The sequence below is a fragment of the Cervus elaphus genome, chromosome X (assembly GCF_910594005.1).
Source record: "Cervus elaphus chromosome X, mCerEla1.1, whole genome shotgun sequence".
Taxonomy (NCBI): domain Eukaryota; kingdom Metazoa; phylum Chordata; class Mammalia; order Artiodactyla; family Cervidae; genus Cervus; species Cervus elaphus.
This window is the reverse complement of record NC_057848.1, coordinates 166,803,706-166,947,884: the sequence shown is the minus strand read 5'-3', so window position 1 is coordinate 166,947,884 and position 144,179 is coordinate 166,803,706. Positions and strand designations below refer to the sequence as shown.

General features: G+C 46.0%; 1 protein-coding gene and 5 pseudogenes across 1 annotated transcript; 2 read left to right on the top strand and 4 right to left on the bottom strand.

Annotated features, from left to right (window-relative positions):
- Nucleotides 1–14,701: 14,701 nt before the first annotated feature.
- LOC122690585 lies at nucleotides 14,702–16,056 on the top strand (annotated as a pseudogene).
- A 1,059-nt stretch (nucleotides 16,057–17,115) lies between these two features.
- On the bottom strand, nucleotides 17,116–18,549 carry LOC122690584 (annotated as a pseudogene).
- Nucleotides 18,550–20,150: 1,601 nt separating this feature from the next.
- Nucleotides 20,151–25,200, bottom strand: LOC122690583 (annotated as a pseudogene).
- A 49,958-nt stretch (nucleotides 25,201–75,158) lies between these two features.
- On the bottom strand, nucleotides 75,159–110,796 carry LOC122690582 (annotated as a pseudogene).
- Nucleotides 110,797–110,936: 140 nt separating this feature from the next.
- LOC122690581 (testis-specific Y-encoded protein 1-like) lies at nucleotides 110,937–121,659 on the bottom strand. Its single transcript, XM_043897488.1, is given in 5 exon segments — nucleotides 110,937–111,046; nucleotides 111,142–111,187; nucleotides 111,189–111,254; nucleotides 119,855–119,932; nucleotides 121,222–121,659. Coding segments are annotated over 5 exon segments (738 nt in total).
- An 838-nt stretch (nucleotides 121,660–122,497) lies between these two features.
- Nucleotides 122,498–130,812, top strand: LOC122690580 (annotated as a pseudogene).
- The last annotated feature ends 13,367 nt before the right edge of the window (nucleotides 130,813–144,179 follow it).

Here is a 144,179-nt window from a genome sequence, read left to right as displayed (position 1 = left end):
GATTCCCATAAGGATAACAGCTGACCTTTCATTAGAAACTCTTCAGGACAGACGGGAATGGCAGGACATACTTAAAGTAATGAAAGAGAATAACCTACAACCCAGATTACTGTACCCAGCAAGGGTCTCATTCAGATATGAAGGAGAATTCAAAAGCTTTACTGACAAACCAAAGCTGAGAGAATTCAGCACCACCAAACCAGCTCTTCAACAAATGCTAAAGGATCTTCTCTAGACAGGAAACACAGAAAGGTTGTATAAACGTGAACCCAAAACAACAAAGTAAATGGCAATGGGACCATACTTATCAATAATTACCTTAAATGTAAATGGGTTGAATGCCCCAACCAAAAGACAAAGACTGGCTGAATGGATACAAAAGCAAGACCCCTATATATGCTGTCTACAAGAGACCCACCTCAAAACAAGGGACACATACAGACTGAAAGTGAAAGGCTGGAAAAAAATATTTCACACAAACGGAGACCAAAAGAAAGCGGGAGTCACAATACTCATATCAGATAAAATAACTTTAAGATAAAGGCTGTGAAAAGAAACAAAGAAGGACACTACATAATGATCAAAGGAACAATCAAAGAAGAAGATATAACAATTATAAATATATATGCACCAAACATAAGAGCACCACAATATGTAAGGCAAATGCTAACAAGTATGAACGGGGAAATTAACAATAACACATTAATAGTGGGAGAATTTAATACCCCACTCACACGTGTGGATAGATCAACTAAACAGAAAATTAACAAGGAAACACAAACTTTAAATGACACAATGGATCAGCTAGGCCTAATTGATATCTATAGGACATTTCACCCCAAAACAATCAATTTCACCTTTTTCTCAAGTGCACACAGGACCTTCTCCAGAATAGATCACACCCTGGGCCATAAATCTAGCCTTGGTAAATTTTTTAAAAAATTGAAATCATTCCAGTCATCTTTTCTGACCACAATGCTGTAAGATTAGATCTCAATTACAGGAAAAAAAAACTATTAAAAATTCCAACACATGGAGGCTAAATAACACGCTTCTGAATAACCAACATATCATAGAAGAAATCAAAAAAGAAATCAAAATATGCACAGAAACGAATGAAAATGAAACCACAACAACCCTAAACCTATGGGACATGGTAAAAGCAGTGCTAAGGGGAAGGTTCATAGCAATACAGGCTTACCTCAAGAAACAAGAAAAAAGTCAAATAAATAACCTAACTCTACAACTAAAGCAACTAGAGAAGGAAGAAATGAAGAACTCCAGGGTTAGTAGAAGGAAAGAAATCTTAAAAAATAGGGCAGAAATAAATGCAAAAGAAATAAAAGAGACCATAGTAAAAATCAACAAAGCTACAAACTGTTTTTTTGAAAAGAGAAATAAAATTGACAAACTGTTAGCCAGACTCATCAAGAAACAAAAGGAGAATAACAAAATCAACAAAATTAGAAATGAAAATGGAGAGATCACAGCAGACAACACTGAAATACAAAGGATCATAAGAGACTACTACCAGCAGCAATATGCCAATAAAATGGACAACTTGGAAGAAATGGACAAATTCTTAGAAAAGTATAACTCTCCAAAACTGAATCAGGAAGAAATAGATGATCTTAAGAGACCCATCACAAGCAGGGAAATTGAAACTGTAATCAGAAATCTTCCAGCAAACAAAAGCCCAGGAGCAGATGATTTAACAGGTGAATTCTACCTAAAATTTAGAGAAGAGCTAACACCTATCTTACTCAAACTCTTCCAGAAAATTGCAGAAGGTAAACTTCCAAATTCATTCTATGAGGCCATCATCACCATATTACCAAAACCTGACAGAGATGCCACACACACACACACACACACACACACACATACAGAAAAAAAAAAAAAACTACAGGCCAATATCACTGATGAACATAGATGCAAAAATCCTTCACAAAATTCTAGCAAACAGAATCCAACATCTTTAAAAGATCATACATCATGACCAAGTGGGCTTTATCCCAGGAATGCAAGGATTCTTTAACATCTGCAAATCAATCAATGTAATACACCACATTAACAAACTGAAAGATAAAAGCCATATGATCATCTCAATAGAGCAGAAAAAGCTTTTAACAAAATTCATCATTCATTTATGATAAAAAAAAACTCTCTAGAAAGCAGGAATAGAAGGAACATACCTCAACATATTAAAGGCTATATATGACAAACCCACAGCAAACATTATCCTCAATGGTGAAAAATTGAAAGCATTTCCCCTAAAGTCAGGAACAAGGCAAGGGTGCCCACTCTCACCACTACTATTCAACATAGTTTTGGAAGTGTTGGCCACAGCAGTCAGAGCAGAAAAAGAAATAAAAGAAATCCAGATAGGAAAAGAAGAAGTAAAACTCTCACTGTTTGCAGATGACATGATCCTCTACATAGAAAACCCTAAAGACGCTACCAGAAAATTACTACAGCTAATCAATGAATATAGTCAAGTTGTAGGATATAAAATTAGCACGCAGAAACCCCTTGCATTCCTATACACTAACAAGGAGAAAACAGAAAGGGAAATTAAGGAAACAATACCATTCACCATTGCAACAAAAATAATAAAATACTTAGGAGTATATCTACCTAAAGAAACAAAAGAATTATATATAGAAAACTATAAAATACTAATAAAAGAAATCAAAGAGGACACAAATAGATGGAAAATATACCGTGTTCATGGATTGGAAGAATCAATATTGTGAAAATGACTATGCTACCCAAAATAATCTATAGATTTAATGTAATCCCTATCAAGCTACCAACGGTATTTTTCACAGAATTAGAACAAATAATTTCACAATTTGTATGGAATTACAAAAAAAAAAAACAACCCTCAAATAGCCAAAACAAACTTGAGAAAGAAGAATAGAACTGGAGGAATCAACCTGCCTGACTTTGGGCTCTACTACAAAGCCACAGTCATCAAGACAGTATGGCACTGGCACAAAGACAGAAATATAGATCAATGGATCAAAATAGAAAGCCCAGAGATAAATCCACATACCTATGGACAACTTATCTTTGACAAAGGAGGCAAGACTATGCAATGGAAAAAAGACAATCTCTTTAACAAGTGGTGCTGGGAAAACAGTCAACCACTTGTAAAAGAATGAAACTAGAATACTTTCTAACACCATACACAAAAATAAACTCAAAATGGATTAAAGCTCTAAATGTAAGACCAGAAACTACAAAACTCCTAGAGGAGAATATGGGCAAAACACTCTCGGATATAAATCACAGCAAGTTCCTCTATGACCCACCTCCCAGAATATTGGAAATAAAAGCAAAAATAAACAAATGGGACCTAATTAAACTTAAAAGCTTTTGCACAACAAAGGAAACTATAAGCAAGGTGAAAAGACAGCCTTCAAAATGGGAGAAAATAATAGCAAATGAAGCAACAGACAAGGGATTAATCTCAAAAATATACAAGCAACACCTGCAGCTCAATTCCAGAAAAATAAATGACCCAATCAAAAAATGGGCCAAAGAACTAAACAGACATTTCTCCAAAGAAGACATACAGATGGCTAACAACACATGAAAAGATGCTTAACATCACTCATTATCAGAGAAATGCAAATCCAAACCACAATGAGGTACCATTACACACCAGTCAGAATGGCTGATATCCAAAACTCTACAAGCAATAAATGCTGGAGAGGGTGTGGAGAAAAGGGAACCCTCTTACACTGTTGGTGGGAATGCAAACTAGTACAGCCACTATGGAGAACAGTGTGGAGATTTCTTAAAAAACTGGAAATAGAACTGCCATATGACCCAGCAATCCCACTGCTGGGCCTACACACCGAGGAAAGCAGAACTGAAAGAGACATGTGCACCCCAATGTTCATCACAGCACTGTTTATAATAGCCAGGACATGGAAGCAACCTAGATGCCCATCAGCAGACAAATGGATAAGAAAACGGTGGTACATATACACAAACTCAGCCATTAAAAAGAATTCATTTGAATCAGTTCTAATGAGGTGGATGAAACTGGAGCCCATTATACAGAGTGAAGTAAGCCAGAAAGAAAAACACTAATACAGTATACTAATGCATATATATGGAATTTAGAAAGATGGTAACAATAACCCTATATGCACGACAACAAAAGAGACACAGATGTATAGAACAGACTTTTGGATTCTATGGGAGAAGGCGAGGGTGGGATGTTCTGAGAGAACAGCATCAAAACATGTATATTATCAAGTGTGAAACAGATCGCCAGTCCAGGTTGGATGCATGAGACAAGTGCTCAGGGCTGGTGCATTGGGATGACCCAGAGGGATGGGATGGGGAAGGAGTTGGGAGGGGGGTTCAGGATGGGGAACACATGCAAATCCATGCCTGATTCATGTCAATGTATGGCAAAAACCACTACAATATTGTAAAATAATTAGCCTCCAACTAATAAAAATAATTGGGAAAAAAAGAAATCTGAATATACATAAAGAAATAAAGACACTGGGGGAAAAAAGGAAACCAAAATTGAAAGAGACACATGTATCCCATTGTTCATTGCAGCACTATTTACAATAGCTAGAACATGGAAGCAACCTAGATATCCATCGACAGATAAATGGATAGAGAAGTTGTGGTATATATAAACAATGGAATTTTACTCAGCCATAAAAAGGAACACATTTGAGCCCATTCTAACGAGGTGGGTGTACCTAGAACCTATTATACAGAGTGAAGGGAGTCAGAAAGAGAAAGATAAATACCATATTCTAACACATATATACAGAATCCAGAAAAGTGGTACTGAAGAATTTATTTACAGGGCAGCAATGGAGAAACAGACATAGAAAATTGATTTATGGACATGGGGAGAGGGGAGGAGAGGTATGGAAAGAGTAACACGGAAACTTATACTACCATATGTAGAATAGATAGCCAAAAGGAATTTGCTGTATGTCTCAGGAAACTCAAACAGGGGCTCTGTATCAACCTAGAGGGGTGGGATGGGGAGGGAGGTGGGAGGGAGTTTCAAAATGGAAGGGATATATGTATACCTATGTCTGATTCATGTTGAGGTTTGACAGAAAAGAGCCAAATTCTGTAAAGCAAATATCCTGCAATAAAAAAAAAGATTAATTAAAAAATAACCCTGAATATCTACTCAGTATTCTATATAATTGAAGCTGCCTTGCTTGAAATCAATTACATTGTTGGTGGTGAAAAATAATTCATCCTTTGTTGTATCTGGACAATGTGGACAACTTCCTGGAACAGGCCTTATTACTTGAAAATCACACACCTTTGGGTCACATTACATATCTCTGAGCTCAGACTAAGAATGATGCTGATTTTTCCTTAACAAACGTATCAACATTTGATGTTCTTCCTCCTTTCTGTCTTAATTATAGATAATTCTCAGGAATCAATGTGCCAATATTTATAGAACACCAATCCTGTACTCAACACTGTGTGAGCCACAGATGCGGATGGTAGCCTTTATTCCCTCCAGGAACACAGAAAGTAGCTGGGAGAGTTAAAATAATCACATTTGAAAAGAGAGAAAACTATCCAATAGTCACTCAGCCCGTCACTAAGCCCTACTGTGTTCTGTTGTTGGAATGGGAAGATAAGTGGGGGTACATGCCCTCCGGGGATCAGCCTACAGTGCAGGAGATGTGGCAGCCATGGGTTCAATCCCTGGGTCAGGAAGATCTTCTAGAGAAGGAAATGGCAACCCACTCCAGGATATTTGCCTGAGAAATTCCATGGACAGAGGAGCCTGATGGGCTATAGTCCATGGGGTCGCAAAAGAGCTGGACAAAATTTAGAAACTAAATAACAACAACATGCCCTCCATAGCAGAGGAGTTTTCTTATTGGGGGATAGGGGGAGAGCTTCTAAGACTTGCAGAACTTCAAAGGAAGAGGAGACTAAGGAAACTAGGCACAACTAAGGAAGACATTGTGGCTAAGGGATGTTTTGAAGGACGAGAAGAAGTCAGACAGGCAAGCAGTGGGAAAAAAAGATCATGAAGTAGAAATGACCAGCTTTGCATGATGCCCAGAGCCGGGGACAGTACACAAGCTGGACACCCATATCCACTAGCCCTGGAAAGGTCCCAAAATGCTCATAGTAAGAGGAAAAAGCAAAGCACATTGAGCAATGGAGAATGAGAGCATGCTGGGCTGTGTGGAACAGGCTAGATTGTGGAGGGCCTCGAAAGTCCAGCAGAGAAAAATGGAAGGTGTATGGTAATCCATAGGGAGCACAGTATATTTCTTAGTTGGGGATGGACACGGTGGAAGCATGTTTGGGGATAATTAGCAGAGAGACATGAGGCAGAGGTGCCTGGAATATGTAGAATTAAGATCAAGGAGGTGGACTTGGAAGTAACCACAGGGACCCCCCAGTTGAGGTGATGACACCTGAGGCTATTGAACAGTCTAAATGGTAGTAGAGAAGCAAAGTGGAGGTGAGCATCTGGAAGGAAAACCCGACCAGATGGGATCAGAAGATGAGAAAGGATTCGGGCAGGGATTAAACACTATGGTGGTAGAACCCTGGCTGACTCACATAAATCCTTTAAGCCAGCAATACTTCTTAGGATCAGTGTGCTAATAGCAAAAGATTCACAAAAGATGTGGCAGAGAAATCACTTCTGTGACAAAACATTTCCTCTTGGGGCAAAGACAGGTTATCCTGTCAGCAAACCAGCTGCAGAGGCTACATGCACGGTCAGGTGAGGCATGGCTAATGCATTCATCCACAGATTTGTCCTAGGGCTCATCATTCCAGAACTGTGGGCCTGGCTGTAAACAGTTTCGGGGGTTAAGGGAGCCTAGAAGTTTGAAAGTTACTCAATTTAGAACATCCTTGACCTTGTTCTGAGTAGTCACTGAGAGGACCTCAACCTCTGGCATGCTCAACAGCAGTCTGAAAGTAACAAGAAAGGGCTTAGGGTCAGTGGGCTTAGCAGAAGCTTAACTGCACACCCAGGGCAGCTTGCACTGTTCCTCAGAAGTCTGTTTCTCTCATAGTCGCTTGGACCACTATTCAGAAGCAACTCCCCCAACTGCACCCCCATGGACCATGAAAACTTCACAGCAGGTATTAGAGCAGCCCCATAGGGAAACATGTGGCTCAGGCACAAGATAACTTATTAAAACCACTCCACCCTGATGCAAACACACCTACCCATCATGGAGATGTGATGCAAGAGTGCAGGCTAGGCAAAGCCAAGAAAGACACAGTGGGACGAGAGGAGGGAGGTGAGATGCATGGAGAGAGTAACATAGAAATTTAAAAGACTTTATGTAAAATAGATAGCCAATGGGAATGTACTCAGGGAAGTCAAACAGGAGCTCTGCGACAAACTGAAGGGTGGGATGAGGAGGGAGATGGGAGGGAGGTCGGGAGGGAAGGCAAATGGGTGTACCTATGGCTGATTCTTGTTGATGTATGACAGAAAACCACAAAATTCTATAAAGCAATTGTCCTTCAATTTAAACATTTTTTTAAAGCCAATAAGTACTGAAAATATTGGGCTTTGGTGTTTATAGAAGGAAAAAATGCAGCATCGATGATTTGATACAAAGGCATTTCCACAGGCAGGACTTTAGAACACCCTTTCCTGCGAGGAGAGGCTCCAGGGTGCAATGGTCGATGAACCACTTACCACCACCTTGCCACAGAAAAAATGGGATGCAGTGTTGTCGTTTAGTTACTAAGTCATGTTTGACTCTTTCATGACCCCATGGACTATAGCCCACCAGGTTCCTATATCCATGGAATTCTCCAGGCAAGAATACTGGAGTGGGTTTCTATTTCCTTTTCCAGGGATCTTCCTGACCTAGGGACTGAACCAGAGTCTCCTGCATTGGCAGGCAGATTCTTTACCATTGAGCCACCAGGTAATCCCCAATGCAATGTATCATCTTGTTAAATTAGAAACTACAACAACATCTTGAAATATGGATGTTTCATATGAACACACAGGGAGCTAGAAGGCAGGTGGCCCTAGTTTTGGTTCCCCCAGAATCACGCCCTAAAATAAGAATTCTAGAGCAAGTAGATTCCTTGGGAGATGTGCTTTCCAGAGAAAGGATGGAGAGCTTCAATAGAGATAGGAAGGGAGCCAAGAAAAGTTGCATTTCAAGAAAGATTAAGGGAGCTTCATTCTACTGGAGAACTCTGCTAGCCTATGGAGAATTACCTGAGTTATCATGTTTGAGGCTGAGGGAGCTGGGGTATTTATACTCCAGTCCCTATGGGTCACAAAGCATCACGTCTCTGACATTTCCAGTCTGCCCTAAGCACTGACAAAGTAGGCTTCAGGCATGAGGGGAAAACCTCCAAGCTGCTGATGAGCTGCTTGCACTTTAGTAACTGTCTGGTATGTGCTGCAGCCATGAGGCAGAGGGGACATGGGCAGGATCTGCCACACACGTCTTCCTCAGAAAATCTCCCAAATGTTAGGCCAGGAGACAGAGTTTTTAGGCAAACATGTTGTTTCTCCCAAAGTATATTTTTCTCTCATTTCCTTCAAGCAGATCCCCATTTCCCATTTTCTGGAGTTCCACCACTAGGAAGAGGCAAAAGTCCAAAAGAAGAATCAGGTATTAGTTTGCTAGGGCTGCCAGAACAAAGTGTCACAGACTGGGTAGCATGCACAATGGAAATTCATTAACTTTTTTTAAAAAATAATTTTATTTGTTGATTTATTTATTGCTTTGCTGGGCCATTGTTGCTGCACAGGCTTTTCTCTAGTTACGGCGAATGGTGGTTACTCTCTAGCTGTGGTGTGCAAGCTTCTCACTGTGGTGGCTTCTCTTGTTGCAGAGCATGGGTTCTAGGGCACACAGCCTGCAACAGTTTCGGCTCCCAGGTTCTAGAGCACAGACTCAACAGTTGTGGTGCATGGGGTAGTTGCTGTGTGGCATGTGGGGTCTTCTAAGATCAGGGATTGGATCTGTGTCTTCTGCATTATCAGGCGGGTTCTGTACTACTGAGCTACCAGAAAAGCCCAAGAAATTAATTTTCTGACAGTACTGAAGGCTGAAAGTCCAAGATGAAGGTGTCAGCAGGTCAGGTTTCCCCTGAAGCCTCTCTCCTTGGCTTGCAGATGGTGGTCTCCATCCTGAATCTTCAGATGTCACCTTCCCTGTGCCTGCCCAACCCTGTGTTCCTTTATGTCTCCAAACTTACTCTTCTTAAAAGAACCACAGTCAGAATGAATGAGGGGCCACTCATATGACCTCATTTAACCTTAAACACCTTTCTTTTTTCGTTGTTGTTGTTGTTTGTTTTTTTAATTAATTTATTTATTTTAATTAGAGGCTAATTACTTTACAATACTGTAGTGGTTTTTGCCATACATTGACAAGAATCAGCAATGGGCATACATGTGTTCCCCATCCTGAACCCCCCTCCAAAGTCCCTATATTCAAACAGAAACACATTCTGAAGTTCTGGGGTTAGGGCCTTAACATGTGAATTTGGAGGGGGAAACAAAATTCACCCCATGACAGAGTGTAAAAATCATAGTCATCAGTTAGATTTGTACAATTTCTGTCAAAAAGGAAAGTAGTGTTTTTACCAGTCTCAAGCAAACAGTTACAGGCAAAAAATGAATAGGTGGACTTTAACTGCTGTTTTAATTTGGAGGAGAATTTAAATGGTCTTAATTTGGTTGAGAACTGCACCCTAGGTGGTCTGACTCAGACCACTTACAGGTCTACCCTTGAGGGGTTTACTCAGACCTCACAAGGGTGCTCCTCCTGGCTGGCCAGTCCCCTTGCTACCTGAAGGAGGAAGTGAGGTGGTTCCCCAGGATGCAGATAGCACAGCTCGAGATTTCTGGTAATGACAAGGTAGGGGGATTAGGGCCTGTGGAATCCCCTCCTCACCTTGACTCCTGGCACTGCCTGGACCTTCTTTGCTCTCTGACCTCAGCACACAGTCCTCAGACCTCTGTCTTCACCTCCTGGTTCCTGGAGCTCCTGTGAGAGAAATGGAGGTGACACATCGAGGGTATCCTGTGGCACAGCCTTGGGCCTTCTGTGATGGTAAGAGGGGTGGACTCTGTGAGGTCCCCCTGTTGTGCAGTGGGAGGGCCTCTTGGGGCTCCCTTGTAGTGCTCAGCTTTCCCCTGATCAGCCTGATCCCTCACCTTTGGGAGCCTGCAGTGAAACTCGTCTGCCTACAATGTGGGAGACCAGGGTTCGATCCCTGGGTTGGGAAGATCCTCTGGAGAAGGAAATGGCAACACACTCCAGTACTGTTGCCTGAAAAATCACATGGACGGAGGTGCTATGTAGGCTACAGTCCACGGGGTCGCAAAAAGTCAGACATGACTGAGCAACTTCACTTCGCTTCACTTCAGTGAAACTCAGATCAAGACCCGAGTCTGAACAGAAATGGTTGTGGGGTCCCACATGCAGCCACACCTGCCCAGGGCCTCCCACGGGTCTTAAGCTGGTGAGATGCTCGGTCATCAACTCCTCCTCACGTCCTGCATGGCCTCCCAGCACGGACCACGGGGGTAGGAGTCTGCTCAGTCCTCCCTCGGTGTTAGGAAGTCCAGCCTCTGCCTTCTGCCCGAAAAACCTCACCTCCCGAGGTCCCTAAGTCAACGATCAAAAAACTGCTTGCCCTGCACACCCAGTTCTAGAGCTTCCAAGAGTCCCCACAAGGGCCAGGATCCCTGCCTTCCTGTTGGGGTCTAACCCCCTCAGTCCATCCTTGCATGGAGCCTGAACTCCAGGCAGGACCAGGGACTGTCCCATGCACCATTTTGAGACCTCGCCTCTTTCATGAGGTCCCCAGGCTCTCTGAGACCCTCATGTGAGGAAGGCAGACATGCCTAGTGTGCTCTTCTCACCCCAAGGTCTTCCAGATGACTACAGGGACAGGAATCTGTGGGGTTCCATCAGTCCTCAAGCAGGGTCCCCTCAGTCCTCCTTCAGGCACCTCACCTTGCCTCCGGGCAGGACCTGGGATTCTTGGCTCTCCCCAGCTGAAGCCCGGCTCCTTATACCAGGGCCCCAGTCTCTCCAAGACTCGGATGTCAGGAATTCAGCACATGCCTATTGCACTCATCCTACCCCCATGGTCACCCTGGACTGACAACAGAAACGGGCTTCTCTGAGGACTCCTCTGACTTGGGTCCAGGGTCCCCTCAGTCCTCCGTCAGGATCCTTAACTTGAAACTTGGAGGAGCTGGGCTTCTTCCCTCTGCTCACCTGAGGCCACACCCCCTATCATGGGTCCCCAGTTTCTCTGAGACCTGGATGTCAGGAAAGGCAGCATGTGCTCATCCACCCTCTGTGCTCCCTGAGCCTTGATGTGAGGGTCCCGCCTCTGGTCAATACAAAGGGCATTCCCGGGTTCGCCAGGGCTCAAGATGAGGTCCCTGAGGGAGGATATAAGGAACCCCACAGATCCCTGACCCTGCTGTCAGCCCTGGGCGACTCTTGTGGTGGGATGAGCACTTGGCAGCCTGTTTTGACTTCCGCATCCATATCTCAGAGACATTAGGCAAATGTGAGAAGGGGCAGGGCCTCAGATGGGCAGAGGGGAAGATCTTAGTTCTTTTGAGAGTCAAGGTGAAGACACTGAGGGGACCTTGGACCCAAGAGCAGAGTGGGCTCTGGGAAGACATAGGGCAGATGAACACATGCTGCCTTTCCTGACATCCAGGTGTCAGAGAGACTGGGGACCTGGTATAGGGGGCTGACTTCCCATCTTCCTTGTCTCTGAGAGACTGGTGTCCTGGTGTAAGGGCTGGGGCCTTAGTAGGGGACAGGAGAGAATCCAAAGTCCTACCCAGAGACAAGATGAGGTCCTTGAGGAGGACTGACAGGACCCTGAGGGAGGACTGATGGAACCCCACAGATCCCCACCCCTGTCAGCATCCCTGGGAGCCCCTGGGGTGAGAAGAGCACACTAGGCCTGTGCTGACTTCCTGACATCCGGGTCTATGAGAGACTGGGGACCTGGTACGAAGAGCAAGGACTCAGGTGTGGAGAGGACAAGGGCCAGGGGAGTCAGCTCTTCCCATCAGGTGACCAAAGTATTGGAGCTTCAGCTTTAGCATCAGTCCTTTCAATGGATATTCAGGGTTGATTTCCTCTAGGGTTGACTGGCTTGGTCTCCTTGCTGTCCAAGGGACTTTCAAGAGTCTTCTGCAGCACCACAGTAGTACTATTTTGTACACAGTAGTATGTATCTGTTAATCCCAAACTCCTAATTTATCCCTTCCCCTGCTTTTCCCCTTTGGTAACCATAAGTTGTTCTCTGAGTCTGTTTCTGCTTTGTAAATAATTTAATTTGTATCATCCTTTTTTCCATATATAAGTGATATCACAGATTATTCGTCTTTCTCTTTCTGACTTACTTCACTTAATACAATAATCTCTAGGTCCATCCATGTTGCCACAGATGGTATTACTTCGTTATTTTTCATGGCTGAGAAGTATTCCTCTGTGTGTGTGTGTGTATGTGTGTGTGTGTGTGTGTGTACCACATCTTCTTTATCCAGTCATCTGTTGATAGACATTTAAGATGTTTCCATATCTTGCCTGTTGTAGATAGTGTTGCAATGAATATTGGGGTGCATGTATCTTTTCATATTAGAGTTTTTGCCTTTTCCAGGTATATAGTCAGGAGTGGGATTGCTAGATCATATGGTAGTTCTGTTTGTTGTTGCTTAATGATCCTCCATACTGTTCTTCATATTGACTGTTCCGATTTATGTTTCCACCAACAGCGTACAAGTGTTCCCTTTTGTCTGCACACTCTCCAGCATTTATTCTTCATAGGTTTTATTGATGATGGCCTTTCTGACCAGTATAAGGTGATACTTCACTGGAGTTTTGATTTGAATTTGTCTAATAATTAAGAATGTTGAGCATCTTTTCAAGTGCCTCTTGGCCATCTGTGTCCTCTTTAGATAAAGGGTCTTCTTTGGAGAACGGCTTTTGTGTCAGGGTCACACAGGCTGGGTGGCTCAACCTGTGAACGGTGTTGGTTCAGGAGGCTAGGAGCCAAGGTTGAGGTGTCAGCTGACTTTGGCTCTCATGAGGGCTGTGGGGAGAGTCTGTCCCATCTCTACCACCTCACTTCCAGGTCATTGCTGGCCATGGTGGGTGCGTCTGGGCTTGGAGAGCTCTGCCTTCCTCTTCACCCGGAGTTCTCCTGTGTGCCTGCCTGTCTGTCTGTAAATGTGTCCTTCATATGGGGCCAGGCATCCTGTAAGAAGAGGGTCCATCATAATGGGCTCAGGTGACCTCCATCAGCTCTGTGAAAACCTTTCCTTTGTCTGTAGTGTCACGCTGAGGTACTTGCAATTGAGATTCCAGCACCTGACTCTGAGGGGCATGATGTGTCTCCTCATACCCTACAAAGGCTTTGAGGGAGGAAGACACTGGAATGTTACAAGTATGGAAGGATGACCTTCATGGCTACTGGTGGTGAATCCAGAGGTGAGGAGAGCAGGCCACCAGAGTAGGAACCAGAACTCATGGGACCTCATGGACCTGTGATAACTGTGGCTCTGCTGTGTTCAGTGAAGGAAAGGCCTGGGAGGCCCTGGGCTGGGTTCCTCTGGGACCTTGTCCTCGTCCTCACAGCCATGTGGAAACAGAGGCTCCCTCGGAGGTGCTGAGACCATGCTGAGGTTCAGGCCTGCGGCTCTGCTTCTCCGACTCCAACCCCCTCCAGTAAACAGGGACCCCTCTCCAGGTAAAAGAAAAGAAGTGAGATTGGAGGTGTGGTCAGGCCCCCTGCAGTCATGGGCTATCTTTCTATCTCTCAGCATCGCCCCAGCCATGGAATGAGGTGATAGTAACCTAGCAGATTATTTGAGGTTTGAATTCTGTGACCCCTGTATGGTGCTGTCCCAGGCCCTGGTGATGACACAGAGTGTGCCCGTCCCAGTAGTCCCTGCACTCCTTTATTCTTTCTTGAGGTTCTGGGCGAGGGCTGTGGCATCAGCTGGCAGTGGAGGCCAGGGTGTGTGAAGGGTTTGGAGGAAGGTGGCTCCCAAAGGCATGGGGAAGACCCCTGGCAGGGCCGGCTGAGGTCCAGGGCAGCCCCAGGGCCAAAGCCAGATTGGTTAGCATGGAACTGCCCTCAGTAGCCCTGGGCTGAGATGGGGGATCTGCAGAGCATGGGCAGGGATGGGGCTGGGAGCCGAGGGGTGGGGTGGTGGCCTGGGTGGGGGAAGTCAAGCCCAGGACAGTGCCTGTCTGTGCTGGGAGAAGACCAGAGCCCAGCCTCTGGGCTGTGAAGCCAGGGGCTTGCCCTCCCTCCTCAATGCTCCCAGTGTTTTGGGGCCCTCTGTCTTGGAACTCACCACGTGCCTCTCTCCTGCTGTCTCGTCCTCCTTCCTGACCTCCCCACCGCCTCCATGTGATGGATGTGTCCTCTGGGTCACCATCCACCTGTCAGCAGACCATGTGGAGACAGATGGAAAGAGTCAGCCCTCTCTGACCACCACCCCCCATTTTGTGTCAGCAGGCTTGGAGGAAGCTCAGGTTCATGGGGCTGAGGTCCTGCCCAGGGCTGAGGTCCAGCCCAGGACTGTGAGCTTGGAGACTGCTGTATCAAGCTCCAGACCTTTGTGGTTCTGTATACCTGCAGCAACAAGAGGCCCTGGGAGCCCTGGGAGCCCTGGGAGATGAAGTTTAGCTGTCTGTCCTTCTGACAGCATTTTGCAGGTTTCGTCTTAAAGAGTGTCAAGACCCTGGAGATACAATGGTGGCCCATGCTATGTAGACCCGGCACTGTACCCTGGCCATCCACATGGTGCACCGGGGACTGGGAGGACGTGGCCTGGAGGGAGATGCTGAAGAAGAGGTTGGGGATGAGCCCCGCCCAGATCCAGGCCTTGCTGTGGGATGGGGACAAGTTTGGCTGCACAGTGATTGTGGGAAAGTGATGCCCTGCCCTGCACTGCCTGCATGGCCCCCAGTGCTGCCCTGGATCTCAGCCAGGTTGTGATCATTTGTTTTCTGTTGAACCAGTTGGTGGGGTGTGGGGGGTACTGAGGGTTCTTCAGAAGGACAGAGAGGGTGCCTGGGCTGGGAGACAGTGGCTGGGTTCCCTGATCACCACTCTGGGCCTCAGTCCCCATTTGTGCTCTGAGGCAGAGGCACATCCAGGTCTGCACGTGGCACTTGCCTCTGTGTGTGTGTGTGTGTGTGTCCCCACGTGTGTGTGTGTGTGTGTCCCCACGTGTGTCTGTGTGTGTCCCCACGTGTGTGTGCCCAGCAGAGACCATGAGAGGCAGCACAGCACCCAGCCTGGGAACCCAGGCAGTTCCACCCCCACTGCCTGCGGCCGGGCCTGAGCAAGTCCCCTGACTCCCCAGCGGTGAGGCCCCACAGCAACACCTGTCTGCTGGCAAAACGTTTGGGGACCTGATGTCCACAGGCTCCCCACCGGGGCCCTCCTGCTCTGTCCCTGCGGCCTTCAGTGGGCAGACTGAGAGCTCCCCATGGCCTGGTGGGTTCCTGGAGCACCAGGCCTCTCTGTTTCATTTTGCTCCCTCCCTCGCTTGGTCTTGCCCTGAATTCCCTTTGCCAAGGTGAGCCAGTCTGAATTGCTCAGCCAGAGGACCCAATTCACCTTGCGTCCCCTCCATGATACAGTCTTCGTCTCTAGGAGGCACGGCTTTGAATGACCTTGTTCTCTCTCTGTCTCCTGTCTTTGCACACAGGTCTTGTGGACACTGGGGACACTTTGCTATGCCCAGAAAACCTAGGTTGCGACGAGGTGGAAGAGCTGGAGATTCAAGCCCTGCTACCCGACCTGCGACAGAAGTAAATGACTGTGCTAGCCAAGTCCCGCTGGCTGTTGCAGGCCTTGCCAGGGAGGGGTTGGAGGGACGTCTTCCAGGTGGACATCCCCTAGCACCTGAATCCCTTTGGGCAGGAGTCCTGTCCAGACTGGGCTCTCAAAAGGGAGGTGACTGAGAGATCAGCACATGGTGACACCCTGAGTTACCACCCCACCCTGGACATGCGCATCTAGTTCTGCTTGAATCAGTCATGCCCTGAGGTGCCCACTTGGTGTGGGGCCCAAGGCAGGGACTCCTCTCATGTGGTGTTGCTCTGGACTCAGTGAGAGTTTCTGGGCCTTTGACCTTTACGGAATGCTAGCGTTGCCACTCACTTTGGCTCTGCTGGATCTGGGTGGTTGAGAGAAACGTGTTGTTAGGAAATCGGTTAGTGTTTTCCCCTCTCTGTTCTGGTCCAAACTCTCTGATGTTGGAACAGTGCCCAGGGAGTAATGGGGGAAGGCTGGGGGCAGGCTGAGCATAAGCAGACAGCGAGGCCTCGGGCTGGTAGAGAGGCCCGCAGGCCCAGAAACAGGCCGCGGTGTGTCCTTGCAGGTGACCCTTGCCCTGCTGTAAACTGTCTTGTGAGCCAAGACAAGGCCTGCATGTTGGACACACTGCCTGTACGCATCACATCCAAACACAGGCTTGTCAATACAGCTGTGAAGGCAGAGCAAAAAGGGCTGGTGTTCACCTTGTGGGAACCTTGTACTTATCTTTGGGTTTGGGGTCATGCGTTTGCAAGGCTCTTGGCGGGTGGGGTGAGTGACCCTATTTTCTGCTGAGCATCTTAGGGAGGGCCATGGATCGAGAGTTGGAAATGCTCAGCTGCTGATCAGAAACCTGTGGTATCATTGGGGGATCCTTGAGGAGCACCTTCCGCTTCAGGATGCATGACTCATGGAAGGTGACACCCCCACTGTTAGGAACCAAGGTCCAAGAACAAGCCCATCCTGTGCTGGCCTCTGCACTCAACTCAGCAACCACGCTCTTGGCTGAGCGTGTGAAATGTTGCTGCTTCAGAAAAAAGGGACCATGGGGACCAGACTGAAGCCTGCCTGGGGCATGGGCTTGCAGCCTCATTGGGCTCATCCTGTGCGGTGTGAATCACATGGACAAATATAAAGAACACAGACTCGCAGTTCTCGTTTGATACTTTACTCCCACAGAGTTTCACTTTAATTTATTAGAACATAAATCGATTTTTTTTATTACAAGAGAGTGATTTTGAGTGTCCCTAGGGATCTGGAAGCTCAGGAATTTTGTGTGTGCTTGAGTTGCTCATGGAGGGCACCCTTGTAATCTGAGGACTCTCCCTGCTACTCCTCCGCCTCAGAGGCCTCATCTGGGGCCATGACTGAAAGGGCTGCCATCAGGGTGGAGTAAAAGGTCTTGTACACAGCCATCACCAAATTGTAACTTGGGTACTCCGGGGGGCTGTTGGTCAGTTCCCCTGCTCCCTCCCTTCCAGCAGTAGCCAGGGGTACAGACGTGGCATTGCTGGACATGCCCTCGTCACTGGGGCCACCCTGCTCACTGGGGAGATGGTTTCCCCTGGCCCACCTGGCTGGATTGCACACAGATCAAAGGCCAGAGAACAGAAATGAGTGCAGGCTGGGGGTTTCTGGGGTTCCATTCTGGGCGTTCTTGTCCGTCTCTTGGGTGAACTCATGATGGAATCGAGGAGAGCATCTGGTCTCCACCGCTCACTTCTTTCTCTTTGGGGTGGTTGTTGCGCTGGTGGTGGGCTGAGGGTCACCTTTCCTCCAGATGTTCTGCAGGAGGAGAAGCTTGTCTCTCTGAAAGTTGAAGTTACGATAGATCTGAAAGGAAATGAATCACTTTAGACAGCAAGGGCAAGAAGAGCCTTCCCTACCACCATCCTGGCCATGCCTAAGTCTGGAGACAAGGTCTCTTCATTCCTGGCAGGTTATGAGGCCCTAGCACGCTGCTCCCTAGAGCTCCCCTGGGGCCAGCCTCACTTAAGGTGTTACTGGTGGTCCCTGGCATCAAGTGGCCCTGCAGGGTCTGGAGTCACCCCTGTGGATCCTGTCTAAGGGGGGTGGTGGAACATGACAGACCCTGCTTCCTCCTCTTTCCTTAACTACCCTCTCATGATAACAATGTTCTTCTGGGAAATGAAACCTGTCCAGCACTCAGCTCATCTAGTCTAGTCTCCCCAGGAGGGCTTTCTACCTTACCATCAGCTTCTTCTTCCCTGCAGAGCACCTTGAAGGGCAGATTTTACTGAACCCATACAGGTTCATTTCACGGATGAAGCTCTTGATGCTGTCTGTCTTGAAGATCTGGTCTGCGCCCCTGAGCTGGAGGACCGCCGTCTGGAAGAGATTTGCCTCAATGACCACAGTGTCTCCCTTGTCGCTCCAGTGCACAGAGGTGAAGGCTGCATCCTCCATGATCATCCAGAGCTTCCTGGGGAAGGACAGCCCAAGGATGGTGTTGTTATCTTCCTTGTTGACCATTTCTGGGTTGGGGCCCTGTGGGGTCAGGTATACTTGGGAGCCCGGATCTGGGCTCTTGGGTTGGTCACCCTGCTTCTCCAAAGCCTCCCTTGAATCCACGTTTGGGACCGGGGAGTAATCATGGGGGTCCCCTCCTGTGGGCTCCCTATCAGTTGATGGGGCCAGCAGGGCTGCCCATGCCTCCTGAGAACTCTGACTAGCCATGGAGTCAGTTTAGCTCAGGAGCATTCTCTACCCAAGCATTGAATGCTCAGGGCAGAAGGGCCTCACACCAGGGTTGGGGTGCCCCAAAAAAGCTCTCTGGAGAGTCTAGAATCTGGGTCATGGGACAGACAGCCAATTAAGTGGTCAGCTTCCTTAATTGTTTCATGATGTCACAGAGGTGATGTGGAGAGGCAGCCTTGGCCCAGTGTGGGGGAGGCAGTCTGGGGACAGAGATGGGATCCCCAGCTTGTCTCTTGTCTGAAAGCACAGAAGCTAGGTTTCAGGTTGCCTACAAAGGCTCCCATCTGCTGCCAGTTGCCTTGTTTCAGGGGGCCAGGCCCTGGATGGGTTGTCAAATGTTCCCCTGTCTCCACTCCCCTCACTAGCAACATGCAGGCTTGTGGCTGGCTTCTGCTGAAGGGCTAGGCCCTGGCAAGTCCTAGGTCTGCTACCACCAAGAGAGATCCCAGGGGTCAGATGGGCCCCTGGTGACTGTCCCTCCCAGAAGATGAGGTCCATAATGGGCTGATTGGCTTTGCCTGAGTTGGTGCCCCCCTCCCATCCTTTTCCCCTTCTGGCTTTGTCGTCTTCTGGCTGGTGCTGCTGGCTGGTTGGTCCCACTCAGTTGGCCCCAAAGTCAGATTCCTGTTGTCCTGCCCCCACCGCCCCCCAGGTGGAGCTCTCCCCACAGGAGGGCTGTGGTTGAGCACAGTGGAGCGACCTCATATTCCACTTGACTGTTCCCAAGTACCTGAGACAGATTCCCCAGGATGTCATGTGGGAGGGCAAAGCCAGGTGCTCCACTGAGCTTACAGCCTCCTGCATTCTGCCCACCCCCAGGCATCATCCCACTGCAGATCACATGCTGTTGCCTTCAGTTTCCAATTTTTCCATAAACACCACTCTGGTGGCCCTAGAGCATTCACTTTGGGAACACCTGCATGTGCTTTTCCCCTCCCCAGAGCCTCTGATTCAGACTCCTTGGAGGCTGCTTTGAAAGCCCTGTTTCCTTTTGTCAGTGGGGTGCTTGGGCTTCTGCTACCTGCAGTCCTGGCTGCCCACGTCCAACTTGAGTCTATTTGGATAACTAACCTTTGAAGTACTTGACTGGGGGCTCAAGGTACAGCCTGTTCTGTTGAAAACAAGCACTTCACTGGTCCTCTTCGAGGCCAGCTCTGATCTTCCCTGCCCCTGCCCCTGTTCCCACCACCACTGTGGACCTGTTCTCAGTTACCCAGATGACAGGTCCATCGAATGATTTTGTTGGCTCACGGGTTAGGTGTTTTTCAAGGGCCCTGCTTTACACACACTCACTCCCAGGGACATGTCTGGCTTGTTGAGCTATATGTGACCAAAGGAAGCCCCAGTCTACCTGTATTTGAAAAAGGATGAGAGGCTGGGTATGGGCCACAGTTCTTGAAAAATCACTGTGTAGGGTACAGACTGGCACCTTGGAAAGGCCCGTATTCCAAGGCCCCAGGGCACTGTCTCCCACCTCTGCCAGTAGCAAGGTCATTTGCCCCGTGTGAGGGCCAGTCCCTGGTGTCTGAAAGGGGAGATCTAAGAGGGTGTGGAAGAAGCTCTCCCAGGGGCCTCTCTGCCTAAGGACTGGCGGCCTGGATGAGCTCCAGGTTTCGACTTGGGCTTCTCTGTGGCCTTTCTGCTTCTAAGCAGGTTGACAAGTCTTTGCATCTGGTCGTTTCATCTGACTGGGACATGATTCTGGAGGCTGTAAACATTGGTAGGGGCCCCTGGTGGTTCCTCGGAAGGGGACGGAAGGTCATGGCATCTGTGGGCAGCCTGGCTAGGTGGTCTTTCTTGCTCCCTTTCATGCTTGGGGCCCCTCCTCATGCCCTGGGCCCTGAGAGAGCTGCTTTTTCTGGTCCCCCTTCTCCAGGAAGCACCCAGGTCCTGGAAGTGGGTTTGTGTGTCACCAAGGGGGTCTTTGTCAGCCGTGGCTTGGGACACTTGTGTTGTGCACACACAAGCTCTCGTGGCGTCCAAGACCTGCTTTTCTCACCCTCACTCTCCCGCCCCTGTGCTTGGCGTCTGCATGTCGATGTCCCCAGACCAAAGGCCCTCCACCTGCTCCCCTCCCTTGCTGTGGCTGCAGAGACCTGGAGCCTTGGGGGTCCACCTGTGTTCCCTTCCCTTCTGTATCAGAGGAGACTCCTGTAGGGCCTTATCCCAGTGGGCACTGGAACCATACAGTCAGGCTCTCCCTCCCTCCTGCTCGGTGAGAAGCTGGTCAGCCTGGCAGGTTCCATTGGGCAGGAGGCCCCATGGCAGCAGCAGGGACAGGGTGCTGCCCTCACGCAGGAGGTGTTTGGACTGGACAAGGATGCCGGCCCCCAGCAGAGTCAGTTCTCAGCAAACCACAGAGCAGCCCCATGGTGCTTCTGATTCTCCTTGTCCCCTTCCTTCTGTGGGCCTGCTTTTTGTCACCTCAGAGGCATCGTGTAGCACTAAGAAGAGGAAGGCATGAGAAGTTGGAAGATCAGGCTGTGGCCTGGGGTGGGCGGGAAGGGCGGGGGCTCCAGAGAAATTGAGACCAGAGCTCTGAGCCCACCCTGGCCCTCACTAGCACACACGTGGTCTTGGGAAGATGCCCAAGCCCTGTGGCCTCAGGTCTCCATCTGTGATGCGAGCAGGTGTGAGGAGCCCTGTGTGTTGGGCTACAGGATGCATGTGAGTGATGAGACAGAGCTCGCAGGGCCTGGTGACTGTTGGCCCTGTGAAGGCGGGGCAGGAATTTCTCACACTGTTTCCCCCAGACACTCTTCCTCTCTCCACTGGATTGGGTTGGCTACTTTGTGGTCCAGGGTGGGTTAGAGTATATGCACCTCAATAGGATGTGGAATTCCTAATTAGCCAAACAGGATGTTTCATAAATTAAACTAAGAAACTTTTCTACTTAGACCATAGTGGACCATACTGTTAGTCACTTAGTCATGTCTGATTCTGCAACTCCATTGACTGTAGCTTGCCAGGCTCCTCTGGCCATGGAATTCTCCAGGCAAGAATAGTGGAGTGGGTTGCCACGCCCTTCTCCAGGGGGATCTTCCTGACCCAGGGATTGAACCCAGGTCTCCAAAAATGCAAGCAGATTCTTCATTGTATGGGCTACCCAGAAAGGCCCATTTCCAGTTAGAGGACCTGTGAAATTTGGGTGTGGAGGAGTGTTCCAGCAGGACCCAAGGAAATAAAAGCAAGAACCACTCTTCGCATGTGTCCCAGCTGGTCTTCCATCACAACCCTTACTTTTCGTCATTGTAGCACCAATAAATGTTGAGTCTTTGATTACAGTGCCCAATTACAATGAAGATAATTAAAAGCTAGTTAACACCTTGAGTTCTGGATCCCCAGGGCCAGGAAAGAGAGGGTCGGTCCATGGATTTCTGGGCATCACTTCAAGGGAGTGTGATGGGAGTTCTTCAGGATTCCTAGCAGATACTGGGGAGAAAACACCTACACCATCCTTGTGGTCAGCAGCAAAGTGACAAGAGCCAGGATCCCTTCCATGCTGCCCCAGAAAGAGATCTCTCTGGGGTTTATCCAAGACCCAAAATGCCACCTTACAGCAATGTCCCATTTCCCCTCACTCCCACGATGCACCTCATATGACTGTGGCTCCTAGACCATCACTCTAGGTGTGGGTGTGTCCTGCTTCTCCCAGTGTCCCCACTGCTAACACAGGGCCTTTCACGGAGCAGAGGCTCCAAAAAGGTCTTTGCGATAAATGAGCCAGTGAGGAGGGGACTGCTTGACTCAAGATGAATTGCTACTTCCTTTGATAACCCAGGAAAATCCATATAAACCAAGATCACTTAGCTGTACAAAATGACACACAAAAAGTTTAAGAAGCAATAATTCACTACTATCACTTTTTATTTTCTAATTTTCCACCAACTATATCACTGCTAAATAAATTCACATTTCCAAAATCATTCTAATTCTAATTCCATGTCATCTTGTGCAGGACCATGGAATAAAATGAAAGTGTTCTTAATCTCTTTTACAGAACAGGAAAACTCTTCATCTTGAACTGGTTGAGTACAAACAAAGTGTGATCAACGTCATTGACATAGTTAGGTACTGGAATGCACTGTCTTCTCTAAAAAGTAATAACATTTGAAAAATTCCTAAAGAAACAGAGATGAGTCTCCATGTCATTGTAGAGAACAGGACCACAAAGATGCCACACACCGGGTTCCCCCAATGGGCCCAGACCCTCACTGCTGAGAAGGCTGACTTTTCCCTCTTCAATCACAGAGGGAAGGATCAGCCTCCTTTCCTGTCCCCAAGAAAAGCTGTTGGACGTGGGCCTGGAAGGAGCCTGGCTGCTGCTCTGGCTCAGAATCCTCCCCCTCCTCCCTTGCAGCCTCTGCAGAGGTGGTGGGAGGAGCTGGGACCCTTTCAACTGACTGTCCAAATACTCCAGGACTTTAAACCTGCTGGTCTCCACATAGGCCTGGGGACCCCACAGGAACTCGTAGCGAGCAGGGTCACTGTCAGGCACCAGCTGATATACCAGGTACCCCTCCTGCACCCACACTTGGGTCAGCAGCTCCCTGGGCTCCCCATAGATGAAGTGTTCCTACCGGGACACACCCCCATCATGCTGAGTGCTGCCCAAATCTCCTCCTCAGGGGCGTGGTCATCCTCCACAGCGATCAGGCACAGGATCACCACCAGGAGGCTGGCCTTGGGCAACCTCTGCCCATCCCTCATCATCTCATTGAGGGTGAGGCCCAGGGAGAGGACCAGGATATAGGTATGCTCACTGGGGTCCACCTCCTTCACCTCCAAGCCAAAGACCAGCTGCAGGTACTGTGAGGTTTGACCGAGGACCACCAGGAAATGGTCCTGGTAATCTTTGAGCACACTATTCAGCACTTCTGCCTCTGTGATTGGCTCCTTGGCAAGTTGCTGCCTGCAAGACACCTTATGAGCAGGAATTGCACCAGCTCATTCTTCTTCACCCGTAGTGCATCTCGGAGCCAGGATCTGGCATCTTCCTGGTCACATTAGGTGCTTGGCACTTCATCTTGCCTGCTGAGACCGTGGTCTTCAGATGGACTCCCCAGAGTGGCAGCCATGGCAGTGGGAGAGAGGCAGACACCCAGAGGGCTCTGGGGAAGACTGGGTATTGCAGCAGCAGCCACTTCCTTCAGGGGTCCTCCACTTCCTCCTCCTCCTCCTCCTCCTCCTCTTCCCCCTCCTCCTCCTCCTCCTCTTCCCCCTCCTCCTCCTCCTCCTCGTCCCACCTCCTCCTCCACCACCTCCTCCTCCTATGTTTTGGCAATAATAAGTAAAGTCTCACTTCTTTATGAGAAATGCTTTTGTTTTGATCAAGTGTTCTTGCAGCTTCTCCATGTAAAGTTTCCATCTGCTCTTCTGCTTGATGCTCCCAACACTGCTTCTTTTCTGGCTGCTGTTCCTGTTGCTTGTGCTGCTTGGAGGCAAGAAGGAACTGAGATGCATTGTGAGTTGTGAACTTGCTGCCATAATTATCATAGAAGCCTGCCACCCCCTCGGCAGAGGGACAGTTGGAGGCTGGTTAGAGGGCTAGATGCTCAGATGCCTGTAAGAACAGTGATGGAGAACTTGGGGTCTGCAGCCCCCACTCTGCTTCTGTAGCCAAAGGCACCCATAGGTTTTCACATCCACTGATGGCTCCTTCCTGGGTGGCTGTGGGACCTCTGTCCCAGGAAGAATTAGACTGGGGAGCAGATTTATTCCTGCTCAATGGGATCCCAGGTTTTGGTCGTGGGTTTTCTAGTCTGGGTCCAGGACCACGCCTTTTTTCAGGGCCAGATTTCTGTAGCTGTAAAACCAATATGAGATGGCCTGCCAGTGGTAGAAAACTATCTTCTTCAGATGAATACAGAGGGTCTGGAGAGCTTCAGACAGGAGTGTTGTCAACATGAAAGTGCAGTTACCCCAAGAGGGGCAACCATAACACACATGTACTTTCCTGTCTCTGGCTGTTTAGTAAGAAATTAGTAACTAGCGTAGGAGATAACCAGGTGGTTTGGCTTAAAGTTCCTATTGATTAAATCTAAGTGTACTTTCAAAATAAATCGTGGTGTACCTCACTCCTGGCACACCGGCAGAATCTCTGGGTATGATTGACAACTACACTGTGTCTGACACTAGGTACGAGGCAGTGTGCTGGCCACTTTTCACCAAAACCTGAAATGCTTGTCCCGTGTGGGGGTTGGGTAATTCAGAGAGACACCCTGGACAGGGGCGTGAGCACCCACAGCTCAGCCAGGATTTGAACTTATTCTGTCTAGTTACAAAGTACATCCCTTTCACATCACAGTATCTTCCACTTCAACAGCACCCAGCTCTCTTGCCGCTGACCATCTGGCACCAGGGGATGACTCCACTCAGGAGTCCTTGCAGTGACACCACGTGGCAATACCTCTCTTAGACCTATTTGAGGAAAAGCTGGACCCCTGTGATGTCTGGGAGCTGCTGCTGGAGCGCTTCCCTGGACAGTGGCCTGATGCTTAGGGAAGGTCACGTGCACCGACTCCATGGACGAGCCAGGTTGATGGACTTGAGCAAGTCGGAGGAGGCCCTCCTGCCGTGGTCAAGGGACAGCTCATCACCCAACTCCACCTTTCCTGAGTAACTGCCCATGATGTCGTCTTTTTCCCAGAGGCCATGACACTGAGGAGGCAGGGACGGGACAGCTCAGCCAGCTGTCCAGCCAGAGGCTGGGACTTGGTCCTGTGACACCCTAGCCACCAGGATGTGTCCCTCAGGATAGGAAATCACATGTCAAACAGGGCGACTGCAGCCAATGACCCTGATGGACAGTGGAGACTGCTAGGAGAGCACAACCTAAGTGTTCCTACCAAACACCGACCAATAGGCAGGTGAGGAAGTGGTGGATGTGTTGACTAACCTGACTGGGGTCCTTTCACCATATATACGCTCATCAAATCACCATGTGTACACTTCTGACAGCTTACAATTTCACTGACCAATTATAAATTAACAAAGTGTCCTTTAGTTAAAGTTATGGTTTTTCCAGTAGTCATGTACGGATGTGAGAGTTGGACCATTAAGAAGGCTGAGTATCAAAGAATTGACATCTTCAAACTGTGTTGCTGGAAAAGACTCTTGAGGGTTCCTTGGACAGCAAGGAGATCAAACCAGTCAATCATAAAGGAAATCAACTCTGAATATTCATCAGAAGGATTGATGCTGAAGCTGAAACTCAAATACTTTGTCCACCTGATGGGAACAGCTGACTCATTAGAAAATATCCTGATGCTGGGAAAGATTGAGGGCAAGAGAAGAAGAAGGTGACAGATGAGATATTTTGATGGCATCTTTGATTCAATGGGCATGAATCTAAGCAAACTCCAGGAGATAGTGAAAGACATGGGAGCTTAGTATGCTGTAGTCCGTGGGATCACAACGAGTTGGACATGACTTAGCAACTAAGCAACAATACATAAACAAAGCTGAAGTTACAAAAAAAAAAAAATATATAAAACCAAAGCAAGGTCAGGGATCCTAAGAAAGCTTATTATCTACCTATATGTAGCATTTCAAACTCATCACACCCCAATGACTCAGGAAAGACCCCCTCAAATGGAGGGTTAGGGACTGGCAGTTTGCAAGGTGGCAGAAGGCAAAGTGAAGGTCTTGGTCATAGTCCACATAGACAAAAGCCAGTGTGAAACAGCCCACCAAGTAGGATAGAGGTTGAAAACACATTTACATGTATGTGTGTGTGCATGTATGTGTGTGTTGCAGTCTGGCGGAGCAGAGACCAGAACCTGCCCCATGACTCGAGGGTGTGGCAAACTGCGTCCTCATGATTGTCCCAGGAAGCATGCCAAATAGACATTCTTGGGGAGGGACGTGCTCTCTGGTCCACTTCACTGTGTACCCCTGCGTCCATCCCCATAGAAACAAAATAAGATATTCCTGATCAATGGCAGAGCCTTCGCTAATCAAACTCCCCAGGGTAGCTATTCCCTAATGATCTCATGTGACTTCTGCCAATAAAACTGTGGGCTGAAAGGAGCCATTTTTTCTTCCTGTCATGGAGAGCAAGAGGGGCCCCTGACTCCCCGCTTGCCAAATTATATGTGTCTGTCTTTTCATTATGTGCTCACCCCTGTTTCAGGTCTTTCTCAACCACTGTGCTGGATGTGGCATGTGTGTGCCTTAATTTAGGCCAAGCTTGTTCTGAAAAGGAACTAACAAAGACACTACTTGATAAAATGAATGTAAGATATGCTATATCAATACAAGGAGACACAGTTAAAACAAGGGAAGGAAAGTGAGATTCTGACCATAGGCACATCACTACATCCAAAGCATGCTGTGTGACAATCTGTAACATGTAGAGTTGAGTGGCATATCACAAGTTCAGCTTATGATTCACAGTGTCTGAGATCAGAAACCCTGCAGGGGCTCAGCAGGATGACAGGAGGTACAGATCCCGAAAAGGTTACCCGCAAACCTATCTTCCCAGAGCAATGCAGGCATGGCTTTCTCAGAGGTGGCCTCTCTGGGAGTGCAGCCTGGCATCCCCAGGCCCATGGATTGGACAGTCTCTCATTAAATCAGTGGTTTCAGAGCCAAAATCCATGAGAAAAGCAATGCTCCTAAAAGGGGGTGGGCCAAGGTCAAACTGGAGAGGAGACCCCAAATACTAACTCCCCAGTGATCTGTCTTCAACTCAGGCACGACTTGGTGAATACAGCAATAAGAACCACACACCTTTTGTGGAATCCCCACAAACGTGGGATCATTAGGGTGCCTTCATCCCAGGGTGTGCTTTGCAGGTGGCGCTAGTGGTAAGGAACCTGTCTGCCAATACAGGAGACATAAGAGTTGTGGGTTCAGTCCTTGGGTCAGGAAGATTCCCTGGAGGAGGGCATGGCAACCCACTCCAGTATTCTTGCCTGGAGAATCCCATGGACAGAGAAGCCTGGCAGGTTATAGGTCACAGGTTTGCAAAAGTGTCAGACATGACTAAAGCAACTTAGCATGCAAGCATGCATCCCAGAGTAGAAATAGGGGGAAATCTCCCCCGATTGATCACAAACTCAATTATTGAGTACACAGTGTTGAGAAAACGAATGGCATGAACAAAACTGTTAACAGAGAAAACAAGAGCACACAGATAGACCCTGCCTGTGGCCCCCCAGCCCCTCGTGATCCCAGCTGAGGGTTCTCGGGAATATCCAGGGGTAATGGGCGGGCAGTACCTTCAGGATGGAGCAGTGGAAGAAGGTGCCAGAAGCTGGATTAGATCATAGAGCATGTAGGCATTCTTCGTCTCCACCCTGATGCTGTTGGGTGGGTGGTAAGACTTGTTCTTGTTCAGTTCCACATTCTTGTTCCAGGGGAAGAGCCCAAATGGGAAGAAGTACTTGACCACAATGGCCATCTGCACAGATGCAAGAAATGAGAAGAAATGACTCCCTTTAAGAATAGTTCTAGATGAGGAAGAGTGATACAAACATTAAGGGGAAAAGTCTCAGTTTTGGTGCTGGGAATGCACACAGCATGTGGAATAACAAATTCTCCTTCCACAGATATCAACCTCAAGACAAGGCCAGAACCACGTCTCCAGGTCCTGTGACTGCAGACACACTGGGGCCATGGAGGTTACTCCTGACTTGGCTCAAATGACTTCTTCTATTGTCAGGGAGTGGGCTAGTTTCTGGGCTTCCCAGGTGACACCAGTGGTAAAGAACCCACCTGCAAATGCAGGAGGTATAAGAGATGTGGGTTTGATCCCCGGGTCGGGAAGTTCCCCTGGAGAAGGGATTGGCAACCCACTTCAGTATTCTTGCCTAGAGAATTCCATGGACAGAGGAGCCTGAAGGGTTACAGTCCATGAGGTTGCAAAGAGTCAGACATGACTGAAGTGACTTAGCGTGCATGCAAGGGCTAGTTTGTGTTGATTCAATTAGATGCTTATACAAATATTCAGCTATTAAATGAGGTGACTAGGACCAATGTGAACAGGAGGCTCTTTATTCTGCAAGCATGGCTTTAGCTCATAATCTTTAGGAGCAAACTGCACAGACACTATAGACAATTTTCACTTTATTCTGCTGTCTTTCCTCTCAGCATTTTATTGCTCACTGGAAGTTCTCCTCAAGAAGAAATAAAAGCAAATGAAACAAAACCTTGCCAGCTCAGGGTGTAAACACAGAGATGTTTGTAGAGATCTACGTTGAAACAGTCCTCCAATGTCTACATCATCAGGGTTAATTGCATCCAACTGTGTTTCAAGTGCTAACTGTATTGTTTGACCCAATGTCCACTCACTGACCATGCACTGGCCCTGGCACCATGCTTGTGTCTGCCTCACACTTACTGTCTTGCTGGTCAATATCACAGGGCAGACACCAGACCTCAAAAAGCCTCCCCCACCACTCCCCAGCTGGGTAAAATGAAAGTGAAAGTGTTAGTCACTCAGTTGTGTCTGACTCTTTGCAACCCCATGGACTGTGGCTCTCCAGTCTCCTCTGTCCATGGGATTCTCCAGGCAAGAATATTGGAGTGGGTAGCCATTTTCTTCTCCAGGGAATCTTCCTGAGCCAGGGATCAAACCTGGGTCTCGTGCATTGCAGGCAGATTCTTTACCGTCTGAGCCACCATGGAAGCCCACTTTGGACCAATTATTTAATCTCATAAAGGCTGTTCCTTATCCCTGTTGTACAGAATGATATTAGCTCCTATGTTGTATGAAGTGTGAGATGTGAAAAGACAACTAGAGTTCTCAGCGCCAACAACTGCTGGTTATAATCACGGGCTGACCTAAGATGATCTCTCTAACTATTTATTTATGTGAAGCAGGGGTCAGGCAGGTCCACTGGAAGGAAGCCTACCTCCTTGTAGATGACGGCTATCATCCAGAAGCGCCTGCTGGGCCAGGGGATGGACAGCATGGCCCAGAGGAAGATGAGGATGGGCAGCACGAGGCTGATCATGGAGGTGGAGACCATGTGGCCGAGGATTATGACAAAGTAGCACACCATCTCGGAGCGGGCAACCAGCATGTTGTACAGTGCGTAGAAGAGCAGCAGGAAGCGCGGCTGCCCCATGTACACCTTCTCTGACTCCTCCAGCTCGTTGTCTTGGAACATCCTGCCAGAATACTGGCCTCAGTTCCTCCTGGGCACTGATTCCATATGGTGAGACCCTGCCCTCCACTCCCTGCTGCCTGGGTCCCCAGGCATCCTGTGTTGTCAACCTCCTATCGTGTTACAGAGAGAGATGTGAGCACACATGTGGTTCTAAATGTCTGGGGGTGGGGACTTTTTCCACGTGGTCTTTGCCTCCAGCAGCCCAGTGGACACTAAGGGTCACTCCCAGCTCCATCGCTGTGGCCACGGCTCTTACTTGTTCAGCAGCAGCTCGCTGGCTGCAGCTGGTGAGTCAGGGGTGGCAGGATGCCGGCCTCCAGTCAGTCCCAGCCGCTGTCATCTGGGCTGACCTCCATGGGGGTTTGGCCGGCCGAGTCATCCTGGGAGTTGAAGGACAGCTGCTCAAAGCTGATGGCCTTGCTGTAGGATGGCGGGGCCTCCACGTCACCATCCTCCATGGGGTCCTATGGAGACTTGGCCTCCTGGGCCCACTCGGGCGCCTCCTCATCCTGCTCAGCCTCCACCTCCTCGATGGTCTCTGTGCTCCCCTGGTGGAGTACAGCATTGTGCACTGCATGGGCTCACTGTAGGGAGACACAGAGGGTGCCGCCTGACCTCAGGAACCCCCCAGCCTCCTGCGGCACCCACCACACACCCAGGCACATGGGGGGACACCCCCTCACTCCCCACATTCCATCTGCTTTGCTCCTTCTGGATAATCAGGTCTGGGTGCAGAGACAGGGGAAGGGTGCTAGGTGGCGGGTCCCAGGGCACCAAACCCTCCCTTGCATAGCTTTTCAGTCCCACTGATGTTCCTAGGCCAGCTCACCTGCACAGACCTGCCTTGCCCAGATATGTACCACGCTCAGAACGAGGTGAGGAGAAGCAGTCTGGGGGTGCAGTGAGGGCTGGGACTGGGGGTGGGATGGCTGCACCCCAGGGCTCACCATTCACCCCCACAGTGCCTGGCGCCTGGTGCCCATGGTTGGAGTGGACAGCATGCTCCCAGCCCTGCTTGGCCCAGACAAGGACCCGCTCCAGGGCCTGCAGCTGTCCAGCGCCACAGCATGGGGGGGGGGCCCGAGCCCCAGGCAGGTGGGGGAGGCAGGGGCCCAGCATCAGAGGGAGACCTGTGCCAGCCCCCACCCCCGAGTGCCCAGGTGAGACGTCCCACTGGGGGGCTTCAATCCCAGGGGGCTGGAACCTCTTGGGCCTCCCAAGGCAAAGGGGTGTTTTTGTATTCCTGCCACAGTGGACGAAGCTTGGAGCCCGAGGGGACCGTGGTCTCCCTGTGACCTATGCCTGGGGCAGTCCCATCACAGCCGAGCATGCAGCTGGCCTCCCACCTCTGAAGGAGGCCGGCCCTGCTCTGGGGGCCACAGGCAGAGTCGACCCTGCCAGGGCAATTCCACTCAGTGCACAGGTGAGGACTTCTGTGGAGATGGTGGGTGGTGGTGGTGGCTTGTAAGGCTAGGGAAATGCTACCTCTGAGCTTTGACCCCCTGCATCTGACCCTCCCCCGCCCCTGCATACACACATGCATGCCACTTCCTTTGAGGGGGAGCCCTTAGGGCACTCACCCTGTGGAACTGGGCGAGTGAAGGTCCTAGCATGTGGTGGGCATGACAGGAGGGCTGGTCACTCAACTCTTGGGACCCCCCCGCCTCAGGATGGACCCCCTCCCAAACCTACCCACTCTGCTTCCCTCCTGCTGCAGACTCTGCAGGTAGCCAGGGTCTTCTCCCGTATGGGCAGCCCTGCCTCCACTCCTGTGAGGACCTGTCTCCCCAAGGTCGTGTGCCAGCCAGACTCGACAGGCTGCCAGCAGCCCAGCTGTGGGTGACCCCCAGGCCAGCTGTCCCAGGATGGCCTTTGTGTGCCCCACCCTGCCCACTGGCCCAGTGCCACTGTCAGTACCAGCCCAGAGGCATGGGTCAGTGTCTCCCCCAACCGCCCCCAAGCACAGCAGTGCCTTCCCACCTGGCCCCTTCCACTCTGCCCACAGGGGCCAGCCTGGGACTGTAGGATGGGAATGGGCAACTCCTGTGTCCCAGGGCTGGTGCCAGATGGGGCTTCTGTGTCTTCCACCCACCAGGACCCTGGTCCCCGTGGGTGGAGACAGCGGGGTAGAGCCCTGAGCAGGGTTGGTGATTGGCTGAGCCATCTGAAGCACCCGCCCCGCTCCTGTGCCCTCAGGGATCCCTGAGAACCAGAGTCGCTCCGTGGGGTATGGGCTCAAATCCTGGGAGAGCCTGGAGCCTGGAGAGGTGATGGCGGGGCTGTGTGACAACTGGTGAGCCAAGAGCACCAGGGAGGCGTGGGCTGCCAGCTGGGCAGGAGGGACCCCGGGGAAGCAGGCAGGACCCTGTCTTCTGAAGCCCCGCCTTTATCCCCAGCACCTGTGAGGTGGGCATCCTGCAGTGCCAGGCGGTACTTGCCTGCCCCGGGCCGGGGGTGTGGGGCTCCTGGGAGGAATGTAGCGTCACCTGTGGCGGACGGGAGCGGCTGCCCGGGGCCTGCCCGCCAGAGCCCCACCTGCTGCACCCAGGTCTGCAGAGGTGAGCACCGGCCCAGGCCCTGTCTGGGCACTCTGACTTCACTCCTGATCCTCATCCTGGCCTTTAACCCTGACTCGCAGGTTGCCTTTTGACCTCTCCCACCCAATCCACCACATGCCACCCCTCACCCAGGCCAGTGGTGGGCAAACAGAGGAGGAAGCAGGCGGATTTGTGGGGCAGGGGAGACTGTAGGAGCAGGCGTGACCTAGGGTCTGGCCCAGGGAGGGTATAGTCTGCATGACTCCGGCGGCCACTGGAGGGGATGGGCACTGGGGTGAGAGGAGGTGGGCAGAGCAGGCCGTGAGGGCGGTGTGGCCTGGGCGCTAATTCAGGTTTCAGCTGGTAAAGCGTCTTCCCACAATATGGGACACCCAGGTTCGATCCCTGAGTCGGAAAGATCCCCTGGAGAAAGAAATGGCAACCCTCTCCAGTACTCTTGCCTTGAAAATTCCATGGACGGAAGAGCCTTGGGCTCCACTTGAGCTACAGTCCATGGGGTCGCAAAGAGTTGGACACAACTGAGCGACTTCACTTCAGAGGCAGGCTGCCTGGCCGGGGGTGTGTACAGCGAGTGCCTGCCCAGTGAGGGGTGCCCCTTCTCATGGGCCCACTTCACCGGGCTGGTGGGCTACTTCTCCGCCGGCTGCGAGGAGGGCTGTCACTGCCCCAAGGGCAACTTCCTGCACCGCTTGGCCTGTGTCCCGGTTAGGACTCCCCCTGCCAGGAGCCCAGGGCCCTCCCCTCATCCGTCAGCTCTCACCTCTACAGACCCTGTGGCCTCTGGACGGCCTCTAAGTGTCCTGACTTAGAGCTGGTGGCCCTGAGATCCCGGGCAGGGGAAAGGAGTCAAGGGACACTTCCCAGCAAAGCTAAACTCAAAAGCATGTGTTCCCGTTCCTGGCTCAGACCGTTTTTGCCTCCCTCATTCCCCTCTCGCGGGTCCCATCCTCTAATGGCCTATGTTGACCCTGCCTTGTCCTGGCTCAATGCTCTGATCAGGAAAGAGCCTGGCCAGCCCCGGTCAAGCCATAGCCTTACACTGCTCATGGTCAGCCCCCTGACGCAGGTACACAGTCCAACTTGCTACTGGAAGTGCAGTCTCAGGGCCCAGAGCTGTATGGAGTCTCCTTCCCACCCATCTCCTTCTCCCCACCCCACTTCCAAGGATGTCCACAGGGGCCGGCGGGCAGAGGACTGGCCCCCGGCAGGTGGCTCCAGCCCGTGTCTCTGCACTTTCACCCCCACCCCAGGAATGCCCCTGTGTGTCCACCGCCTCATGCTGCAGGAGCTGGAAGCTGCAGGTGCTGAGCCAGGGGCTCACCTGTCTGTCCTGGGAGAGGAGGGTCAGCCTCTTGGGCCTGGCAGTGAGTTGGGCTCAGGTCAGAGCCTCAATACAGACTTCCACAACTGGTGAGGGGGTGGGAGGTTTGGGGTGGGGAAATTTGATAGATTATGAGAGTGTAGGAGATTTGGGGTGGGGGTAATTTGAGGGGGATGATGAGAGTGTGGGAGATTTGGGATGGGGAATTTGAGGGACCCCTGAGCACCCCTATATATATCCCTCCCCAGGGGGCAACACCCTTATACATTATGAGGTCAGCAAGTCACTTCCCCAACCAATGGTGACCCTGGATAAGCCTTGACATCACAAAGGCCCATCCTGACACCTCTAGGGGAGGATGGGGAGAAATTAAGATGGTTTGGTGGGATAAAATAGGCATTTTAAATGCCCCTTATGAGCCTGTGAAATTCACCTGCCATCTTCATCTCTCTGACTCTACACTGATGTGTCACATGGCAGGGGTAGTGTGTCTCCTCCAAACCTTGGTTCCCAGCCACAGTATTCAGGCTTCCCTGTCTCTTCTCTCTCACCTTTCACCATTATCTAGTCTTTTAATATCTTGCCTTAAATCACTCCTTGATAATTAGGCTGTGTTTGAGGTCTTAAACCACCTTGAAGACCATTTAATTCTGGGCCACCTACCAGAAAACTTCCATCCCACCTTCTCTTCTCAGTGTTCAGGTAGCTCTCCTGAGTTTTACAATCTCCAGTCGGAAACCCCTGTCTTCAGGCTGGGAGAATGCACTGAATACACCTGCCCTTGCTCCACTTGGAGCTGTCGTTTGCCATTTTGAAGACTCACAGTTGTCTCCTCCAGAGCCCCTGAGCACCCCTATATACATGCCTCCCTAGGGGGCCACACCCTTATGCTTTACGAAGTCAGCAAGTCACTTCCCTTCCTTTTCAACATGTAAAGAATCAATTTTCAGTTTGGTTTTTTTTTTAATTTTCAGTTTATAAATGACACTCATAAGCATTCTTCCTTTTGTCCAAGATTGGGCAGCATAAGCACAGTAAATATATATGCATAACCATATATACATATGATAGAATACACCTGGATTTTATAAATTCCATTCTTAAGCATTCTTATATTTCTCCACATGAGGGGAGCATAAGCACAATAAATTTTTATTCATACCCACATAAACTGTTGAGAGTGCTTGGATTGAAAGGAGATCAAACCAGCCAATCCTAAAGGTAATCAGCCTGAATATTCCAAAGGAGTGATGTTGAAGCTGAAACTCCAATACTTTCGCCACCTGATGTGAAGAACTGACTCACTGGAAAGTTCCTAATGCTGGAAAAGTTTGAAGGTGGGAGGAAAAGGGGACGACAGAGGATGAAATGGTTGGATGGCATCTCCCACTCAATGAACCTAAGTTTGAGTAGACTCAGGGAGTTGGTGATGGACAGGGAGGCCTGGTGTGTTAACAGTCCATGGGGCCACAAAGAGTCAGACATGACTGAAGGACTGAACTGAACTGACTGACATATACATTCATATAAAACCCTAATACAGCCTCAAAATGGACATATTATCCCAAGAGTGGTGTACTAAACACGTTTTCATAATATATTCATCAAAATAACCACAGATGAATACTTCTATGTATGCTTAAAAAGGATGCAAGAAACTGTACAGCTACAACAGTAAGGCCATTTGAGGCAACATGGATGGACCAATGGAAGATCATACTAAGTGAAGTGAGTCAGACAAAGACAAACACAAAATATCACTTAAACGTGGAATCGAAGATATGACACAAATGAACATACGTATGAAACAGAAACACACTCATGGACATAGAGAACAGACTTGTGGCTTCTAAGGCAGACAGAATTGGGGGCGGGATGGAGTAAGAGACTGGGGCTAAGAGCTATACACTGGAGTACATGGAATGGATGGACAAGTTCCTACTGTAGAGCAAAGAGAACTATATTCAGTATCCTATGATAAATCATGATGGAAAAGAATATATATGGGACTTTCCTGGCAGTCCAGTGGTTAAGACTCCATATTTCCATCTGAGGGGATGCAGGTTCAATCTCTGGTCAGTGAACTAAACCCACACGCGGCACAGTGTAAGGATTAAATAAATGAATCTGTATATATACACACACACCCACAGAATGCATATTGCACATATATGTGTATAACTGAATCACTTGGCTGTAAAGCAGAAAGTAACACAACATTGTAAACCAACTAATCTTCAACTGAAAAAGAACATGACTGGGGAAAAAAAGATTGGTATATTTCACTGTATGTAAAGCTTACATTTCAAAGAAAACTGCTGTAAACAAATACAGCTCACTATTTGATGGTAGGCCTGCTGAAATACAAAGACACATACTGATGTCTGCAATCTCCCACAAAATGCACCAAGGAGTGAGATCGATTAATGGATGGATATAGGGATGGGAAAGTGGATAGATGCGTGACAAAGGAAGTACAGAAAATGGTTACAGTAGAATCAAGGTGGGATGTCTTTGTGTATTAGCTAGAAAAAAATTTCCACTTTGTTGAATGTTTGGAAATTTTTATAATAAAATCTTTGGGAATGTACAGAGCAAAACAAAATGCACATGAAGTCTAATTCCAACTTTACAAATATGAGCTGAAACATGATGGGGCGAAATGGGCTAGAATATGCACTGTGGCGAAAGTAGTCATGGTTCTTCCTTACTTTCTCACACTCTGTGCACTGACCAAGTTCTTTTCCCAATATCCACAGACTACATTTTCCATAGTAAAAGTAGCATCACCTTTCCTGTGGCCCAGGGGAGACAGGCCTACTGTGCAGCATCATCGTCCTGCTTGTGCCCCCCTCCTGGTGATCTTGGCTTTGAGTACTGCTGGGGAGCCCAGAGTCCTCCACTCACAGCTCTAGAGACGTGTCCCTGCTGGCTTCACAGGGCTGACCAAACTATGGCTGACTCCTCCGTTTGTAGTCCCAGGTGCAGCTCCACCCATCCTGGCTTCATCTTGGCCCATCATGGAGCTACCCGCCTCCACTTCATTTTTTTCTCTTTATACATATATACCTATATATCTATATCTGTATATATCTAGATATATAGATATATTTCAGGGTAGTTTATTGAAAAGTACATGTGGAAAGGCACACAGGGAACTCAAAGAGAGTTGCTACCCTTCCCCACAAACTTTCAACCTACACTCTCTAGGTCCTTGGAATTTTTCTGTTATTTAAATTGTTTAATTTAAGTGATCTTTGTCCAGTAGCTAAAAAGGGAAATTTTGCACTTTGTAGAAAAGTTTCTGCATGGGTAAATGAATAATAAACAAGGAATTATAAAATGACAACTGAGAAATATTTGGTAGATAGCTGACAAAGGGTGCATTTAGCTAATTTATGCAGAGTTCAAAAATTAAAATAAGAAAAGATGATGAAAAACCCAATAGAAGACAAACATGAAGTAAACAAAGAAATACAAAGTACTTAGAAGGAAAATAAGAAAAATTACCAAAAAGCAGGAGGAAATCTTTAACCTAATTGGTAATCAAAGAAGTGAAGTCACTCAGTCGTGTCTGACTCTTTGCAACGCCATGGACTGTAGTCTACCAGGCTCCTCCGTCCATGGGATTTTCCAGGCAAGAATACTGGAGTGGGTTGCCATTTCCTTCTCCAGGGGATCTTCCCAACCCAGGGATCGAACCTGAGTCTCCTGCACTGTAGGCAGATGCTTTCACCATCTCAGCCAACAGGGAAGTTCCAATGCAAACCAAAACAATAATGGAATACAATTTCTCACAATGCAAATTGCCAAAAGTTCAATGAAAGCTTTGAGTGATACCAAATATTTCCTCCAAACTGAGGATCAGAGGTTGGAAAATGAATGCTCATGCATCGCTGTGAAAGCATAAAGTGATGCAGCTTTCTGAAGGACAATTTGACAGTATCTAGTAGATTTATAAATGCATGGAGCTACTTAAGAAGAACTTGTTTGGCATTTACATTGCAGAAGTATTTATGCAATTTCACCAAGATTTTATATATATATATATATATATATATATATATATATATATATATATATATATATACACACACATATATATGTCTATATGGTATATATATCATATAAATCATATATCGATCTTCCCTGCAATATATTTTCCCATCATCCTTGAAAATCTCTTGGGACCCATCCCCACACTGCCCTTACCCCATGCAACCCCTGTTCTCAGTTCTTTCAGAAGAGGTTTTGCCTGATCTAGAACTTTCTACAAGTGGAGCCTACAGTATGTAAGTTGCTTTACTATGTTGTGTTACTTCCTGCTTTACAGCAACGTAAGTCAGCTGTGTAAGTTTTTTTTTTTTTCTCCTAATTTCCTTCCGATTTAGGTCACCACAGAGTACTGAAGACAGTTACCTGTGTGAAGATAGTTCTCATTAGTTATCAAGGCATTATTCTCCAAAATATACAAACAGCACATGTAGCCCAGTATGACAAAAAGAAAAACAACTCAGTCAATAAATGGGCAGATCTAAATAGGCCTTCTTCTAAAAACACACAGATTGCCAACAAACACTTGAAAATATGCTCAACATCACTAGTTACCAGAGAAATGCAAATCAAAACTACAATGAGGTATTACTTCACAACAGCCCAAATAGCCCTCATCAAAAATTCTACAAGCAATAATTTGGAGAGGGTGTGGAGAAAAGGGAACCCACTTGCACTGTCAGTGGGCATGTAAATTGTTACCAACACTATGATGAACACTATAGCAGCTCCTTAAAAAACTAAAAATATAATCACCATATGACCTACTTCTGGGCATTTTCCTGGAGAAAACCTTAATTCGAAAAGATTCATGCACCCCAATGTTCATTGTAGCACTATTTACTGTAGCCACGTCATGCAATATTTTTTAATCATAGCAAAAATGGCAAAAACAACAACATAAAACCTTGAAGCAAACAGTCTCTAAACAGGGGGTCAAATTACTAGGTATTTATAAAATTAGAGGCTGAAAAATAAGTAAAGAAAGCAAGGATCACTTATCAGAATCAAGTTCTATGTTGGCATTCAAATAGCAGAAAAGATAATTTTATACTAAAAGAACTAGTGCACTCTCATCTTTTTATCTCCCTGTCCCAGGAACTCAGAATTCTGAGCTAATGATAAATTATATCTTGGATGACTTTTTTCTTTCCTTGTATTTTTCTAGCAACTTTACATTTTCTGAGTATGTATTAATTTTTAATAAAGTTATACAGTATCTTCTTCAACATGTAAAGAATACATTTGGATTTTATAAATTACATTCATAAGCATTCTTCTATTTCTCCACGAGAGGGCAGAATACCAGACTAGACCAACTGCAGTACAATGGCCTAGAAGTTCAGGAGATACTGTCTGTGCAATTGGCTGGTACTTGCAGGACAGTTGTCACTGGCCATCCTTTCCTCACTTCTGTCCTGGAAATGGGCACTGCAGAGATACTTCAACCAGTCTCCCCAAGTCTGTGGATGCCTCGTGCCTCCTCTTCTGGTTGCTCCACGTCTCATGTTCTGTCGCCTTCACCTCTGTGTCTTCAGCGGGCCAGACACACGCACAAACACAGGCAACACAAGCATGCCTGTGTACACACACTCGTGAAAGATACAGGGACATAAACACAAAACAGGGAACACATGTGTTTCAGTAGCTGAAGACGCCCATCTCCAGCAATGTGGGAGATGATGTTAGTAGGCTCCATGTCCTGCTCTTTTGGGGTCCCTGTCCATTGCCTCCCCCAGCCCTTCAGTATTATCACCAGCCACTCTTAAGCCATTTCCAGCTTTGACTGTGTGTTGGTGGTGAGAGGCCAAGCGGTGGACGTGGAAATTCAGAGAAGACTCCAAAGTCAGCACAGAAGTGCAATGTGACACCGGAGAGAAGCCCGATGCAATTGGTGGGGCTTCCCAGGAGAAGGGGTGGGGGTGAAGGGCCCAGGGAATCTCAAACTCAATGAGCAGCAGGAGGCCTGTGGATGGCAGGACCCAGGGAAGGCAGATTCTGATGAAGGAGCTTGATTAACCCTGCCTCTATCAGAATCACATAGGACTCTCATGCTGTAAGCACAGCTGCTTCGTGTAGGACTTGGAGATGAAGTGACTTGAGCATGACTTGAGGATGAGGTCTTCCAATCATCCAGTCTATGTGCATGACATGAATCCAGGCTCCACATCCAGCCTGCATGAGCCTGAGATTCCCCATGTGGGAAAGGAGTGTCCTGGCCTCTACACGGCTGTGCCTTCAGGGCCCAGCTTCTGATCCCCTCACAACCCATGTTTCTCTCAGTTACCTCTCGTTTCAGGACCTTCTTCCTGGGTAGTGCTGCAAGGGATCGATCAACAAGTCTTTGTCGATGATCTGCTGGCAACATAAACAAGGCCAGCACTGGGCTGACCAGGCCCCAAACCCTCCCATGAGCAGCCAAGAACTCTAATAGCAATCACCAGTTCTGCAGAGGCCCAGAGAGACTCCACCTCAGCAATCCTGTTTGATCCTGGGCAGTTGTGGTCTAACAGCCAGTTGAGGAAGTTAAGGCTGCTGCTGTGCAGCCCATTGGCTGGGAGCTCCCCTTTCATAATCCCAGAGTTAGTGGCCTAGAGGCAAACGATGCACCCTGGAGGAATCCTGTATCCTGGGGAATACAGGGGAGACAGGGTCGGATCATGCAGGAGGAGCATGCACTCCCTCCCCCACCCACTCACACTGCACTGGGAGCTAAGTTGTGCCAGCAATGTCAAGGTAGTATTCCTTAATGATCACTGTCTTGCACAAGTAGGGGTTGTTCCAAAAGGAAAGTATCAGCTTGACCATGGACGGCTCAGCTCCTGCACATTTCAGGACCAGGAAGAGGGAAAAGGTGCAAGCTTCTAGGGTCCTCAGCTTGCCTGCCAGGCAGGCATCAACAGCTTCTGCTACTCCTCTCCAAATGGTCACACCACACGCACAGGGATAAAATGATTCCTCCTCATCCTTCCCCATTCAGCTCCCCTACCCACCGGTCCTCTGAGTCTCCCTCTGTTGCTGCTGCTGCTGCTGCTAAGTCGCTTCAGTCATGTCCGACTCTCTGCGACCCCATAGATGGCAGCCCACCAGGCTCCGCCGTCCCTGGGATTCTCCAGGCAAGAACACTGGAGTGGGCTGCCATTTCCTTCTCCAATGCATGAAAGTGAAAAGTGAAAGTGAAGTCGGTCAGTCGTGTCGGACTCTTCCCGACCCCATGGACTGCAGCCTACCAGACTCCTCCATCCATGGGATTTTCCAGGCAAGAGAGCTGGAATGGGAGTCTCCCTCACTGAGCTTCCAATCCATCATGTCGTTCACCAAGTCTTTGTCTTGGTTACTGATAATGATGGACACCTGGGGGTGGTTCATAATCTGCTTTACGTCAAGGAGCCAGTCATGTCACATGCCAGGCAAGGGAGTGCCACGAGCAACAGGGCTTGTCCAGGGCAGACAAGGACGCTGACACAGGCATCTGCAAGGGCTCTGGGCACTCCTTCGTGCCCAGCCACCCCACCACTGTTCCCAGCCCCTGCCATACCATCAGACATGCTCATGAGTCTCGGTCCCCTGTGGTCTCCTGCATCTGAGGCTATCTGCATCCGCCTAGGGAGAGTGTTTCTGACAGCTCCTGATTTCTGCCTGGCCTGTGTTTGTTGGGTAGTGCCATGTCACTGTTTAGAATGTCAGGAACGGCAGTCTCTGTGGCACATCGTGTCTGCGGGCAAGTGTGTACATTGTGTGTGGGTACACTTGTGTGTCTGTGTGTGTGTTTAGCAAGAAAACCCTGGGTCTCTGATCTGCTACCAGTCTTCAAAAGGGGTGGCAAGGATGTGTCTGCAGTCATCTTTCACTCATAGCATACAAGGACAGCAGTCCCTTCCAGCTCCACAAGGGTGGACAACCTAGTCCTTCTGCACTGCACTCGTGGGGAAACCTTCAGGGGCTCTGATGGAACGGGACGGGTTGTGAGCCTTCTGCTGTCTCTACTCCAGGATTAACCACAATTGCGATGAAAGCTCTCTGGGAATGTTCCTCTGGCCTACTGTCACTGGTAACGCCTGACATAGTGTCCCCGCCAGGAGACTCCTGTGCATCTGCTCTTCAGATGCAGGGGTAAAAGAGGCACCAAGATTCATGCCTCTGACATGTACAGCTGTGATGGCCCTGTCCAGGCTCTCCTCTCGAGGTGCCTTTGGAGACCACCACTCCACCAGACCCACTTCCCTCAGCCCCCTCACCTTGCCTGTGCCCTCTTCCCCAACCTTTCTCCTGCTGCTCCTCCATGTCCTCATCCTGAGAAGCTGAACCCATGGAGTGGAGGTCAGGATATGGCTTTGGCCCAGAAGCCAGGGATGCCCTGGATGATGGCACCCCTTCCAGCCAAGTGAGCCTTCTTCCTCTGTTGGTTCTTCCTCCTGATAGGAGTGCAGGTCCTGTGGTCTTTCTCATGCCCATAGCTCATCTCCACCTGCAGGGCTGCCAGCAGCTCTAGTCCCTCCAGTGCAGGCCATTCACTCGGGGCTCCTGGCCTTGAATGTCCCTGGCTCTGCTCCTTTGGCTTCTCCTCACACACCTATGAGGACATCTGCTCCTTCTCCTTGTCAGTCACCACTTCCATCTCCTACATAATGTCTACCACCAGCAGCTGGAACCAGCAGCAGCACAATCCCCACCAATTCTGCCCCCTCCAGGTCCGTGACTTCCACACTGCCTCCACCCTGAAGAGAGCAACCTCCTCACCTGGAACATTCCCTGGTGCCTGCAATGTCCCTGATGACCCCACGGTGTTGGCAGGTCGCAGAGGCCCTGCCCCCTGAACCCGGGATCACAACTACAGAGTTCCACAGTCTTCCACGGCTCCGGCCTTCTTCTGGCTGTGTCTCACTCTCCACATGGCCCTGGCCTTGACCCCGAGCTGGGGCAGCAGTTAAGGGGCTGGACATGACAACACGGCAGGTGGCATGCCCAGCCTGTCCACAGGCTGCAGTCACCCTCTGGAGATAGCTTCATCTTTCTGGGGGTGCTCTGAGACTGACAAAAATGGTGGGGAATGGCCTGGGGCATGGTGCACATTCCAGCCCCAATCACCCAGGCACTCGGGCCCCCTAGGCTGCTGGAGCTGTGAGTCACGCCCAGGTTGCTGGGCCAAAATCTCGACCAATCACAGAGAAGGTAGTGGGAGGCACCTTCCAGGGACACGCCCCTAGCCCAGAGGGAATTGCTCCAGGGGGTCCTGGGCTCCAGCGCCCACACGTGGCTGCCTTTGCTCCAGTCAACGTGCCTGTCCACATACTTTCCCTGCCTTGTATCTGGCACCTCCCGGGTGCCAACGGCCATTGACTTGGCCTCCGGAAATCCGAACCACGAGTTCCTTGCTTCCATATTGAAAAAGCACATTCCCCACAGGACCTTTAACCACTGAGAGCTCTCCCAATGTGTCCAATGAAAGGCAGGGGGTCAACGTGGCTGGATAGTTGCCCTCCATTGGACAGAGAGTCAGATGCTGTCTGGATGATAGTGGATCAGCTACAAACCCACCTGTTTGCTACATTTGAGCTCCACTGCTCAGGGCACCAGAGCCATAGGGCACAGAGCTCTCTCTGTGTCTGTCTCTGCTTCTGTTTTCCTGCCCATCTTTCCGTGTGTGTGGTAGGGGCTTTTGTCTGTTTGACTCTGTCTCTCTGACTGGTGTTGTTGCCCTCTGTCAATCTCTGGACAACAGAGCTTGGAAAAGACCCTTAACCTTGGCATGAAGCCAAAGCCCTCTCCTGTATGAGTTGCATCCAGGGAGAGGCGACTTTGTCAGTCCACACAGTTGAAGAATGCTTTCTCAAACTTGAGAGGCGAACACAGGCAATGTCTGCTGAACCACACCAAGGGACAGGCGTCCTTCCCTCCCTCCCTTGCATGATAGACATGAACACTGCACAGGACTAAGGCGACTTGGCCACCCTTTGGAGAGAGGGAGAAACAGAGCATGCTCTTGCTGGCATGAAGGAACTCCCAGAACCCTGTTGCAATGCCAGTCAGTGAGATATTAAGGACAGCACTGCATTAAGGGCCATGATTCTTTGGTATTAGACGAACTGAAGTCTGCCCATTTACCACATAGAGGCCCTTTCCAAGTTGTTCTGTTCTCATCTAGCCTCCAGATAAGAACACTTCGCAGCCTATCCTGTCTCCCCAGCCCCGTGGGGCTGGGAGCAGTGAGAGAATCAACCTAATCCATCCTTTGCATAGTCCTGATAACCAAGGGTTCTGCGAAGAATACAAAGAATGACGTTTCAAACTGGCAAACTCTGCAGGTAGCAGCTGCTTATGCTGCAGCGCCTGTCTGTCTCCCAAAGCTTACAAAAAAGGCAAGATGCGCTCATGTGCCTGGTCATGCTGGGGAATGTTCCTGCACTTGAGAAGGACAGAAAGGTCTCTGTAGCTGGGCATCCAAGGGCTGTATGCACTGCCTCGTCTGTGCCTGGGAATCCACCCGGTTCTGTTTTTCATACTCTATGCATCCTCACTGACCACCCCCAGTTGCTTTCTTCCAGCCTTTCCTTTCTGGCAGGGATTCAGGGTGCAGCAGCTTGATTCCACTTACAGCTTGCTTGCTCGGTGAGATCCTTGGGCTCGTTTCCCGGGCTTCCATGCTTCTGCTGCCCCAAGGTCTATGTACTTTACACAAGTCCTTTCACTGTTTTGGTGTCCATTCTTCCATCTCCCAGCCCAGCCCGTTCTGATAGCTCACACACAGACACACACACACACACACACACACACACACACACAACCTTAAAGGAGACTTGCACAAATACAGAAATACTGGTTCACTTATCCAGAATAATGGAATTTATAAGCACCCCTCTTTTTTTGTCCTGGTCACTTTCTTTCATTCACTCTTCAATCAAGTCAAAGTCCTCTTCGACCTCTATGACTTTCCCTGGAAGGTTATACAGTCCTTGGATTTGCTCCTGAGGGGAAGTGACCTATAAAGAGGTGGGCGGGCTTGGGAGTTCTCCCCACGGAGAGCTGAGTGATGTGCCCCTGTGTTCTGTGTCCTCCCATCATGTTGGACAGGGTCACAGTGCCCATCACATTGGCAAGCTTCCTTTCCCTGGGCTTTCCTTCCAGGAACCACACAGAGATGGCCAGGGGTTTTGCACTTGGCTGACTTCAGTTCAGTTCAGTTCAGTTGCTCAGTCGTGTCCCATTCGTTGGGACCCCAAGGACTTGTAGCACTCCAGGCTTCCCTGAACATCACAAACTCCTGCAGCTTCCTGAAACTCATGTCCAATAGTCAGTGATGCCATCTAACCACCTCATCCTCTGTCATCTTTCCCCTTGTACCTTTGATCTTTCCAGCATCAGGGTCTTTTCCAATGAGTCAGTTCTTCACATCACTTGGTCAGACATTGGAGTTTCAGCTTCAGCTTCAGCTTCAGTCCTTCCATTGAATAGTCAGGACTGATATCCTTTAGGTTTGACTGATTTGATCTCCTTATAGTCCAAGGGACTCTCAAGAGTCTTCTCCAGCAACACAGTTGAAAAGCATCAATTCTTCAGCACTCACCTTTCTTTATAGTCCAACTCTCATGTCTATACATGACTAATGGAAAAACCATAGCTTTGACTAGATGGACCTTTGTCAGCAAAGTAATATTTCTGCTTTTAAATATGCTGTCAAGGTTGCTCATAGCTTTTCTTCCAAGGAGCAAGAGTCTTTTGATTTTATGGCTGCAGTCACCATCTGTAGTGATTTTGGAGCCCCCCAAAATAAAGTCTGTCATTGTTTCCATCGTTTCCCCATCTATTTGCCATGAAGTGATGGGACCGGATGCAGTGATCTTAGTTTTTGGAATGCTGATTTTTAAGCCAACTTTTTCACTTGCCTCTTTCACTTTTATCAAGAGACATTTCAGTTCTTCGCTTTCAGCCATAAGGGTGTGTCATCTGCATATCTGAGGTTGTTGATATTTCTACTATCTTGATTGTAGCTTGTGCTTCATCCAGCCTGGAATTTCGCATGATGTACTCTGCATATAATTTAAATAAGCAGGATGACAATATACAGCTTTGACACACTCCATTCCCAATTCAGAACCAAACAGTATGAAAAGGCAAAAAAGATATGACACTGCACAATGAACTCCCCGGGTCAGTAGGTGCCCAATATGCTACTGGAGAAGAGTGGAGAAATAGCTCCAGAAAGAATAAAGAGACAGAGCCAAAGCAAAATGTAACTGATGATGGAAGGAAAATCTGATGCTGTGAAGAACAATACTGCATAGGAACTTGGAATCTTAGGTCCATGATTCAAGGTAATTTGGAAGTGGTCAAATAGGTGATGGCAAGAGTGATCACTGACATTATAGGAATCAGTAAACTAAAATGGACTTGATTTGGTGGATTTAATTCAGATGACCACTATATCTACTACTATGGGCAAGAATCCCTTAGAAGAAATGGCATAGCCCTCATAATCAACAAAAGAGTCTGAAATGCAGTACTTGGGTGCAATATCAAAAATGACAGAAAGAGCTGTGCACGTTTCCAAGGCAAACCATTCAATATCACAGTAATCCAAGTCTATGCCCCAACCAGTAATGCTGAAGAAGCTGAAGTTATATGCTTCTATGAAGACCTACAAGATCTTTTAGAACCAACACCAAAGAAAAAAAGATGTCTTTTACATCATAGGGGCTAGAATGCTAAAGTAGGAAATCAAGAGATACCTGGAGGAAAAGGCAAAATTTGGCCTGGGAGTACAAAATGAAGCAGGGCAAAGCCTAACAGAGTATTGCCAAGAGAACGCACTGGTCATAGCATACACCCTCTTCCAACAACACAAGAGAAGACTCTACACATGGACATCACCAGTTGGTCAACATCAAAATCAGATTGACTATATTGTTTGCAGCCAAAGATAGAGAAGCTCTACAGAGTCAGCAAAAAGAAGACCAAGAGCTGACTGTGGCTCAGATCATGAACTCCTTACTGCAAAATTCAAATTTAAATTGAAGAAAGTAGGGAAAACCACCAGGCCATTCGGGTCTGACCTAAATGAAATCCCTTACGATTATACAGTGGAAGTGACAAATAGATTCAAGGGATTAGATCTGATAGACAAAGTGCCTGAAGAACTATGGATGGAGGTTCATGACATTGTTCAGGAGGCAGTGATCAAGACCATCCCCAAGAAAAAGAAATGCAAAAAGGTAAAATGGTTGTCTGAGGAGGCCTTTCAAATTGCTGAGAATCTAAGAAAAGCTAAAGGCAAAGGAGAAAAGAAAAGCTATACCTATTTGAATACAGAGTTCCAAAGAATTAGCACAGAGATATAAGAAATCCTTCCTCAGTAATCAATGCAAAGAAATAGAGGAAAGCAATAGAATGGAAAAGACTAGAGATATCTTCAAGAAAGTTAGAGAAATGAAGGGAATATTTCATGCAAAGATGGGCACAATAAAGGGCAGAAATGGTATGGACCTAACAGAAGCAGAAGATATTAAGAAGAAGTGGCAAGAATACACAGAAGGACTATAAAAAAAGATCATCACGACCCAGATAACCACAATAGTGTGATCACTCTCCTAGAGCCAGACATCCTGGAATGCGAAGTCAAGTGGGCCTTGGGAAGCATCGCTACCAACAAAGCTAGTGGAGCTGATGGAATTCCAACTGAGCTATTTCAAATCCTTAAAGATGATGTTGTGAAAGTGCTGATACACAATGGAATATTACTCAATATGCCAGCAAATTTGGAAACCTCAGCAGTGGCCACAGGACTGGAAAAGGTCAGTTTTCATTCCAATCCCAAAGAAAGGCCATGCCAAAGAACATTCAAACGACCACACAGTTACACTCATCTCACACACTAGGAAAGTAATGCTCAAAATTCTCGAAATCAGGCTTCAACAGTTTGTGAACCATGAAGTTCCAGATGTTCAGGCTAGATTAAGAAAATGCAGAAGAACCAGAGAAATAAAATTTCCAACATCGGTTGGATCATCAAAAGAGCAAGACAGTTCCCAGAAAACATCCAGTTCTGCTTTATTGACTACTCTAAAGCCTTTGACTGTGTGGATCACAGCAAAATGTGGAAACTTCTTAAAGAGGTGGGAATAGCAGACCACCTTACCTGTCTCCTGAGAAATCTGTGTGCAGGTGAAGAAGCACCAGTTTGAACCGGACATGGAACAACAGACATGGAGCTGACTTAGAGCAACCATTTTTCAGCATGCACATCCTAAGAATATTCCTTACCAATGCCGCACTCGTCGCAGGCCCTGCACCCCCTGCCAGGGCCAGCACCTTCTGACCGAGGTTGCCCTGCTCTTCCCTACTCTGTACTTTTCCATTTGCAACTGTTTTCCTTTACACTCAGTTGCTATCTTCCTGTAGCAGGAAAATGCCAAATAGGTGCCCGGTTCCCCAAAAGGCCAAAGAGAATGTGACAGGCCTCTGACTCTGATACAGTGCCGTGAAGAAGGTGCACATGGCTCCAGAGGGTCTCTGCCAAAACAAAGCACTGAACACACAGCTGAAATGGTAAGCTGGCCTCCCTTCCTGTCGGCTCTACAGTTTACTACTCCCAACAGACAGAGAGCCCCACACGAAAGGCACCCTGGCCTGTCTGCCCACCCTACACCCACAGCTCTCCTCTCTCTTGTACAGGAAGCAGCATTCCTCTCCTAAATGCACCAAGAGGGGTTGATTCCACCAGGCCTCACTGACTTGCTGAATGGCAAAGCTCTCTTTCTGCTGTCCTTGCTAGCCTGCGGTAGGTCTGCCTCCAGCTCAGCTGTCCCCAACTATTTTACACAGTGTGGGCCACCAAACCTGGCCAATGGTTGGGCTGGGGGACATCCAAGACACTCACTCAGAATCCAGGGTCCCTGTGAGAGTCACGTGGTGCAGGTCTCCTTCAGGAACTCCATGATGAAAGCAGAGGTTGTGCTCCAGTGAGGCTTTCAGGACTCTCCTTCAGGCGCAGACTGACACCTTTAACCCTTTGCCTTCCATGGCCAAGGAGGAAACTGACAAGAAAGGAAGAAATTAACGTCAAAACCTCTGGAGCTCTAGGTAGATATACTTCTAAGTGTTTTATTCTTTTTGTTGCAATGGTGAATGGTATTGTTTCCTTAATTCCTCTTTCTGTTTTCTCATTGTTAGTGTATAGGAATGAAAGGGATTTCTGTGTGTTAATTTTATATTCTGCAACTTTACTATAATCATTGATTAGCTTTAGTAATTTTCTGGTAGAGTCTTTAGGGTTTTCTATGTAGAGGATCATGTCGTCTGCAAACAGTGAGAGTTTTACTTCTTCTTTTCCTATCTGGATTTTTTTCTTTCTTTTTCTGCTCTGACTGCTGTGGCCAACACTTCCAAAACTATGTTGAATAGTAGTGGTGAGAGTGGGCACCCTTGTCTTGTTCCTGACTTTAGTGGAAATGCATTCACTTTTTCACCATTGAGGATAATGTTTGCTGTGGGTTTGTCATATATAGCTTTTATTATGTTGAGGTATGTTCCTTCTATTCCTGCATCACTGTTATAATAGCCAGGACGTGGAAGCAACCTAGATGCCCATCAGCAGACGAATCAATAAGAAAGCTCTGGCACATATACACAATGGAATATTACTAAGCCATTAAAAAGAATGCCTTTGAATCAGTTCTAGTGAGATGGATAAAACTGGAGCCCATTATACAGAGTGAAGTAAGCCAGAAAGATAAACACCAGTACAGTATACTAGCACATATATTTTAAAAGATGGTAATGATAACCCTACATGCAGGACAGAAAAAGAGACACAAATGTATAGAACTGAATTTTGGACTCTGTAGGAGAGGGTGAGGTTGGGGTGATCTGAGAGAATAGCATTGAAACATGTATATTATCAAGTGTGAAGCAAATTGCCAGCCCAGGTTGGATGCATGAGACAAGTGCTCAGGGCACGTGCACTGGGAAGATCCAGAGGGATGGGGTGGGGAGGGAGGTGGGAGGGGGGATCAAGATGGGGAACACATGTAAATCCATGGCTGATTCATATCAGTGTATGGCAAAAACCACTACAATATTGTAAAGTAATTACCTCCAACTAATAAAAATAAATGGAAAAAAAAAAAAAAAAACTTATGGAGCAAGCAATGGGGCCTCTTTTACAGGACTGCTATTCACTATCCCCTGGAGCCTGAAAACCAGCAGGCTCTGAACTGCCAACTGTCTCTCACTGCCCAAGGGTCCCTGTACACAAACAGCCCACCAACCTTGCTTCATCGCTGTTCTCTCTCTCACAGACACACACCAGCATAGGGGCACACACATGCACCCCACACCATTGCTTTTCTCACCTTTCTGCACGGCCATTTAGGCTGGAAGTTCTTGGATGGATTCCATACCCATACCATGTCTCTCCTGGGATGCCTGGGCTTTCAAACTGAGGCCTTACCTTAGCCCGTCATTTGTCTCGCATGGTGCCAATGTGTGCCACCCTGGGGGCGGGAGGGTGCTGGCTGACAGGTTGATGCTAGGCAGCACTAGCCCAGGACCTCCAGCTATCTCCTTCTCACATGTGTGGCAGATGTAAGTCTCCAGTGAAGCAGGCTCTCTTTCCTTGCCTCCTCCTCCCAGTCTCTAGCCTTTTCTCAACAACCTTGGTCTCTTCACAATCCTGGGTCCTGCAGCAGCCATATCTACTTTTCCCATGGCAGCCAATGCCCCACAGATGGAGGGGTCCACAGGCAGCAGTTTTAAAGCCCCACACCACTTGATCTACTCTGGGTGACTCCTTAAACCCTCTACCCCTGCTTAACAACACAAACAGACAAAACAACACAGCAGAAATTGTGAGCTTGTTTATGTCTCTTTCTCTAATTGCAGAGTTGTGGACTCACTGTCAGGAGTTATCCCTGGCCATTCTTTTGTTGCTGTCCTGGGCATGGGCACCACACAGATGCGTGGACCAGTCTCCCCTAGGCTGTGGATGCCTTGGGCCTCCTCTTTTGGTTGTTCCACGTCTCATGTTCTGTCACCCTCATCTCTGCATCTGCAGTGGGCCAGAACCATGCACCAACCACAAACACAGGCGACATGAACACACGCCTGTACACACACACGTGCGAGGCACAGGGACAGAACCGTAACAGAGAACACATGTTTTAGTACCTGAGAACCAGTGGTTCACACGAAATACAGAGATTTCCATAGTTCTTATGGGAAATTCCCCATTCTGATCTTCAAATGTGAAATACAGAGAAGCCCAACTTTATGAAAGAGTATTAGCACCCAGATTTTTATATAAGAGATACAGAGAATTCCATGTCTCATGGCGGAAAATTGTCTTGGTATATGTATGAGAAATACAAAGAATTCCATATTTCATGAAGAAACGGTGATGCCCATGGTGGTCATGGCGACCTCATTCAAAAGGACTTATGCCAGGACTGTTACAGTCAGTGCTCCTGAAGCCATGGCAGGCCACTGTCGACACACGCCTCCACCAGAGACTCCTGAACACTCACTGGCCTCTCTCGTGGCCTCACTGCTCCTTGCTCCTGGGTCCTGGTGCACACAAGGTTGTGTCTGTGCCTTCCAAGTGTCTGTTTCCCTTGTCCTGTGGAAGTTCTGTAACCAAACCCACTGGCCTCCAGAATTAAATATGCTGGGAGTTCTCAGTCCCTTTACTGAATCCACAGGGTGGGAAATCTGTTTTGGGTCCTAGAACTTTCATAACAGTGAGAGGACTTCTTTAGGATAATTGTTCTCTAGTTTATGGGTTGTCTGCTGCCAAAAACTATGGGAATCAGTAAAAGCAGTGCTAAGAGGGAAGTTGACAGCAATACAATCCTACCTCAACAAAGAAGAAAAACATCAAATAGACAGCCTAACTCAATACCTAAAGCAGCTGGGAAAATAAGTTAAAAAAATCCAAACCTGAAGTTAGTAGAAGGAAAGAAATAAAAATCAGAGCCAAAATAAATGAAAAAGAAATGAATGCAGCAATAGTAAAGATTTACAAGACTAAAAGCTGGTTCTTTGAGAAAATAAACAAAACTGACAAACAATTAGCCAGACTTATCAAGAAAAAAAAGGAGAAAAATCAAATCAAGAAAATTAGGAATGAAAAACGGGAAGTTACCATAGACAACACAGAAATACAAAGGATCATAAGAGACTATTATGAGCAACTATATGCTAATAAAATGGAGAACCAGAGGATATGGGTGGATTCTTAGAAAAGTTCAACCTTCTACAGCTGAACCAGGAAAAAATAGAAATTATGAACAAGACTATTACAAAAACTGAAATCAAAACTGTGCTCAAACCCCCCCCCCCCCACAAAAAAAAAAAAAAAAAAAACCCAAAGCTCAGGGACAGATGGCTTCACAGGTAAATTCTATCAAACATTTAGAGAAAAGCTAATACCTATCCTTCTGAAACTCTTCCCAAAATATGCAGAGGAAGGAACACTTCCAAACTCCTTCTATGACAGCACAACCACCCTGATGCCAAAGCCAGACAAAGATATCACAAAAAAATAAAATAACAAGCCAATGTCACAGATGAACATAGATGCAAAAATCACCAACAAAATTCTAGGAAACAGAATGCAACATCACATTAAAAAGACCACAAGTATGATCAAGTCCTATGTATCCCAGGGATGCAAGGATTCTTCAATATATGCCAACTGAATAATGTGATATGCTATATTAATAAGCTGAAAGACAAAATCCAAATTATAATCTCAATAGATGTGGAAAAAGCTTTTGACAAATTTCAGCACTCTTTTATGATAAAAACTCTTCGAAAATGAGTATAGACGTAACCTGACTCAACATAGTAAAGGTCATATATGATAAACCCACAGCAAACATTATTCTAAATAGTGAGAAAATGAAAGAATTCCCTCTGAGATCAGGAACAAGAGAAGGGTGCCCACGCTAGCCACTATTATTCAACATACTTTTGGAAGTCCTAGTAAGGCAATCAGAAAAAAGAAAGAAATAAAAGGAATCCAGATTAGAAAGGAAGAGGGAAAACTGCCACTATTTGCAGATGGCATGATACTGTACATAGAAAACCCTAAAGATACCATCAGAAAATTACTAGAACTAATCAGTGAATTTAGTAGTTGCAGGATACAAAATCAATACACACAAATCACATGCATTCCTATATATTAACAATGAAAAAAAAAAGAGAAATTAAGGAATCAATCCCATTTACCATTGCAAATAAAAGAATAAAATACCTAGGGATAAACCTACCAAAAGAGGCAATAAAACTGTATACAGAAAAGTATAAGACACTGATGAAAGATATCAAAGATGATATAAACAGATAGAAGGATATTCCATGCTCCTGGGTTGCAAGAATCAATACTGTGAAAATGACTGTACTACCAACTGCAATCTACAGATTCAATGCAATCCCTATCAAATTACCAACGGCATATTTCATGGAGCTAGAATAAAAAATTTCACAGTTCGTATGGAAACACAAAAGACCCTGAATAGGTAAAGTAATCTTGAGAAAGAAGAATGGAACTGGAGGAATCAACTCACTTGATCTCAGACTATACTACAAAGCTACAGTCATCAAGACAGTATGTCACTGACACAAAAACAAAAGTATTGGCCAGTGGAACAAGAGAGAAAGCCCAGAGAAAAACCCACACACATATGGACAACTTATCTTTGACAAAGGAGGCAAGAATATGCAATGGGAAAAAGAAGGCATCGTCAGTAAGTCATGCTGGAAGAACTGGACAAGTAAGTGCAAAAGAATGAAATTAGAAAACTTCCTAAAACCATAGACAAAGGTAAACTTAAAATGGACTAGAGACCTAAATGTAAGACCAGAAACTATAAAACTCGGAAGAAAACATAGGCAGAACACTGAAGGACATAAATCATAGCAAGATCCTTTATGACAAACCTCCTAGAATAAAGGAAATAAAAGCAAAAATAAGTAAGTGGGAGCTAATTTAATTTAAAAGATTTGCATAGCAAAGGATACTATAAAAAAGATGAAAAGACCACCCATGGAATGGGAGAAAATAACAGCAAAGGCAACAACTGACAAAGTATTAATTTCCAAAACATACAAGCAGTTCATACACGTCACTACCAGAGAAACAAACAACCCAGTCGAAAAGTGGGCAAAAGTCCAAAACAGATATTTCTCCAAAGAAGACATATGGATGGCTAATAAACACATGAAGAGATGCTTGACATCACTCATTATTAATGAGTGTTAGTCGCTCAGTCGTGTCCAACTCCTTGCAACCCCATGGACTGTAGCCTGTCAGGTTCTTCTGTCCAAGGAATTTTCCAGGCAAGAATACTGGAGTGGGTTGCCATTTCCTTCTCCAGGGGATCTTCCCGACCCAGGGACTGAACCCGGGTCCCCCACACTGCAGGCAGACTCTCCACCCCCTAAGGCATCAGGGAAGCTCATTATTAGAGAAATGCAAAGCAATACTACAATGTGATGTCACCTCACACCAGACAGAATGGGCATAATCAAAAAAATCCAAACAACAAGTGCTGGAGAGGGTGTGGAGAAAAGGGAAGCCCCATGCACTGCTGGTCGGAATGTAAATTGATAGAGCCACTATGGAAGACAGTATGGCAATTCCTCAAAAAACTAGGAATAAAACCACCATATGACCCATCAACCCCACTATTAGGCATACATCCTTCAAAATCCAAAGCTAAAAAGACACACGCACCCCAGTGTTCATTGCAGCACTATTTACAACAGCCAAGACATGGAAGTAAGCTAGATGTCCATTGACAGAGAAATGGAGAAAGAAGCTTTGGTGTATATATACAATGAAATACTACTCAGCCATAGAAAAACAGGAATGCATTTGAGTCAGTTCTAAGAAAGTGGATGAACCCAGAGCCTATTATACATAGTGAAGTAAGTTAGAATGAGACAAACAAATATATATTAACGCACATATGTGGAATCTATGGAAGGATGGTACTGATATACCTGTTTGCAGAGCAACAATGGAGATGCAGACTTAGAGAACAGACTTATGAACAAAGGTGGGGGAGAAGAGGGAGTGGGTGAGATCAATGGAAAGAGAGTAGCATGGATGCATATACACTAACATATGTAGATAGAGAGCCAAGAGGAAGTTGCTGGATGACTCAGGGAACTCAAATGGGGGCTCTGTAATAACCTAGACGGGTGGGAATGAGCGGGAAGTGGGAGGGATTCAAGAGGGAGGGAACATATGGACACCTACACCTATGGTTAATTCAGGTTGATGTATGACAGAAATCAGACCAATACTGTAAATAAGAATCAATCAATGAAAAAATATTTTTTTCAAAAGCTGAAAAATCATTATTTGGAAATTATTTAGAATGTCACAGTTGAGAGAAAAAAACTTAGTAAGTGGTCTATTGCCTTCCAGGTTCTGTTCTCTTCATTTTTAAAAAGTATGAGATAGGGGAGTTAATGTTTTCATGATACTGTATCTGCTCTTCTGTTTATCATTATACAATGATTATGCTACTTTCCATAATAATGAGGGTGCTCCACTAATGTTGGTCACAGGAAACACATGTTGAGGCCTTCATTTGGACCAGGAATGGTTCTCTGTGATGTGTGCGTGTTGACATGACACCCCAAGGTCTTTCCTTCACTTAGGAGACACTGTGTTCAATCCACACACAGATTCATATACAGTAAAGTTTCCTACAGATGGACATGTTGATCTGCCTTTTGTTTCAGATGACACTAGACACTGTACTGTATTCCAGATTGGGGGTCAGATACAACACGTCTCTGTTTCTCTCCGGCCTGGGCATCAATCTGATTCAGCTCTTGCCAGGAAGGTGACTTTGAGCAAATTCATTCACCCATTAACCGCTATCTGTTTCTGCTTCCCCAGCTGCTGAGAAGGATGACAGCAGTCAAAATGCTTAACCTCATCGTGTTGCTATGAGTGTTCAAAGATTTATTATACGTGTACACATGGAGAGCTAACCACGGTTCAGAAGGGTGAGCTTCTCTTCTTGCCTCTCTTCACTTCCGTTTCTGCTTGTACTCACACTCCCTTGTCACTGCCCCACCCTTTCCCCTCCAAGCCAACTCCACTCTCTCTCACCTGTGCCCCATCCTCAGACTCTCCATCCAAAAACATGGCTAAAAATCTCATGATTTACCTCAGAAAATATCCATAACATCACACTTGGATTAAAAACTCATGAATATTAGTGGAAGAAATCAGAAACACACTAAAACTGGCTGTGTGAAAACAACACAAGAAATAAAGCATTATTGATGAAAGTTTGACTATGAACATTTTCATATCTTCATCAGATTCAGATTTTCAGAATGTGATACAGGAGAATTAGACTTAATAGAAATAATGGCAAAAAGAGCCATGTTATGAGGTTTCTTGGCCTTTAAATGTCCCTCTATAAGGTTTTTAAAACTATATATATGCATGTTCTATAACTGTCCAGCGACCACTTATTTCCTGTCATTATACACATCAGATGAAGGGGTCATTACACCTGTAACTTCATAGAGAATATGCACTAAACGTTTCCATACGAGCACACAATGAAACCTCAGTGTTGCATTTAGGTTTTGCAATTTCCCCATAAGAAGAGGCGAATACTCATTAGGCTAAAAGAAAAAAAGGACTTCCCCCATTCCCCAATGCCTCATACACTCTGTTCTTGAGGCCCTGAAGGGCTGAATTGGTAGTGCAAGGCCCATGCAGTGAGTCAAAGGTGGTGTTGACACTGTGTCCCTGGAACACTATGCAGGGAAATGTGGAACAGCCATAACATTAACAACAGTAATGACAGCAGCTAGAATTGACTGGAACATACCATATGGCAAATATTGTTCTGACAATTTCCCATGTCTTAACATGGTCAGTGTTCTATACTGCCCCATGAAGTAGTTAACTTTACTCCAAGCTAGTGTTTCCATGGGGCTAATGGAGGAATGAGGCAAAGAGACACTAAGTAACTTGCTCAGTGTCACCCAGCTGTAAGGGAGCCATTGTTCTGGATGCGTTGTGGAACATTGTGTGCTTCTATTTATTCAGTCAAGGGTAAGATCCAACGGCTATGGCAAAATATGTAGAATAACAGCTATCACATAACACAAATATACTTCACATTATGGAAAGATACACTAAATAGAAATCTGATTTCTTCAGAAATCTTTCAGATATAGGCTTGGCAAGACTTGAATCAGGATGTTTTGTAGAAACGATGGTCTGAAAGCCTCCTGAGAACAGCAGACAGAATGGCAGTGAGTCTGCTAGACTGGAGGTCGTGGGTTTGTGCACCAGAGAAGGCAGTAAACCCCTGTCACCTACACAAGCTCCCAGTGGAGACAGAACATGGAAGTAGGCAACATAAGACCATTCCTCTGCTCTGGTAGTGCCCAGACAAGTTGTCCTTGTCAATCAGAACTGAGTGATTCTAAAAAAGAAGAAAGAAAAAACTGCAGATTTCGTGATCTGCACTCAGTGAATCTCTCTTAGTGCAGCTACAATAGTGCCCTAGAATCTGTGAGTTTTCACTCTGCTTGGGAAACTCTCAGGGACTTTATTAAACCCCTTTAGTACTGAGACTGTCAGCAAAATAAGGGAAATAGTGATCAGAACAGATATTAGGAAAAAAAAATAGAGATTATCAACAAAACCCAAAGCTGGGTCTTTCAAAAGATCAATACAAATTCATAAACTTCTACTTATATAGACCAAAAAAACCAAGATAACTAAAGACAACACTTACCAATATTGGGAGTAAAATAGGTTTCAGATCCCACAGAGTTTAAAATGATTCTGACTGATTCTACATAACTACATCTGGCAATTTTGGTGAAAGGAACTAACTAAAAAAGTTGAGCAAAAAAGAAATTGATTATCTATTTAAAAACCGAGCTTGCATTTGAAAAATTTACAGAAATCTCCAGGCCCATGTGGCATGGCATCCCTGGCACAAAAGAGAAAGGGAGGGAAAAAGTGGCTAGGGACAGAGAAAAGGTGAATATATTCTAATACAATCAGTTACTCAAGGTAAATTGAGCCAAATCCAAGCAATGTGATGAAGCCATTGGGTTTTATTTTCTCATTGTCCTCCAGCTTCCCCGTCCTGCCTCCCTCCTTTGCCCCAGTTGCTTTCGCCTACTTAAGTCCTGCCCTCCATCAAGAGTAGCATGATTATGAGGCATGATTCCCACATTAAAACTGATATCCACTGGCTGACTGACATTCAGCATGGATGCTATCATCCCTGCAGCTGGTATACTCAAGCTCTCTGTCTCTCATCATACCAGAAGGTTTCACTCCTAATTTCAGGTATAGCTAGGAGAGACTGTGCACAGCACATGTTGGAGCCTTGAGTCCTTCATCTGTGAAATTTGGATGACCATAAATTGTGGGAGAAACAAGAGACAGCAGCACCAGACCCCTTTCAATGAGTGCTAAACCCATTGAAACATCCCAAACCCAGAGTATCACAGGACTCCTTGACATTCAGAAGCATGTCAGATAGATTTCCCTGCCAGGACTGTGACATTTATTGTTCCTTCTGCTGGGAATGCTCTTCCCTTAGGTAACACTATGGCCTGCTCCCTCACTTCCTCCAGATCTCTGCTTAATTGCCATCTTTCAGGGAGACTTTCCCTCATTATCTTGAGTAACATAATAAAATCATACCTACTCACACACTTTCTGTGATCTAGCAACTCATGTCCACTGAGTCTGTGATACCATCCACCCATCTCATCCTCTGTCATCCCCTTCTCCTCCCTCTTTGATGCGCATTTCTCTAATAATTAGCGATGTCAAGCATTTTTTCATGTGTTCTTTGGCCAGTTGTATGTCGTCTTTGGAAAAATGTCTATTTAGATCTGCCCATTTTTGACAGAGTTTTGTTTTTTGTTTTGTTTTGTTTTGTTTTGTTTTGATACAGGCCTACATAAGCTCTTTGTATATTTTGGAGAATAATGCATTGACAACTAATGAGGTTTGTGACATTACACAGGAGGCAGTGATCAAGACCATACCCAAGAAAAACAAATGCAAAAAGGCAAAATGGTTCTCTGGGGAGGCCTTACAAATAGCTGAGAAAAGAAGAGAAGCTAAAGTCAAAGAAGAAAAGGAAAGGTATACCCATTTGAATGCAGAATTCCAAAGAATAGCAGGGAGAGATAAGAAACCCTTCCTCAGTGATCAATGCAAAGAAATAGAGGAAAACAAGAGAATGGGAAAGACTAGCGATCTCTTCAAGAAAATTTGAGATACAAAGGGAACATTTCATGCAAAGATGAGCACAATAAAGGACAGAAAAGGGATGGACTAACAGAAGCAAAAGATATTAAGAAGAGGCGGCAAGAATACACAGAAAAACTATACAAGAAAGATCTTTATGACCCAGATAAACATGATGGTGTGATCACTCTCCTAGAGCCAGATGTTCTGGAATGCGAAGTCAAGTGGGCATTAGGATGCATCACAACGAACAAAGTTAGTGGAGGTGACGGAATTCCAGTTGAGCTCTTTCAAATCCTAAAAGATGATGCTGTGAAAATGTTGCCCTCAATATGCCAGCAAATCTCGGAAATTCAGCAGTGCCCACAGGAGTGGAAAAGGTCAGCTTTCATTCCAATCCCAAAGAAAGGCAATGCCAAAGACTGTTCAAACTACCACACAATTGCACTCATCTCACACGCTAGCAAAGTAATGCTCAAAATTCTCCAAGACACGCCTCAACAGGACATGAACTATGAACTTCCAGATGTCCAAGCTTGATATAGAAAAGGCAGAGGAACCAGGGATCAAATTTCCAACAACTGCTGTATCATCAAAAAATCATGTAACTCCATGGCTGATTCATGTCAGTGTATGACAAAACCCACTGCAATGTTGTGAAGTAATTAGCCTCCAACTAATAAAAATAATTGAAAAAAAAAAAAAAAGCAAGAGAATTCCAGGAAAACATCCACTTTTTCTTTATTGACAACACCACAGCCTTTGACTGTGTGGATCACAACAAACTGTGGAAAGTGCTTAAAGAGATGGGAATACCAGACCACCTGACCTGCCTCCTGAGAAATCTGTATGCAGGTCAAAAAGCAACATTCAGAACTGGACATGGAACAACAGACTAGTCCCAAACCGGGAAAGGAGTACATCAAGGCTGTATATTGTCACCCTGCTTATTTAACTTATAATATATTCTTGAAAATAACCTCAGATGAACACCTCTATATATGGTTAAAAGGATACATGAATGTGTACAATTACAATAAGGCCATTTGAGTCAACATGCATGGGCCAAATGATGATCATATGAAGTGAAGTGAAGCACACAGAGAAAGACAAATACCAAATGATATCACTTAAATATGGAATCTAAGATGCAATATAAATGAACATATGTATGAAACAGAAAAAAAAAAAAAACACTCATGGACATAGAGAACAGACTTGTGGCTTCCAAGGCAGAGAGACTTGGTGGAGGGATGGAGTAAGAGACTGGGGATTATATATATAAACTAGAGTATATGGAATGGACAGATTAGTTCCTACTGTAGAGAATAGAGAACTATATTCAGTATCTGATGATAAATCATAAAGAAAAAGAATATATATAGGACATCCATGGTGGTCCAGTGGCTAAGACCCCACACTTCCACTGCAGGGGATGCAGGTTCAATTCCTGGTCAGGAATTCCAGTTGAGCACATTGTAGCCATAAAAAGATTAAATAAATGGAGACATATCTATCTATCTATGTATATATACACACAATGTATGTAAGATATATATGTGTATAAATGAATCACTTTGTTGTAAAGCAATAATTCACACAACACTGTAAATGAACTATACTTCAAATAAAAAACAGACTGGGAAAAAAAGATGGGAGTATTTCATTGTACATAAAGTTTATATTTCAAAGAAAACTACTATAAATGAACATAACTCACTACTGAATGGCAGGCTTGCTAAAATACTTACAGAGATGCATACTGCAATTTGTCTGCAATTGCAATTTGCAATTGTCTGCAATTTGTCACAAAATGCACCAGGGAATAAGAGGGATTCAAGGATGGATAGAGGGATGGACACATGGATAATTACATGACAAAGGAATACCATAAAATGGTTACAGTAGAATCAAGGTGGGAAGTCTGTGTATTAGCTAGAAAAAAAATTTTCAACTTTGTGGAATGTCTGGAAATTTTTATAATAAAATATTCGGGAAAGTACAGAGCAAAGACCAATAAAAACCAAAATGCACATGAAGTATAATTCCAACTGTAGAAATATGGGCTGAACCATGATGGGGAGGAAATGGGGTAGAATGTGCACTGTGGTGAAAGTAATCATGGTTTTTGTTTACTTTTTCACACTCTGTGCACTGACCAAGTTCTTTTCCCAACAGCCACAGACTACATTCTCCATAATAAAAGTAGCATCACCTTCCCTCTGGCCCAAGGGAGACAGGCTTACTGGGCAGCATCATCGCCCTGCTTGTGCTTCCCTCCTCGTGACCTTGGCTCTGAGCACATGCTGGGGCTCCCTGAGTCCCCCAATCACAGCTCCAGAGACGTGTCCCTGTTGGCCTCACAGGGCCGAGCAAGCCTATGGCTGACTCATCTGTTTGAAGTCCCAGGTGCAGCTCCACCCGTCCTGGCTTCATCTTGGCCCATCATGGCACTACCCGCCTTCACTTACTTTTCTCTCTATATATATATACATATATGTATATTTCAGTGCAAAGTAAATAGTTTATTGAAAAGTACACATGGAAAGGCACACAGGTGAACTCAGAGTGAGTTGCCCGCCACCCTGTAATTCTTTTAGTGTACAACCTCTAGCACCCTGGAGTTTTCTCAGTTATTTAAATTTCTTAATTTAAGTGATCTTTGTCCAGAAGCTAAAAAGGGAAAATTTACACTGTGTGGTAAAATTCCTGTAAATAAATAATAAACAAGGAATTATAAAAAGACAGTTGAGAAATATTTGGAAGATAGCTGACAGAGGGCTCACTTACCTAATTTACGCAGAGTTAAAAAGTCAAAATAAGAAAAGAAGATGAAAAATCCAATAGAAGACAACCAGGAAGTAAACATATAGTATAAACTAATACAAATTACTCAAAAGAGGAAAAAAAAAGAAAAATTACCAAAGAACAGGAGGAAATGTTGAAACTAATTGGAAATAAAAGAAATTCAAGCCAAAGCAATAATGGAATACAATTTCTCACCATGCAATTTGTCATAATTCAATGAGACAGTTGAAAGACCAAATGTTTCCTCCAAATTGAGGATGAGGGATTGGAAAATGAGTGCTCATGCAGTGTTGTGAAAGCATAGAGTGATGCAACTTTCTGAAGGATAATTTGACATTAGCTAGTAAATCTGTAAATACATGGAGCCACTTAGCAAGACCCTGTTTGGGATTTACACTGCAGAAATATTTATGCAATTTCACCAAGATTATATGATGCCCAGTGCAATTTTTTCTCAGCATCCTAGAAAATCTCTTTGGTACCCTTGCCCACACTGCACTTCCCCCATGAAACCCCTCTTTCTCAGTTCCATTAGCAGAGATTGCTTTTGCCTCATCTAGAACTTCCTATAAATGGAGCCTACAGTATGTTCACATGTAGTTGCTTTACAATGTCCTGTTACTTTCTGCTGTACAGCAACCTAAATCGGCTGTGTGTGTGTGTGTGTACATATGCCCTATTTTTTAAATTTCCTTTGCATTTACGTCACCACAGAGCACTGAGGACAGTTACCTGTGCTACACAGGTAGTTCCTATTAGTCATCAAGGCACTATTCTCCAAAACATACAAACAGCTCATGTACTCAAGTATCAAAAAAAAAAAAAAACCTCAATCAAAAAACAGGCAGATATAAATAGATATTTCTCCAAAGACATAAAGATGAAGATAAAACACATGATATGAGGCTCAACATCACTAATTATTAGAGAAATGCAAATCAAAACTACAATGAGGTATTACTTCACACCAGTCTGAATAGCTATCATCAAAAATTCCAGAAAAAATAATTCATGGGGAGAGTGTGGAAAAAAGAGAACCCTCTTGCACTGTCAGTGGGCATGTAAATTGGTACAGCCAATATGGTGAACAGTATGGCAGCTCCTTTAAAAGTAAAATGGAATTACCATATTTCCTAGCAACCCCTCTCTTTTACATATTCCTGGAGAAAACCTTATTTCCAAAAGGTACATGAACCCCAATGTTCATCGCAGCACTATTTTCCATAGCCACGACTTGCAACATTTTAAAATCATAGCAACAATGCAAACACACACACACACACACAAAAACCAAAACATTGAAGCAAAGAGTCTCTAAACAGGGGGTCAAATTACTAGGCATTTGTAAAACTAGAAGCCTGAAGATAAGTAAACAAAGCAAGAATCACGTATCAGAACCAAGTTCTATGTTAGCATTCAAATAGCAGAAAAGATGATTTTATACTAAAAGAACTAGTGCACTCTCATCTTTTTATTTCCCCTTCCCAGAAACTCAGAATTCTGAGCCAATGGTATATGAAATCATGGGTGATTTTTTCTGTCTTTGTATTTTTCTAGCAACTTCACATTTTCTGTTATAAGCATGCATTAATTTTTTAAAAAGTTATACAGTATCATTTTCAACATATAAAGAAAACATCTGGTTTTTATAAATTGCATTCATGAGCACTCTTCTATTTCTCCACGAGAGGGCAGAATAATCACAGTATATGTTTATTCATACCCACATGTACTTATGAGAGAATACATCTGGATTTTATACATTACAATCAAAAGCATTCTTCTATTACTCCATGAGACGTCAGCATAAGCACAGTAAATATGCATTCATACACACATATACATATGAGTGATACCTTGGATTTTGTAAATTACATTCATTAGCATTCTTGTTTATCCTCGAAAGGGCATCATATGCACAGCAAATATTTATTCATACCCAAATATACATATGTGAGAACATCCGGATTTTATGAATTGCATTCATAACCATTCTTCTATTTCTCCACGACAGGGCAGCAAAGGTACAGTAAATATTTATTCATACCCACATACTTTGGCCACCTGATGTGAAGAGCTGACTCATTGGAAAAGTCCCTGATGTTGGGAAAGATTGAAGGCAGGAGGTGAAGTGGATGACAGAGAATGAGATGTTGGATGTCATCACCGACTTAATGGACATGAGTTTCGGTAAGCTCCAAGAGAGGTGATGGATAGGGAAGCCTGGTGTCCTACAGTGCATGTGGTCGGAAAGGGTCAGACATGACTGACTGAACTGAACTGACTGACATAAACATATAAAATACTAATACAGCTTCAAAATGGACATGCTATTCCAAGAGTGGTGTACTACACAAGTTTTCATAATGTATCTGGGAAAATAACCACAGATGAATACCTCTATGTATGGTTAAAATGGTACAAGAATCTGTACAGCTACAACAATAAGGCCATTTGAGTCAACATGCATGGACCGAGAGATGATCATACTAGCTGAAGTGAGGCACACAGAGAAAGACAAACAACAAACGATATCACATAAATGTGGAATCTAAGATATAACACAAATGAACACATGTATGAAACAGAAACACACTCGTGGACATAGAGAACAGACTTGTGGTTTCCAAGGCTGAGAGAATTGGGGGAGCAATGGAGTATGAGATTGGAGTTAAGAGATATAAACTAGAGTATATGGAATGGATTGACAAGCTTCTACTGTCAAGGGCAGAGAACTATATTCAGTATCCTATGATAAATCATGATGGAAAAGAGTATATATGGGACATCCCTGGCAGTTCAGTGGTTACGACTCCACACTTCCACTGCAGGGCATGCATGTTCAATCCCTGGTCAGGTAACTAACCCCACATGGTTAGAAGTGTAGCCAAAAGAACAAAAAAAGTAAAGATGAAATAAAAGAATGTGTGTGTGTGTGTATATATATATATATATATATATATATGTATATGTATATACACACACACCTTGTATATATACAATATATGTGTATAACTGAATCACTTTGCTATAAAGCAGAAAGGAAATGGCAAACCACCTCAGTATTCTTGCATTGAGAACCCCATAAACAGTATGAAAAGGCAAAAATATAGGACACTGAAAGATGAACTCCCCAGGTCGGTAGATGCCCAATATACTGGAGTATCTGGATACTGGAGTATCTCCCTACTGGAGATCAGTGGAGAACTAACTCCAGAATGAATGAACGGATGTAGCCAAAGCAAAAACAACACACAGGTGTGGATGTGACTGGAGATAGAAGCAAGGTTCGATGTTGTAAAGAGAAATATTGCATAGGAACCTGGAATGTTAGGTCCATGAATCAAGGCAAATTGGAAGTGGTCAAACAGGAGATGGCAAGAGTGAACGTCAACATTCTAGGAATCAGTGAACACAGATGGACCGGAATGGGTGAATTTAATTCAGATGACCATTATATCTACTACCCTTAGAAGAAATGGAGTAGCCATCATAGTCAACAAAGGAGTTTGAAATGCAGCACTTGGATGCAATCTCAAAAATGACAGAATGATCTCTCTTCATTTTCAAGGCAAACCATTCAATATCACAGTAATCCAAGTCTATGCCCTGACAAGTAACACTGAAGAAGCTGAAGTTGAATGGTACTATGAAGACCTACAAGACCTTTTAGAACTAACAGCCCAAATAGATGTCCTTTTCATGATAGGGGACTGGAATGCAACAGTAGGAAGTCAAGAAACACCTGGAGTGACAGGCAAATTTGGCCTTGGAGGACAGAATGAAGCAGGACACACCAATAGACTTTTGCCAAGAGAACTCACCGGTCATACAAACACCCTCTTCCAATAACACAAGAGAAGATTCTACTCATGGATTTCACCATATGATCAACACTGAAATCAGACTGATTGTGTTGTTTGCAGTCAAAGATGGAGAAGCTCTATACAACCAGCAAAAGCATGACCGGGAGCTGACTGTGACTCAGATCACAGTCAATAATGTGATGAACAATAATGAACTCCTTACTGCCAAATTCAGACTTAAATTGAAGAAAGTGGGGAAAACCACTAGACCATTCAGGTATGACCTAAATCAAATCCCTTATGATTATACAGTGGAAATGAGAAACAGATTTAAGGGACTAGATCTGATAGAGTGTCTATTTCATTGTATATTTCATTGTATGTAAAGTTTATATCCAAAGAAAATTGCTGTAAACAAACATGGCTCACTACTAAATGGCAGGCTTGCTGAAATACTTACAGAGAGACATACTGATGTCTGCAATTTACCAGAAAATGCACCAAGGAAAAAGGTCAATTGATGACTGGACAAAGGCATCGGTAAATGGATAGATACATGACAAAGGAAGTATTGTACGATTGTTACAAAAGCAGACCCTTACATATGCTGTCTATAAGATACCCACCTCATACCAAGGGACACATACAAAGTGAACATAAAGGTTTGGAAAAAGGTATTTCATGCAAATGGAGACCAAAAGAAAGCAGGAGTATCAATACTCATATCAGATAAAACAGACTTTGAAAGAAAGGCTGTGAAAAGAGACAAAGAAGGACACTACATAAGGATCAAAGGATCAAACCAAGGAGAAGATATAACAATTATAAATATATATGCACCCAACATAGGAGAAGCTCAATATATGTAATGCAAATGCTAACAAGTAGGAAAGGGGAAATTAACAGTAACACAATAAGAATAGAAGACTTTAATATGCCATTCACGCCTATGGATAGATCAACCAACCAGGAAATTAGCAAGGAAACACAAAGTTTAAATGATACAATGGACCAGTTAGACCTAATTGATATCTATAGGACATTTCACCTCCCCAAAAAAATGAAATTCACCTATTTCTCAAGTGCACACGGAACATTCTCCGGAATAGATCACATTCTGGGCCATGAATCTAGCCTTGGTAAAGTCAAAAAAATCGCAATCATTTCAAGCATCTTTTCTGATCACAATGAGTTAAGACTCTAATCAACTTCAGGAAAAAAACTATTAAACTATTAAAAATAAAAACATATGGAGGCTAAACAACATGCTTCTGAATAGCCAACAAATTACAGAAGAAATAAAAAAAGAAATCAAAATATGCATAGAAACAAATGAAAATTAAAACACGAGAAACCAAATCCTATGCCATTCAGTAAAGCACTGCTAAGGGGAAAGTGAGTGAAGTGAAGTCGCTCAGTCGTGTCCGACTCTTCGACTCTTTGCGACCACATGGACTGTAGCCTACCAGGCTCCTCAGTCCATGGGATTGTCCAGGCAAGGATCTTGGAGTGGGTTGCCATTTCCTTAGTTGATAGGAATAAAAGGTTACCTCAAGAAACAAAAGAAATGTAAAATGAACGACCTAACTTTACACCTAAAGCAACTAGAAAAAGAAGAAATGAAGAACCCCAGGGTTAGTAGAAGGAAAGAAATCATAAAAATTAGGGCAGAAAGAAGTGAAAAAAAAAAAAAAGCAGACGATAGCAAAATCAACAAAACTAAAAGCTGGTTCTTTGAGAAGATAAATAAGATATACAAACCATCAGCCAGACACATCAGGAAAAAAACAGAGAAGAATCGAATCAACAAAATTAGACATGGAAATGGAGAAACCACAACAGACAACACAGAAATACAAAGGATCACAAGAGACTACTATCAGCAGCTATATGAAAATAAAATGGACAACTTGAAAGAAATGGACGAATTCTTAGAAAAGTATAACCTTCCAAAACTGAACCAGGAAGAAATAGAAAATCTTCCCAGACCCATCAAAAGCACGGAAATTGAAACTGTAATAAAAAATCTTCGAACAAACAAAAGCCCAGGATCAGTTGGCTTCACAGGTGAATTCCACCAAACAGTTAAAGAGCTAACACCTATCCTACTCAAAGTCTTCCAAATAATTGCACAAGGCAAACTCACAAACTCATTTTATGAGGCCCCCATCACCCTAATCCCCAAACCAGAGAAAGATGCCACAAAGAAAACTATAGGCCAATATCACTGATGAACATACATGAAAAATCTTCAACAAATTCTAGCAAACAGAATCCAACAACATATTCAAAAGGTCAAACATTTATTCCAGGGATGCAAGGATTCTTCAATATTTGCAAATCAATCAATGTGATAAATTGCATTAACAAACTGAAAGATAAAAACCATATGCCTATCTCCATAGATACAGAGAAAGCCTATGACAAAGTTCAACATGCATTTATAGTAAAATGCTCCAGAAAGCAAGCACAGAAGGAACACAACTTAACATAATAAAAGTCATATATGATAAAACCATAGCAAACTTTATCCTCAAAGGTGAAAAATTTAAAGCATTTCCCCTAAAGTCAGGAAAAAGATAAGAGTGCCCACTCTCACTACTACTATTCAACATAGGTTTGGAAGCTTTAGCCTTAGCAATTAGAGAAGAGAAAAATGAAAGGGTATCCAAATTGGAAAAGAAGAAATAATATTCTCGCTGTTTGAAGATAACATGATCCTCTACACAGAAAACCCTAAATACACCACCAGAAAATTACTAGAGCTAATCAGTGAATACAGAAAATTTGCAGGATATAAAATTAATACCCAGAAATCCCTTGCATTTCAATACACTAACAATGAGAAAACAGAAAGTGAAATTAAGAAACAATCACTTTCAGCACTGGGATGAAAATAATGAAATACTTAGTAATAAAACTACCTAAAGAAACAAAAGGCCTATATATAGAAAATGTTAAAACACTGAGGAAAGAAATCAAAGGTGACACAAATAGATGGAGAAATATACCTTGTTTATTGATCTGAAGAGTCAACATAGTGATAATGAGTATACTACCCCAAGCAGTTGTAGATTGAATGCAATCCCCATCAAGCTATCAATGGTATTTTTCACAGAACAAGAACAAATAATTTCACAATGTGTACTGAAATACAGAAAACCTCAAATAGCCAAAGCAATCTTGAGAAAGAAAAATGGAAGAGGAGGAATCAACCTGCCTGCCTTCAGACTATACTACAAAGCTACTGTCATCAAGACAGTATGGTACTGGCACAAAGAGAAATATAAATCAATGGAACAAAACAGAAAGCTCAGAGATAAATCCACGCACCCATGGACACCGTATGTTTAACAAAGGATGCAAAAATATAGAATGGAGAAAAGACAATCTCTTAAACAAGTGGTGATGGGAAAACGGGTCTACCGAATGTAAAAGAAGGAAACTAGAACACTTTCTAACACCGTACACAAAAAATAAATTCAAAGTGGATGAAAGATTCAAGTGCAGGACTAGAAACTATAAAATTCCTAGAGGAGAACATATTCAAAATACTCCCTTACATAAATCACTGCAGGATCCTCTATGACACACCTCCCAGAGTAATGGAAATACAATCAAAATTAAACAATCTAATTGTTTAGACCTAATTAAACTTAAAAGCTTCTACACAACAAAGGAAACTATGAGCAAGGTGAAAAGACAGCCTTCAGAATGGGAGAAAATAATAGCAAATGAAGCAACTGACAAAGAATTAACCTTAAAAATATACAAGCAACTCCACACCAGAAAAATAAATGACCCGATCAAAAAATGGGACAAAGAACTGAAGAGACTTTTCTCCAAAGAAGACACACAAATGGCTAACAAGCACATGAAAAGATACCCAACATCACTCATTATCAGAGAAATGCAAATCATAACCACAATGAGGGATCATCTCCTGCTGGTGAGAATGGCTGCTATCAAAAAGTCTACAAACAATAAATGCTGCCGAGGCTGCAGAGTAAGGGAACCCTCTTAAATTGTTGGTGGGAATGCAAACTAGAATGGCCAGTATGGAGAACAGTGTGGGGATTCCTTAAAAATCTGGAAATAGAATTGCCAAACAACCCAGAAATCCCACTGCTGGGCATACACACTGAGGAAACCAGAGCTGAAAAAGACATGTGTACCCCAATGCTCATCGCAGCACTGTTTCCAATAGCTAATATATGGAAGCAACCTAGATTTCCTTCAGTATACACACAGAAAAAAAAAACTGTGATACATATGACTCAGCTATTAAAAAGAATGTATTTGAATCACTTCTAATGAGGTGGATGAAACTGGAGCTTATTATACAGAGGGAAGTATGTCAGAAGGAAAAACACCCATAGAGTATATTAACACATACATATGGAAATTAGAAAGATAGTAATGATGACCACATATGTGAGGCAGCAAAAGACACACAAATATAAAGGAGACTTTTAGACTCTGTGGGAGAAGGTCAGGGTGAGATGATTTGAGAGACTAGCATCGAAACATGTATATTACAAATGTGAAATAGATCCCCCGTCCAACTTTGATGCATGACATAGGGCAATCAAAGCCAGTGCACTGGGAAAACCCTGAGGGATGGGATGGGGAGAGAAGTGGTAGGGGTTTCAGGATGGGGAAGACATGTACACCCATGGCTGATTCAACTCAATATATGGCAAAAATCACCACAGTACTGCAAAGTAAGTAGACTCCAATTAAAATAAATACATTAACTTAAAAGAAAAAGACCCATGTAGATGCTGTCTACAAAAAACCCACTTCAGACCTAAAGACACATATAGGCTGAAAGTGATAGGATGGAAATATTTGCAATGCAAATGGGAATCAAAAGAAAGATGGAATAGCAATCCTCATATCAGACCTTAAACTAAAGAAGATTACAATAGATAAGGAAGGACACTACATAGTGATGAAGGGATCAATACAAGATGAAGGCATAGCAATTGTAAACATGTTTGCCCCCAACATAGGAGCACCTCAATACATAATACAAACACTAAGAGACATTAAAAGAGAAACTGAAGTAAAAGAACAGTAGTCAACTTTAACACCTCACTCACACCAATGGACAGATCATCAAAACATAAAACTAATGCAGAAACACATGTCTTAAATGATACATGAGGTGAGATGAATCTAATTGATATCTTCAGGAGATGCCATCCAAATGAAGAATAATACACCTTCTTCTCAAGTGCACAGGGAACATTCTCTAGGATAGACCACATCTTGGGGCCCAAATCAAACCTCAGTAAAATTAGCAAAATTGAAATTGTATCAAGCATCTTCTCTGACCACAACACTATGAGACTAAATATTAATTAGAAGAAAAAAGAAAACTGTAAGAAACACAAACACATGGAGATTAAACATCACGTTTCTAAATAACCAACAGGTTACTGAAGAAATCAAAATGGAAATCAAAATTTTTCTAGAATAAAATGACAATGAAAACATGACAACTCAAAATCTATGTGATACAGGAAAAGAAGTTATAAGAGGGAAGTTTGTAGCAATAGAATCCTAACTTAAGAAACAAGAAAAGCACCGAATAGACCACCTCAATTGTCTCCTAAAACATCTGGTAAAGAGGAACAAAAAAAAAACCCAAAATTAGTACATGGAAAGAAATCATAAAGATCTGAGCAGAAATAAATGAAAAATAAAGAAACAATAGCAAAGATTAATAAACTAAAATCTGGTTCTTTGAGAAGATAAACAAAGTTGACAAACCTTTAACCAGACTCATCAAGAAAAAAAGAGAGAAGAATCAAATCAATAAACTTAGAAATGAAAAAGGAGAGATTACAACAGAAAATGCAGACATACAAAGAATTATAAGAGACTATTATGAACAACTCTATGGCAATAAGATGGATAATCTGGAAGAAATGCACAGAGGCTTAGAAAAGCTCAATCTCCCAAGACTGAACCAGGAAGAAATAGAAATTATGAACCACCCAATTACAAGCTCCAAATCGAAGCTTTGATCAAAAAATTCCCAAAAGACAAAAGCTCAGGACCAGATTGCTTCACAGGTGAATTATATCAAACATTCAGAGATGAGCAAATGCATATCCTTCTAAAACTCTTTCAAAAAAACTGCAGAGGAAGGAACACTTCCAAACTCATTCTACGAGGCTACCATCACCCTGATACCAAAACCAGACAAAGACAAGATCAAATAAGAAAACTACAGGCCAATATCACTGATGAACATAGATGATGAACATAGATTTAAAATTTTTAAATTATTAAATTAAAAATAAATAAAGTTTAAAAAGAAATAAACTAAAAAAGGAAAAAAACGTTGAAATAACTCAAATGTCCATCAACTGGCGATCAAATAAATAAAACATGAAATACAAAATTATTTGGCCATCAAATGAATGGAGTTCTTATATAAGCTATAACATGGTAGAGCTCAGAAATGATTATGCCAGTTAGTAAAGCCAGGAACAAAAGGCTTTCTATTCTGTTCTTGTGAATGCGTATGTCTCAGATAAGGTAATTCTCTAAAGACGTAAAAAAGAGGAGTGAGTGCAAGGGTGCACATGAAGGGGGAAGTGGAAAATGTTTGCCAACTGGAGAGTGTTTCCCATTGGAGTGATGAAAATATTCTAGAATGAGGCTGTGGTTATGGTTATTCAACCTATGAATAAGTTACAAATCAATGAATTATATGGCTTAACTAGTAAATTCATGGTACAGGTACAACATGTCAATAAATCAGTTTTTTTAAACTACTGAAATTAACTTCTATATCCAGGAATATTATCCTTCAAAAACAAAGGAGAAGGAGATATTCTCATATGAACAAAAAATTGGGGAATTCATTCTCAGCAGATACCTTGTCTGTAAGAAATGTTAAAAGAAGTTATTTACACAGAGTAAGATGATACTGAAGAGAAATTATGAGTTAAGAAAGACTGTTATGTTGAATTTTGACAGAAAACAACAAAACTCTGGAAAGCAATTATCCTTCAGTGAAAAATTAATTGAAAAAAAATGAAGGCAAATTGAAATGAAGGGGTTTTTTTCTTATTATTAATTGGTTAAAGATAAATGCTTCTTTGGGCTTCTCCATCTTTGTTTTTCACTGATTATGAATCTTCATAATTAAAGTGTGTTTCATGTATACAAGATCTAGTTTCACTCAGTGGTAAAAAATCCACCTGCAATGCAGGAGCTGTAGCAGATGTCAAGTCCATCTCTGGGTCAGGAAGATCCCCTGCAGGAGAGCATGGCAACCCGCTCCAGCATTCTTGCCTGGAGAATCCCTGTGAACAGAAGAGACTGGTGGGCTTACAGTCCATGGGGTGGCAAAGAGCTGGACACGACTGTGCAAGTAAACAACAGCAGACACATATTCCTAACAGAAACTCTGAAGATACTAAAAATAGATGAGAAAATTCTCGGCCTAAACAAAGCAAAACAAACAAACAAAAAACCTAGATTGTAGAGCTGAATTATAAAAGGTTTTAGGCACTAAAATGTCTCCCAACAGTAGTTTAAACACTGTGTTCCACACAAGAGAGAGGAGTAATTTTTAATACTCACTCAATAGAAAAATATTCTATTTACATTCATAAATTAAAGGAAATGAAAATGTCCAGAAAACAAACATAGTATAAAATCTACTGATCATTTTATATCTAATTAAGACTGTAAAACTGTAAGGGAATTTTTAAGAAAACAAATGTCTGTGAAAGTTTAAGCAGCCCCCAATGAAAAGAGTTGAACACGACTGAGTGACTGAACTGAACTGAAGCAGTCCCAATGAATGTAATTTTACTCTCTTTTTTTCCATAGGCTCAAAATAATTGACAATTACAAACGAATTTCACTTTAAAACATATTTTTCAATTTCAGCAGGATATTTTCTATTCAAATATAACATTTTTCAAGCTAAAAAAGTTTGTACCTTGCAGCGAATATTTTGTTTCACTGACTTAGACATAAATAAAATCACATTGTATGTCTTTACCTTGACCATCTTTGTGGTATCATTGTGTATTTAGAATCAACTGTTTGAATGTGGGGTCTGTGAAGTTCTCGGGTCACATACTGTTGAAGCCTAGCTTGAAGGATTTTGAGCATTACTTTGCTAGCACGTGAAATGAGTGCAGTCGTGTGGTAGTTTGAACATTGTTTGGCATTGCCCTTCTTTGGGATTGAAATGAAAACTGACCTTTTTCAGTCCTGAGGCCACTGCCAAGTTTTCCAAACTGGCTGGCCTATTGAGTGCACCACTTTAACAGAACCATCTTTTAGGATTTGAAAGAGCTCAGCTAGAATTTCATCACCTCCACTAGCTTTGTTTGTACTGCTGTTTTCTAAGGCCCACTTGACTTTGCCCTCCAGGATGCCTGGCTCTGGGTGATTGATCACACCATCGTAGTTATCCAGGTTAATAAGATGTTTTTTGGTTTTTTTTTTTTTAATAGTTCTTCTGCGTATTCTTGCTACCTCTTTTTAATCTCTTCTGTTTTAGGTAGGCCCATAACGTTTCTGTCCTTTATTGTGCCTGTATTTCATGAATGTTCCTTGGCATTTCTAATTTTCTTGAAGAGATCTCTAGTCTTTCCCATTCTATTGTGTTCCTCTGTTTCTTTGCTTTATTCAATTCCCTTGTGAGTATACATTGGAAGTGACAAATAGACTCAAGGGTTAGGCCTAACACACAGTACCAGAAGACCTATGGATGGAGGTTCCTAACATTGTACGGGAGGTGGTGATCAAAACCATCCACAAGAAAAATAAATGCAAAAAGGCAAAGTGATTGCCTGAGGAAGCCTTACAATAGATGAGAAGAGAAGAGAAAGACAAAGCAGACACGGAAAGATGTAGCCACCTGAAGGCAGAGTTCCAAAGACTAGCAAGGAGAGATAAGGAGGCCTTCTTAGGTGGGCCACCAGGGAAGCCCCTTATCTAATAAAAGGGATTTCTCAGCGGGATGGCAAAGCGCTCAGTCCCCTCCTATGGACACTGCCAAAATGCCTCCCCCGCATTCCCAGCTGGGGGTCACCGTCTGCCACTCTCAGTGCCCAGGGGGAGGGGGGAACCCCACCCTCTCCCATCGGGAACCCACGGACCGGGTGTGTCTCCCTGAGGATGTGATCGTACAAATTATGCACTCACCTTTAATCATCATCTCACACACTGCATTCGCTGAGAGACACAGAGGACCGAAGAGACCATGGACCCTGCCACCTGGCCCCACCTCTGCAGTCACCAACATTCATTGGAAGGGTGGACGGATGACCAGCCCCGCAGGACAGGGCTGAGAATAGCCTCCACGATGCCCAGCTTCTAAAAGCCCCGTCTGTCAGCCCCTAGGTGGCTTCCAGTTTAGGCTGGTGACGTCACAGGACGTGACTGAGACGCACCCTCCGCGATACCCAGCTCCACTCACGCGCCGTCCGTAGGCCTCAAAGCAGCTTCCGGTTCAGCCCAGTGACATCACAGGATGCGAACGAGGAGCGGCCTCCGCAACGCTCAGCCAGTCAGTGCGCCGTCCGTCAGCCCCGAGGTGGCTTTCGGTTCAGGCCGGAAACATCACAGCGCGTGACTGTGATGCAGCCTCCGCGATGCCCAGCTCCACACATGCGCCGTCCATCAGCCCCGAAGCAGCTTCCGGTTCAACCCAATGTAGTCGCCAACAAACCCGTCGGCCCAGATGAAGTCGCCTGCGATGGTGTTGGTACAGCTGACGGCCGACCCCAGTCACTGGCCCCACACCCACGCGCAAAGGTAGGGGAGCCCCCACTGGGTCAGCTTCTCCAGGGACCAGGCCGGGTGGACGAGGACAAACTCCAGGTTCTCCGTGAGGTTGATGCTGGCCATGGACAGCCTGCCTGGGACAAGAGAGGGGCTGCTGTTCTTGGTGCCAGCTGTGGGGTCAGCCGCCCACGTGTGCAGTCACTAACCCACGGAGTCATGTGGCCAACCAAACCATGTGGTCATCGACTCACATGGTCACCCCCCATGGGGTCACTACCCCATGCAGTGATCCCTCCACGTGGCCACCAACCCACATGGTCACCCACCCATGGGGTCACTAACATGCGAGGTCATGAGGTCACCTGTCCACATGATTACCCACTCACACCATCACCCACCTGCATGGTCACCCACCCACGTGGTCACCAACCCACAGGGTCTTTCGCCCATGTGACCAGTAACCCATGGGGTCACCTGCCCACCCAGTCACCAAGCTGTGCCATCACCCACTCAGACTCTGGCCTCCACAGCAGTCAGAGATTCAGATGTCTGACAGAGACCAAAGTTCAGACGGCGGGGGCTCACAGGGGTTTTGACTCACAAATTTCTCCTGTTCCAGAGGGCAGGCGGGCTGGATAGTGACCCAGGAGATGTCCACATCCTGACCCCGTGTGGTTCTCACAATAATGTCCGCATGGATGTTCACATCCTGTTTACATCCTGACCCCCTGTGCTGGACACAGTAACATCCCCAAGAATGTCCACGCCCTGGTCCCCATGTGGTGAACAGAATAATGTCCCCTAATACATCCTGTTCCATTTCTCCTCTTGAACCCAAAACCAGCCCCATTCGCTAGGACTTGCGTGTGACCAGTTGTCCTGGTGTGAAGGCGGCACTCACCTGGGTGGCTGCAGCTCTTCATGTGCTCCAGGTAGTGGATGAGGTCCAGGGCTTCACCTGGTTCCCCCACCAGTAGGGGATACTGGGCCACAGTTCTTCATGCTGACTCATGGATGCCTCGTCCTTGTATGACAGGATGACCTGCTGTTCCTGGGACCACAGCTAGCACAGAGTTGGCACCTCTTGTGGGTTGAATCATCCAGGTACCCATGAGACTTGTTCACAGGGGTTATTGGGGTGCTGTGTGACACGATGTGTCAGTTATTGGGGGTGTCCCAGAAGCTACAGTGGTGTGTGGATTATTAAGGGTCTGTGAGCAGTGATGGCTGGACAGTGACCCAGGAGATGTCCACATCCTGGGTTATTGGGTTCTCTGTGAGAAGAGACAGTCATGGGTGGAATAATGGCATGTCTGAGTAGAGACACTAGTGGGTAGATTACTGGGGTGTCTGAGTGGAGATGGTGATGGGTGGGTTATTGGGGTGTCTTGAGCAGTGATTGGTAGATTTTTGGGGTGTTCGAGTGGAGACAGTGGTGGGTAGATTACTTGGGTGTCTTGAGCAGTGATGGGTCAATCATTGGGGTGCCTGAGTGGAAACAGGTGTGGATGGATTATTGGGATTCCTGATAGGAAACAGCGGGTGGATTACTGGGGCATCTCGAGGCATGATTGATCAATTTGGGGAGTGTCTGAATAGAGATCAGGCAGGGTGGATTATTGGGGGTGCCTGTGACCAGTGATGGGCTGGTTACTGGGGTGTTTGAGTGGAGACAGTGGTGGGTGGATTACTGGGGTCTCGTGAATGGTGTCATCAGGTGTCTGAATCAGCCTCATGCAGTGAGCAGATAGTCTGATTACAGTGAATCCTAGTGCTCCCGCTGCCAAGAGCATGGGGAGCCTTTGGCCCCTGCTCACCCCACGGGGACACAGCATGTCCCCAGAGATGTTCTTGATGCAGCCCATCAGGTACTCATGCAGGTCCTCGATCATGCCCTCAAAGTTCCTGTATGCCAGGATAACCACCTCCAGGGGTTGGTTCTCCAGCCACGCTGATATCTCTGTGAGGGTGTTCTGGGCGGGGGTGGAGGAGAGGGGCCTTGTAGTGAGAGACAGGGGCGTGGGTGGGGACTCCCCCCAGCACAGCCACTCTACAGACGGGTTGGGGGGTCCTGACACACAAAGACATAAAGCATGGCGCCTGGTCCCATGGGACCCAGCCTCTCCTGAGTGGCAGTGGGGAGCCGTGGCATTGCTCTGGTGTGTGTGTGTATGTGTTTGTTTGTGTGCATATGTACATGCTCCTGTAGGTACGGGTGACCACGCATGTGTGCATGTGTTTAGGGTCTGTGTGTGCACAGATATGCATGCGTGTGTGTTTGCACAGCAGCAGATAGCACTGCTTATAATATTGTGTGAAGTCTGTACTGCAGTGGCTGTGCGAGGCCAGCAGGGTACATGCACAGTGAGGTCGGGACGGAACCTCCAGACCCCAGGGGTCATTACGTTCTGTGGTGGGGGCACCGGGGCCAAGGCCAGAGTGAAACAGTAAGTGACTTGGCCATATCGTCCAATGCAAAATCAACAGTGTTGGTGCTGCTGGGGTTGAGGCCCTGCTTCTGGGAACAGGGCTTCCAGGGTCACTGGTCACGTGGAGCACAGAGCCCGGGTCCAGATTGTGGTCTTGGGGGAGTGTTCCTGCAGAGTCCAGCCTCACTCTCTTCTCAGGCAGTCCCTGGGTGGAAGCTCCCTGTGGGTTCAACAGCCTGGGCTCCAAACACCCAAGCTGGACCCTTGGACATGAGGACACACAAGACCCACAAAGGTCTGTGCCCACCCCACAAACAGCTCTAGGAAAGGCAAAAAGGAATCAAGGGGGGAGAATGAAAGGAAGAAACATCTGCCCACCACACAAATAAGACAGGAAAAAGCAAAAAATAACTTTTAACAAATTGAAAAGTGAAAGTTGTTCAGTTGTTTCCAACTCTTTTTGACCTGATGGACGGTAGCCCACCAGACCCTTCTGTCCATGGAATTATCCAGGCAAGATGACTGGAGTGGGTTTCCATTCCCTTCTCCAGGAGATCTTCCCAACCCTGGAATCAAACCCATGTCACCCACATTGCAAGCAGATTCTTTGCCAACTGAGCCACCAGGGAAGCCCTAATATAAATTGGTAGCAGAAAATGTACTGTGTCCTCTACAAGGAGTCATAATGGAAAAAGAAAAAAAAAAAACAAGGATAAAAAATGGGAAAGAAAATAATAGATTCTTTCCATCCAAAATAAAAAGCAAAAACTAATATTAACATAAACTACTAGCTGAAAACGGTACTGTGTCCTCTACAGAGAGTCATGATGGGAAAAGAAAAAAAACACAATGATAAAAAATGGGAAAGGAAGTCACAGTGCCCCCCAATCCAAATTAAAAGAAAAAGAAAAGACTCATACGAATATTGTCAGCTACACACAGGCACTTGCCATCCACCTCTACAAGGATTAAATTAAGTGCTGCTGCAGAGAATGACCTTCAACACCCCTTGAAATACCACCACCCATGACCCCCACCCTGCACTCACCCCGGTTCTCTTGACAGTCATACCACTTGAGACCCCAGCACCAAGGCCCCCCAGGATGGAGGGACCCTGCCCTGGAGTAACGCAGAAGAGAGGGACCCTGACACCAAGGGACCCTCAGAGCAGAAGGACCCGAGTCCTGCAGGAGTCCCGGGCTCTGGTGGACCCCCTACTGCTCGGTCCCTCCTCTGGGTATGAGCTCTTAAGGCTAGGCTGCAGGCACCTGATGCAAGCAGGAATGAGGTTTGCCCACATTCCAGCCCTGGCTCTCTGCCCGTCAGATCCCCTGAGGAAGATTCTAGCAACCAGGGATCTCCCAGGAGGAAGCAGTTACACAAGGCAAGAGCTGTGCTTGACAGCCTCTTGTCCTCTTGGGGGTACCAGGCTGGGATAGAAAAACCAGGAATATGAGTGCCCCTCAAGTGTGGGTACAGGAAGGCAGGGGCCATCTGTCCCTCCAGGTGGGCCCCCGCTCCTGCAAGCACCTGGGCCCAGGTGGGTTCTCTACCCAGTCCAGCATCCAACCCCTGGCTAATGTGTGCCATTGACAGGACCACTGTTAGTTGGGTGCCCCCTCGACATAGACAGGGCCCCCAGCATTGACTCCTCTACATCCTCCACAATGACTGCTTCCCACCCCAACTTCTCTCCACCCCATAAAACGCCCGATCCACCCAGGAGAAGCACCACAGGGGAGGCAAGGGAGGGGTGTGGGTGCTTCAGTCGTCTCGACTCTCTGTGACCCTGTGGACTGTAGCCTGCCAGGCTCCTCTGTCCATGGGATTTCCCAGGTGAGAATACTCCAGTGGGGTGCCATTTTCTCCTCCAGGGGATCTTCCTGGCCCAGGGATCGAACCCATGTCTCCTGCATTGCAGGCTGATTCTTTACTGTCTGATCCACCAAGAAAGTCTCCCTGGAGGAGGTGCCGGGGTGCAAACACAAACCCACCTCAGAGGACGTGGGAACACAACTGTTGCTTCTCTGGGACCAGGAAGGAGCTCTGGTGTCAGCTCAGCTGCACAAAGTGTGGGACCCAGCCTACCCCTTCCCTTCCCAGTTCCCCCAGCCTCTGTGACTTCAGACTGTGATGCTCTTAGTCCATGGGTCCCACTTCTGGTTTCAGGCTGGTTCCAGAGTAAAGCTGTGTCCTTTCCTACCTTTCTGGGAGGCTCTCTGGGTGGGGAAGATCTCCTGGAGGAGGGCATGGCAACCCACTCCAGTATTCTTGCCTGGAGAATGCCATGGACAGAGGAGCCTGGTGGGTACAGTCCATGTTGTTGCAAAGAGTCAGACACGACTGAGCACAGACAGACCCTCTCTAGTTACAGGTACTTTCATAGTATTTTCAGGCTCTTTATGATGCCAGTGTTGTGGGTCATGTGTAGTTTCATTTATTCTTTTCCTTTTAAATCTGTGTCATCTGTTTCAGAGACAGTGTGGAGAGGTTCACACTTTAGCAGTCACCTGGGGACAATCCAGAAATCCTTCCTTTCCATCTCTGAACATAGGTTTGAACTAGCTTTATTTCTTTCTCTCTCTTTTTTTTCATATTTATTCTCTAGGGTCAAGGAATGGGAAGGAGGATTTACAAGTTCATAATATACTTTGATTTGATGATATTATGGAAGAGTGGATGGATGGGTGAATAGATAAGTGGATGGATGGATGGATGGGTGGTGGGTGGATGGATGGATGGATAGAGAGAATGATGGACAATGGATGGGTCAGTGGGGTTGGATCGGTGTATAGGTGGATGATGGATTGGTCGGTGGATGGATGGATGGATGATGGATGGGTGGATTTATGCATGGATGGGTGGGTGGTGAGATGGATTGGTGAGTGGGTGGGTGGGTGTGTGGGTGGATGGATGGATGGGTGGGTCAGTAGTATGTGGTCCATGCACACAGTGGTGTATGACTCACCATGAAAAGGAGTGAAGTTCTGACACACCTTACATCGTGGATGGACCTTGAACACATGATGATCAGTGAGAGAAGCAGACACAGAAGGACGCATTTTACATGTCCACTTATAAGAGGTGTTCAGAATAGGCAAATTTACAAAGACAGAAGCAGATGAGTGGTGCCTGGGCTTGGGGGAGAGGCATCAAGAGTTATTATGAAAGGGGTACAGGAAGGAGAGCGTCCAAGGGCCCTTCTGTGGATGGAGGAGGCCTGAAGACATGGAAGCCTCCTCCATGTGGGGACCCCACAGCCTTCCCCATGGGGAAGCACCCGGAAGGGCCGAGAGACCGGGTCCATGGTTCCCTGTCTGCTCCACACCCTCAAGGGCAGGGCTGTGTGGGGGCCCCTCCTCCCAGGGGTGGGGTGCCCGACATAGAACCCTGTAACTATCAAGAGGGTGAGAAAGAGTCTAAAGCTGACTTCCATAGAAAACAGCACGTTCTGTTTGTCCAGCTGTCCATGTGTGCTCCCAGTGGGCAATGCCCAGGGTCACAGAGCCAGGGCAGGGCCCTGTGTCCACACAGCCAGAGGAGTGCTGGTGGAGAATGGGGTGTGCTTGCACCTTGAGGAGGTGAGCAGGGTGGTGCTGTCTGGCAGGAACCCTCCCCTCCCAGGCCATGGTGTCTGGTGGCTGCCCATCTGATGACCTGAGCACAGGAGTGTCACCCTGGAAGTGCCCGCCTACCTGGTCCCCACCAGGCATTCCCATGTCGAGATGCCCACCCATGGCTGAGCTTTGCAGCACTTTTTGCAACCAAACTGGCTGGAGTCAAAGGTTTCTCATTTTAATTAGATACTTCTGGTACTACTTATGGAGTTTTTGGGGGCGGGTGGACACCTTAACCTTTCAGCCCTCCAGGCTCAAGTGCAGAAGATACAGCACAAGCTCTGATGGAAAAGATGGGTGGAAAGGTGAGGGGTCCCCAGGAGTAGGACAGAGTGGCTGAGAAAGCACAATCCCCCCCAGGGTGGCTGGCATGTGTCCTCAAGGCAGGCTCTTGGAGGTTCACATACCTTCCGGGTTGAATGGGATAAAGTGGACAGAGAAGGGAAGGTGGTGGTGTGTGTATGTATGTGTGTGCAGTATGTGTGCGTGTGTGTTTGCTGTGTGTTTGTGTGTTTGGTGTGCATGTGTGTGTGTGTGCATGTGTCTTTGTGTGTTCAGTGTGCATGTGTGTTTGATGTGTGTGTGTGTTCAGTGTGCCTGTACGGGTGCATGTTTGGCCTTGAGGCTTCCCACACTCGGACCTGTCTCACAGCCGTGTCCCCACTGAGCCGAGCCTGCGGGGCCTCACCTAGGATGGAGAGGTGGTGCAGGGGCACATCCCAGAGCTGAGAACTCAGCACTGACATCCAGTCCGCGTTCGCCTTGGTGGCACAGGAAGGAGCCGGGCGAGCTCACCTGCAAGCCCGTCAGAGGTGGAACCTGGGAGATCTGGGGAAGGAAATGGGGCTTTGCTTAATTAAATCAGGACGTGCAGAAGACCCTGTGATGGCGGCGTGGAGGCGTGGCTCTGAGAAAAGGGAAACAGCGGACTTCTCTCCAAGAGAAAGGAGGATTGGGTGGTGGAGAGGGGAGAAGATCGTAGAGACAGAGAGACTAAGACACAGAGAAAAATGGACAGAGACATGAAGAGAGACAGACAGAAGCAGAGCTAGGGGAGAGAGAGACACAGGAGGTGAAGTGAGGGTTTGAGGTGGAGCAAGGGAGGGAGGAGACAGGGACCAACAGACAGACCCCAGCAGCTCAAGTCTGTTCTCCCTGAGGCTAGAGCTGGCGTGTCCCTCCAGAGGGTCCCCCACCCTCACGCTGTGCACCAGCCCCCTCCTCTTGGGGCTGAGAGGGGCCCAGTTGAGCCTGTGGGGTCTCCAGGTTTGGGGGCTTCCATCCTAGGGGCGATGGAGCCCAGACACTAGGTCACACCCCCTTCACTCCCCAGAGGCGCTCTCTCCATCGGGTGGGTGTTGCTGCAGTAAAAGTGACTGGACAGGCTCCCAGGATGAAGCACCCACCTGAGCAGCTAAGAAGCTGGGAATGCCTCCTGTCAGTTTCTGAGTGTCCCCTCTCTCCTGTTCTGGTGGGTGTCCTGGTGGAGCGGGGACAGATGAGTAAAAACACTATAGAGACTTTACCCACGTGGGGCCAAGCATGGCCATCCCATCATGCAAGGAGATGATTTAAAACACAATCACCTGGAGACATGAACTATGACTTCTGAGTGGCGGCTGTGGACTTTTGTCCACCCACCCAGACCCTGATCTCACTCCCAAGCCTCTGTGCCTTGTCTTTCCACGTGGGAGAGGGGCCAGAGCCCTCTTCATGGTGTTGAAGGTGATCTGATGTCCAGGAACCACCCTCCCTCACCCACCATGTCCTGGAAACAGTTTTTGCAAAGACCCCTCCCTATAGAGACTCAGATCCTCACTTCCCTGACTTGGCCACGCAGACCAGTCCCTCCCCAGAATCATCAGTTGAGGCTGACCCAGTCATTCCCAGGACCAGTCAGAACATGGGCCTATGACCCACTGCTTCTGCCTGTCCAGCCCCAACTGCATCCACTGTCCCTGCCTGGGCAGAAGCCTCCCCTCACAGCTCCTCCTGAGTCAGGGCCTGTGGTCCACGTGCCATCAAGCCTGCTTTCATGGTGAACACATGCCTGAGCCTTTATTTTTGTGTTTATTGCTCTCCACGGACAGGGTTTGTCCCTATTCTCAAGGTCCCCTCTCTATAGTAATAGTTCCTTTCTGTTGTCATGTTCCCCCCTCTACAGTAATACTTCCCTTCTATTGCCATACTGGCCCCTCCAGAGTAATAGTTCCCCTTCTATAGTAATAGCCCCCTCTAATATCATAGTTGGAGAAAGGCATGGCAACCCACTTCAGTATTCTTGCCTGGAGAATCCCATGGCCAGAGGAGCTTGGCGGGCTCTGTGCAGTGAGTCCATGGAGTCACAAAGAGTTGGACACGACTGAACGACCAGCACTAATGTCATAGTGTTTAGAGTAAGAGCCCTCTATTCTCAAAATTCCACTTCTACAGTAACTGTGCTCCTCTACTGTCATAGTCCCCCCTCTGTAATAATAGCCCTCCTTAATCATATTACTCCCCTTCTATTGTCATTGCCCCCCACAGTAATAGTTCCTCTTCTACAATATTAGCTCCTCTCTAATGTCATAGTAACAGTTTCCCCTGTAGGGTAACAATTCTCTATTAGAGAACTAATAGAGTAATAGTTCTCCTTTATTGTCATAGTCCTCCACCCCATACACTCATAGTCCTGTCTCTATTGTCATACTTCACTTTCTATTGTAATAGTCCCCCCTCTGCAGTTAAAACCTCTCCTCTACTGAAATAACCCCCCTAACTAATATCATAGTCCTACTACATAGTGATAGTCCCTCCTCTATTGTCAAAGTTCCCCTTCTACAGTAGCACTGTCATAGTCCCCTGTCTGCAATAATAGTCCTCCTTGATTGGAGTAGTACACTTAAATGATAATAGTCTGTCTATACTATCCCCCTTCTAGAGTAAAAGTCCTCCATTGCTATAATCTCCCTCTACAGTAAACGTCCCTGTCTACTGTCATAGTCCACTCCCTATTCTAATAAGTCTGTCTCTGTGGTAATAATCTCTTCCCTCTATTTCATTATATTTGAAAAAAAAGGTCCTGACCAAAGTTTGGTTAGTATTAATCAACCTTATAGAAAGGTGACAATAAACAACAAATATAATTATCAAGACAATCACCAAAGTTACAGTTCCAGACCCGATGCTGTGGGTAATACTTTGAAACTATCCTCGTGGGTCTAGGCCAGACAATCAATCAGCGAACTGTCCAGCTAAAAGTTTTCAAATTAGTGGAAGAGGGCAGACATTTAGAGAAAGTTTCAAAGATTTCCTTTTGCAGTAATTGTCCATTCAGAGAGGCATTATCATGTAAATGAAAGTTTATTTGTTCCCAGTTGTAGGTACTATGATTGAATTGAACAGGAGTAACCCAAAATTGGCAATTAATACAAGTTACAGATTAAATTTTAAATTTCTTATGGCTATAACAGAAGGAAGTGGGACACAGGCCTGTATAAAATATGACTGATTATAGCAAAAGAAATAGTTACTATGACCACGACTGGTCCCTGTGAAATGTCCAGTCTAAGTCCCAAGTTCTTTGGTGCTGGCAGCGAGTTTCCAAATGTCTCATTGTTCAGGCCCAATGTGTTTATTGAGGACGATTCAAGGAGGAGGAGGAGGAGGTGCCATTCCACCCTGAAGCCAGCCATGAAGTCCTTTGTCTTGGTAATGTTTCAACATAGTGTTAGTAACATTTTACAAAATGGTTTTTATTCTTTCCCTAACTCTTTCCCTAAAGTTTCAGTAGTAAACATGGTTCACAGACAGAAAGGGCAGCAATGTCTGAAAGTCTTCTTTTGGAGGCAAGACGAAAGCCCATGTTTGTTGGCTGACGTTTATGCATAATTCTGCTGGGCCCATACACAGAGGAAGGACTTCATAACCTAAAGAAATGTTTAGTTTTTCTTTCTCCCCAGGGTGTGAGGGTTCCAGGGAAGGGGCATATGGGTGGAGTCATTAGTTGATACTATCAGTCTTTTCTCCGTCTATTTTATGACCTGCAAAAAAGAGGGGTTAGGTAAGTCAGTCCAGTTGAGTCTGATTAATCAGAGCTCGAATGGGGGGAGGCACAGGCTAGCAAGTTGAGCATTTCCAGGAAAATGTATTCAGGACTCCGAGGCATTCCCTGTTGAGAGATCAAATCTTCAGCTTTATTAGTAAGTGTTTTTATTTGTCCCCGAGTGGGGAGATAATAGGGTTGATGCCGCCAAAGGTGGCAATTCCTGGAGATCTTTAGAGCCATCATGGCCTGTATTGGAATTTCTTCCTCCTGGGGTTCTTGTTGTTTCGTACCCATTTTGAATGCTGGGGGCCCCCTTGGGTCGAATCTTTCAGAGAGGAAGCCATGTGAGTTTGTTGGATCCATCTGGGGAAATACAAGCATATCCCTTTCCCTACAAGATTAGTTTCCCAGATTTCCACTGTTTCATTAACCCGTTTTGGTACCAAATGGGCAGAGGAAGGGAAGTGTCCTTCAATTCCTCAAAATGCCTTTCTGCCCTTGTTAAAATATTTCCCTGTGGCAGGTTTAAAAAATTTAAAACAAATAAAGCTGTATTAACAATACTTATGGATTTAGAAAATATCTTATGTTGGAATCTAGTAAAGTCTGCTTTGGATAAGGAAGACAGCAGTATTCTGTGTATTCCCCTTTTTTAATTTTTTTATTTGTAACTTTAGTGTGTGCTGTGCTCGTTCGACTATGCCTTGTGCCCGTGGATTATAAGGAATACCTGTAATATGTTTAATAGAGAAAGATTGTAAAACTTGTTTAAAGTGTCTAGAAATATAGGCAGGGCCATTGTCTGTTTTAATAGAGCTAGGTGTTTCCATTACAGCAAAATAAGCTAACGAGTGAGTGATAAAATGTTGTGTAGCCTCACCAGGAAGAGGCGTGGCCCAGATAAAAGAGGAATTTGTATCAATACAGACATGTAGAAAAGAGGATGGAGCAAGTTCAGAGCAATGAGTTACATCCATTTGCCATAGTTCATCAGGTTGCAAACCGCGAGGATTAATACCTTGTATGATGGGTCGAAGATGTGGGGGTCTACAAGTTGAGCAATTACTAATGATTTATTTAGCCTGGTGGTATGGGATTTTCCATAGCTGGTGTAGGGAGCCAGCGTTGTTTTGCAACAGAGCATGTTGTTCCTCCAGAGTAGCAAAAGAGACCAGTTTATCAGCTTGCTCATTACCATAGGTCATGGGGCTGGGCAGACAAGAATGCACTCCACTATGTGTAATATAAATGGGAGAATTGCGGTTTCTAACAACAGATTGTAGTTCAAAAAAGAGTTGTTGAATAGTAGGTTGATTGGAGTTTATGGTGGAGGTTTCTATATTTTTTTAATACAAAAACTGAATATATAGAATCAGAGACTATATTAATGGGGTAAGGATGTAGGTAAATAACTTGAATAAGAGCATATAATTCATTTTGCTGAGCAGAATGAAATTTAGTATAAAAGACTTTATATTCCTTAAGAGACCAGAAAGAAGCTTTGGCATTTTTAGTTCCATCTATATACATATATATATATATATATATATATATATATGTATATATATATATATGATGATATAAAACCTCAGCTTGTGGTACAGGCTGTGAGCTGATAATGGGAGAAATAATACATTCAGTGTTTTTGAAGAAATTCCACAGCTTACCAGAAGGATAATGAAATGAAATTTCTCCAAAATATTCCAGAAAAGCTATTTGAAAATTGGTAGAAGTTTGTAATGTGTTCTTAAATTGAGATTTATTGATAGGTATTACAATTTTATGAGGATTTGAGTCAATCAGAGTTTTAGTCCTATTTCTTCCATTTATAATAATTAGAGCAATTAAATCAAGGTAGGGTGTAAGTGACTTTATTCCCCTAAAATGGGTATAGATCCATTCTACTGGGTGTTCTTCTTGGGCAAGAAGTCCTGTGGGAGAATGAAGAGAGAGGAGTATAAATAATACTAGAGGCAAATCTAGTTTGATGCGAGTAAGAAATTGTTTTTGTAATTTATTTTGCACCAAATAAAGTTCCTCTTGTCCCTCTTGAGAAAGTGAACGAGGGCTATTTAAATCAGGATCTCCTTTTAAAGTATTAAATAGGTTATTCAGTTGATAATTAGCAATGCCTAAAGAAGGTCTAAACCAATTTATATCTCCTAAGAGCTTTTGAAAATCATTTAAGGTTGATAATTTATCAGTACAGATCTGGGTTAGTTGGGGAGTAATACGATGTCTATTAACAACAGACCCTAGGTAATGGTAAGGTGTAGAGGTTTGAATTTTTTCAGGGGCAATGGTTAATCCAGAGTTTTGAAAGCATAGTTGAGCTATATCAAACATGTGTTGAGTTTCTAAAATGGATGGAGCTGAAAACAAAATATCATCCATGTAATGGATAACAAGAAAGTCAGGAAATTGTTTTCTCACAGGCTCAAGGGCTTTAGCTACGTAATACTGGCACATGGTGGGAGAATTCATCATCCCTTGTGGCAGTACAGTCCATTGGTGTCGTTTATGAGGTCCAATATGATTAGGATAAGGGAGAGAGAAGGCAGATCTCTCTCGGTCTAAAGGTATATTAAAAAAGCAATCTTGTAAATCAATAACAATAAGTGCCAATTTTGAGGAATAGTGGTAAGTGATGGGATTCCTGATTGTAATGCACCCATAGGTTTCATAGATGGATTAACTCTTCTAAGACCTGTTAGGAGACGCCATTTATTAGATTTTTTTTTAATAATAAAAATAGGAGAGTTCCAAGGAGAACAAAATTTCTCAATATGCTTTAATTCTAGTTGTATACCTATGAGTTCCTTAGCCACCTGTAATTTCTCTTTCGTGAGGGGCCATTGCTCTGTCCAAATAGGCTTGTCATTCTTCCAAGTTAATAATTGTATTATTTGCTAAGTGAGCAGTCACCCCTAGGAAAAATGTAGAATGTATATCTGAGTTTGCCATTGCATAAGTAAGTCCCTTCCTATTAGATTAAGGGGTGCATCTATCACATAAGGGCTTAATGTTGCAGGTTGGCCTTCTGGTCCCTCACGTGGATAAATTTGAGTACTCTGATAAACCTCTTGTACTTTGGTTTGAGAAATCCCTGCAGTTTGGCAAGAGATTTTTTGTAAAGGCAAGGAATTGGGCAATAAATGTTTTGATATAATAGTAATATCAGATCCAGTATTGAGGAGACCAGAAAATCTTTTACCATGAATTTTGATATTTATATTTGGTCGGGAAAATTCAGATACCAATGATGTCCATAAAGACTGTTTTTGATCTGTACTGCTGAATCCGCCCATCCATATATCATTAGAAGAATCAATAGAAATGTAAGGCAGAATGAGTGAGCGATTTTATCCCCCCTTTTAAATTGCCATAAAATCTGAGATGACATCATTATTTGAATTTCCCCTTTATAATCTAAATCAATTACTCCAGGGTGAACAGTAATTCCTTTAGAAGTCAAACTAGATTGGCCGAGCAAAAGACCAAAGGTTTGTGGGGGCAGGGGTCCAAAAAGTCCGGTAGGTATTCTAGAGAGGACTGCTTGAGGGTAAAGGAGAAAGTCATTTAGGGCTGGTATATCGATGGCAGCACTGCCGGATTTTGAGGGTTTGAGGGAAAAGATGGAATTTGCCCCTGGTTTTTGTTAAAGGGGACCTGGGGGGTCCCCTCCTTGGAGTTTCCTGAAATAGGTTTTCCTTCAATATCAAATTTAGATTTACACTCTTTGGCCCAATGCATTCCTCTACGGCAGCGGGGACAGACTTTTGGAGGTTTTTTATTAACTTTCTTAGGGCAGTTCCTTTTTAAATGGTTCTTATCTCCACATGTAAACATCCTTCATTTCCCTTTTTAAAGCAAGCAGCCATTGTCTCAACTAGCATTCGCATTTTTTTGAGTTTCTCTTCCTAGATTGCGACAAGCCTTCAAATAATCAAATAAGTCCCTGTATCACAAATTGGGGCTATAGCCCTTTGACATTCCGATTTGCATTTTCATAAGCAAGTAATTTCTCTAGTTGCCTTTTAGCTTCTTCTCCAATTACTTTATGGGAAATAGAAGTTTCTAATCTAGCTAAGAAATCAGCATATGTTTCATTAGGTCCCTGCAATATTTTAGTGTAGCCACCTGTAGGGTCCCCTTGAGAAGTAATTCGATCCCAAGCTTCAAAGGTCACTGTTTGTAATTGATCATGCAACAAAAGAAGGCATCATATTTGAGCTTCTATGGCATCAAATTGTCTGGTGCCAGTTAACATTTCAAAAGTAATTTGGTTTTGGGGAATGCCAGCTTGAGTGTTTTTGTTAGCATGATCTCTGGCTATATCTTGAAACCACATTGTCCATTGAAGATACTATCCTGGTTTAAGGAGAGCTTTTATTAAAATTTGCCAGTCATAGGGAATAAAGGTTCCAATAGAAGATGCCATAGCATTTAGAATTTCTCTAGTAAAAGGCAAATGTGGACCATACAAAGTTACGGCCTTTTTCACTTGTTGCATGTGAAAAAGGTTAATACCTTCATATTTAGGTGTTATTTGCCCTTAAGCATCAACATTTCTTAAAACTGGAAAGGCAGAGAAACCATCGGCTTCAGAGACTTCTGATTGCAAAGCCAGTAATTCAGAGAGCCTCTGTCACAAAGTGGGTAGATGATTGTTATTCAGAAAGGTGTTGTAGGTTTTAATGCTAAAAGGTGTCTTAAGGGAGTCATTGTCAGAATCATTAGGTTCTGTCGAGGGAGAGACTTTGGGATATGTGCCTTCCGGCAGGGGAGGAACACTTGAAGAAACCAGGGCAGGGTTAGTAGGAAAATCCTGAAATACCTTATGTTGTTCTAATTGGGCCTTTCATAAGGTTCAGTTGCTCAGTCGTGTCCAACTTTTTGTGACCCCATGAATCACAGCACGCCAGGCCTCCCTGTCCATCACAAACTCCCGGAGCTTACTCAAACTCATGCTCATTGAGTCAGTGATGACATCCAGCCATATCATCCTCTGTTTTCCCCTTCTCCTCCTGCCCCCAATCCCTCCCAGCATCAGGGTCTTTTCCAATGAGTCAACTCTTTGCATGAGGTGGCCAAAGTATTGGAGTTTCAGCTTCAGCAGCAGTCCTTCCAATGAAAACCCAGGAATTATCTCCTTCAGGATGGACTGGTTGGATCTCCTTGCAGTCCAAGGGACTCTCAAGAGTCTTCTCCAACACCACAGTTCAGAAGCATCAATTTTTCGGTGCTCAGCTTTCTTCACAGTCCAACTCTCACATCCATACATGACCACTGGAAAAACAATAGCCTTGACCAGATGGACGTTTGTTGGCAAAGTAATGTCTCTGCTTTTTAATGTGCTATCTAGGTTGGTCATAACTTTCCTTCCAAGGAGTAAGTGTATTTTAATTTCATGGTTGCAGTCACCATCTGCAGTGATTTTGGAGCCTAAAAAAAAAATAAAGTCTGACACTGTTTCCACTGTCTTCCTATCTATTTCCCATGAGGTGATGGGACCAGATGCCATGATCTTAGTTTTCTGAATGTAGAGCTTCAAGCCGACTTTTTCACTTTCATCAAGAGGCTTTTTAGTTGCTCTTCACTTTCTGCTGTAAGGGTGGTGTCACCTGCATATCTGAGGTTATTGATATTTCTCCCGGCAATCTTAATTCCAGCTTGTGCTTCTTCCAGCCCAGCATTTCTCATGATGTATTCTGCATATAAGTTAAACAAGCAGGGTGACAATATACAACCTTGACATACTCCTTTTCCTATTTGGAACCAGTCTGTTGTTCCATGTCCAGTTCTAACTGTTGCTTCCTGACCTGCATATGGGATTCTCAAGAGGCAGGTCAGGTGGTCTGGTATTCCCATCTCCTTCAGAATTTTCCACAGTTTATTGTGATCCACACAGTCAAAGACTTTGGCATAGTCAATAAGGCAGAAATAGATGTTTTTCTGGAACTCTCTTGCTTTTTTGATGATCCACGTAAGGTATCATTGTCTAATTCATATTCATGTAATGAGTGTTCTGCCTGTTGCTAAATATCAGGAGGGATAGAATTACCTTGTAATGGCAGAATCACAGCTTCAGTGAGAGCTCATAGGGGCCAGAAATCTATCAGAATATTTTTCCCCTGTCTTACGGATCGTTCAACATTCTCTTTGACCTGATGCCAAATTTCTAAATCAAAACTGCCTTCATCAGGGAACCAAGGGTTACATTCAACCACTGTCTGAAGGCAAGCTTCTATTCGTGGGTGTTTAACCGAAAATCCCTGAACTTTAAATAAGTGATAAAGTAAAGTAGAAAAGTGATGGGGCTTTCCAACAATCTGACCCATGTCTTAATACTTACCAGCCTCAATAGTCCCTCTGGGGTCACTCCATCCGAATCTTGCCACGTGTACCAGAGTCCCTGTTCAGGTGCCACTTGTTGGTCCCTCAATGGACTGGAACCTGGTGGTATGGAGTCGAGGATAATAAAGTAAGAGAGAGGAAGTGACTGATATCCCCTGGTTTTCACGGAAAACCAATAAAGCCCTGTTCTTAGAGCTTGCACTGCTGCATGTAGGCACCAGGCACCCTCTCAAGTGGGTGAAGGCACAGTGTGCCTTCTCAAGAGGGCCTTAGAAGCCCAGGCAAGAAAGTGAGCTCAGCGGGCCTCCACGCTCCAAGGAATTAGCCTGAAAGAGAGAGAGAAGGAAAGAAAGACCCAGGGACTAAGGCTCTGATGGAGCAAAGGTGTTTTAATCAACATGGGGTGGGCATATATACTGTCTTACAAAGTAGTTATTCTCAGCAAAGATAAAGATTAAAATTCCAGACTCACAAAACATAAGGCAATCCCTATCAAAGACTTGTAAACAATCATTTTTAACCATGTGGTTCATAAAAAGGAAGAAGGTACTTATCACCATACTGAGAAACTAACGAAGGAATTGCCTGGATTCCTCAGCCCCAGAAAAAGCATGCCGCTCCTCTTAATAAGGACCAGAGGATTCATGACAAATCCAAAACAGCACACAGGAAGGCTCCTGTTAAATGCTTCCTGACAGTCTCTCCTCTAACAATCTCCCTCTGTTGTCACTATTCCCCTTCCACAGTCCAAGTCCCACTTCTACTATAACAGTCCTGCCTCTGTTGTCATAGTTTCCCCTCTACACTAATAGTCCCCTTCTGTTGTCCCTACTCTATGTTAATAGTCCCTTCTCTATCGTAATAGTCCCCCCTCTATAGTAATAGTCTTCCTCAGTTTTAGTAGTCCCTTTCTATTGTAATAGTCCCTGTCTGCAGTTGTAGACCCCCATTCATTATAATAGTCGCCTCTAAGTTAATCGTCTTCTCCTATTATAATAGTCCCTCTCTCTTTGTGGTAGCCCCCTCTTTTCAGTAACAGTCCCCATCCTACAATGATAGACTACCCTCTACTATAATAGTCTCACATATACTAGAATAATCCTCTCTCAACAGTGAGAGTCCTCCTCTACTGTAATAGCCCCCCTAAATGGTAAGAGTCCTCCCTGCATAAATAGTTCCGCCTCTTCTGTAATAGTCCCCCTCTACAGAATGGCCCCCTCTATTGTAATAGTTCCCTTGATTATGATAGTCCTCTGTGTTGTCATAGTCCCTCCCCTACTGTAACAGCGCCCACGGTATCAGAGTCACCCTCCTATAACTTTCCCACTCCACGGTAATAGTCCCCCACTACAGTAAAGGTCCTCCTTGATTATGAGTCCCCTCTCCACAGTAGGGCTTCCCTGGTGGCTCAGCTGGTAAAGAATCCGCCTGTATTGCGGGAGACCTGGGTTCAGTCCCTGGGTTGGGAAGATCCCCTGGAGAAGGGAAAGGTTACCCACTCCAGTATTCTGGCCTGGAGAATTCCATGGCCTGTATAGAGTCAGACACGACTGATCAACATTCACTTTCTCCACAGTAACATCCCCCCGACATGGCCATAGCCCCACTCCTCTATCATATTAGTCCCCTCTCTACAGTAATATTGCCCCTTGTGCAAATTGTGTCCTACCTCTGTGTAATCATCCCCTCTCGAGAGTAATAGACCCTCTCCCTGAAGAAAACATCCTTCTGTAATAGTCCCCTTTCCCCTTCACAATAACCCTTCAGAATAAGAGTCTCTTTTCTAATCTGAATAGTCAATGAGATGCAAGTAGAACCACACAGCAAAACAGTATATCAGAACCCCCAGCACAGCACCGTGGGGACCCGTGTGGATGTGTGTGCCCCGCCACATAGGGCTCCTTTGGTGTGTCTGTGTCACCATCCTGTAGACACCTGTGGTTGTGTGTCTGTCTTCCCCTCGAAGACGAGACCTCCGCACAGTACAGGTCACCTGCCCACTGGGTGTCGTTTCCACAACTCTCCCCACAGCACAGGTCACCTGCCCACTCCTGAGCCCTACTGTCTCCACATACCTGGACTTCTGTTCCATCAGAATCTGGGTCAGTGTGCAACAAATGCTTAATCTTCACATTTGGACCAGCCTGAGATGGTGGTGGGTTCACTGTGATGGGAAGAATAATGTCCCATTGCCTGTGGACACCAATCCTGTATTGCAAGACACTCTCCCATCTCCCAGGTACATAGGTGTGGGTCACCTACCCTCTGTTCCTTGTCTGTGAACCCCAGCTGTCTGGTTTCCAAGTGCAGATTCAGGAGTGCTCAGCAGTAGTGCCACCCAGCCTCGAGGCCTGGGGCAGCACCCCAGGGAGCAACCTGGGTGCATCTGCACACCCTGATGGCACTTCCTCCTGGGAGTCTGCCGTGCCCTCTGAGTTCTCAGTCCACTCAGGTGAGCAGGTGGGGCGCGTGCCAGTGAGCTCAGGTTCTGCCCCCACCAGCCCGCAGTGAGACACTGGAGGAGGCCCCGTGTGACCTCATGCACGTCTGTGGGTGGGGATGGAAACAGAGGTGCTCAGGAAATAGTTCTCAGGTGAATGAATGGATGGGGCAATGCAGGGCCAGCAAACCCAGCACATAGCTGGTCTTGTCGTCCTGCTCACCCGGCCCCCCTGAGTGGTCAGCAGGCTTCGTGATCACCAGGCTCCTAGACCTTTGGTCAGGCCCCCAAACTCATCAGCTCCCTGAAATGCTCACTGGGTCCCCCAGATACTCACTGGCCCCCTGAAACACTCACTGGGTCCCCCAGATACTCACCAGCCCCCTGAAACATTCACTGGATCCCCCAAACTTGCCAAGCCCCTGAAAGGCTCACTGGCTCTCCAAGATACTCACCAACCCTCTGCAACGCTCACTATTTTCCCCAAAGTCGCCAGTCCCCTGGAACACTCACTGGGTCCCCCACACTCACCAACCCCCTAACACGCTCGCTGGGTTCCCCTAACTCACCAGCCCCCTGAAACGCTCATTGTGTCCCCCAAGCACTTCCCGGGCTCCCAAAGTGTCCATCCACTCCGACAAGTCCATGGCCCTACCCCCTCTATGTATGGACAGGACACAAGACCTGGGTCATCAGGTGTCCTCCCCCAGTGGCACCGGCCAGCACAGGGTCAGTACCGGCTCAGAACTCATGATGGGCTTGTCACTGTCCCCACGAGCCACAGTCCAGGGGCTCCCTCAGGATCCGTGCTCTGACCCAGAGGGACTCAGCTTCCACGTGGAGATGCCGGGTGGGTGCCTCCCTTCCTCCACATGGTCCGGGCCCTCTATCCCTTCCTGTGCACAAACATACATACACACACACACACACACACACACACACACACACACACATATGATGCTGTGAAAGGTTGAGGTCAGGAGGACAAGGGTGGTGACAGAGGATGAGATGGTTGGATTGCATCACTGACTCAATGGACATGAGTTTGAGTAAACTCCAGGAGTCGGTGATGGACAGGGAGGCCTGGAGTGCTGCAGTCCATGGGGTCGTAAAGAGTCAGACACGACTGAGTGACTGAACTGATCTGAACTGGACACAGCTTTTAGAGTTGCTGTTAAAAAAAAATGGCCACAAGGAGTCAGCATTGCTTTTGCTTCACACTCCACTTCTAAATTTCTTTTTTTTAATTAATTTATTTATCTTAATTGGAGGTAATTACTTTACTATATTGTAGTGGTTTTTGCCATACATTGACATGAATCAGCCAGGGGTATACATGTGTTCCCCATCATGAACACCCCTCCCACCTCCCTCCCCATCCCATCCCTCAGGTTCAGCCCTGAGCATGCTGTCTCATGCATTGAACCTGGACTTGCAATCTCTTTCACAAATGATAATATACATGTTTCAATGCTATTGTCTCAAATCATCTCACCCTCACCTTCTCCCACAGAGTCCAAAAGTCTGCTCTTTACATCTGTGTCTCTTTTGCTGTCTCACATGTAGGGTCATCGTTATCATCTTTCTAAATTCCATATATATGTGTTAATATATTGTATTGGTGAATTTCTCTCTGACTTACTTCACTCTGTATAATAGGACCTGGTTTCATCCACCTCATTAGAACTGATTCAAATGCATTCTCTTTAATAGCTGAGTAATATTCCATCATGTATATGTACCACAGCTTTCTTATCCATTCATCTGCTGATGGGCATCTAGGTTGCCTCCATGTCCTGGCTATTATAAACAGTGTTGCGATGAACACTGGGGTACACGTGTCTCTTTCAGATCTGGTTTCCTTGGTGTGTATGCCCAGCAGTGGGATTACTGGGTCGTATGGCAGCTCTATTTCCAGTTTTTTAAGGAATCTCCACACTGTGCTCCATAGTGGCTGTACTAGTTTGCATTCCCACCAGCAGTGTAAGAGGGTTCCCTTTTCTCTGCACCCTCTCCAGCATTTATGTCTGTAGACTTTAGGATAGCAGCCATCCTGACCAGAGTGAGATGGTAGCTCATTGTGGTTTTGATTTGCATTTCTCTGATGATGAGTGATGTTGAGCATCTTTTCATGTGTTTGTTAGTCATCTGTATGTCTTCTTTGGAGAAATGTCTGTTTAGTTCTTTGGCTTATTTTTTGATTGAGTCATTTATTTTTCTGGAATTGAGCTGCAGGAGCTGCTTGTATATTTTTGACATTAATTTTTTGTCCATTGCTTCGTTTGCTATTATTTTCTCCCATTCTGGAGGCTGTCTTTTCACCTTGCTTATACTTTCCTTCGTTATGCAAAAGCTTTTAAGTTTAATTAGGTCCTGTTAGTTCATTTTTGCTTTTATTTCCATTACCTTGGAGGTGGTCCTAGAGGATCCTGCTCTAAATTTTGTTTTATGTGCATTCATTGTTGTTTTATATTGAAGTAGGGTTGATTTCCAATACTGTGTTTGTTTCAGCTGTACAGGAGCTGGATTCAGTGATAGACAGACATTTATCAATTCTTTTTTGGATTCATTTTCCCCAGAGAGATGATTACAGTGTCCCCAGTAGGCTGCCCTTTGCTATTCAACAGTTTTTTTCCTGATTATCTGTTTGATGTATATTAACATCTGTTTGTTCCTTGCAAACTCTTCCTTTATCCCACATCCCTAACTTTTTTACAAATAATCATAAGTTGGTTTTCTAAGTTTGTGAGTCTGTTTCTACTGTGTAATACCCTACATTTGCATTAATTTCAAGAAGAAGCCTGTCAGTGATACCTTCTGATATTTGTCTTTCTCTATCTGCCTTCCTTTACTTAGTATGGTATTGAATCTATCCATCCACGCTGTTGTCACTGGCATTATTCTGTTCTGATTCAGGACTGGGTAGTATTCCAGTGCAGAGGTGCACCACTCTGACTTCATTTTCCTGTCAATGAATAACTTTGTTGAATTTGCTGCAGGGGGAGCTTCCCTGGTGGCTCAGCCAGTAGAGAATCCACCTGCCAATGCAGGAGACATGGGTTCAGTCCCTGAGTGGGGAAGATCCCCTGGAGAAGGGCATGGCAACCCACTCCAGTATTCTTGCCTGGAGAATCCCATGGACAGAGGGGCCTGGCGGGCTACAGTCCATGGGGTCACAAAGTGTTGGACATGACTGAAGGGACTGAGAATACATGCAAAGGGAAAAAAGAGGAATGAGTTTTTTATTCTTTCCCTTTTTTGAGAACAAAGGAGATAAAGAAAACAGTGAGCAGGCCTGAATATTTTGAGTCTTTTTACTTTAACTATTCATAACTCTGGATGTCTGTGAATAAGTTTGCTTTTCTGCCCCCTAACTCTGCAGGAGCTACGAGTAACATTGTTTCCTTGGACTCTATGCTAAATACATCCCCTATCTGGTGTTTACCCTTACAACACCCTTCCCCTTGTAAAGACATATCAGAAAGAAGACGGCAGAGCCACCCTAATTGCCAGAGTCAGTTGCTGGGTTATTGACTTTAGTCTATGACTGTCTTTGAAAAAATGCACAAGGAAGAAATTGAGATCCTATCTCCTTTGTTCCTCATCACTGACACCTGACTGTGAGCCCTTGCCTTATATAAGCCCCTAGACTCTTCATGGGTGGGGGGTAGGGGAGTGCACAGTCCTTGAGGCATGACCCTATTGTGTTTCCCTGTCTGCTGGCTTGAGAATAAAAGCCACTTTTGTATCTCCTTGAAACTCTGTCTCCGTATTTTTTATTTGGCTTCACTGGGCAGAGAAAGCCAAGATTTTGGCCAGCAACAATTCTAGTTCTTGGCCATTGTCAGTTGAGCTGCCCTGAAAACAAGGGTGCACGAGTCACTGTGAATTCTGATTTTCTCTGGGTCTGAGCCCAGACATGGGATTGTTGGGCCATGTGGTTCTGGATGTTTAGTTGATAAAGAACTTCCTTGTTGGTTTTCATAGTTCCTGCACCCATTTACACCCCCACCAAGAGTGTAGGAGAATTCCCTTTTGCCTCCATCCTCCGCAGCCCATATTCTCTGTGGATGTTTTAGACAGTGGCCAGTCTGACCTGTGGGAGGGGGTTTTTCATGTGAGTTTTGATTTAATACATAGTGGCGTGCTGCAGTCCATGGAATTGCAAAGAGTAGGACACAACTGAGCAACTGAACTGAATACATAGTGAGCTGGACAAACTTTCCAGGTGCTTTTTGATACTGTACAGAGTGACTACAGTTTACCTCTTGACATTGTTTTCTTGAAAGATGGCCATGTTTTGAGTTCCTGTCTGATGATCTACCGCGGGACATGACTGGAAGGGCGGGGTCATTTACACTCCCACAGGCCTTGTGAAAATGAAGAGCCCAACACTAGGTTTACAGTTGTTTTTCTGGAAGACAGTTCTAAGGAAACAGCATTGCTTCCTGCCCCACTCTGGTCCTCAGGCATTGAGTCTCATGGAAAACTCTGTTCATGGATTGTCAGCTAGAGTGGACTGTGCCAGAAGAAACACCCAAGGCTTGAGTCTCATTTCTCCTTCCCCCTTACCCAGGGTCCCCAGGGTCCTCAGGACATATCCCAGTTTGTGGACACCACTCTGCAGAGGGTGCTGTCATCTCTAGGTAGGGTGACCCTAAGGATGGAGGCTGGAGTTAGGAACCCCAGCCTAGGGGACATAGAGAGACCAGGGGACCTTGCAAACCTGTTCCAGCCCGGAGGCTCCACCAATTCTTAGATGATATAGGCTTGGTTTCTCTGCAGGAGGTTCCACCTGCACCTGGAGATTGGGTGCTCATGCAGAGGGAAGGAGGCACCCCAGGTCCATTGTGGGGTCATATTTCCTGCCACATGCTCCCAGCTCCGTCTGCACTGAGATCCTCCAGGCTTGGGACCAAAACCAGCTCAGGCTCCAGGGATGTGACACCATCCGGGTCACCATGGCCTGAGGACAATAGAGTCAGCCTTTCTAATTCCTTTTTTGTACTTTTATTCCCTAACTTGAATTGGCGTGTGTAGTTGAATGACAAGGTTGTGGGTGTTTTTTGGGTTTCTTTTGGACTGACAGCAACTCGATTCACTTGTATGTAGATGTGTATATCTTCTCTTCCAGGTTCTTTTCCGATATAGGATGCTACAGAGTGTTAAATAGGATTCCTGTGTTACACAATGGTTCCTGGTGGATTCTTCTTTTTTTTTTTAATATTAGCCTCCCGATGTTAGACTGAATCAGTTCATTACTCCCTGTCCTACAGTTTTGTTTTGTTTTTCTTCCTGGAGACCATTGATTCTTTTCTGAGTCTGTGAGACTATTTCTCTTGGGTCAAGAATTTCATCTGTATCCATTTTTAGATCCCAGCTACAAGTGATATCTTATGCTAATACCCCTCCCTCAGCTCACTTGGAATGTGAGCTTTTTTCCCTGAGCCCGCCCATGGCATTCTTTCCTGCTTGTTATGGCTGAGTGACGGTTCATTGTCTTCTTTATTCCTTTTGGACGTCTTTGTTTGCAAATATTTTTTCCCATTCTGAGGACTGTCTTTCTCTTTCATTTATTGTTCCTTTGCTGTGCTAATGCTTTTAAGGTTAATTCAGTCCTGTTTACTTAGTTTCAGTTTATTTTTCATTATTCTGGGTACACTTGGTGGAATTGGTGTTACAGCATGCCCCCCCATGTTGTCCTCAAAATTGTATAATATCCGTCCTACATTTAGATCTTTATCTTCTTTGAAGTTTATTTTTGTGTATGGTTTGAGGGATATTCTAATTTCATTCTCATTTTCACTATTGATGCACATCCACGCTGTCCTCCATAGTGGCTTTCTTCTATTTTCATTTACAGCAACGGATGTGGAGGGTTCCCTTTTCTTCATGGCATCTGGCAGATTTAACCTTTGTAGAGTGCTTGACAGTCACCATTCTGATTGGTGTGAGGTGATACCAAACACCCTTCCCTATTATTTAGCAATTTTGACATCTTTTCATTTGATATTTTTTTAAAGTGTGAGTTAAAGGTACCTGTTAAAATTGGCTTTGTGACGGTCTACCCACTTATGAATTCTTTTTTGAGGACCACCTATAGGAGACTCCAGGAGATCAGTTGTTGTTTACTTAGAAACCCTTGGACCTTATGAATATTAAATGCCTGTAAACACGGCTTTCTGTTGATAGGTGGGCTGTGGCCCTCCCCATTGTTTGACCTGAGACCAAACTATGGTGGAGGTAATGAAGACAATGGCGACCTCCTCCAAAAGGTCCCATGCATGCAGTGCCACATCCAGTGCCCCCGACCCTGAAGCAGGCCACCATTGACCCGTGCCTCCACCAGAGACCCGTGGGCACTCACGGGCAAGTCTGGGTCAGTCTCTTGTGGGGTCACTGCTCCTTTCTCCTGGGTCCTGGTGCGTACAAGACTTTGTTTGTGCTCTCCAAGAGTCTGTTTCCCTAATACTGTGGAAGTTTTGTAATCAAATACCACTGGCCTCCAAAGTCTAATTCCCTGGGGGTTCTCAGTCCCTTTGCCAAATCCCCAGGTTGGGAAATCTGTTGTGGGTCCCAGAAGTGTCTTAATAGTGTGATAATATCTTTGGTATAATTGCTCTGCAGTTTGTGGTTCATCTGCTCAGTGTCTCTTTGCTGGGATTAATGGTAAACTCCCCCCAAGAGTGCTTATGCCACACCCAGGCCTGCTGCACTCAGAGCACCTGCCCCTGTGACAGGCACTGCTGACCTGTGCCTCTGCAGGAGACACTCAGACACTCAAAGGCAGGTCTGGTCATCACTGTGGGGCCTCCTGGTGAGCACAAGGTTTTGTTTGAGCCCTCCGAGCTCAGTGTCTCTGGCCAGTGTGGGGTTTGCTTCTAAACACGATTTTGCCCCTCCTGCCATCTTGTTGGAGCTTCTCCCTAGCCCTTGCTCATGGGGTATCTTTTTTGGTGGGATCCAACATTTTCCTGTTGATAGTTGTTCAGCAGTGAGTTGTATTTTGGAGTTCTCACAGGAGAAGATGAGCACACATCCTTCTACTTTGCCACTCTGTCACTTTGGATTAAAGATTTACTGAGCATGGCCCCACCCATCAGAACAAGACCCAGTTTTCCCCACAGTCAGTCTCTCCATTCAGAAAGCTTCCATAAGCCTTTTAACCTTGTCAGTCAGAGGGCAGACAGAATAAAAACCATGATCACAGAAAACTAATCAAACTAATCGATCTATAATGCTGAAGAAGCTGCAATTGAAGGGCTCTATGAAGACCTACAAGACCTTCTAGACCTAACACCCAAAAAAGATGTCCTTTTCTTTATAGGAGACTGGAATACAAAAGTAGGAAGTCAAGAAATACCAGGAATAACAGGCAAATTTGGCCTTAGAGTACACAATGAAGCAGGGCAAAGACTAACAAGAGTTTTGCCAAGAGAACACACTGGTCATAGCAAATACCCTCTGCCAGTAACACAAGAGAAGACTCTATCCATGGACATCACCAGATGGTAAATATCAAAATCAGAGTGATAATATTCTTTGCAGCCAAAGATGAAGAAGCCCTATACAGTCAGCAAAACAAGACCAGGAGCTGACTGTGGCTAAGATCATGAAGTCTGTATTGCAAAATTCAGACTTCAATTGAAGAAAGTATGGAAAACCACTAGACCATTCAGGTATGACCTATAACAAATCCCTTATGATTATCCAGTGGAAGTGACAGATAGATTGAAGGGATTAGATCTTATAGACAGAGTGCCTGAAGAACTATGGACAGAGGTTCATGACGTTGTACAGGAGGCGGGGATCAAGAACATCCTCAAGAAAAAGAAATGCAAGAAAGCAAAATGGCTGCCTGAGGAGGCCTCACAAATAGATGAGAAAAGAAGAGAAGCTAAAGACAAAGGAGAAAAGGAAAGATATAACCATTTGAAATCAGAGTTCCAAAGAATAACACAGAGAGATAAGAAAGCATTTCTCAGAGATCAATGCAAAACAATAGAGGAAAACAATAGAATGGGAAAGACCAGAGATCTCTTCAAGAAAATGAGAGATTCCAAGGGAACATTTCATGCCAAGATGGGCAGAATAAAGGACAGAAATGGTATGGACCTAACAGAAGCAGAAAATATTAAAAAGAGGTGGCAAGAATACACAGAAGAACTATACAAAAAAGATCTTCATGACCCAGATAATCACAATGGTGTGATCGTGCAGGATGAGAAAAGATGCGAAGATGTGAAAGGGTGTTGTACTCAATGATGGAAAAGCTAGAGAACATCCTGAGAGCAAATACTAAATTCGGAGGAGAGAGGAAGATGGATGGGGCAATGTAGATAGGTTGGGAGGGAATGTGGACAAAAGGAATGTCGCTAATGGAAAACAAATTCAGAACACGGGCTCTGTAAGGGGTGAGCAGGGCAAGTATCGTGAACAGTGTGTGTGCTGACCTCGCATGGATGTAGGTGGGGTGGTCGGTGTGCTGACCTGGCATGGATGGAGATGGGGCAGGACTGATCTATGTGTTCCTAAGCAACAGAGTTAAGCTGTGGTTAGCTGGTGTGGAAGAGCTGGTTGACAATCAGGCAGGGAGGAGGCATGTACCTGGAGGTGGGTTTGATTCCTCTGCTTGACCCCTTGCCCTCTGTAAATGAAAGACCAGCTTTCTGTGCATGTGAAGTGGCTATTAATTAGCAGTGGGTCTCTCTGACTCTCATTTTCTTAAACTGAGAGCATTAAAACTGTTTTTGTAGTGATTTGCACTAGTCCCAAGAAGTTCCGTATCTCATGTCCCCATTCCTTGCTCCTCATTCAGGGAGGCTTAGTGGGTTGACTGGCATGCCCCTTGGGAAAGCCTGTGGGATTCAGTGCTGGACCTGCATCTAGTGCCACTGTTTAAGCCATTTCACTGTGTGTATTGGTTCATTCATTTACTCTAATATGTATTTGTAAAGCCGTTATGAGATGTTCTCTTGAGATTTCTTATCCTCCTAGTGGTTGATGCAGTGTAGCTTGGAACAGATCCAGAAATCAGTAAGTGGAAGGTACTCTATACCTGTCCTTTTTTCTTTCTTTACAAAGTTTTATTTCATTTTTACTTGCAGGATAATTACCTTATGATATTTTTATGGTTGCTTCTGTATATCACCACGAATCAGCCATAGGTATACACATGTCCCCTCCCTCTTCAAAACCTCCCAATCCCACCCCTCTAGGTGTCACAGATTGGGGTCCCTGTGTCATGCAGCAAATTCCTATTGGCTATCTGCTTTACATATGTTAAAGTATGTGTTTCCATGCTAATCTCTCAATTCATCCCACCCTCTCCTTCCCGCACTGTGTCCACAAGTCTGTTCTCTATGTCTGCATCTCCATTGCTGCCCTGCAAGTAGGTTCATCAATGCCATCTTCCTAGATTCCTTATATATACGTTAATATACAATATTTGTCTTTCTCTTTATGATTTACTTCACTTTGTGTAATAGGCTCTGCATTCATCTACCTCATTAGCAGTGACTCAAATGTGATCCTTTTTATGGCTCAGTAGTATTCTACTGTATATGTGTACCACACTTCTTTATTCATTCATCTGTTGATGGACATCTAGGTTGCTTCCATTTCCTAACTATTGTAAATAGTACAGCAGTGAACAATGAGGTACATATGTCTTTTTCAGTTATGGTTTCCTTTGGGTATATGCACTTTAGTAGGATTGCTGTGTCATATGCTAGTTTTATTCCTAGTTTTTTACAGAATCTCCATACTGTTCTCCATAGTGGCTGTATTGGCCTCTTTCCCCACCAAGTGTGCAAGAGGATTCCCCTTTCTTCACACCCTCTCTAGCATTTACTGTTTGTGGACTTTTTAATGATGGCCATTCTGACCCTTGTTGGATGGTACGTCACTGTAGTTTTGATTTGCATTTCTCTAATAAGGAGCAATGTTGACCACCTTTTCATGTGTTTTTTAGCCATCTGTATGTCTTCTTTGGAGAAGTGTCTATTTAGGTCTTCTGTCCACTTGGTGATTGGGTTGATTATTTTTCTGGTATTGAGCTGCATGAGCTGCTTGTATATTTTGGAGATCAGTTCTTTGTCAGTTGTTTCATTTGCTATTTTTTCTCCCATACTGAGGGCTGTCTTTTCACCTTGCTTATAGTTTCCTTTGTTGTGCAAAAGCTTTTAAATTGCTTAGGTCTCATTTGTTTATTTTTGTTGTTCAGTCCTTTGGGTTTTAACCATGTTCCTTCATCTGCTGGATGTTTCTCTGTCATTTCGTTTTGTTTAATTTACTGTGTTTGTGATCCCTTTTTTGGTTGAAAGGCTGTAGTTTCCTCAGGAGAGTCTACCTCTCCTGAGTGGGGTTGGACCAATGCCTTGTGAAGGTTTCCTGGTTGGGAGGATTTTCGTTTGTGTTCTGCTAGGTGGATCTAGATCTTGTCTTTCTGATGGGCAGTGGCTGGGCCCAGTAATGTGGTTTGGGGTGTATGGGTTCAGTATGGCTTTGAGCAGCCTGTCTGCTGATGTGCAAGGCTGTGCCCCTATTTGGCTGAAGCATAGATGAGGGGTGTTTGGCACTACAGCTTCCTGGCTTTTGGGTGTGGCTTAGTCTTAGTGTTGGGATGGAGGCTTATGGGAGGGCACTCACCTATTAATGTTCTATGGGGCCAGGAGTTCTCTAGTGATCGAAAGTCCTGGAGTCATTAGCCATTAGCCATTTCCTTCCCCAGGGGATCTTCCCCACCAAAGGATCAAAGCCGGGTCCCTTGCATTGCAGGCAGATTCTTTACTGTCTGAGTGCCCAGGGAAGCCCTTAGAGAATGCCTGCTGGTACTGATTAAATATTAAACAAATATGTGTTGAAAATGAAGAGTATAGTGATGAATAGCAGAAACTGATTATCATGATAATTATTGTGATTTCACAAGTAATTGCTGTCAGATTATAGCACGAATGTGTATGGTAGGATGTAGGAACACAGTAAAATTTCCAACTGTGTGTTCATCTGAAAGTTTCTTAGGGTGATGGTAGGTCCCCTATTACAATTACCTTCTAAAGACAGTGACAGGATTTTTTATTGCTTTGTGTTCTTTTTTTTTTTTTTTTTTTTTTTACCTTCTTTCACTTTCTCATCAACTCATTGTTGTTATTTACTGGTTAAGTCATGTCAGACTGTTTGCGAACCTTTGGACTGTGGCCCAGCAGGCTCCTCTGTCCATGGGATTTCCCAGGCCAAAAAAAGAGAAGGCAAGTTTGGGGAAAGAGCACATTGGCAGAGACCTCTGAGGACACAGGGATGGAAAGGCCTGCCAGGAGGGGATGAGGGTCAGAAAGCTTCGGGTTTACATGAGGTCTGGCAGGAACAATGGCTCCCAGGCCTGGCAGTGGACACTGCTGAGCACCCGTCTGTCTGCCCTCTGTCTGTCCTGCCCCACATTTGCCAGGAGCCCCGGGGTCTAGACTGTGGTACTTGCTGAGCTCTAGACACAGCTGTCTGCTTGCAGGTGTGTGGGAGGGATGGAGTGCTCTTAGCAACTCGTTACAACTCTGGGAAGTGAGACCAAGAGGCTGGGGTTAATCTGGCTCCAAAGAGCTGAGGGACCTACATAGGTTCCAGGGCCAGAGGCCAGACCAGAGCTGCTGAAGAAGGATCCCAGAGGATTTATTGGAAAACCAGTGAAATTGGTTATTAGAAGGCAGCACCAAAAAGACTACAGACAGAAACCTGATATAAAATGAAGTATGAAACAAATGTGAAGTATTGTTGTCACTGTTGTTTTGTAGAAAGCTGGATTAAATGTGTTCTATAATCGGCACGTTTATCCCAGAACTTTCAGTTTTATTTCCACCACACAGCATCAGCAGTGAGCAGTGGCTGTGCGGCACTGGAGCGGTGAGCAGCTGAGGAGATAGCCCATGTCCAAGATCAGGAGTGGCGACTGTGAGGAGATACCCCACGCCCAAGGTCAGAAGCGGCAGTTGTGAGGAGATACCCCATGTTCAAGGTGAGGAGTGGTCTAATCACGTGGACCACAGCTGGTCTAACTCAATGAATCCATCAGCCATGCCGTGTAGGGCCATCCAAGTTGGATGGGTCATGGTGGAGAGTTCTGACAAAACGTGGGCCACTGGAGAAGGGACTAGCAAACCACTTCAGTATTCTTGTCTTGAGAATCCCATGAACAGTATGAAAGGCACAAAGATAGGACACTAAAAGATGAGCTCCCCAGGTCGGTAGGTGCCCAATATGCTACTGAATATCAGTGAAGAAATAACTCCAGAAAGAATGAAGAGAGGGAGCCAAAGCAAAAACAACACCCAGTTGTGGATGTGACTGGTGATGGAAGCATGGTCGAATACTGTAAAGAGCAGTATTGCATAGGAACCTGGAATGTTAGGTCCATGAATCAAGGCAAATTGGAAGTGGTCAAACAGGAGATGGCAAGAGTGAATGTAGACATTTTAGCAATCAGCAAACTAAAATGGACTGGAATGGGTGAATTTAACTCAGATGACCGTTATATCTACTACTGTGGGCAAGATTCCCTTCAAAGAAATGGAGTAGCCATCACGGTCAACAAAAGAGTCCAAATGCAGTACTTGGATGCAATCTCAAAATTGATGGAATGATCTCTGTTCATTTCCAAGGCAAACCATTCAATATCATGGTAATCAAAGTCTATTCCCCGACCAGTAGTACTGAAGAAACTGAAGTTGAATGGCTCTGTGAAGACCTACAAGACCTTTTAGAACTAACACCCAAAAAGATGTCCTTTTCATTATAGGGCACTGGAATGCAAAAGTAGGAAGTCAAGAAACATCTGGAGTAACAGGAAAATTTGGCCTTGGAATACAGAATGAACCAAGGCAAAGGCCAATAGAGTTTTGCCAAGAGAACACACATATCATAGGAAACACCCTCTTCCAGCAACACAAGAGAAGACTCTACACATGGACATCACCAGATGATCAACACCGAAATCAGATTGATTATATTCTTGCAGCCAAAGATGGAGAAGCTCTATACAGTCAGCAAAACAAGACAAGGAGCTGCCTGTGGCTCGGATCATGAACTCCTTATTGCCAAATTCAGACTTAAATTGAAGAACATAGGGAAAACCACAAGATCATGCAGGTATGACCTAAATCAAATCCCTTCTGATTATACCGTGGACGGGAGAAATCGATTTAAGGGACCAGATCTGACAGACAGAGTGCCTGATGAACTATGGACAAAGGTTCGAGACATTGTACAGGAGGCAATTGCCAAGTTCATCCCCAAGAAGACGAAATGCAGAAAGGCAAAATGCTTGTCTTAGGAGGCCTTACAGATAGCTGTGAAAAGAAGAGAAGTGAAAAGCAAAGGAAAAAAATGAAAGAAATACCCATTTGAATGCAGAGTTCCAAAGAATAGCAAGAAGAGATAAGAAAGCTGTCCTCAGTGATCAGTGCAAAGAAATAAAGGAAAACAATAGAATGGGAAAGGCTAGAGAGGTCTTCAAGAAAATTAGAGATACCAAGGGAACATTTCATGCAAAGACGGGCTCAATAAAGAACAGAAATGGTATGGACCTAACAGAAGCAGAAGACATTAAAAATAGGTGGCAAGGAGACACAGAAAAACTATACAAAAAAGATCTTCACGACCCAGATAATCACGATGGTGTGATCACTTACCTAGAGCCAGACATCCTGGAATGTGAAGCCAAGTGGGCCGTAGGAAGCATCACTACAAACAAAGCTAGTGGGGGTGATGGAATTCCAGTTGAGCTATTTGAAATCCTAAAAGATGATGCTGTGAAAGTACTGTACTCAATATGCGAGCAAATTTGGAAAACTCAGCAGTGGCCACAGGGCTGGAAAAGGACAGTTTTCATTCCAATCCCGAAGAAAGGCAATGTCAAAGAATGCTCAAACTATTACACAATTACACTCATCGCACATGCTAGCAAAGTAATGCTCAAAATTTTCCAGGCCAGACTTCAACAATACATGAACTGTGAACTTCCAGATATTCAAGCTGATTTTATAAAAGGCAGAGGAACCAGAGATCAAATTGCCAACATCCCCTGGATCATCAAAAAAAGCAACAGTTTCAGAAAAACCTCTATTTCTGCTTTACTGACTATGCTAAAGCCTTTGACTATGTGGATCACAATAAACTGGAAAATTCTGAAAGAGATGGGAATACCAGACCACTTGACCTGCCTCTTGAGATAACTGTATGCAAGTCAGGAAGCAACAGTTAGAACTGGTCATGAAACAAAAGACTGGTTCCAAATTGGGAAAGGAGTACCTCAAGGCTGTATATTGTCACCCTGTTTATTTAAATTGTATGCAGAGTACATCATGCAAAATGCCAGGCTGGATGAATCACACTCTGGAATCAAGATTGCTGGAAGAAATATCAATAACCTCAGATATGCATATGACACCACCCTTATGGCAGAATGTGAAGAAGAACTAAAGAGCCTCTTGACGAAACTGAAAGAGGAGAGTGAGAAAGTTGGCTTAAAACTCAACATTCAGTAAACTAGTAAACTAAGATCATCAGAAAACTAAGGTCCCATCATTTCATGGCAATTAAATGGGGAAACAGTGGAAATAGTGACAGACTTTATTTTGGGGGGCTCCAAAATCACTGCAGATGGTGACTGCAGCCATGAAATTCAAAGAAACTTGCTCCTTGGAAGATAAGTTATGAGCAACCTAGACAGCATATTAAAAAGCAGAGACATTGCTTTGCCAACAAAGGTCCGTATAGTCGAAGCTGTGGTTTTTCCAGTGGTCATGTATGGATGTGAGAGTTGGACTATAAAAGAGGGCTGAGTGCCCAAGAATTGATGCTTTTGAACTGTGGTGTTGGAGAAGACTCTTGAGAGTCCCTTGGACTGCAAGGAGATCCACCCAGTCCATCCTAAAGGAGACCAGTCCTGAATATTAATTGGAAGGACTGATGTTGAAGCTGAAACTCCAATACTTTGGCCACCTGATTCAAAGACCTGACTCATTGGAAGAGACCCTAGTGCTGGTAAAGATTGAAGGCAGGAGGAGAAGGGGATGACAGAGAATGAGATGGTTGGATGGCATTACCGTCTCAATGGACATGAGCTTGAGAAAACTCTGGAAGCTGGCGATGGACAGGGAGGCCTGGCATGCTGCAATCCATGGGGTCCCAAAGAGTCAGACATGACTGAGTGACTGTACTGAACTGAACTCATACCAGTGGGTTCTTCCAAGCATGTAGCCTAAAGCATTCTGCCTGAGGGAGTAGGGATCACACAGGTAAAATGTGTAACATCCCACAGGAAGCTCTGGACCATGGAACTAACAGTCCCTCTTGGGCAGCCAAGACCCTGAACAGTGACGAGAGATTCTCCTCTTTTTAGTCCCAGGGACAAAGAAGCTGGTCTGCCTGCCCATCAGGTCCAAGCTGGTGCTGGGAGGTCCCTGCATACCCTGACCACTGGATCAAACTCAGGTGGGTCCACCAATTCGAGCCCCACTGAGCCCCTGCTCCACACATATGTGGAGAGTCACTTAAGGTCACTTGAGGCTTATGTCCTTGGATATTCTTGGCCCTGCTCCTCCAGCTCCTCCTCTCGCTCCTGTGAGGACACCTTCACCTGCTCCTCCTCTGCTACCATTCAACCTCCTCACCCTCACCCCTCCTCCTGCTCCTGTTCCTTCTTCTAGTCCTGAGCATCTGAGTCCTCAGAAGGGGCAGTAAGGATGCAGCTTTGGCCCAGAAGCCAAGATGCCCTGGATGATGGCACTTCTCTGATTCAAGGGACGCTTTCTCCTCTGGTGCTCCTTCCTCTGGAGACAAAGCTAGGCTTTGGGGACCTAATTCGAGGAGCTCAGCTCCAGCTGTAGGGCCGCCAATGCCTACAGTGCCTCCAGTGGGGGCTGGTCACTCGAGGCTCCTGTCCTTGGATGTTCCTGGCCCTGCCCCTCCGGCTCCTCCTCCTGCTACTGCGAGGACACCTTCTCCTGCTCCTCCTCTCCCACCCCTTCAACCTCCTCTGTGATGTCTTCCACCAGCAGCTGGAGGACTCGCTGATCCCCAACATCTCTCCATCCTCCAGGGCTGTTCCTGCCTCTACTGCCTCCCCACTGATGAAGGCAGCCTCCTCGCCTGGTGGGCCACCTGCTGCCTGCAATATCCCTGATGGCTGCGCCATGCCAGCAGGCTGCAGGGCCCTGGCACCCTGAATGCTTGGGCTCACACTGAAGAAGACCCAGGGTCTGCATGAGCAGCAGGACCCAGGGAAGGATGATTCTGACAAAGGTGCTTGAGTCACCATGCCTCCGTGAGAATCACCTGGGTCTCGCATGCGGTAAGCAGAGCTGCTCTGAATGAGACTAGGATGCATGATGTCTCCAGGCCTCCAGTCTCAGCCTGTCACCTGCTACCCGCATGTCCTGAAGCCAGGCTCTGATCCAGGTGGCATGAGCCTGAGCTTCCCCACTGGGGAAAGGAGAGGGTCCTGGCCTCTACACAGATCTGCCTTCAGGCCTCGCATCCTGATCCCCTCACCACCTCTGTGCCTCGTCACTTACCTCTCATGGCAGGACTTTCCTGCTGGAGGTAGTGCTGCAGGGTATGGGCCCACAGGCCCTCCCCAGTGATCTGCTGGCCCCACGAGGGAGGTCCGCATGGGGCTGACCGGGACCCAAGCCTTCCCATGGGCAGCTGAGTACCCTGACTTCAATCGCCCATTCTGTGGAGGCCCAGAGAGAACCCACCTCCGCAATCCTGTTCCATCCAGCACAGTTGTGGTTCAACAACTGTGAATCTTCAACAACTGTTGAAGATGTTCAGGCTGCGGGTGTCCAGCCTGAGGCTGGGAACTCCCCATTCATCGCCACAGAACCAGTGGACTGGAGAGGAAGTACATGCCCTATATCCTGGAGGAGGACAGGGGAGACAGGGAAGATTCAGGTAGGGGGAGCATCTGCTCCCTCTCCCACCCACCCACAGCGTCCTGGGAGCCAGGTCATACCAGGGATGCCAAGGTAGTACTCCTTAATGATCACTCTGTTCCTGAAGGACGGGGTTGTCCCAAAAGGAAGATACCAGCTTGCAGCGGGACTGGGGATGGCCTAGTTCCTGCAGCTGCCAGGGCCAGGAGGGTGGAAAAGGTGAAAGCGCAAGCTCCTCGGGTCCTCAGCTTGCCTGCCAGGAACATCTTCCCGTTTTCCTTTCCAGTTGCTTGCACTGAACGCAGGCACCAGGGTAATAGGATGCCCCCACCCAGCGTGCCTGCCCAGCTACCCCACCCACCTGCCCTCAAGGCTCCCTCCCTGCCCTTCAAGTCCATCGTGTAGCTCAGCACGTCTTCATCTTGGTCACTCATCATGATGGGCCTCTGTCAGGGGTTCATAATCTGACATCGGTCAAGGAGCCAGTCTTGCCACATGCCGGGCAAGGAAAAGTCTTGAATAACAGGGTTAGACTCGGGCAGGGCAAGCACACCGGAACAGGCATCTGTGGCAAGGGCTCTGGGTACTCCTGCTTGTCCAGCCGCCAGGCCGACAGCCTCAACTCCTGCCATACTTTCAGAGATGCTCATCCCTCTGGGTCCCCCGTGGGCCTCTGGGACCCTTGTGCACATCCCCCAAGGGAGGATCTGTTTTGGACCGCTCCTGATGTATGCCTGACATGGCTGTCCTGGGTAGTGACATGCCAATTGCTTAAAACTTCAGGATCTGCAGTCCCTGCGGCATGCTTTCTCTGTGGGCAAGTGCATGTGTCTGCACATTTAGCAAGAGCACCCTGGGTCTCAGAGCTGCTCCCTGTCTTCACAAGGGGTGGCATGGATGTACTGGAGTCATCTGGCACACTGACTCTGGTCACTGATGACATACATTCCCCACCAAAGTTTGTGGTGACTATTCAGATGCAAGCCAAAACGAGCCTCCCATAGTCATTTGCTCAGACACATGCAGGAATAGAGATCCCCAGGCTCAGCTGGCACTGTGCCTGTGGAGATCACAACTCCCCCCTCCCCCAATCCCCTTGCCCTCCCGATTCCCATGGTCCCCCTCATCCAACTTGTACCCTCACCCACACCCCTCCTGCTCCTGTTACTTCTCCTCCTCCTGATTTGGCCCAGATGCCAGGGAAGCCCTAGATGATGGCACTTCTCTGATTCAAAGGACACTTTCTCCTCTGATGATCCTTCCTCTGGACCCGAAAATAGGCTTTTGGGTCTTTATCATTGGAGGAGCTCAGCTCCACCTGTAGGCTCTCAACGCCTCCAATGCCTCCAGCGGTGACTGGGCACTCGAGGCTCCTGTCCTCGCCCCTTCCACCTCCACCTGGCATGTGGACAACCACCTGCTTTCACAGTGCACTAGAGGGAGCAACCACAGTGGCTCAAACTGACTGGGAAGGGTTGTGGGACTCCCGACATCTGTGCTACTTTCCTGGATAATCCACAATTTCAACAACAGCTCTCGGGGAATGCTACTTTGGCACACGGCCTCTGGTCACTGGGTACATACATTTCCTGCCCCAGGGTACAGCTTCTGTTCAGATGTGAGCCAAAAGGAGTCACACAAAGCCATTTGCTGACACCCATACAGGTGTAGCCATGCCCAGGCTCTGCTTGCGCTGCATTGTTGGAGCCTGTGGCTTCCTCTGACCCAAATTCCCTTTCCCTCCAATTCCCTTGGCCCCCCTCACCTGGCTGTGCCCTCACCCACACCCCCCTTCTGCTCCTGTGCCTTCTCCACCTCTTGACCTGCCAACCGCCCTGAAATGGCAGTAAGAATACAGCTTTGGCCCAGAAGCCAGGGTTGCCCTGGATGATGGCGCTTTTCTGGGCCAAGGGACCCTTTCTGCTCTGACAGTCCTTCCCCCTGTGCTGAAGTTAGGCCCTGTGGTCTTTCTCATTCGCAGACCTCAGCTCCACGTGCAGTGCCATGAATGCTTCAAACTCCTCCAGTGTGGGCCGCTCACTCAGGTCTCCAGGCCTTAGATGTTCTTGGCCCTGCTCCTCGGGATTATCCTCCCGCTCCTGTGAGGACACCTTCTCCTGCTCCTCCTCTGCCACCCTTTCAACCTCCTCAATGATGGCTTCCACCAGCAGCTGGAGCGCTCACTGATCCCCACCTCCTCTCCCTCCTCCAGGGCCGCTCCTGCCTCCACTGCCTCTGCACTGCAGGAGGCAGCCTCCTCTCTGGGTGGGCCACCTGCTGCCTGCAACATCCCTGATGGCCCCACCGCACCAGCACGTCTCAGGGCCCCAGCACGCTAATGCTCGGGCTCATCCCGAAGAAGATCCGGCGTGGTGCCAGGGCGCTCCTGCCTTCCTCTGGTCTCACTCTCCATGTGGTCCTGGCCATGGCCCAGATCTGAGAAGGACCTGGACACCAGAGCACACTAGATGACAGGCAAAATCATTGCAAGGGCTCAGGCAGTCCCCCCAAATTGGTTGCCAGCCCACAGCCTATCACCAGGGACCCTGAGACATGCATGTGCTGGGAGCCTTGTGACCTCACTCAGGCGTAGTATGCTGGACAGTGGGCCCGACTTCCACAGCCTGACCTCAAAACCCCATCAGGAACCAATCAAACGGAGCCCAAAGGCCTTTCCATACAGGGACACGCCCATTGGACTTTTGGGTACTCTGGCAGCAGCGATCCATTTGCAAATCTCAGCTCAAGACAAAGCAGCGGGTGGGTCCACCGAAGCCGTTTGCTTGAGCCACTGGGCGAATGTGCCGGACCTGCAAGTGGCTCAGCTGAGCCAGTTGGGTGGTAAAGGCAAGGACCCGACCCTGATGCTGAAATCCTCCTCAAGCTTGAAACTGCCTCTGAGTCAGCGGGCGACAACCTGTGCTCAGGAGTCCACACAGGTGAGACAGCTTTCTGGGAAACTCAGGGACAGAGGTGCTCACCTCGGATCCGATCTGCAAGCTCTGTGCAGGGCGGAGGGGCGAGGGGGGTTGGGTGCCATTGGGTGGGGGGTTGGGAAGAGCACACACTGATCTCACCGTCACTTAGCTGCTGCAGAGGCCATCTCAAAACTTGCGCCTTAGGCTAGAGCAGTCTTGGGAACAGAGCCATACTCTGAGGAAGGAGCACACTACTTCCCTTAGCTCCCTGTCCAGCAGCCAAGCTGCACCCCCAAACCAAACCATCCTGGAGCCCTTGGCCCTAGGTCTGTCAGCTGCAAGCTTTTCCCATGCCCGCAGCTGAGAGCTGGGACCAGGCTGCCCATGTATGCGACCATGGATGCCCTTCCGAGAGGAGGAGAGCTCCTCACCCAAGTGTCTTGGGGCAAAAGTGCTCCTCCTGGCCATCATTACTGTGTACTTGCTGGCTGCCTAGATCACGTGGGCACACTTGGTAGCAGTTTTGTGTGTAAAATACACACAAAATGTGTGTGTAAAATAGACTGATTAACAGTTACTCCCGGCCCCTCAGGTCACCCGGGAGGCAGAAATCCAGGCAACACGCATGTGCTTTGGAAAGGCAGGTGCCTGTTCCCTCTCTATCCCCTGCCTGGACCGAACCTTTCCCCTCTGGTTCCACAGACAAGGATGAGACCCCAGAGAAAGGAAAGAATTCAGGGCAGGAATTTTGGCATGATCAATGTGGCTTCTTTGACCAGACTGCTATTCCCTATTCTCTGGAGCCTGAAAAACAGCGGGCTCTGAGCAGCCTTCTGAGGCATCCCTGTCTCTGACTGTCCCAGGGTGCCTGCATGCAAACAGCCCACCACCCTTGCTTCCTCCCTGTTCCCTCCCTCACAGGCACACACAGGCAGAGGGGCACACACATACAACCCAGACCTGAACTTTCTTCTGCTTTCTGCACTGCCACGTAGGCTGGAAGTGCCCAAATGGATTCCATGCTCACACCCTGTCTCATCGGATGCCTGGGGATACACACTGAGAGCTTACTTAACATGGTATTTCTCTCCCATGGTGTCAGTGTGAGCCACACTCTTTGAGGTAGGGTCCTGGCTGACGCTCTGGTCCTAGGCAACACTAGCTCTGCCCCTTTCCCTGTCTCCTCCTCACATGTGTGATACACGTCTCCAGGGCATCAGGCTCTCTTTCTGTGCCTCCTCTTCCCAGGCTCTGCTCTTTTCCAAAGGACCTTGTTCTTGCCACAGTCACGGGTCCTGCCGTGGCCTCATCTGCCATTTGCACAGGTTAGCTCATGTGCCACAGACTGATGGGTCCAAAGGCTGTGGTTTAAAAGCCCCACACCACATGATTTACTGAGGGTGGTGCCTCAAGCCCTCAGCCAAGTTTCCAGGTACAAGCACGTGACAACACAGCAGAAATTGTGACCATGTTTATGTCTCTTGATGTCATTCCAGATTAGTGGACTCACTGTCCTGAGTTGTCAGTGGCCATCTTTTCCTCATTCTTGTCCTGAACAGGGGCACTGCACAGATGTATCAACCAGTCTGCCGAGTCTGTGCACGCCTCCTGCCTCCTCTGTTTGCTCCACGTCTCATGTCCTGTTGCCTTCATTTCTGTGTCTGCAGTGGGCCAGAGACACCCCCACACAGAAACACACACACATACAGGCCACACAAGCACACACCTGTACACACACACATGTTCAAGGCACAGGGACACAAATGCAAACAGGGAACACAGGTATTTCAGTAGCTGAGGGACCAGTGGTTCATATGCAATGTAAGCATTTCCACACTTCTTATACAAAAATCTCCAGTTGGTTCTTTACACGTGAAATATAGAGAAGTCCAACTTGCATGAGGGAGAATTGGTGCCGGATTGTGATACAGGAATTCCATACTTCCTAGCGGAAAATCTTTTGTCTTGATATTGTTCTCTCTCCCTCCCTCTGTCTCTGTCTCTGTCTCTGTCTCTTTCTCTCTCTCTCTCTCTCTCTCTCTCTCTCTATATATATATATATATATATATATAAGAAGGACAAGTAATTCCATATTTCATGAAGAAACAATGGTGCTCAGATTTTCCCTTATGAAATAGAGATCATTCCAATTCCATATTGGTTCTCTGTGTCTTAAGGAAACCAATGCCAAATGGTCATATATGAAATGTAGAGAATTCTGAGTTTCAGTTAAGGAAATCAGCGTCCAGATTTTCACACAGAAAGTATAGGGAATTCCACATTACAGGTAAGAAAATCACCCTCCAGGTTCTGTAGTGTGAAATACAGAAAGTTTAGTGTATCTTGGCATCAAATGAGCATCTATATATTCATAGGTAAAATGTAGAGAATTCGCTACTTAATTGAGTAAAATTGTCACCCTGATTTTCATATGTGAACTATACAGTAGTCCAGATTTTTATGTATTAACATCATTGCACAGATTTTTGTATCTGAAAGATACGAAATTTCAGATCTCAGTGGGGACGGATTTTCATATGTGATATACAGAAGATTCAATGCTTCATGTGTGAAAACTTGAGCAGAGATTTTCATTTGTGATATATAGATTATTTCTTATTTCATGTAGAAAATGAGTGGCCATATTTCAAATGTGAAATATAGAGAATTCCTATGTGACATGGGAAAATTGGCACTGTATATTCATACATGAAATACAGAGAAAAATAAATTCTATACTTTTCGTAGGACTATCTGGGTCAATTTTTCTATACATGAAACATGAAAAATTTCATGTATGAAAATCTCCTTCCAGTGGTCTATATGATCATTCTAGAGTATCACTTACTTTTGTCAGAAAATCATCATACATATTTTCTAATATGAAATATCCAGAATGACATAGAGAGATCAGAACAGTATATGTTCATATTTTCAACTGTAAAATACACATCATTCCATATTTCACTTAGGAAAATCTGTACTGTGATTTCCACATGTGAGACATACAGAATTCCATACTTCACATTTTAAAATCTCTGCCTAGAATACCCTTGCGAATGCTCTAATATGTGAAGCATAGAGAATTTGGCACCTGATCCCATCACTTCATGGCAAACAGATGGGGAAACAATGGAAACAGTGACAGACTTTATTTGGGGGGACTGCAAAAATCACTGCAGACAGTGGCTGCAGTCAGGAAATTAAAAGACGCCGGCTCTTTTGAAGAAAAGTTATGACCAACCTAGACAGCATGTTAAAAAACAGAGACAATTAGTTGCCAAGAAAGGTCCATCTAATCAAAGCTATGGTTTTCCCAGTAGTCACGTACGGATGTGAGAATTGGACTATAAAGAAAGCTGAGTGCAGAAGAATTGATGCTTTTGAACTGTCCTGTTGTAGAAGACTCTTGAGAGTCCCTTGGACAGCAAGGAGATCCAACCAGTCCATCCTAAAGGAAATCTAAGAAGAGTTGGCAAGAATACACAGAAGAACCGTAGACAAAAGATCTTCACAACCCAGATAATCATGATGGTGTGATAACTCACCTAGATCCAGACGTCCTGGAATGTGAAGCCAAGTGGGCCATGGGGAGCATCGCTATGAACAGAGCTAGTGGAGGTGATGGAATTCCAGTTGAGCTCTTTCAAATCCTAAAAGATTATGTTGTGAAAGTGCTGTGCTCAATATGACAGCAAATTTGAAAACTCAGCAGTGGCCCCAGGACTGGAAAAGGTCAGGTAGGTTTCATTCCTATCCCAAATAAAGGCAATGTCAAAGAATGCTCAAACTACCACACAATTGCACTCATCTCACATGCTTGTAAAGTAATTCTCAAAATTCTCCAAGCCAGGCTTCAGCAATCCGTGAAAAATGAACTTCCAGATGTTCAAGCTGATTTTAGAAAAAGCAGAGGAACCAGAGATCAAATTGCCAACATCCACTGGATTGTCAAAAAAGCAAGAGAGTTCCAGAAAAACATCTCTTCCTGCTTTATTGATTATGCCAAAGCCTTTGGCTGAGGATCACAATAAACTGTGGAAAATTCTGAAAGAGATGGGAATACCAGACCACCTGGCCTGCCTCTTGAGAAACCTGTATGCAGGTGAGGAAGCAACTGTTAGTACTGGCCATGGAACAACAGACTGGTTGAAGTGACTGTTAAGGAGTATCTCACTAGCATCACTGGTAAGAGGCAGATCCCTGGATTTCAGGTGTAGGGGCAGAAAGGCGTGGGTTGAACATGGCAGGTGATTTAGGTCCGTTACTCCTCTTCCTGCAGGATACCAAGCAACTCATTACACTCCAATTCAGTGGTACCTGGGATTTGAAAAGTTGCTTATGAGCTGTGAAAGGTGCTGGGATTTGTGGCCTAAGGAAGACAAATTCAGTCAGTGGCCAGTGAGGATGCTTCATCATCATACACATCAGAAGGGGCCAGAAAGAGTGACCCCTTGCTAGGCTTTAGCCAGAATATATATAGCTACTAGTAGGATGCTAATTAGAGAAAGAAAGTATCTCAAAACTCTGAGATTGTCACCAGGACCCTCACCCACAACATACATTTTGAGATAACACTGACACAAGGTGAGTTGTCCTGGGCCATAAAATGACTGACATCAATCTTGAAGAAAGGCAGCTTTCCAAGCATCTGCATCATCTCATTAACATACCTTAAGAGAAAACTTACATGAGTAAAACATTCTGGTTTGTCAAGTAGGTTCTGAGACTTAGGCAGAAATGACTTGAAGAAAAACAAATTCAGTTCAGTTCAGTCGCTCAGTCGTGGCCAACTCTTTGCGACCCCATGAACCACAGCACACTAGGCCTCCCTGTCCATCACCAACTCCTGGAGTTTACCCAAACTCATGTCCAGTGAGTCGGTGATGCCATCCAACCATCTCATCCTCTGTCGTCCCCTTCTCCTCCTGCCCTCAATCATCCCCAGCATCAGGGTCTTTTCGAATGAGTCAGCTCTTTGTATCAGGTGGCAAAAGTACTGGAGTTTCAGCTTCAACATCAGTCCTTCCAATGAACACCCAGGACTGATCTCCCTTAGGATTGACTGTTGGATCTCCTTGCAGTCCAAGGGACTCTCAAGAGTCTTCATCAACACCACAGTTCAAAAGCATCAATTCTTCTGTGCTCAGCTTTCGTTACAGTCCAACTCTCACATCGATACATGACCACTGGAAAAACCATAGTCTTGACTAGATGGACTTTTGTTGACATAGTAATGTCTCTGCTTTATAATATGCTATGTTGGGCATAACATTTCTTCCAAGGAGTAAGTGTCTTTTAATTTCACGGCTGCAATCACCATCTGCAGTCATTTTGGAGCCCCCAGCCAAATAAAGTCAGCCACTGTTTCCACTGTTTCCCCATCTATTTGCCATGAAGTGATGGATTGGAGGCCAAGATCGTAGTTTTCTGATTGTTGAGCTTTAAGTCAACATTTTCACTCTGCTCTTTCACTTTCTTCAAGATGCTTTTTAGTTCTTCTTCACTTTCTGCCATAATGGTGGTGTCACCTGCATATCTGAGGTTATTGATATTTCTCCTGACAATCTTGATTCCAGCTTGTGCTTCTTCCAGCATTTCTCATGATGTACTCTGCATGTAAGTTAAATAAGCTGGGTGACAATATACAGCCTTGACGTACTCCTGGAATTGGGGGTTGTTCTAAAAGAACAATATGGTCTTGCAGCACTCAGTGGATACCTGAGTTCCTCCACTTGCTAGGACAAAGTGGAGAGGTGGTAAGGTATGAAATCTCTTTACAGGAGAGCTGTCCTTTCCTCTTTGCAGGGATAAATCATGTTCCCTCCCCTTCGCAGTCAGCTCCCTTTCACATTATGGTGTCCACAGCCTGACCTTCAAGTGTTTCATGTAGCTAAGCATTTCTTCTTCTTGGTCACTCATCATGACTGTCACCTGGGGGTGGTTCACAAACTGCTTTAGGTCAAGGAGCCTCTAGATGCCAGAGGTGACAGGCCTGTGTGACAAAAGCTAGCCTAAAGAGTAGTCTGGCATTTTCTGACTTCAATTTTCTACTAGTACCTAGTCCATTCCGCCAACAGAGACTGGATGAAGGCCCAAGCCCCAGGGCTGTGCATATCAAGGCGCTACCACAAGGAGGTGCTGTTTCTAACAGAAAGGCCCTAAGCTTCATCTCAGCCTTCTAAAAATTAGCTTACTTCTGGACACAAACACTCCTAGCTACAAGTGGCATGAGCACTTAGGTATCCCAACCTCATCCCCAAATTCATTCAGCTTTTTGGAGAAGATCTGTGTAGCAGACAACCCTTTCCTCTGAGGAGTCCATCCCTGGTGCTAATGACAATTCTGATTAGGATTGCTGCAGGGAACGACCAAGTATCAATTTTGTGCTAATCAGAACAGTAAGGGCATCACCGACAAGATCAGGAACTGCATGACAGTAGTCAGTACCCATAATCAATCAGAATGCTAAAGGCTCTAGGTCCCCTGTGGCACTCTGGGTCCCCTCTCTGCATCCACCAAGGGAGGGTCTGTTTCTGACTACTCCTCACCTGTGCCTGGCCTGTGTGTCCTGGGTAGTGGCATTTCAATTGTTTAAAACGTCAGGATCTGCAGTCTCATTGGCACACCTTTTCCAAGTGAAAATGTGTGTGTGTATGCATGTGTGTGTGTGTGTATTTAGCAAGAGAGCCCTGGGTTTCTGGCCTGCTTCCTGTCTCCACAAGGGGTGGCATGGATGTGTCTGGAGTTGTCTGGCACTAATTTCCTATGAGGACAGCAGCTCTTTCCAGCTCCACGTTGCATGTGGACAACCTCCGGGTATTACAGTGCATGGGTAGGCACAACCACAAGGGCTCAGACTGACCGGGATGGGTTGTGGGACTGCCAGTGTCTCTGCTGCTTTCCCGGATAACCCACAATTTCAATAATAACTCTCTGGAAATGCTACTCTCACACACTGTCTCTAGTCACTGATGACATACATTTTCAGCCAAAGTGTATGGCTTCTATTCAGATGTGAGCCAAAAGGAGCCTCCCATAGTCAATTGCTCAGACACATACAGGTATAAAGATCCCCAGGATCTGCTGGCACTGTGTCTTTGGAGATTGCAACACCCACAGTTCCCAATTCCCTTGGCCCCCCTCACCTGGCTGGTGCCCCCACCCCCACCCTTCCTCCTGCTCCTGTTCCTTCTCCTTCTCCTGAGCAGTTGACCCCTAAGAAGCGGCAGTAAGGATACGGCTTTGGCCCAGAAGCCAGGGATGCCCTGGATGATGGCACTTCTCTGATTCAAGGGACGCTTTCTCCTTTGATGGCCCTTTCTCTGGAGCCGAAGATAGGCTTTGGGGCCCTTCTTATTCGCGGAGTTCAGCTCCACCTGCAGGGCTGCCAACGCCTCCATTTCCTCCAGTGGGGCCTGGTCACTCGAGGCTCCTGTCATTGGATGTTCCTGGCCCTGCTCCTCCGACTTCTCCTCCAACTCCTGCGAGGACACCTTCCCCTGCTTCTCCTCCACCACCAATTCAACCTCCTCAATGATATCTTCCACCAGCAACTGGAACTCTTGCCCAATTCCCGACACCTCTCCCTCCTCCAGGGCCTCACCTTCCTCCACCATCTCCCTGCCTCCTGATGAGGGCGGCCTCATCACCTGGTGCACAACCTGTTCCGTGAACATTCCCCGATGGCTGCACCATGCCAACAAGCTCAGAGCCCCTGAGCCTTGAAGACCCAGGCTCACAGCTAATCAGATTCGGGTTGGTCCCGGGGTGCTCTCGCCTTCCTCTGGTCTCACTCTCCATGTGGCCCTGGCATTGGCCCAGAGCTGCAAAGGAGCTGGACACCAAAGCACAGCAGGTTCCCACAGCCTCAGTCAGTTCAGTTCAGTTCAGTCGCTCAGTTGTGCCCAACTCTTTGCGACCCCATGAACCACAGTATGCCAGGCCTCCCTGTCCATCACCAACTCCGTTAGTCCACCCAAACCCATGTCCATTGAGTCGGTGATGCCATCCAACCATCTCCTCCTCTGTCGGCCCCTTCTCCTGCCCTCAATCTTTCCAAGCATCAGGTTCTTTAAGAATGAGTCAGCTCTTCACATCAGATGGCCAAAGTATTGGAGTTGCAGCTTCAAAATCAGTCCTACCAATGAACACCCAGGACTGATCTCCCTTAGGATGGACTGATTGGATTGCTTTGCAGTCCACGGGACTCTCAAGTGTCTTCTCCAACACCACAGCTCAGAAGCATCAACTCTTCGGTGCTCAGCTTTCTTTATAGTCCAATTCTCCCATCCATACACATCCAGACTCAGTCACTCCCCTCGAATTGGTTTCTTGCCTACAGCCTCTGAACAGGGAATGTGAGACATGCTTGTTCCCAGAGCCTTGTGACATCACACATGCATAATATGTTGGTGAGAGGGGACTGACTTCTATACCCTGCCCTCCAGACCCTATCAAGGGCCAATCAAATGGATCCTAAAGGCCTTTCCTCACAGGAACACGCCCCTTGCAATAATGGGCACTCTGGCAGCGGTGACCCAGCTGCCAAACTCGGCTCAAGACAAAGTTGTGGCTGAGTCTTCAGAAGCCATTTGCATGGGCAACAGAGCAGACGAGCCTGATGAGCCAGTGGGACAGCAGGGCCAGTAACAGCCAAATTAAGGAACCTGAACCTGATGCTTCAACCCTCCTCAAGCCTGAAATTGCCTCTGGGGCAGCGGGCAACTATGTGTGCTCAGGAGTCCACCCAGATGAGACAGCATTCCTGGGTACCTCAGGGACAGAGGTGCTCACCTTGGATCCAAACTGCAAACCCTGGAAGGACGTGGGGGTGAGAAGATCAGCTGCTGCAGAGTCCATCCCAAAACTTGTGCATTAGGCTAGAGCCATGTCAGGAATGCAGCCAATCTCTGGGGAAGGAGTACACCACTTCTCTTGGCTCCTTGCCTGGCCCCCACATGGCACCTCCTAACCAAACCATTCTTGAACACCTGGCCCAACATCTGTCATCTCCAGGCATAGGGACACAAATGGAAACAGGGAACACAGGTGTTTCAGTAGCTGAAGTACCAGTGGCTCACATAAATACAGAAATTTCCTTATTTCTTAGGAAAATAGGAAAATGTCCATTCTGATCTTCAGATGTGAAATATAGAGAATTCCAACTTCCATGAAGGAGGATTAGTGCCTAGATGTTGATATAAGACATATAGAGAAATTCATAGGGGAAAAATCACTGTCTAGGTATATATGAGAAATACAAAGAATTCCTTATTTCATGGGGGAAAATCGTTGTCTTGATATAAATGAGAAATACAGAGAATTCCATATTTCATGAAGAAACAGTGGTGGCCAGAATTTCATTTTTGAAATAGACTAATTCCAAATCCATATTGCTTCCCCATATCTTAATTGCATTCTTCATGTCGGTAAAACTTAATTGAGATGTTCATATAGGATGTATACAATTTCACAATTCAACCAGGAAAATGTAGGCTCAACTTTCATATGTGAAACATCTAGAATTCCATATTCAGGAAGGAAAAAGTGTGTGCATATATCCATATGTGAAACATACAAGATTCAATATATGATGAAAGAAATGTACAAGTAGATATGAAACACAGATTTCTTATTTCATATAGAAAAAGCTGCACCCATATTTTCTTAAGTGAAATGTAGAATATTACATATTTCATGCAGGAAAATCATCATTCAGGTTTTTATATGCATGAAGCAAGGCATCCAAAGTGAGTGCTCTGGAACAACCCTGAAGAATAGGGTAGGGAGGGATGTGGGTGGGGCTTGATGATGGACGGAACACATTGATACCTGTGACTCACTAATGTTCATATATGGCAGAATTCATCACAATATTGTGTAGCATTTATCCTCAGGTTAAAATGAAGGATAAATACATTTTGAAAGAAAACATGAAAGAACAAGGGACTCTACTCAGTGATCTGTGGTGACCTAAATGGGAAAGAAATCCAAAAATGAAGTGATATATGTACAGATGAAGTTGATTCAGTTTGACTGACTTACAGCAAACAAAATTGTAAAGTGACTATAGCTCAATAAAAAATGTTTAAAAATATGACAAGTCAACTGTACTTGAATGAATGAATAATATGAATGAATAACAATAACAATGAATAAATAAATAGTTCCCCTGTTTGCAATACATATGTCCTTGAGGACATTATGCTAGGTAAAATACTTCAGTTAGCAGAAGACAAAAATTTTATAATCACATGACAGTGTTAGAATACCTGAGTTATAGAAACAGAGTGGAATATGGTTTATGAGCTAGTGGAAATAGACCATGATGGTCCAGGTTACCAACTTTTAGTCATAGGTTAAATAATCTCATCACGGAAGACTGTAATAGAAGCAGAATGGACATGGAATGGCGGCCCTTATGACAAGAAGACAAGTGAAGTTTGAAGTCCAACTCCACCAACAGTCAGCCTCTCAGCAGAGTGTAGTGAAGGTCTCTGGCCTTGGGCTGGGTAGTGAACAGCAGAGTTTCAGGACAGGCTGTGTCTTGCAGAGGCTTAGAGTCCTTGCGTAAGCCACTCACTGACATGACAGGTTTCAAAGCAATAGCCAATGTGTCCCATCCCCACGTTCATGACCTAATGGTTGTGGCAATTTGTGTGGGTCACTGTCTGTGGGACCCAGTGCCCCATTTGGCTAAACTGAGGAGACTGAAGGAGAGCTGCATACTGGGCACCTGTCTCCCTCATTGAAGATGGGGATCTCGGTAAGAGGAGGGCACAGAGAACTGAGAGTTGCCTCCTCAGCTGGTACTGGGCACTGGTGGGAGGACCAAGAATGGGTGCTGTATGAATGCACCCAGACAGCATAGCCAGCCTGCACAGGGACACCATCCTCCTAACCAAGACCTTGGAAGGTGAAAGTCAAACCTAGGGCCTTTCCTTTCAGGATAGGGAATAATATTTGTTTCCATGGAGGTTTACAGGAACACCATTACCTGACCCTGACCTTACCACAAGAACAGAGGATCTACAGGAAGAAGTTTGCAACAGCTAATCACACACCCTTCCCTCACCTTTCCTGTAAGTGGGCTTTGCTGAAAGCTTTGGGCAAGTTACCCTTTTTAAAGTCGTAAATCACCCAATCCCTTGCATGCCCTGCAATAAAAATCTGTTAATCCCTCTGTTGACTCAAAATTTTTAAGTGGGGGGTGTTGCTTCCTGACCCTAATGGCCCCATTTTAACTTGATCACCTCTGCAAAAATCCCCCCCTTCCAAACACGGTCACAATTCTGCAGTCACGCTCATACGTTAGGGCTCCAACACATGAATTTGTGGGGTCACATTCAGCCTAAGAGCACCCATACCATCTACTCCTTCTCTACCAGCTTTTGTGTCTCTGGGCTCATCACTAACTGCACCTCCTGGACCTGTGAGTAGGGTGAGAAGGGGGCGTCTCCTGACTTCACCACCCACTCCCTCCCTGCCAGAGTGCCTCTGTGCAGGGGTGGGGGGTAGCACTGGGGATGAAAGCCCTCTGGAGGGGCGGGAGCAGAGAGGGTCAGCCTGTCCTCTGCACCGCACTCTGCCCACCCCACACCCTCTGGGCCCCTTCAGCCTCCGCTGTCCTCTCTGCCTCTCCCTGCTGCACACCGCAGGTCAGCCCACGTGGTCACCCTGGACCCCACGGAGGGAGGGCTCTGCCTCTTGTGGCCCAGTCCAGTGCCATAGACACAGCTTCTGCATGGGGTCCCCTGGCAGGCCACTGTCCAGCGTGGCCCTGCTGCCCATGCTGGCCTCGGCACCCCCTCTTTGCCCAGGTCCCGAGGCAGAGGAGGAGCCCTGCCTCCTGCTGGAGTGTGACCGTGAGTCCCATGGAGCCCTGACATGCTCACTGCCTTGCCCCAGCCAAGCCCAGCCCCTCGCCACTGCTTCTTCTTCTATTCCCCAGGAGCTGCAGGCTGGGGCCCTTGGGGACCCTGGTCCAGCTGTAGCCGGAGCTGTGGGGGGAGGCAGTCTCCAGAGCCAGACCCGAGACTGTGACCAGCCCCTACCCCAGGGACTGGAGGATTACTATGAAGGGCCTCGGATGCAGGGGGTGGCCTGCCAGGCTCTACCGTGCCAAGGTACCTGCCAGGGATGGCAATGGGGGTCAAGGAAGAGAGGTGGGCATTCTGGGGAGGCAAGCGGGGAGGTGGGGGGTCGGGGGAGTGACCCACACAGCTGTCTACCCACCCGGTGCCCTTCCCCACAGTGACCAACTGCACCACCATTGAAGGGGCCAAGTACAGCGCCTGTGGTCCTCCTTGCCCTCGATGCTGCGATGACCTGGTGGTGAGTCTGGGCTCCTGACAGTCATGTTTCCAGATGGCAGGGTGTGGCCCCTCTGACCTGGGGCTGTCCGCAGTTGGAGGAAAGATAGGGGTCAGCACCCAGCCGGCCTGGCTCCTGGTTCTAGAGAGCAGTGGGAGTGAGCCTCATCCAGCTGCCCTTGTCCTCCTTACCGCATATATGTTTCTCAGTTGACATGTTTTATGATAGAAACGGCAGGAACACACAGGAAAAGGGCAGTCCTCTTGGTGGATCATTCAAAACACTCTGCGTGGAGCGCGTTGGTGTGCAGACCTTGACCCTGTGCACGCACGAGGGCGCACGTCTGTTCCGGGGCGGGGGCCAGTCCAGGACCATGGAGAGGAATCCAGGCCGGCCTCCAGCGAGGGGTCACGGTCGAGTGGCGCCTGCGCAGTGGCGAGGAAGTGGTCCCGTGTCATAAGACGCTGGAGCAAACAGCTAGGGCGAAGGGACGGTGCTTTGAGAAGCCCTGCTCGGACCTGTCCAAGGAGGATGGGAGGCTCCACACGGCGGCGGGAGGACCAGGACACGGTGCCTGGTCCCGGCCTCTCGCAGGGAGCCCCTGCACCTTCCCAAACGCCCACTGCTCCCGCCAGCTATCTGGTCCCTGGCTCCCTCCATCCTAGGAGATCTGGGAAACTCCAGTGGAGACTCGACATAAACTGTTTAGAAAAGACAGCTATGAACCGGAGCATCGGACTCCCCCTGCTCTGGCCCCCACAGCCTCCTTCACTTCATCGTGGCTCCCAGGTACCCACTTCATCCTGCAGCAGTCCCCTTGGGCCCCTCGCTTTCCACTGACCCAGGCCCTCCCTTCCTTGTCCCCCAGCACTGCGTCTGGTGCTGCCAGCCCGGCTGTTACTGCCCCTCAGGCCAGGTGCTGAGTGCCGAGGGCACCGTCTGCGTGCAGCCCGATCACTGCAGCTGCCTGGACCTGCTGACCGGGGAGCAGCACCGTCCGGGGGCCCAGCTGGCCAGGTCCGACAGCTGCAACGACTGGTGAGGGCCGGGAGTGTGGCGTGCAGGCAGGATGCCACGGGTGAGGGCAGGGATAGTCCACTCCGTGTCTCACACACCCAAGCTCTCCCAGTCTCAGCTGTTGCACGCTAGGCTCCCATAAGTCCTGAGAAGATGAGGCAGGTACCCAAACCCCTGGTCTGAATGTGGGGAAACTGAGGCAGCCAGCTTTGGGGGTCTGGGAGACTTCAGAGAGCTGGACGTGTGCTTTGAGAGGGCAGGGGGTGGTGATGTGGTGCTTCCTCTTGCTGTCTGGCCTCCTTCAGCTGCAGATGACCTGTGGTCACTTCCCCATAGGACCGAGTCTTTAAGATGCCTGAGAGTGCATTTGGTGTGTCAGGGAGCAGGGTCTGGAGGTGCTGGAGAGTGGGGAGGGGGACTGAGACCTCAGAGGACAGTGGAGGTGCAGGAGAGGGAAAGGGAGGCAGATGGGGAGGGGCATATGTGGAGGGCACAGCGAGAGTGAGCTGCCCTCTCTATGTGCCTGTTTGCCCCGCCCAGCATCTGCCCCAAGGGCCAGCTCACCTGCACAGACCTGCCTTGCCCAGGTATGTACCCCACTCAGAACAAGCTGAGGAGAAGCAGTCTGGGGGTGCAGCAAGGGCTCGGACCAGGGATGGGATGGCTGCACCCCAGGGCTCACCATTCACCCCCACAGTGCCTGGCGCCTGGTGCCCATGGTTGGAATGGAAAGCATGCTCCCAGCCCTGCTGGGCCCAGACGAGGACCTGCTCCAGGACCTGCAGCTGTCTGGTGCCACAGCATGGCGGGTCCCCGAGCCCCGGGGAGGCGGGGGAGGCAGGGGCCCAGCATCAGAGGGAGGCCTGTGCCAGCCCCCCCAAGTGCCCTGGTGAGATGCCCCACTGGGTGGCTCCAATCCCAGCGGGCTGGGACCTCTCAGGCCTCCCAAGGCAAAGAGGTGCTTTTGTATTCTGCCACAGTGGATGGATCCTGGAGCCCATGGGGACCATGGTCTCCCTGTGACATGTGCCTGGGGCAGTCCCATCCCTACATGTAGGGATGGCCCCCCTACATGTAGCTGGGCCCCCACACCTCTGAGGGAGGCCGGCCCTGCCCTGGGGGCCACAGGCAGTGTTCCCCCTGCCAGGGCAATTCTACTCAGTGCACGTGTGAGGACGTCTGTCGAGATGGTGGGTGGTGGTGGTGGCTTGTAAGGCTAGGAGTTTTGACCCTCTGCATCTGATCCTCTCCTTTGCATACACACATGCCTGCCACTTCCTTTGAGGGAGAGCCCTTAGGGCACTCACCCCATGGAACTGGGCGAGTGAAGGTCCTAACAGGTGATGGGCATGGTGGCAGGGCTGGTCACTCAACTCTTGGGAACCCCTGCCCCAGGATGGACCACCTCCCAAACCTACCCACTCTGCTTCCCTCCTGCTGCAGACTGTGCAGGTAGCCAGGGTCTTCTCCCCTGTGGGCAGCCCTGCCACCGCTCCTGCGAGGACCTGTCCCCCTGGGGTCATGTGCCAGCCAGACTCGATGGGCTGCCAGCAGCCCAGCTGTGGGTGACCCCTGGGCCAGCTGTCCCAAGATGGCCTTTGTGTTCCCCCTGCCCAGTGCTGCTGCCAGTACCAGCCTGGAGCCATGGGTCAATGTCTCCCCCAACCCGCCCCCCAAACACAGCAGTGCCCTCCCGCCTGGCCCCTTCCACTCTGCCCACAGGGGCCAGCCTGGGAATGTGGGATGGGAATGGGCAACTCCTATGTCCTGGGGCTGGTGCGTGTTGGGGCTTCTGTGTCCTCCACCCACCAGGACCCTGGTTCCCGTGGATGGAGACAGTGGGGTTGAGTCCTGAGCAGGGTTGGTAATTGGCTGAGCCGTCTGAAGTGCCTGACCCCCTCCTGTGCCTTCAGCATCCCTGAGAAACAGAGCCACACTGCAGGGTTTGGGCTCAACTCCTGGGAGGGCCTGGAGCCCAGGGAGGTGGTGACAGGGCCGTGTGACAACTGGTGACCCAAGAGCGCCCAGGAGGCGTGGGCTGGCAGCTGGGCAGGAGGGCCCCCAGGGAAGCAGGCAGGGCCCTGTCTTCTGAAGCCCTGCCCTTGTCCCCAGCACCTGCGTGGCAGGCATCCTGCAATACCAGGCGGTGCCTGCCTGCCCCGGGCCGGGGGTGTGGGGTTCCTGGGGCCCCTGAGAGGACTACAGCATCTCCTGTGGTGGAGGGGAGCAGCTGCCCGGGGCCTGCCCGCCAGAACCGCACCTGCTGCACCCAGGTCTGCAGAGGTGAGCCCTGGCCCAGGCTCTGTCCGGGCACTCCAACTTCACTCCCAATCCCCATCCTGGCCTTTGACCCTGACTCGCAGGTTGCCTTTTGACCGCTCCCATCCCATCCGCCACATGCCCCCCTCACACAGTCCAGTGGTGGGCAAACGGAGGATGAAGCAGGCGGATTTGGGGCCACGGGAGACTGTCGGAGCGGACATGACCTAGGGCCCGGCCCAGGGAGGGTGTGGTCCGCATGACTCTGGGGGCCACTGGAGGGGATGGGCACTGGGGTGAGCGGAGGTGGGCACAACAGGCCACAAGGGCAGTGTGGCCCCGGCACTAATTCAGGGGTCCTCTTTAGAGGCAGGCTGCCCGGCCGGGGGTCTGTACCACAAGTGCCAGGCTGGTGAGGGGTGCCCCTTCTACGCCCACTTCACCAGGAAGGTGGGCTGCTTCTCTGCCAGCTGCGAGGAGGGCTGTCACTGCCCGGAGGGCACCTTCCTGCGCTGCTCGGCCTGTGTCCCGGTTAGGCCTCCCCTTGCCGGGAGCCCAGGGCCCTCCTCTCATTGGTCAGCTCTCACCTTTGCAGACCCCGTGGCCTCTGGACTGCCTCTAAGTTTCCTGACTTACAGCTGGTGGCCCTGAGCCCCTGGGCAGGGGAAGGGAGTCAGGAGACAGTTCCCAGCAGAGGTAGACTCAAATGCAGGTGTCCCCATTCCTGGTTCAGGCCCTTTACACCCCCCTCACTCCCCTCCCATGGGTCCCATCCTTGAATGGCCTCTGTTGACCCTGCTGTGTTCTGGCTCAATCATCTGATCAGGAAAGAGCCTGGCCAGCTCCAGTCAAGCCATAGCCTTACACTGCTCATGGTCAGCCCCCTGACACAGGTACACAGTCCAACTTGCTACTGGAAGTTCAGTCTCAGGGCCCAGAGCTGTATGGAGTCTCCTTCCCACCCGTTTCCTTCTCCCTACCCCACTTCCAAGGATGTCCGCAGGCGGCGGCGGGCAGAGGACTGGCCCCTGGCAGGTGGCTCCAGCCCGTGTCTCTGCACTTTCACCCCCACCCCAGGAATGCCCCTGTGTGCCCACCGCCTCACACTGCAGGAGCTGGAAGCTGCAGGCGCTGAGCCAGGGGCTCACCTGTCTGTCCTGGGAGAGGAGGGTCAGCCTCTTGGGCCTGGCTGTGAGTTGGGCTTGGGTCAGAGCCTCAATACAGACTGTCACAACTGGTGAGGGGGTGGGAGATTTAGGGTGGGGGAATTTGAGGGCACCCCTGAGCACCCCTATATATATCCCTCCCCAGGGGGCCACACCCTTATACATTATGAGGTTAGCAAGTGACTCCCCCAGCCAATGGTGACACTGGGTGAGGCTTGACATCACAAAGGCCCATCCTGACACATCTCGGGGAGGATGGGGAGAAATTCAGATGGTTTGCTGGGATAAAAGAGGCATTTTAAGTGTCCCTCACGAGCACGCTAAACTCACCTGCAATTTTCATCTCTCTAACTCAGCAGTGATGTGTCACATTGCAGTGGTAGTGTCTCTCCTAAAGGCCTAGTAGCACAGGCACAGTATTCAGGCTATTCTCTCTCACCTTTCCCCATTATCTAGTCTCTAATATCTTGCCTTAAATCCTTCCTTGATAATTAGGCTGTATTTCAGTGTCTGGAAATGAGGATCATTCCACTTTCCACCTATAAGGTGGTCTTAATGCACCTTGATGACCATGTAATTCTGGGCCACCTACCAGAAAACTGCCATCCCACCTCCTCTTCTCAGTGTTCAGGTAGCTCTCGTGAGTTTTACAGTTGGCAGTCTGAAACCCCTGTCTTCAGGCTGTGAGAATGCACTAAATACACTTGCCCTTGCTCCACTTGGAGTGGTCTTTAGTCATTTTGAAGACTCTCCGTGGTCTGCTCTAGAGCCCCTGAGCACTCCTATATATCCACCTCTCCAGGGGCCACACCCTTATGATTTATGAGGTCAGCAAGTGACTTCCCCAGTCAATGGTGGCACTGGGTGATCCTTGACATCACAAAGCCCCCTCCTGACACCTCTAGAGGAGGATGGGTAGAAATTTAGATGGTTTGATGGGATAAAAGAGGCATCTAAAATGCCCCATATAAGCCTGCAAAAGACAGCTCCAAGTGGAGCAAGGGCAAGTGTATTTAGTGCATTCTGCCAACCTGAAGACATGGGTTTCAGACTCGAAACTAGAACACTGAGGAGAGCTACAAGAACACTGAGAAAGGGATGTGGGATGGAAGATAGGTGCCCCTGATTTAAATGGTCTTCAAGGTGCTTTAAGACCACAATATAGGAGGGAAGTGGAATGATCCTCATTTCCACAGACACGTAAATACAGCCTAATTATCAGGGAAGGGTTTTAGGCAAGATATTAAAAACTAGATAATGGTGAAAGGTGAGAGAGAGCAGAATTAAAGCCTGAATAGTGTGTCTGGGAATGCAGTTTTGGGGGAGAAACAATACCCCTGCCATGTGACACATCACTGTGGAGTCAGAAAGACGAAGATGGCAGGTGAGATCTGCAGGATTCACCTGGATTTTATAAATTCCATTCTTAAGCATTCTTATATTTCTCCACTTGAGGGGAGCATAAGCACAATAAATTTTTATTCATACCCACATAAACTGTTGAGAGTGCTTGGATTGAAAGGAGATCAAACCAGCCAATCCTAAAGGTAATCAGCCTGAATATTCCTAAGGAGTGATGTTGAAGCTGAAACTCCAATACTTTCGCCACCTGATGTGAAGAACTGACTCACTGGAAAGTTCCTAATGCTGGAAAAGATTGAAGGTGGGAGGAAAAGGGGACGACAGAGGATTAGATGGTTGGATGGCATCTCCCACTCAATGAACCTAAGTTTGAGTAGACTCGGGGAGTTGGTGATGGACAGGGAGGCCTGGCGTGTTACAGTCCATGGGGTCACAGAGTCAGACATGACTGAAGGACTGAACTGAACTGACTGACATATACATTCATATAAAACCCTAATACAGCCTCAAAATGGACATATTATCCCAAGAGTGGTGTACTAAACACGTTTTCATAATATATTCATCAAAATAACCACAGATGAATACTTCTATGTATGCTTAAAAAGGATGCAAGAAACTGTACAGCTACAACAGTAAGGCCATTTGAGGCAACATGGATGGACCAATGGAAGATCATACTAAGTGAAGTGAGTCAGACAAAGACAAACACAAAATATCACTTAAACGTGGAATCGAAGATATGACACAAATGAACATACGTATGAAACAGAAACACACTCATGGACATAGAGAACAGACTTGTGGCTTCTAAGGCAGAGAGAATTGGGGGCGGGATGGAGTAAGAGACTGGGGCTAAGAGCTATACACTGGAGTACATGGAATGGATGGACAAGTTCCTACTGTAGAGCAAAGAGGACTATATTCAGTATCCTATGATAAATCATGATGGAAAAGAATATATATGAGACTTCCCTGGCAGTCCAGTGGTTAAGACTCCATACCTCCATTTGAGGGGATACAGGTTCAATCTCTGGTCAGTGAACTAAACCCACAGGTGGCACAGTGTAAGGATTAAATAAATGAATCTGTATATATACACACACACCCACAGAATGCATATTGCACATATATGTGTATAACTGAATCACTTGGCTGTAAAGCAGAAAGTAACACAACATTGTAAATCAACTAATCTTCAACTAAAAAAGAACATGACTGGGGAAAAAAGATTGGTATATTTCACTGTATGTAAAGCTTATATTTCAAAGAAAACTGCTGTAAACAAATACAGCTCACTACTTAATGGTAGGCTTGCTGAAATAGAGGCACATACTGATGTCTGCAATCTCCCACAAAATGCACCAAGGAGTGAGATCCATTAATGGATGCATATAGGGATGGAAAAATGGATAGATGCGTGACAAAGGAAGTACAGAAAATGGTTACAGTAGAATCAAGGTGGGATGTCTTTGTGTATTAGCAAGAAAAAAATTTCCACTTTGTTGAATGTTTGGAAATTTTTATAATAAAATCTTTGGGAATGTACAGAGCAAACCAAAATGCACATGAAGTCTAATTCCAACTTTACAAATATGAGCTGAAACATGATGGGGAGAAATGGGCTAGAATATGCACTGTGGCGAAAGTAGCCATGGTTTTTCCTTACTTTTTCACACTCTGTGCACTGACCAAGTTCTTTCCCCAATATCCACAGACTACATTTTCCATAGTAAAAGCAGCATCACCTTTCCTGTGGCCCAGGGGAGACAGGCCTACTGTGCAGCATCATCGTCCTGCTTGTGCCCCCCTCCTGGTGATCTTGGCTTTGAGTACTGCTGGGGCACCCAGAGTCCTCCACTCACAGCTCTAGAGACGTGTCCCTGCTGGCTTCACAGGGCTGACCCAACTATGGCTGACTCCTCCGTTTGTAGTCCCAGGTGCAGCTCCACCCGTCCTGGCTTCATCTTGGCCCATCTAGATATATAGATATATTTCAGGGTAGTTTATTGAAAAGTACATGTGGAAAGGCACACAGGTGAACTCAAAGAGAGTTGCCACCCCTCCCCGAAAACTTTCAACCTACACTCTCTAGGTCCTTGGAATTTTTCTCAGTTATTTAAATTGTTTAATTTAAGTGATCTTTGTCCAGTAGCTAAGAAGGGAAATTTTGCACTTTGTAGAAAAGTTTCTGCATGGGTAAATAAATAATAAACAAGGAATCATAAAATGACAATTGAGAAATATTTGGGAGATAGCTGACAAAGTGTGCATTTACCTAATTTATGCAGAGTTCAAAAGTTAAAATAAGAAAAGACGATGAAAAGCCCAATAGAAGACAAACATGAAGTAAACAAAGCGAACAAAGAAATACAAATTACTTAGAAGGAAAATAAGAAAAATTACCAAAAAGCAGGAGGACATCTTTAACCTAATTGGCAATCGAAGAAATGAAGTTGCTCAGTCGTGTCCGACTCTTTGCAACCCCATCGACTGTAGTCTACCAGGCTCCTCTGTCCATGGGATTTTCCAGGCAAGAATACTGAAGTGGGTTGCCGTTTCCTTCTCTAGGGGATCTTCCTGACCCAGGGATCGAACCCGGGTCTCCCACATTGTAGGCAGACGCTCTCACCATCTCAGCCAACAGGGAAGTCCCAATGCAAACCAAAACAATAATGGAATACAATTTTTCACAATGCAAATTGCCAATAGTTCAATGAAAGCATTGAGTGATACGAAATATTTCCTGCAAATTGACGATGAGAGGTTGGAAAATGAATGCTCATGCATCTCTGTGAAAGCATAAAATGATGCAGCTTTCTGAAAGACAATTTGACAGTATCTAGTAGATTTACAAATGCGTGGAGCTACTTAAGAATACCTTGTTTGAAATTTACACTGCCAAAGTATTTATGCAATTTCACCAAGATATACATATATCTTCCCTGCAATATATTTTCCCATCATCCTTGAAAGTATCTTGGGCCCCATCCCCACACTGCCCTTACACCATGCAACTCCTGTTCTCAGTTCTTTCAGAACAGATTAGTTTTGCCTCATCTAGAACTTTCTACAAGCAGAGCCTACAGTATGTAAGTTGCTTTACAATTGTTGTGTTACTTCCTGCTGTACAGAAAAGTAAATAAGCTGTGTGTGTGTGTGTGTGTTTTAATTTCCTTCCCATTTAGGCCACCGCAGAGTACTGAAGACAGTTACCTGTGCTACACAGATAGTTCTCATTAGTTATCAAGGCATTATTCTCCAAAATATACAAACAGCACATGTAGCCCAGTCTTTAAAAAAAAAAAAAAACTCAATCAATAAACGGGCAGATCTAAATAGACGTTTTCCTAAAGAAGACATACAGATGGCCAACAAACACTTGAAAATATGCTCAACATCACTAGTTACCAGAGAAATGCAAATCAAAACTACAATGAGGTATTACTTCACACCAGCCCAAATAGCCCTCATCAAAAATTCTACAAATATTAATTTGGAGAGAGCGTGTAGAAAAGGGAACCCTCTTGCACTGTCGGTGGGCATGTAAATTGGTACTAACACTATGATGAACACTATAGCAGCTCCTTAAAAAACTAAAAATATAATCACCGAACGACCTACTCCTGGGCATTTTCCTGGAGAAAACCTTAATTCAAAAAGATTCATGCACCCCAATGTTCATTGTAGCACTATTTACCATAGCCATGACATGCAATATTGTTGAATCATAGCAAAAATGGAAAACCACCACCAACAACAACAACATGAAAACCTTGAAGCAAACAGTCTCTAAACAGGGGGTCAAATAACAAGGTATTTGTAAAATTAGAGGCTGAGAGATAAGTAAAGAAAGCAAGAATCACTTATCAGAATCAAGTTCTATGTTGGCATTCAAATAGCAGAAAAGATAATTTTATACTAAAAGAACAAGTGCACCCTCATCTTTTTATCTCCCTGTCCCAGGAACTCAGAATTCTGAGCTAATGATAAATGATATCATGGATGACTTTTTTCTTTCCTTGTATTTTTCTTTTTTTTTTTTTTTTATTTATTTATTTTTTTCAGTGGGTTTTGTCATACATTGACATGAATCAGCAATAAATTTACACGTATTCCCCATCCCGATCCCCCCTCCCACCTCCCTCTCCTCCCGATTCCTCTGGGTCTTCCCAGTGCACCAGGTTCGAGCACTTGTCTCATGCATCCCACCTGGGCTGGTGACCTGTTTCACCATAGATAATATACATGCTGTTCTTTCGCAACATCCCACCCTCACCTTCTCCCACAGAGTTCAAAAGTCTGTTCTGTACTTCTGTGTCTCTTTTTCTGTTTTGCATATAGGGTTGTCGTTACCATCTTTCTAAATTCCATATATATGTGTTAGTATGCTGTAATGTTCTTTATCTTTCTGGCTTACTTCACTCAGTTTCATCCATCTCATTAGAACTGGTTCAAATGAATTCTTTTTAATGGCTGAGTAATATTCCATGGTGTATATGTACCACAGCTTCTTTATCCATTCATTTGCTGATGGGCATCTAGGTTGCTTCCATGTCCTGGCTATTATAAACAGTGCTGCGATGAACATTGGGGTGCACGTGTCTCTTTCAGATCTGGTTTCCTCAGTGTGTATGCCCAGGAGTGGTATTGCTGGGTCATATGGCAGTTCTATTTCCAGTTTTTTAAGAAATCTCCACACTGTTCTCCATAGCGGCTGTACTAGTTTGCATTCCCACCAACAGTGTAAGAGGGTTCCCTTTTCTCCACACCCTCTCCAGCATTTATTGCTTGTAGACTTTTGGATAGCAGCCATCCTGACTGGCGTGTAATGGTACCTCATTGTGGTTTTGATTTGCATTTCTCTGATAATGAGTGATGTTGAGCATCTTTTCATGTGTTTGTTAGCCATCTGTATGTCTTCTTTGGAGAAATGTCTGTTTAGTTCTTTGGCCCATTTTTTGATTGGGTCATTCATTTTTCTGGAATTGAGCTTCAAGAGTTGCTTGTATATTTTTGAGATTAATCCTTTGTCTGTTTCTTCATTTGCTATTATTTTCTCCCAATCTGAGGCCTGTCTTTTCACCTTACTTAGAGTTTCCTTTGTAGTGCAAAAGCTTTTAAGTTTCATTAGGTCCCATTTGTTTAGTTTTGCTTTTATTTCCAATATTCTAGGAGGTGGGTCATAGAGGATCCTGCTGTGATTTATGTCGGAGAGTGTTTTGCCTATGTTCTCCTCTAGGAGTTTTATAGTTTCTGGTCTTACATTTAGATCTTTAATCCATTTTGAGTTTATTTTTGTGTATGGTGTTAGAAAGTGTTCTAGTTTCATTCTTTTACAAGTGGCTGACCTCCTTTCCCAGCACCACTTGTTAAAGAGGTTGTCTTTTTTCCATTGTATATCCTTGCCTCCTTTGTCAAAGATAAGGTGTCCATAGGTTCGTGGATTTATCTCTGGGCTTCCTATTCTTTTCCATTGATCTATATTTCTGTCTCTGTGCCAGTACCATACTGTCTTGATGACTGTGGCTTTGTAGTAGAGTCTGAAGTCAGGCAGGTTGATTCCTCCAGTTCCATTCTTCTTTCTCAAGATTACTTTGGCTATTCGAGGTTTTTTGTATTTCCATACAAATTGTGAAATTATTTGTTCTAGTTCTGTGAAAAATACCGTTGGTAGCTTGATAGGGATTGCATTGAATCTATAGATTGCTTTGGGTAGAATAGCCATTTTGACAATATTGATTCTTCCAATCCATGAGCATGGTATGTTTCTCCATCTGTTTGTGTCCTCTTTGATTTCTTTCATCAGTGTTTTATAGTTTTCTATGTATAGGTCCTTTGTTTCTTTAGGTAGATATATTCCTAAGTATTTTATTCTTTTTGTTGCAATGGTGAATGGTATTGTTTCCTTAAGTTCTCTTTCTGTTTTTTCATTGTTAGTATATAGGAATGCAAGGGATTTTTGTGTGTTAATTTTATATCCTGCAACTTTACTATATTCATTGATTAGCTCTAGTAATTTTCTGGAAGAGTCTTTAGGGTTTTCTATGTAGAGGATCATGTCGTCTGCAAACAGTGAGAGTTTCACTTCTTCTTTTCCTATGTGGATTCCTTTTACTTCTTTTTCTGCTCTGATTGCTGTGGCCAAAACTTCCAACACTATGTTGAATAGTAGTGGTGAGAGTGGGCACCCTTGTCTTGTTCCTGATTTCAGGGGAAATGCTTTCAATTTTTCACCATTGAGGGTGATACTTGCTGTGGGTTCGTCATATATAGCTTTTATTATGTTGAGGAATGTTCCTTCTATTCCTGCTTTCTGGAGAGTTTTAATCATGAATGGGTGTTGAATTTTGTCAAAGGCTTTCTCTGTATCTATTGAGATAATCATATGCTTTTTATCTTTCAATTTGTTAATGTGGTGTATTACATTGATTGATTTGCGGATATTAAAGAATCCTTGCATTCCTGGGATAAAGCCCACTTGGTCGTGGTGTATGATTTTTTTAATATGTTGTTGGATTCTGTTTGCTAGAATTTTGTGAAGGATTTTTGCATCTATGTTCATCAGTGATATTGGCCTGTAGTTTTCTTCTTTTGTGGCATCTTTGTCTGGCTTTGGAATTAGGGTGATGGTGGCCTCATAGAATGAGTTTGGAAGTTTACCTTCCTCTGCAATTTTCTGGAAGAGTTTGAGTAAGATAGGTGTTAGCTCTCCTCTAAATTTTTGTGTAGAATTCAGCTGTGAAGCCATCTGGTCCTGGGCTTTTGTTTGCTGGTAGATTTTTGATTACAGCTTCGATTTCCTTGCTTGTGATGGGTCTGTTAAGATCTTCTATTTCTTCCTGGTTCAGTTTTGGAAGGTTATACTTTTCTAAGAATTTGTCCATTTCATCCAAGTTGTCCATTTTATTGGCATAGAGCTGCTGGTAGTAGTCTCTTATGATCCTTTGTATTTCAGTGTTGTCTGTTGTGATCTCTCTATTTTCATTTCTAATTTTGTTAATTTGGTTCTTCTCTCTTTGCTTCTTAATGAGTCTTGCTAATGGTTTGTCAATTTTGTTTATTTTTTCAAAAAACCAGCTTTTAGCTTTGTTGATTTTTGCTATGGTCTCTTTAGTTTCTTTTGCATTTATTTCTGCCCTAATTTTTAAGATTTCTTTCCTTCTGCTAACCCTGGGGTTCTTCATTTCTTCCTTCTCTAATTGCTTTAGGTGTAGAGTTAGGTTATTTATTTGGCTTTTTTCTTGTTTCTTGATGTGAGCCTGTAATGCTATGAACCTTCCCCTTAGCACTGCTTTTACAGTATCCCATAGGTTTTGGGTTGTTGTGTTTTCATTTTCATTCATTTCTATGCATATTTTGATTTCTTTTTTGATTTCTTCTATGATTTGTTGGTTATTCAGAAGCGTGTTATTTAGCCTCCATATGTTTGAATTTTTAACAATTTTTTTCCTGTAATTGAGATCTAATCTTACTGCACTGTGGTCAGAAAAGATGACTGGAATGATTTCAATTTTTTTGAATTTTCCAAGACCAGATTTATGGCCCAGGATGTGGTCTATTCTGGAGAAGGTTCCGTGTGCACTTGAGAAAAAGGTGAAGTTGATTGTTTTGGGGTGAAATGTCCTATAGATATCAATTAGGTCTAGCTGGTCCATTGTGTCATTCAAGGTTTGTGTTTCCTTGTTAATTTTCTGTTTAGTTGATCTATCCATAATTGTGAGTGGGGTATTAAAGTCTCCCACTATTACTGTGTTACTATTAATTTCCTCTTTCATACTTGTTAGCGTTTGCCGCACATATTGTGGTGCTCCTATGTTGGGTGCATATAAATTTATAATTGTTATATCTTCTTCTTGCATTAATCCTTTGATCATTATGTAGTGTCCTTCTTTGTCTCTTTTCACATCCTTTATTTGAAAGTCTATTTTATCTGATATGAGTATTGTGACTCCTGCTTTCTTTTGGTCTCCGTTTGCATGAAATATTTTTTTCCAGCCCTTCACTTTTAGTCTGTATGTGTCTCTTGCTTTGAGGTGGGTCTCTTGTAGACAGCATATATAGGGGTCTTGTTTTTGTATCCATTCAGCCAATCTTTGTCTTTTGGTTGGGGCATTCAACCCATTTACATTTAAGGTAATTATTGATAGGTGTGGTCCCGTTGCCATTTACTTTGTTGTTTTGGGTTCACGTTTATACAGCCTTTCTGCATTTCCTATCTAGAGAAGATCCTTTAGCATTTGTTGAAGAGCTGGTTTGGTGGTGCTGAATTCTCTCAGCCTTCGCTTGTCTGTAAAGCTTTTGAATTCTCCTTCATATCAGAATGAGATCCTTGCTGGGTACAGTAATCTAGGTTGTAGGTTATTCTCTTTCATTACTTTCAGTATGTCTTGCCATTCCCTTCTGGCCTGGAGGGTTTCTATTGATAGATCAGCTGTTATCCTTATGGGAATCCCTTTGTGTGTTATTTGTTGTTTCTCCCTTGCTGCTTTTAATATTTGTTCTTTGTGTTTGATCTTTGTTAATTTGATTAATATGTGTCTTGGAGTGTTTCGCCTTGGGTTTATCCTGTTTGGGACTCTCTGGGTTTCTTGGACTTGGGTGGCTATTTCCTTCCCCATTTTAGGGAAGTTTTCAGCTATTATCTCCTTGAGTATTTTCTCATGGCCTTTCTTTTTGTCTTCTTCTGGGATTCCTATGATTCGAATGTTGGGGCGTTTCACATTGTCCCAGAGGTCCCTGAGGTTGTCCTCATTTCTTTTGATCCTTTTTTCTTTTTTCCTCTCTGCTTCATTTATTTCCACCATTTTATCTTCTACCTCACTTATCCTATCTTCTGTCTCCGTTATTCTACTCTTGGTTCCCTCCAGAGTGTTTTTGATCTCATTCATTGCATTATTCATTTTTAATTGACTCTTTTTTATTTCTTCTAGGTCTTTATTAAACATTTCTTGCATCTTTTCAATCTTTGTCTCCAGGCTATTTATCTGTAACTCCATTTTATTTTCAAGATTTTGGATCATTTTTATTATCATTATTCTAAATGCTTTTTCAGGTAGATTCCTTATCTCCTCCTCTTTTGCTTGACTTGGTGGGCATTTTTCATGTTCCTTTACCTGTTGGGTATTTCTTTGCCTTTTCATCTTGTTTAGATTGCTGTGTCTGGAGTGGGCTTTCTGTATTCTGGAGGTCTGTGGTTCCTTTTTATTGTGGAGGATTTACCCTGTGGGTGGGGTTAGACGATTGGCTTGTCAAGGTTTCCTGGTTAGGAAAGTTTGCGTCGGTGTTCTGGTGTGTGGAACTTGATTTCTTCTCTCTGGAGAGCAATGGAGTGCTCAGTAATGAGTTTTGAGATGGGTCTATGTGTTAGGTGTCACCTTGGGCAGCCTGTATGTTGACGTTTAGGGCTATGTTCCTGCGTTGCTGGAGAATTTGCTTGGTATGTCTTGCTCTAAAACTTATTGGCTCTTGGGTGGTGGTTGGTTTCAGTGTAGGTATGGAGGCTTTTGGACGGTCACTTATTACTTAAAGTTCCATGTAGTCAGGAGTTTTCTGGTGTTCTCAGGTTTTGGGCTTAAGTCTCCTGCCTCTGGATTTCAGTTTTATTCTTCCTGTAGTCTCAGGACTTCTCCAACTACACAGCACTGATAATAAAACTTCTAGGTTAATGGCGAAAAGATTCTCCCCCGTTAGGGACACCCAGAGAGGTTCACAGAGTTACATGAAGAAGAGGAGAGGGAGGGGGGAGATAGTGTTGAGCAGGAGGAGAAAAAGGGGGACTCAAGAGGAGAGAGACAGATCTACGCAGTTATCTGTTCCCAGAATGTTCTCCATAGCCCAGACACCCACCAGGATTCACAGAATTGGATTGGGAAGAAAAGGAGAAAGGAGGAAATAGAGGTGTTCTGAGGTAGAAAACAGAGAGTCAAGATTGGGAGAGAAAAATCAACACACTCCTGAATAAAAATGGGAACTGAATATTTGATTCTTAAATGTTCACAATTTATATCATATATTGAAAAACAGAAATTAAAAATCTAGAGTAGAGATTAGACTCTTAAAAATACTATATTAAAAACAAAAACCAAAACACACACAAAAAATTTTTTTAAAATATATATGAAGTTCAGTTTAAAAAATAGGGCTTCTCTTTTTTTTTTTTTTGGTAAGGTTATAGTGTATTGAAAATGAAAATTAAGGAGTAGTAGAGGAGTAGTAGAGGACTTTAAAAGAAATAAGAGAAAAAGAAAAGTAGAAAATAGAAGAGAAAAAGGAGAAAAAAAAAGAAAGAAAGAAAAAAAAAAAGAATTTTCCCTAATTAAAAAAAATCGTAAAAATCTATGAAAATGAAAGTTAAGGAATGATGGGGGAGTAATAGGGAATTTTAAAGGAAAATAAAAGAGAAAAAATAAAAAAGAAAAAATTTAAAAAAAATTTTTTTTTCTTCTTATTAAAAAAAAAAAAAAAGTAAAAATATATCTAGGAATTTCTCTGGAGCTGTTGTGGTCAGTGTCCGTTCGGCTCAGTTTCAGATATCTCCTCGTTCCAGCTTACAGATCTCGATATCTACAGGCCTCTTCCGGTATAATCGGTGTTTTCTACAGGAATTTTAATCTGTTGCACCGCTCTCTCCTGAAGCGGTTCCCTTTGTTTATTTGGCTTCTGTTTGCCGGTTTCTTCAGAGCCTCATTTCCGCCCTGACACAGGCGGGCGGGGGTGGACTCTTATTCAAGTAGCTAGTTCTGTCTGCTGCTGGGAGGGGCTGACGCTGCAGGGGATGGGCTGGCGCTGCCAGGAGAGGCTGGCGCTGGTTTCTCGGTCTGCGCTGCTCAGAGTCCCGGCCGCTCCTCATGGAGCGCGCCGCGCGCAGCTTCAGCTCAGCGCGGAACAAAAGGCTGAGTCCGCTCTTGTGCCTTCCCTGTCAGAGCGGTCCAGGCAGCCAGAAGCTTGACTGGCGCACTCTCTCCGGGTGCGGCGCACCCTCTCCCACGGTCCCAATCTCGTTTTCTGCCGGCGCCAGTCGGGTGCGTGCGCCTTCTGCCCTCTGCCCCCAGCCCGTCCCCGCTCGCGCCGGTCGGGTGCCTGCGCGCTGTGTCTCGCCGAGACCTGCTCCCGGCTCCGGCGGGTCCGGGCCGGCCCGCAGTCTGCAAGCCCCTCTCCGGACTCTCTCGGTCCCCCCGTTCCACGAACGGCTGGCAGCGAGTTCCGGCCGGTCAATTTTCTCTCTCTTCCCTGCTCTCCCACAGTTCAAGCCGGCAACTCACAAAAGCTCCCTCCGATTGTCCTCAGGGCACTCAGGCCCGGACCCTACCCCAAACAATGCCGCCTGCTCCTCTCCGTGCCGCCCCCACTTGCTGGTGGCGGATGCGGGTGTCTGGGGCACTTTTCTGCTGAGAGTTGCTTTTAGGCACGTAATCTGTGGGTTTTATTTATTGTTTCCCTCCCAGTCAGGTTGCCCTCCTAGATTCAAACGCTTCCCCCAGGCCTGCCAGTGTGAGGGTTTCCCAGTGTCTGGAAACGTCCTCTAAAGACTTTCTTCCCGGGACGGATCTCCGTCCTTAGCTCTTTTGTCTCACTTTTTATCTTTTATATTTTTTCCTACCTCCTTTCAAAGACAATGGGCTGCTTTTCTGGGCGCCTGATGACCTCAGCTAGTGATCAGAAGTTGTTTTGTGAAGTTTGCTCTGTGTTCAGATATTCTTTTCATGAATTTGTAGGAGAGAAAGAGGTCTCCCCTTCCTACTCCTCCGCCATCTTCTTTCCTTGTATTTTTCTAGCAACTTTACATTTTCTGTTATGAGTATGCATTAATTTTTAATAAAGTTATACAGTATCTTTTTCAACATGTAAAGAATACATTTGGATTTTATAAATTACATTCATAAGCATTCTTCTATTTCTCCACGAGAGGGCAGAATACCAGACTAGACCAACTGCAGTACAATGGCCTAGAAGTTCAGGAGATACTGTCTGTGCGATTGGCTGGTACTTGCAGGACAGTTGTCACTGGCCATTCTTTCCTCACTTTCTGTCCTGGAAATGGGCACTGCAGAGATACTTCGACCAGTTTCCCCAAGGCT